The 113,193-nt window shown below is 45.6% G+C and overlaps 2 protein-coding genes across 8 annotated transcripts; one reads left to right on the top strand and one right to left on the bottom strand.

Annotated features, from left to right (window-relative positions):
- Window positions 1-256: 256 nt before the first annotated feature.
- On the bottom strand, window positions 257-38,908 carry CAVIN1 (caveolae associated protein 1). Its single transcript, XM_014596276.3, has 2 exons — window positions 38,261-38,908; window positions 257-3,776 (listed from the first exon to the last, which is right to left on the bottom strand). Exons 1-2 carry the CDS (start codon window positions 38,678-38,680, stop codon window positions 3,114-3,116), a joined length of 1,083 nt encoding a protein of 360 aa, XP_014451762.1. The 5' UTR covers window positions 38,681-38,908; the 3' UTR covers window positions 257-3,113.
- Window positions 38,909-40,444: 1,536 nt separating this feature from the next.
- Window positions 40,445-102,329, top strand: ATP6V0A1 (ATPase H+ transporting V0 subunit a1). 7 transcript variants are annotated; one of them, XM_059726911.1, is made up of 22 exons: window positions 44,555-44,690; window positions 47,928-48,087; window positions 48,389-48,467; window positions 48,763-48,860; window positions 49,794-49,922; window positions 56,248-56,351; window positions 57,357-57,483; window positions 59,073-59,155; window positions 59,965-60,058; window positions 61,590-61,802; window positions 65,297-65,447; window positions 69,423-69,562; window positions 70,338-70,495; window positions 71,058-71,148; window positions 72,964-73,082; window positions 73,509-73,725; window positions 75,626-75,733; window positions 76,425-76,499; window positions 79,188-79,295; window positions 87,551-87,668; window positions 89,337-89,508; window positions 99,722-102,329. In XM_059726911.1, the coding sequence occupies exons 2-22, from the start codon at window positions 47,971-47,973 to the stop codon at window positions 99,813-99,815; spliced, it is 2,595 nt and encodes an 864-aa protein (XP_059582894.1). In that variant the 5' UTR covers window positions 44,555-44,690; window positions 47,928-47,970; the 3' UTR covers window positions 99,816-102,329. The 7 variants fall into 7 exon arrangements, with proteins under 7 accessions (XP_059582892.1, XP_059582893.1, XP_059582894.1 ...); XM_059726909.1 differs by lacking the exons at window positions 44,555-44,690; window positions 76,425-76,499 and adding an exon at window positions 40,445-40,465; XM_014596271.3 differs by lacking the exon at window positions 76,425-76,499 and having other exon boundaries at window positions 44,558-44,690.
- The last annotated feature ends 10,864 nt before the right edge of the window (window positions 102,330-113,193 follow it).

Here is a 113,193-nt window from a genome sequence, read left to right as displayed (position 1 = left end):
TTTTTAGTTCCCAAAGCTGCGTTGCCCAAATTGAATGCATGCATGTGAGACAGGCTGGGTAATGTCCCTTGGGCTGCCCAGTGCCTTGCCCAAGAGGCAGAGTCAGTGTCTGAAGGATGACTCCTGCCCTGGCTCTGTTCTTTGCCCAGTGTTTGGCGGTAACTTGCCCTCCCCCACTCATCCCCCCACCTTGGCCCTCACCCCACACCTGCCCCAGCACCCTTCAACCCCAGTTACTTATGACCACGCCGTACACTTGTCCTTTTAGAAAAGAAACTTTATTAGTTGAGCTGCTCACCAGGATGCAGTCATAGAAAACGAATAAAGCTTTATCTAAGCTCCCATCACCCCACAGCTACATGTCACACCCTGGCATGGGAGGGGGCCTTGGACACGATCTCTGCCCCCCTCCATAGACAAACATCGCTCCATCCCCCAGTGGGGGGTCAGCAATGCCAAGTGTGGTACCAAACCCAGATGTCCTTCAACCTCCTGAGGCTAATGCCTGCCCATGCCCTGGATGTCAGGTACTCTAGGCTACAGCTTCTGTGTAAGAAAAAATAGATATGTAAAAAACAATAGATGGGCCCTTAGAAATGGAGAACGCCTATGGACAACCACCTCGTCCCAGATACTCCTCCACCAGCCCTGGGCCTGCAGGGCTCTTCCCCTGCAGAGTGGTCTGGAAGCAGGAGTTCGTGCTACAGCCAGTTTCAAGATCCCCACCCTTGCTAGAGGGATTCCCCTGGGCAGTAGGGCCAGGCTCTGGGCTGGGGGGCTGCTACAATCCAGTACATGTCTGCTGCTGGCAGGCCCAGGGCTGGGGGAGTCTAATGGGACTGAGACATGTAGTTCTGGCAGCAAGCAGAGGACTGATCGAAACCTGGGGTAGGCTGGGCTCCCCCTTGCCCACCCCAGGCTCCTTTGGGACTGCTTGGAGTTCAATATCCCACCACAGCGGTTGGAGCTGATGGGGCTGGCAGGGCGGGTAGATTGGAGCTGCCTTCTTGGTCTGTGCTCCCATCCTGGGGCCCAGGAAGCCTGGAAATGGCAAAAGCCCATCCAGCTTTGTCTTTTCCTGCCCCACCCTGGTGTCAGCGTGGCACTCCAGGAACATCTTCTCAGTGCTTGAAGAGAACCCAACAGAGAAAAAAAGGAACCTGGGATGGAGCCCAGATGCCACCTGGCAAAGCCACCCTTGACATGGGCTCCAGCTGAGGGGTTGGAGCAGGCCCCAAGCCCTGAGCCCCACAGGCAGCAGGGAGAATCCCGGGCTGCAGACAGGACAGGCGTGCAATGAGCAATAAAAAGCAAATGCTCGTAATAAAGAAGCAAGATTATATATTTTAGCTGCGTTCGCAATAACAGACCCCTCTGCTTTCCTATGGGGAACTGGGCACTAAGGAAGGCATCCATGCCAAGCAGGTACAGACCAAAGGGAGGGACAGGCCAGACCTCTCCTGCAGCTTTGCCCTGCTCTGGGGAGCCACGAGGGACTCCTGGGATTACCAGCTCCGAGCTCCCCCTCGGCCAGGAACCACAGGCCACCCAGCTTTCCAGGAGAAGTGCTGTGTCCACATATACACAGTCCCTCCTGCCTTCCTTTCCTGTGTGATGGCTAAAGGGGCCCAGCAAGCCATTGCAATACCTGTGTACACAAAATTCAGAGCACCAAGCCCCAGGGGCAAGCCGGAGCCTGCACACTAGCTTACAGCTGCCTCGGTACAGAACTTATGTGGCAATGAAAGCACATCTGGCAGAAAGTGGGGATGCGGGTGGTGGGAAATGCACAGGGCCTGACCCTGAGTTCTGCTGAGACTTCCAAAGGTGAGACAGGTGCTCAGCACTGCTCAGGATCAGGCCCACAGACCGGTGTCAAAAGCGCTCTCTGCCTGACCATGAGTCCTTCTCACTCTGTCTTCTTCCCATGGCATCAGCACATCTGCTAGCCCTTCTGGAAGTGAGTAGCTTCTAGGGCTGGACCCTCCAGCCCCCCTGCTTGCACCTTCACTTTCCCCCTTGGCCAGTGAGCATGTCTCTCACTGGCTGCTGAAGCCACGGCTGCCACGAGGCGTAGGGAGCCGAGACTGGGCACCCTCAGCCCTACTCAGCTCCCTGCACTTGTCAGGATTCCTCAAGGGTCTCCCCTTGCTGTGCCTCCAGCAGGCAGGCTTTTAACCCCTTCAGGACCACAGACACTGTAGGCACAGGAATGTAACAGCCTATACTGAGCCTCCTACTCCATTGATGCCATCCCAGGAAGCTCAGTGGAGTGGCATCAGTGTAGAAGGTGGCAGCAGCAGGCCCTGGGTGTGTAGGATGCCAGGACTGGGATGGGCACAGGCACCACAGTTCCCACAGTAGCTGGGTGCTGTGTAACAACAGCGACCTTCATATTGGTACACAAACTGCTCAAGTCCTCCAGGGTCACAGCAGTGGGGGAAGACCCCACCCCAGCACCATGCGACACTGTGCAGCTTCACACATTCTCTGCCCACCAGCAGAATTTGCTGAAATCTTCCCTTGCCACAGAGATCCATCAGGCACTGAAGATCTGTGACCGAATGGCCATGGGGGATAGCTCTTGGGGAGGGATGGGGCTGTTGCCCACCAGCTCTGATCCCGGGTTCTCTCCTCCTTCTGCCTTGGTGGGAAATAACTGCATGGACTCCATGGTCTCTGGCACTGGGCAGGTTGCTGAGCAGGAAGCATTCTTGACACCAAGTCTTTCACCTTGCTGTGAAAGAGTGTTTCCTAGGTGTACAACAGTTATCTTGGTTTTAGCACAGTCCTGCTTGGCTGCATGCTTGTCACTTTGGGCCTGGCAGCTTGCAAACTCTGACACAGCCTGAAGCAGGAATGGTCTCCAAGGGTTGGTTTAATGGTGTAAGAAAAAAGAAAAAGTCCTGTGTTCCTACCTCCTCTATGTGCTAAAACTAAAATATAAAAGACACCTTGTCCTCCAGGGTGGGGGAGTGGCTTTGGCTTTCCAGAGTAATAAGGATGCATCGTGTATACGGTCCCTGGGGCTCCCAGGACAAAGAGAGATCTTGCAGTGTGAAAGGTTACGTGTTCAGCCATCCGTTCAGAAACCCTCCCGCGCCTCTGCCTCTTTACTCACTGTCGCTCTTGTCCACCAACACAGCGTCTGACTCCTCTGTGATCTCCAGCAGCGTGTGCATCTCAGGGCTCTCCTCTCTCATCAGATCTGTGTCTGCCTCTTCCCCTCCCACTTCCACCATCTCTGTGGCTTTCACTTCCACTGCACCCTCTCTGATCTTCTTGACATGGAAAGTGAAAGGTGGCACCTTGTAGACAGCTGTCTTGGACCTGGCATAAATGGTGTGGTCAGGGGTGAAAGACTTTTTCAGTTTGTCCCGAGAGGTCTTCATCTTCTCCCTTCTTTCATTGGTCACGATCTTGGTGCCTAGCTTGTTCATTCTCTTCTCCAGGTTGTGCCGGGTCTTCTCCAGGTTATGCTTGGTTTTCTCTAGGTTTTCCTTGGTCTTTATCTTTGTCTTCTCCATCTTCTCCTTGGAGAAAGCTTTCTTGAAGTCATCCACCCTCTTCATGCCGCTTCTCTTGATGCGCTCTGCCCGGGATTCCTCAATGATTTCCTCAATCTCCACCTCCTCATCTGAGGAAAGCTGGATGCGGTCCTCATCAGCGTGGTCCTCACCCAGGGGCTCCTCCTCACCCTCCCCTTCCTTCTCTTGCTTCTCAGTCTCCTTCAAAGACTTGCTGATGCTCACCTTGGATGGGAGCTTCACTTCATCCTGCAAGACACAAAATGGAATCCGTGAGAAACCCATGTGGCAGCTGCTCCTACCCTCAGTCTGAGCAACTACTGAACCTGCTGCCCAGCTACCTGCCCTTACTGGAACAGAGGAATAATGGGGGTTAAGGTTTATGAATAATCTGACCCCTGGGACCAAATTCAGCCTTTGGCAGCTGCTATCAGGCCTGGACTCATCCCTCTCTTTTCAAAATACCTGGTAAATGACTCCTATGAGGGCTCAGATCTCCTGCAAAACAGCTCAGGGCTCGGTAAATTTAAGCACAGTTATATCTGCTCTGCCACACAAGGCTAGGTTAGAAACCCATCAGTGCTTTAGCCACAGAAGAGACCTGAAGACACTGGAACTGGGGCTTTGCCCATGGCCCTCTTCCCAACCCTCCTTCCCTCCTCTGTCCCCATCCCCAGAGCTGCTAGCAGCAGTGCCAGGCATCTGCATCAGACTCGAATATCCTAGTTTGTTCATAGCGCTACAAGGACAGTTCAGCTATGAGATTTGTTTCTATCCCATGACCAAAGATGCAGTCCCCACCTTCTCATCCACATCTAGCCCCGCTGACTCCAGGAGAGATAATCTCCATTTATACCAGCCTCAGAGAAGAATGCAGGGGTTTGCATATGTCTGCCAACAGTAGCACATAAGGCATAGCGTCCCTTTAAATACTTCCTGAGCCTGGTGGCATCTGCTGTAGTCCATGTTTCAGGATCTCCCCAGAGCAGCAGCCTGAATACAAATGGGCTTTGCATATTTCTATATACTAAGGTTATCTGCACCTGGCTTTGTCCAGGTACTTATTTGCAAAAGACACAACATGCATTCCCATGGTCAAGATTTGCCTTCACTCAAACCAGCATCTGATCTCTGAAGTGCAGGCAGCAAAGGCAGCTTGGCCCAGAAAGCAGAGCTTAATAAATCACATTGCAAACAAACCCAGGCAGCATCAGGTCTGCAGAGAAGCACAGCTGACCTCTCTGTTCTTACAGCTCCAGCTGCCTGGGCTTCCAACCTGCCCTCCAGAGTGAGAGGGGCTGGGAAGGAGGTGAAATGGGACTGACAACCCTGAGTGCGCAGGGAGCACCTCATTGCTCCATCTCAGCCCTTCCCTGTGGTGGGACGCAGATATCCCAGCACTGGTCAGACACCCCCAGTCCTCTTGTATGACTGGGAAATTACCTCCCAAGCAGCGAAGTAGCATCACTGTCTCATGAGGCTCAGGCTGGTGTCTGTGCAGACCCTAGCGTGATGCTGGAAGATGCAAGCTCTAGATCCTCTATAGGAGGAGGCACAGAACTCCACTTGCAAGGGGAGGTATCCATGTGAGGTATCATCTCTTGGAGTTCCCATAGTTCATGCACAGTGACTCATCGTCTCCAGCCAATTCCTTAACCCCCTCAGGATTGCAGGAATTTGGGTCCTCAGAAATCATCTGTGATCCTGTCAAGGACACCTGCTGGCTTTCCCCTGGGGGCTAAGTCTCTGCTTACAGCATGGAAAATTCCCATGTAGGGGCCTCTTGCCAGGTCCAGGTGGACTGAGGATAGACGGGATCTTAAATCCCAAAGCTTATGTTTCTGGGTTTTTGGTGTAGCCATGTTGCAAGGTTCTTTGGGTAGATGTGATATCTTTTATTAGACGGAGTAGTTGGAAAGAAGTTCTTTGCAAGCTTTTGTGCACAATCACCCTCCTTCAGGAATAGGGAGTCTCTGCTGTTCTGAGACTCCAGGGAATGAAAGAAGCTACAAGTGAGAATGTAAATAGGTGGAAATTAGGAAAACAAAAGGCAGAGAAGGGAAGGGAGGGGGAAAAGGGGAGGGGGGGCAGCAAAGGTAAGTAAGGGAGACTCTACTGTAGTAGTTTTCCAAGATAGAAAAAAGGCTGTCTGTGAAAAAGTAAATAGCAGAAAACTAGGAAGACAAAGGGTAGAAAAGGAGGGAAGGAAAGGAGGTAGGGAGGGGAAAGAAAAGTGTGAAAGGTCAGGTCTGGCAGGTTCCTGGTGATTCAGATGTCAGGCAGGTTATAATGTGTCATAAATCCAGTGTCTGTATTGAGTCCATGATTTTTTGTATCCAGATTTATGAAGTGAAGTTTGTAGGCTCCTCTATGAGAGATGTGTTGTAAGTTCCCTTTGAGGATTAGAACTGAGAGGTCGGAGAGGGAGCGATTGTCCTGTGAGAAGTGTGCACCCACAGGTAGTTGGGTCTTCTTGTCCTTGACAGATTTTCAGTGTGCGTTCATTCTGGTGCGCAGTTGTTGTTTGTTTTCTCCGACATATTTTCCATCAGGGCATTTGGTGCACTGGATGAGTGCACTTTTCCCCAACTACTCAGTTGGTCTAATAAAAGACAGCATATCTACCCAAAGAACCTTGAAAGCTTATGTTTAGCCCTGTTCTAACAACACAGATCCAGATGCCCACCCTCTGGATTTCCCTTTATCTGCCAGGCAGAAATGATCTGCCCTCAGCTTCAAAAAGCTCCCAGCACTGAAAACCAGGCAGAGACCTCTGTCTTGGAAGGGCTTGTTCTCAGTTCTGCAGAAAAAGAGAGGGATCACGAGTGCCCCCTGGTGCACAATGAGGGGCATCCCAAGAGCACAACGCCGGTGGAGAGGAAGTAGCTGCTCCTTTGCACCAGCCATTGCACTTCTCCCCCTTTCCTACCTGCCTGTGCCCTATCAAATGCCTTGTCATCAAGAGCAAAGCTCAGTAAGAGTAAATGCCCTGTCACTGAGAGCAAAACTCCATTCCCAAGAAATTATAGTTGATTTGTAAGGGCCATGCTCTTGCCTTCTATTCGTGGCTCTAGGATGGGAGCAGGGAATAGTGTTTGATCAGGACCTGAGCTCCTTATTCCCGGATGTGTACCCCTAGCTCCCTATGTGACTTCCGGGAGGTCCCTTCCCCTCTTGGTGCCTCGGTTTTTTTCTTGGAAAGGGGGTTGTGCTGAGCTGGTGCGGCAGCGACTTTCCTCTGGGGAGGCCAAACCCAACATCCCCTCACCTCGTGCCCTGCAAGAAATGCGCAGTCGCCCTGGCCATGAGCAAAAATCTCTCTGTAATCTTTATAACAGGCAGCAAGAGGCCAAGGAGGTGGGAAAGACTGAGGAATTTATAGCCTTCATAACAAATATTCTTGTTTCAGAATATGCCTAAAGACATGAAATCTCACAGCCTCCCCCAGAGCTTCCCAGACTGAGGAAAAGTATCCTGGCAACATGAAAGAAGAAACAAATATGTGGTGAAGCCCGTCAGCTTCACTGCCTCCCCCCCTTCTCTACTCCCCCCTTTGGCACAGAACTGGGAGGGATTCACTCAAGGTTACTCAGAAGACCCCAGGAGTCCTGGTGTCCAATCCTACCCAAAAGCACTGGTCGTCCCCACACCCTGACCTTTTACCCTGGGACTGCAGAAACAGCTCGGCTGGGGCCTCGGTTCATCCCCAAATCAGGGTAAAAAATAAACGTGGAGCATCCCGTTTTCAATCGCTAAATCAGCTAATTGAGGGATCATTTCAAACATCTTTGTTGTCCACTAAGTTCAACAAAGGCACAAAAATGGAGCTAGAAATACCCCATGGCTCAGCCAAGGAAGGCGGGATGCTCCGGATGCTGCAGGACTAGCAAGGGAGCCAACAGCAGATAGAAGAGCCGAGTTCCTGGGAGGTCCTCAGCCAGGAGGCCCCAACCAGAGTCCAAGATGGCTTTCTCCAGCGAGCATCTGAGTATGGGGCCCTGAAGAGTTTGAGACCAGTGGTATGATCTTTGAATGACAATGATTATGCTGCTTTCAGATGCCAGAGCGCCCCGATGTGGAGGACAAATTCTCTCCCTCGTAGTCCCCATAACCCATGCACTGTCTGGAGCACAGGGCTGTAGGAGCCTGGTGGGGGCCCAGGGCTGTTTCCCTTGCCCTCTCCTCTCCAGTCTGCCAAGGGCATTACCTCACTTTCACCATTTACACTGGAAAGTTTCCATCCTTCCTTTGTTTGCCAAATCAGCAAGAGTATCCCGTGGGCCTGAATGGCTCCCCCGTCTCCCACCCCTGGCCAGAGGTCTCTGTCAACATCTTTTTAGGCAATCAGAACTTTCCTGTTGTTATTCTCACAGCCAAACACAATTAGGTGCAGGAGCCCTCACTTCACAGTTTTCCCTCTTGTTCCATCTCACAACAGGCTATCAGGACAACTGGAAGGTCTCTGCACAACAGGCCAGCAGGGTTATTGCTAGGGTGAGGCCTGGGATGTTACAGTTGAGCTGAGAGAATAGGCTCCCGTCCTTTATTCTGTGGCGCTTTGCAAGTGCTTTCCCCCATGGGCCTAAGCCAACCCTGTCTGACCCTCACATGGTCAGGTACTGCTCTGCAATGAAAGTATAAAATGTTCCCAATCCAGAATTCTCTGCCTGCTTTGCTTTGCCAAGGGTATAAAGGGTAGTATGAGACACAGGGCTGGACAGGATCAAAACTAATAAACTCAACAGCAGGGTAGTACTTGTAAATACGGATTACAGGACAGAATACAAGGTCATTACCCCAAATGCAGAATACCCTGCTGTGGAGTTTTTTCATGAGCAGCACTGCACATGTAGACGCTGCCCAGGCTGGCTGGAGTATAATGGTGTTTCAGTGCGGGGGCTGCCTGCTAACTAGCTCCATGCTGAAGCACCTTCATGCCCCAGCTAGCCCCTCCACAGCACACTGAGTGCAGTCAGAGCAGCCCCAGGCTGGCAGGCTGACTCCCAGAGTCCCCTGCCAGCTGGGGCTCCTCCAACCGGGCTCCATGTGCTGCACATGAATAAACTCTGGAGCTGATTGTTCCAGAGTGAATTGCTCCAGACCATATGTTCAAATGGTGTGCCCAGCCGCAAAAACTCTGGAGCAGTCAGCACCAACATTTATTCATGTGCACTAACTGCACATGTAGATGTGCCCTGTGACTCCATTTTTCTACTGCAGCACTGCTAACTTTCATGGCTTTATCATGAGCTTCTGTATACTCAGTGCTGAAAGTCCCAGGTCTGGAAGGCATATGATTCCAGGAGAATCTCTGCTGTCATGTAATAGAAAAAGGAAGTTTTCAGTCCTCATGGTTGCAGAGAGGGACTGGGAATGGGAACTCAAAAGATTCAGAAACAAGAAGACACATTTAGAAAGAGAAGTTTATTTCTTTGTAAACCCCTGAGTTTTAAGCCAGTCTTGAGATTTTTCAAGGTAGTACCTAAGTCTGTTGTTTGAATGCTGAAGATGGCAATGGTGCAGATAGTACTGGCCTGCCCCCTAGAAGAGGAGGGAGGTTTTTGAAAGGTTTCTGTTTTGGTCCTAAGCCTTCTACTTACTACTTGTTGTACACTGGCACATTATGCCACATCCCCCAGGGCTGGGCAGGGGCCGGGATACACATCACGTTACTAACTGGGAAACCAGAACATGTTCAGCTGAGGAAAAATTAAATCACAAGAAAGGGGAGAAAAAGCTCAGGTCCCCCCCTTTTCTTCATGTGTGCCTACTGCACCCCAAGAGGTCCCTCACGCCTCTGTTCACAGGCTCTAATCTGCCTGGCTGTCCAGGGTGAGTGTCTCAAGCATAAGCAGGAAGTTTCCTGGCTTCACAGTGACAGTGAGAACCTCTGTCTTTTCTCAGAAACACTCTGTATCTGGGTCCATAAAGGCAGTTTTCCTTAAGCATTCCTGGGGGATAGCTGTTCTTCTGGCGTGGTTTAGTACCCCCCAAAGGTGTTGGGGCTTAAAGCCCACTTTATAGAAATGGGAGGCTCCTCCCTAGCTTGCTTCTGCAGCCATATGACTGAGGGCAGGAGAAAACTTGGGAGCACCCAAACCCCGAGCCTCCGGGTTTGGGCTTGCACATAGGACGCCTGCCAAAAGACTTTGGAAATATCTGAAGCCCCTGGTGGAGGTGGAGGATGTTTGCCGGTTGTAGGGCCACTTATGGTTTTGGACTGACTCAAAGATTTTGACTTGATTTGGCTGGGAACATGAAAAATTCCTTTTAAAAATAAAATCTATCCCTGCTTCAGGTTTTACCCACTAACTCTTTGGGAGTCTGGGCCCCAGAGAGCTGGCTGGGGCACAGAACATCCCACAGAGATACTTATTCTGCAGGACTAGCTCTGAGCCCCTGCACTTTGCCCTCCATGTGCCTCTCACCCTACTGAGGCTGCTATGGCAGCCTGGACTCAGGCCAAGCACAGTCTCGTCTGCTCCAGCTGCTGGCTTGGAACACGTAGACAAGCTGCAGCATGGAACACCCATCGGGACTGCCTTGTTTGCAAGCTGGTTTCAGGGGCCTTCCTCTTCCCATGCATCAGCACTGTGGATTCAGAGCTTGCTCTGAGCTTAGGGGTCTGGATGCTAGGCTGGGGGAGATCTGGGGCAGGTGCTTTGTAAAAAAACTGGCTTTGCCTTAATGTCGAGAGCCTTCCATAACCTTTCCCCAAACTTGTGAGGATTCAAATGTGATGGCTGAGGTGTCTCTTGGCTAATAAGTCCCCAAGCCCTTTTATCCTCATTTTAGCGATGGGGACACTGAAGTTAAGTAACTTGAAGCTGCACAGCAAGTCAGTGTCAGAGCCAGGCACAGAGCCTTGATGACTGGATTTCCATGCAGTCAGTCCATCTGGTTACTCTGCTTCTGCCAGGGACAGAAGAGAAACTCATTCAACTTCTCCACTGCCCTGTGACAGCCAAACGTCTGGTGCCCCTGCTGCTGGGTGAGTGCGTGCACGCAAGGCACACAGGCCAGGGAAGGGGGGCACATTCGTTTGGAATGAGATTGGTTTTCATCTGAGCAGCACATAGCGTGCATCCCTGCTCCAGTGAATCACCTCTATGTTCTCAGGACACGCTGGAAATAGCCCATCACTGTACAAAGCGTCACAGCTGCAGGGTTGCAGTACATGGCTCCAGGATTTATCACCCGAGTCATTTTAATCTATAGAGCTGGGAGGGGGAGGCGTGGAATTATTGGGATGAGCACGCTATCAGGAAGCCAGCACGAGAGAGAGGGAGCATGTGAATGGGCCCCATAGTAGAACTCGGCACTGCCCTTGGGTTTCTGCCTGGCCCCTGGGCATATGCAGAGAAAGGGCTGCGAATATTGGAATCCACCTCTCCTGCAGTGCCATGGACAAACTGCCCACAGCAAACTGACCACCCCCATGCTCATTTAACACAAAAGCACCCCCTGGGAATACCTCCCAGGAAACGAAAAACTTCTGAGCCAGCTTCCACTGCAGAGGGCACCACCTCCTTTGTGGAACTCATGGAGGGCACAAGCCTACGAAGACTTATTGCCAAGGAGAGAAGATAAAAGTCAAGGGCACCATTCCTGGAAGCTGGCACAGGGGCCTAAGCTGTGAGCTCCACTGAGTTCCTTCTGATCTGCCGTGGTGCCAGTGGGAGAAGCTGATCAAATCAGTGAAGCAGTTTGGGCACCTCTGATGTTACCAGCTAGCATCACCTAGTCACCCAGCCACGCTGCCTTGTGAGGAGGTGCCAAGGGCTGCCTGCTGGGCATGTCTAGGAAGAAGACCCTGAATGAGGACAGGAGAGAATTACAAATCATGAACACATTTGTTCTGAGCAAATGAGGAAAGTAGTCTGTTTGCTCCCAGCCAAGGGTCTACTCATTTTGTCCCCACCAAAACACCTGAAATGCCCTAAAGTAGGCTGGCTGAATTGCTGCAAATCAGAAGGGCACAAGCTACAAGCCCCGACACAGCAGGATTTGCTCTAAATTCATTTTGAAAATGCCCGAAACAAATCCTGACTTTTCCTGGCATCCATTTCACCCTACCTCACTTTGGGCCTGGAAACAGGACACATTTACACCCGTGTAACTGACACCAACTTTGTACACGGGCATCAATCATACAAGGAGCTGGAGTGCACAGTCAAGGCGTTACTCCAATGCAGCTAAGTCCTACAGGCTGCTACTACTGCACACTGCCACAAGGTGGTGGAGGAGCCCATACCAGTCTTCTTGGCTTGAACAAATGGCTATCCCAGGATAACTTTCAGACAGACGTCTAAACTAGTGTAATTTATAACAGTGTAGCTTTACTCCTGATTTTTCAAAGGCTAATCGTCCATCTGATTCAAGGGAGTATACCTGTTTAGGGCTCTGGTGTGAGACCTGATTTCTCTGGTGAAATATGTCCTGAATCCAAGCCCTTCAACTCCATGAGGATGCAATGACATAAGCTGCCCCAGCAACAAATTCAAGCATTGTGGGAAGCTGAAGCCCACGTACCAAGGCATACCCCTCACCTCAGTGTAAGTCTGTGTGCTATATGTTCCTCCATCTAAGGAACCACAGACCCAACTATGCTCCAAGCTAATGAACTAGAAAGGTGGCAAAGTCCAAGGTCATCTAGCCAGGCACACTGTTTGATTTATTTAAAACTGGGACCAAAAAGGAGCACTCATTAGCTGCAAACTTGCCTAGGTCCCCTAAGCAGCCTAGAGGTATGAATATAATGAAAATGCTCCTTGAATCATGGCATTTTTGTCCCTTCAGCACAATAGAGGAAGAGAGTCCTATTTGCACAACAGCCACCTGAAACATGATACAGCTGGTAGCATGAACCTATCTGCTATTCCAGCCAATGCTTAGATTTGGCATGTTGTCACCCATGCACAGACATATCCCCAGCACAATGGCACACAGATGAAGAACAGGACATGAGTCTGTGCAGATGCAGAGCTGCTCAGCCCAATACCTGTGGCTGCTTCAGTTCTGAATCCTCCCTACTTTTATCCTAGAATATGCAATGTGATATACATTTATCTGATCTCACCCCCTCCCTCCCCTTCTGCAGTGAGTTCGGCAAAGCAACCCCTGGGTGAAAGAGGACATGTCTGATTGCTCCCATTTTTCCAGCACAGAAAAATGTCATGCCTTGAGAGAAATTATAACATTTCCCCCAAATTCTTTCCCATCTCCACAGTGACTAATAAAGAAAAGCTTGTTTCACCAAGTGCACACTTCAGAAACCTGGCCAATACCCAGTCACACAGGAAAGGTTTACAGCTTGCCCCTTGCAATGGGGGGCAAAAGTTCAAGAAGTTTGGCTCTGGGGGACTGCTGGGAACAGAAAGTTGTGCTGTGGGCCATGCTTATTCACCAGGTCCTTGCTGTGCTGCTTTCTGGAGATTAATCTGAAGAAGCCAACATCTGCTGTATTAATCTGATTCATAGATCTAGAAGAAAACAACCCCCACGCTCCTGAGGGGGCCAGGATATCCCAGCACAAATCCCCAGGCAGGCAGTGCTCATTTTCTCCATAACAACACCTGCTGGAGCAATCCCTCAACTCCCCAAGACCCTAGCCCCTGCTGAGCCAGGAACATCAGGAACTCCAGCAACTTCCTTCCCTCTGAATCAACACAATTAGCAAGAACAAAGGCATTCCCCCATCTCTCCTTGGCATTATTGTCTGGAAAGGAGCCATATCCTGAGAGCTCAGATACTTATCAACCCCTTGTTGACTCCAGAACCTCTCTGTCTGGTCTTCTCCAATTGCTGCAGCATCGTTTGCTGAGGAGATGCTCCTTTTGATGGCTCACACAGCTGAGTTGGTTGCATGTGTGCCCATCTGGAGCCCATGATGGCCCTGTGCCCATCTGCAGATAGCAGATTTAGATTGGACATTAGGAAGAACTTCTTCACAGTTAGAGCAGCCAGGGTCTGGAACGGGCTCCCAAGGGAGGTGGTGCTCTCCCCTACCCTGGGGTCTTCAGTAGGGGGTTAGATGAGCACCTAGCTGGGGTCATCTAGACCCAGCACTCTTTCCTGCTTATGCAGGGGGTCGGACTCGATGATCTATTGAGGTCCCTTCCGACCCTAACATCTATGAATCTATGAGCTGTATTATATATGTTACGAGCTGCAGTTCTCTCTCTGGTCACACACACATCCACTTGGATGAGAAGAGACAGAGTTTTGCATCCTGGGACATAGCCCCTCTGATGCAGGGATCTGGGGGACACATGCTTAGCTCTTGCAGCTGCAGACTGGGTGTACAGTAACGAAGCTAGTCCCCTGACCAATACAGGCGGCAGGGACAGAGAGGCCTTTTCCACTGTCCAGTTCCCCAGCCAACCACAGGAGCCAGCTTGTTCCTTAGCTCCCCTTCAGCTGTGCTCCCCCCTCTTCAGGCTTTTCCAGCTGGGTCTGAAAATCCAAAAAGGCTGGCTGGCCCCAGGCCCCAAAACCCTTGAAGGGGCAAACCTGCCCTTTCTGCCTGGGGCACTTTTCCTTAGATCAGTGGTTCTCAACTTTTTTGTACTTGGACCCAGTTGAAAATATTGATGGGCAGCCCTGACCCAGTAAATAGTTTAAGTAGCAAACAGCCCCCTGGCTCTGCCAATGCCCCTCACTCCTGACCCACAGCCCCCCAACCACCCCAGCTCGTTGGTGCCCCTCATTTCCAACTCACTGCCCCCTGCCCCCAGCACTCCAGTGTGTGGGGCAGGGGGGGGATGTGGGACATAGGGGGGCACATGCCCCCCCAGATTTGTGCACCCACAGCAGGCATGGAGCTGCAGCTTGGCTGGATCGGCACAGGCAAGAGCTGCCTCTACAGCCCAGCAGGCAGGACTCAGTGCAGGAGGGCACAGTGGGGCAGCAAGACTCATTGCTGCCACTGCCACCCGAACCCCCATACCACCAGCAGCACAAGGAGTAATGGACAGGGATAGGGGCTGCACTGCCCTCACCTTCTCCTGCTGCCAGCCATTCATGCATCGGGCTGCAGTTCTACCGTGTTGCCATGGCCCAACCACTGCTGCCACTCCCCTCAGACCACAGCTCTACCCTAGAGAGGAGGTGTGGTGGCAGGAAGTGTTGTCTATGTGCCCTCCCACCCCCTGGCATGTCATCTATGCCGCCTCCCTGCCCCATAGACTTACCTGTGGGGAGCTGCAGGAACTGCTCTCCGTGCTGCCTGGCTGCCACATGCATGTATGTGCATGTACATGCACATGGCAACCCCTGCCTTATCGCCTTCCTTCCACTCCCGCCTGCTCCAAGCAGCCCTTTGCAGCCTGGAACTGCCAGCCTACAAGGGGAAACCCATGTTTTTCTTCCTCAAAGAAGAATCCATTTTTAAAGTTTGTTGATCCATTTTTTTAAAGGTTATTTGCAACCCTTTCATATAGTCTTGTGACTCATGGGTTGGGACCCACAGGTTGAGAAACACTGCCTTAGATCACACCCTTGCGTGTCCTGCCTCCTGTGCTGTCCCCTCCAACCTGGAAGCCCAGCATAGCACCGAGTTCACATGTCTACCATTATCACAGAGACTGGGCACAGCAAGCTGGAATGTGGCTGGCAAAGCCTACACCTAGAGAAAACACTGTAGCCTGATCCAAAGCCAAAACAGTCCAGAGGAGCCTTTCCACTGATTTCTCCAAGCTTTGAATCAGACCCTGCACAACCAATGCTGAGAGTAACAAAACAGCTCTGTTTTCACAGAGGGAGAGGAGGGTAGTTCCTGAGCCTGCTGCCAGGAAGGATTCCTCACAACGCCCTGGCTGCTCTCCACACCCATGTGCTGCTCATGGGACATCAAGGATCTCTTCCCAATTATGCAAGAGCTGCTCAGCCTGTGATAGAACAAGAAGAGCTGCCCAGCAGAAATGGCAGGGTTTGCCTCACCACAGCAGGCACGTCTGGGGAGGAAAGTCTGCTGCTGCAGGTTCCAATCCAGAAATAATGTAGCTGGGAAAACAGCCCTGGTGCGAACGTAGTGAAAAGATAATGGAGCCTGGCTGGAACAATGAAGAATAATCCAGGCGCCTGCTGCCTGGCTGTTACGTAAATCTCCACTGATGGAGTATTATTCCTGTGTGCCTTATTTCACTCATGACTTGTTCAGATGAGCCCCAGTTTCAAACACCAGGCATTGCAAGCACACACTTTTTCCTGGGAAACGTACTGAGCCTGGCACTAGGAGAGTCCAGATGCACAACTGTACTGCAACCCTCGGTATCAGCAGCTCCAAATGCTCAAACTCTGATTCCCAGTATGCCCATCGGTACTCAGGCTTGCTTGATCCCAGGTTACTGGGAAAAGAAACTTTCTCATGGGATTTCCTAACTCCTGGTACAGGCAGGAAACATAAGCACCCTCAAAAAGGTATGTGTCTAAGTGTACATAGAATAGGGGCGGGCAATTATTTTGGGCAGAGGGCTGATTACTGAGTTTTGGCAAGCCATCGAGGGCTGCATGACAGGCAGCCCAGGGCAGATAAATATTAATTTTCTAAATTTTTTTAGTGATCCCACAGGCCGGACAGAATGGCCTGGCAGGCCGCATCTGGCCCCCAGGCTGCATTTTGCCCACCCCTGGCATAGAAGGTAGAATCTATTCATTTTGATTAACTTCTCAAAAGGTTCAGAGTTGATTTGAGTGGAAACAATCTGGTTTCCTGCCCCACGCAGAATGCCTCTACCTGTACAGTGCATAAGGGAAAATCACCCAGCCCACCTCAGACCCACATTCATGGTCTTTGATACATTAAGCCACATTTTCCCCTTCTGCACAGTAACCTTAAGAGGAGCAATTTACCCTGGAAACATGGTGTGAGGTTCCCTGAGAAAACACAGGCAAGCAGCATTATATCCTGGAGATTATGGGGAAACAAGAAACCTGTGGCATCTGCGTGGAACTGTGAACAATGGAGCTGTGAGCATGGGCGACTGGTGCCACCTTAGTTGGGGGGGCATGCAACCAGTCCTGCCAATCGGGGGGGTGGAGGTCCCCCCGGTCAATCCTGCTGACCAGAGGAGGGACCCCTCTGGGTGATCCCACAGCGGCCAATCGCTGCAATCACTGCAGCCGCTTTCGGGAGTGGCTGCAGCCACTTCTGGGAGCAAGCGCTCCAAGAAGTGGTTGCAGTGATCGCAGCAATCAGACGGCGCTTGCAGGGGAGGCACCAGTGCTCCTGCCTGCCCCCCCGCCCATTGCCTAAGTGGCTGGTCAGGGGGTTGCTCTCAGGGAGTGCACATGCACCCCCTATGCGTTGCCACTGGCTCTGAGGTTGGCAGAGGGTGTTAGACACTGCACATTTTCTATTTCAAATAACTCAGTGCTGCTGGTCCACTGAACAGAACTGCTCTGTACTTTGCTCCACTAAGTGGGGTTTTTTTATCTGACAACACTTTCAAGCCTGAGTTCCCTTCCAGTGAGTCACTCGTCAGCACCCTTTATGGTCATGAACATACTGTCTGGTTGCTACAACACAAGTAAACATTTCCCTCATCATATAAAAGGCCACTGAGACACAAAACCGAGCTACGTTCCCTGCCTGGCAGGGCCAGGGACTGTCAAAATACAGCAGAATCACAGACAAATCTGAGGAACATTCTTACAAGTCTAGGAGTAAAATGGAAAGTTGACAGGACTGTTGTTCTTTAGGGGATTTTGTTTTTATTTCTGGTTTATTAGTGGAAGAAAACACACTCCCAGCTGATCTGTTCTCCAGTTTGAAGTTTTAATTAAGTCTTTTTTATATATACACACATGCATGCTAATCACATCTGCAGCTGATTTTATGCAGTTACTTTACAACAGCAGCTACACTCTGTCTGGAGAAGACAGTAGAGACCTGCTGACATGCAATTGCAGGATGAAGAACACTACGAGCTCACTCCTCCATCCCATGAGTCCTATAGCACCATTAAGGGCCCAAACCTGACTGGTGCCCAGTTCTTACTGCTGCCAAATGCGTTAAAGCTGCTGCTGTTCAGCACTTCCCACAGTAGTCCTCCTCTCTGTCCCATTCCACTGCTGCCCACCAGGTACAGCTAAGAAAATGGCAACTTAAGAAGAGGCTCAGGCAGCAATCAGAAGCTTCTGGGCAGAAGGGAGTCAGGGAGCATATATTTTGACTCATATTGTGCCCAGCCGGGAAAAGAACAGCTTGAAGCTCCAGCTTTCACAGTAAGAACACAGTCACTTTGCTTCCTTCTGCCAGCACCTGAGAACGCCAAGCCTGAAAGGGCACATTCTTGTGATGACCTTGCATCAGTGCTGGGGTGAGAAGGATACCATTATTTTATACAGTAACAAGAGCACATCTGATAAACAAATAGGGAACCAGGGCACAGATGAATGAGGATTTGAAGGTAATCTGCTGACAAACAATAGGAGTTCTGCCTTCTTTCCCCTCCTACTGAAATATATCACTGTGTTCATCAATTAAGGTCTTACACTCCCAGCATATGGTGGACTGAAAAGCCTGTTGAATACTTAAGAGATTAATAACCTTTAAGAAACATCTCTTGTCTTTATGATTAAAAAAAATGTTTTTGAGAAAACTGATGCCCCAAATTTCAGGCCTCTAATGAGTCTTCTGGCAAGTTTGGAGTCTTCATTCCTGTGATAGGGTCTATATGAAGATGGCCCTAATGGAGCTCTACACGGACATGGTGGCCTCTCCACGCCGATCCTGTTGTAATACTGGGGTCTTAGGAAAGGCAGAAGGCTGGGTAAACCTGCACCTTATAAACTAACTAAATCAAAGATGCATAAGCTTTTTTAAATAGTGGAAGACCAGACTTGACATTCCTGAGGTAGAAGGCCAAAGGAAATAATGAGCACACTAACAAACGTTCCTTTCAGCCTTCTGTTATGCATCAAAAAAGGCACAATCCAAACTGTTAAGCTTGTGGGCCACCTTTGGAAAGGAGAATTTCCACTGGTAAGTCTTTCCAGAGTACCTGAACTCTCTGGGTCTAACAGCACTGCCCTGCTCTTTGTGGAACCCTCTCCACCCAACACTGTGTGGGCACATAGCACTGCCATTCTGACTTGGCAGCATTTTTTGGCCACAGGTAGAAAAGATTCCTTAAGATGAGTCAGGCCCTTTGCAGGAACAGAAGATAGTATCTCTTGGAGCCACGCAGTTTTAATAAAATCTTAATGAAGTACGTTGCTCTTTACACAGACATTCTATAAGAGCCATTTTGCCAAGTACTGTTACACAAAGTGACAAAACACAATGGTTTAGCAAACCAGAAATTGTAAGACACCACACACAGCATGCAATCAATGGTGTCAATGGCCCCTCACTAACTGAAAACACCTGGCTTTGCTTTTTTTGCAATATAGCCCTGATAACTTAGATTGGAGGGGGTGGGGGGTGGGGAGGCATATGTAATGTAGTTCCCTGCATAAGGGCAGAAGTAAATTTGAACAGTTTGGCAACTGTAATATCCTAAATTGGGGACTGTCCCCAAAGCACTGACCCAAGTAAAATCCTAAGACTCAAGAACTTATTAGTTCCTCCCTGGAACATGTCATTAACCAACCAGAGATGATACTAAGAATCCAAAGACATTGGCAATTCAAATTGCAGTGTTCCCTTCTTTTGGGCTATTTGGCTGTTCCCTTCTGTTTGGCCAGCAGAACGAATAGGAACAAGATGCTTGTAACCCATCCTCTACGTCCACAGCTTAAAAACAAATGCCAAGTTCAAAATATGAGTGCAAAAAATGCAAACAGATGATGAAGGGGATAAACTCAGTGCTGTATGCCTCAAGTTTAAAACCTATTGATTCTCTGGTGGCCCATGGCTCTTTCCAATCACAGAAGCTCTCTGGCTACTGCACATAGAGTCAATGCGGACTCAGTAACTGTGAAGTGTGGATTCTTCAGATGAGACCTCAAAAACCGAGGTTCTGCTTGGAGATTCAAGATCTGGGAGTACTTTTAATGAGTTGGGGTTTGCACTGATGTCCTTGACCAAAGCTTCTCTTCCTCCCCTTCACCATTGTTCACCCTTCAGCAATGTTCTACAATGACCATCTGTAAAGTGCTTTAGGATGGCAGGGGCCATATGTTCATATCATAAGCATAAAGTAGGAATATTATTTATGAGATTGTGTCAGCACCACTCAAGTGAACTATGCTGAAGTGTTCCAGTGCATAAATATTATTTATGGGTCTTTGGAGCCCTTTTGCCAGACTTCACGTCAGATGTGCACTCTGTAAAGCTCAGTGCAGTACAGTGGCTGGCAGGAGCAGAGCCTCTGCTCTAGGCTTAGAAGAACCATTCTGAATAAAATAAGAAGCATAGGAACCCTTGGGTTGAATGCTGCCACCTTTAAAGGCTTCCCTGCTGTACAGGCAGATTTTGCATCTCAAGCCTTGGTGGAGCTGAGGGGCAACACTGTCCCCATCACTGACAGCTCTCCACTGTTGGCTCTAGTCTCCCAGATATATACAGAACAGCAGGGCCTGCAAGAGAGGCCAGTGACTGCTGATGTAAAGAGGAGGACTCCAGCGAGCATACTGCAAGACTCTGATTCTCGTCTCATGCTGGTGTCGCCACAAATTAGAACCATTACCTGATAAGGCTTCATGGCTCTGCTAGACAAAGACTGGTATTTAAGGTGACAAGCAAGCGTCTCCAGCTCTTCTCCTGCCTCAGCATACAGACGGCACTCCTCTCACTTTCAACTGGTTTTGCAGACAGGAGGACTGGAGTGCTACATCCTATCCAGTGAAAGGCAACTTTGTTACCAGCAGTCTCCATGGCCTGGGATGAGCTTTTGGGATGCAGAAGCCATATTCACCACCACCAGAAGCTTGTGGATAGAAGTGTAACTTGTGTTAAAGGGAATTACAGCAGGGTGACTTACTGACCTGAATAGTGCCTCCAGACCTGCTATTTCTAAATACGTCACTGCTGTTTCATCTTGAACATTATACAGTGTGCGATAAGAGCCTGCCTTCTTCTGACACCCTTGATATGTTCAAGCCATTTCTCATAGATATAAATCAAAGTTCACAACAACTCCCAGGAGGTAGGCATTCCATCCTTTTGATGGAGAAACTGAGGCAGGGAGGAGGGAAGTGACTTACCTAAAGGTGTCCAGTTACTGTCTAGCAGAGCCAGAAATAGAACCCAGGAATCCCTTGGTTTCAGGCCTGTGACCATCCTTCCCTCCCACAATTAAAATCATCTCAGAGGTAGAACAGGGCAACTCCCTAGAGGCCTGACAGAAGATCACAGTTTCTTGTACACCCGCTACAACTACATCACGATCATCATGCAGCAAACAGAGGATTCAATCAGCTGTGGCATTATGCCAACTAAAACTATCTGCCTCCCAAACTTAATGGCTCAGTGCACCCACTAAGAGGTGGGCCACAACTATGCAAGGCACTGGAATCAGCAGCTTTCAGAGTTTCAGAAGAGGCTCATGACTGTCTTCAGATGGTGCTGTGTCTGATGCCCTAAAAGTGATGTCTCCCTTCACATCCTCTGCTGGCAGGGGCCTTGGCACTTTCTCCGGCGTGGGGTCAGAGGGCACAGTCTCTGGAGAAGGGTCAGAGGACTCACGCTCTGGCGATGTTTCAAAGTGCACACGCTCTGGTGAAGGGTCATGGGGCACACTCTGGATCTTCTCAGGCTAAGATGAGGAAAATGGATTTCAATGGCCAGCAGAAAGGAAGCAGAATGGAAGAATTTCCCTATTCCCCACCAGCTGCTTTAAACCAACTAGTTTAACATGAGAATGGGCAGAGGGGAAAGGGCAGCAGATATAGCCTGTACAGATTCACAAGAAGTGAGTCTTGCTTTCATTTATTGGGGGTCCCAAAAGAGTCAATGCCCTAGCTATAGCAAGGTAATTTGCAGTGCAGTAGCACAGGCGAACACATCACAGATCCTCACAGGACATGAGAGGCTTCATACCAGCTATGAACTGACTGCCCAGAGGACTTTTCCAACTATTGACTCCTCTGCGAAATCCTATGAAATATGAACTTTAATTTCTACCCAGGAGAACTTTTATAATCTTTTCTCCAATGCCTGATGAAGGGTGTTTGTGCCTGAAATCTTGCAATTAAAGATTTTTGTTGCAAAAATCTTGTTGGTCTAATAAAAGATATAATCTCTACTACGAGTCCTGATTGCCAGCTATAGCAAGTAATTCATAGTTACGCAATATTTAACCATAGGGTCAGATTCAACTCTCATTTACACGGGTGTAAACTTCGAGTGACTCCATCAAAGTTATTCCCAAACTGTGCCAGTATAATTGGAAGCAACACCTTACTATTAAATTATTTAAGAGCTTTGGGGGAGGAGTGGAGATTAGAAGAACAACAGCTACAATTATGAAGAGCTAAATCCAACTACATGAGTGAGATGGATCCAGAAAGCTGTTCGATTGCTGAACTGCATCCATACAACTATGCCAAGAGAGAACATGGACAAGCCCTCAACCCAGCAGGACACAAACAGCCTCTCTCAGTGTTTCAACAGAGAACAACAATGCAAAATCAAAACTTCTCTCTTTTGCTTAATATACACTGAGGGAAGGGGGCTACTACTTAGCAATCCCTGAGAGCAGTTGGCTTTACAAACTACCCCACCCAAAGATGATACATAAAGTAGTTTTCTTTATTATATTTTCAGTAGTTTGGCATCAGATTCCCCTTCCAGGATTGTCAGCTGAGGGGATTCAAAATAAGAGAAAATGCAGCTCATTTTATAGATAGAAGAGAGCAAAAAATTGTAACAAGAGGTTATCATCTTGAGATGGAAAGGAAACACCTTGAAGAGTCTAGTGGGGAAAAACAAAATGGGGAGCACATAAGCACTACAGAATAAATTTACTGGACTTCAAGTGATGAGAAAAGTTCCTTCCATCCTCAAGTAACTTAGTGTAAAACCTCACTGACATTGGGCTTCTATCAAACAGATCTAGCTTGTCCATATCCTGGGAATAGCATCATTAGATTCTGTGTTGCTCTTGATGTGAAAAAGAAAACTGGTTCTTGTAACATTGTGTGAAATGTGCTGCTGCTAGTCCAGCTGGGATGGAGACTAGGAGAAAAGCATAGCACAGGGTGGGCTGGAGGGGAAGTCTGTATAAACAGTGAGGCCATGTTTGAAGGTTGCTTTGCCCAGCAATGAATCAAATGAAAAGCAGGACTGTAGGAAAAAGACAAGTAAATAGACTGGAAGGGGGAAAAATAACTTTCTTTTTTCCCAACAGAAAAAAAAAAAGGTTTAATTGGGTTATCAGCCTGTTTATGTAACTGGTTTCGTTCTTAGAGCTGCCCCTCCGGGATACACCTGCCATGTGTGATTAATAACTAAAAGGCTATCTCTGAACAGCAGTCCTATAAAGATGAGGACTACACTGGAGATGGTATGCGGGGAGATCAGTAAAAGGCATTAACTGACATAAGTCTTCTCAGCTGAAAAGTGCAGAGTAAACATCCTGGATTTTTTATTCTAAATGTTTGGTTTGATGTTCCTCCTCTGACTTCATTCAAGATCAACACAAATCTTCACTGACTCCAGCTCTGGTCTTTGTCTTATGCAGCTGGATGTTGGGGCAGGACTTCGAGGCCTTTGTTACCCATGGGTGCTTGTACACATGACAGGGGTGTAGTCTTTTATGCCCCCTAAATTGTGTGGGTTTAATTTAAACCTACTGTTTCAGTTTAGGGGTTTTATGTTTCCATCATGTTCCAGCAAAGGGCCCAATCCTTTTTTTTTTTTTTTTTTCTTTCCGTGGAGCCTGCCTGCGGCTGGGGAGCGAGCTGCCAGAAGGCCAAGTTGCCCCTGAGCTGTGGGAAGACCAGGTCCTTCCTGCAGCAGTGCCCCCCAGGGAAGAGTTGGATTAGACTGGGTGCTGCCTCTGAGCTGGGGCAGCACCCAGCTCACTAGCAGCCCACCCAGGTGGCCACTGGAGACACCATCGCCACAAAGGAAAGGACCAGGACCCCCCACAGCTCAGGGGCTGCTCAGCCCACCAGCAGCTCACCCCCCAGCCGTGGGCAGGCTCTGAAAAAAAAAAAAAGGATCGGGCTCCTCACTGCTTTTTCTGCCTTCAGCAGATGCCTGCTGAAGGCAGAAGCTGCAAGGAGCCTGATCCTTTTTTTCTGTGGAGCCTGCCCACCCCTCCCAAGGCCGGGGGCAAGCTGACTAATAGCTGCAACACAGCGTTGCAAACTAAAATGCATCAGGATGTAGTTTAGTTTGCAATGATGCAATTTCATCCAAAAACCCCGAAACTGGTCCACATGTAATGTATGATGCCATTAAGCCACACAAAGTGACATTTTCATCACGTGTACATTGTGACATCATCATGTGTTCATGTACTCCATATGGTCAAAAGACAACAGCCACGTGGTGTGTGAGAATAAGAAGATGAAGCATGTTGTCTAGAGCTTATGAGACTTATGCTTTGTAACACCAGTTACATTTATACAGTTCTTCATCCCTTATTTGAAAAAAGACGATGGACCCAACTTTAAACCCGGTGTAATCAGATGCAGCTCTGCTGAAGATAAAAGAATCGCACTCACTCCCCAAGCCTGTATTCAACCCTGTGCAAAGTCAAGGTAATTTCCCCATGAAGCTAAGGTTATATCCTCACTTGCCAGAGCTGATGGGAACACTGCAGAGCTGAGGTGCAGGAATGGAGTCCCCCTCCAGAGCTGCTCACTACAGCCCATGTGTCTGATTTAAGACCAATGCTGATGGACTCCGAGGGAGGGAGAGAAGGGGCTCATACTTACAAACCTGTGAGGAGAATAAAACACAGGTGCTTGTTGAGAATGAGGACAATTGTTTAGCAAACTTCCACTACCCCTTTAACATATAAACCTGACCCTAATTGGAGGTCTCCAAGGCCTATTAGATTAGGTAACTTTTGCCAGCCATGGGCCAAATTCTTTGCTGGTGTAATTCTAGGGAAACTGATGCTGCATAGGACTGGGTATCAGGTTCTAATCCAAGATCTGCTAGCTCAGTTACATGTGGCCTTGGATGCCTTTCTTCTTTTCTTTGTGCCTCAGTTTCCCCAGTTGCAAAGTTGGGAATTGATATACATGCATCTCCTCATGGAGTGGTAAAGATTAATTATATATTTATTGTAGGAGAGAAAATTAAATTATCCAAGTTATTCACACACTCGTTGGGGTCTAGAATATACTGGGCACATCTACATGTGTAATTAATGCAAAATAATGAACTCTGGAGCTTATTACTCTGGAGTGTGCTGCTCCCAGGCATGCCATTTGAACATGCACCCAGGACCGTGGCACACTGAGCTGGGCTGGAGCAGCCCCAGCTGGCAAAGGGGTTTTGGGGGTCAGACCCCCAGCTCAACATGCTGAGGAGGGGCTGGCTAAGGCATGACAGAGCTCCACTGCGGGGCTAGCTGGTAGGCAGCCCTTGTGCTGAAGCATCTGCATGTCCCGCCCAGTCAGGGCAGCATCTACACACGTGTTGCTGCACAGCAAAAAACTCTGCAGTGGGATGGTACTCGTAAATACAAGTAGTATTCTGCTATGGAGTTAATTTGTTTACTCCCTTCTAATAAGGGCACACGTGTAGATGCATGACATTTACTGCAGAGCTAATTAGTCATGTCTCATGTAGATGTGCCCATTGACTAGCTGCCCAACATAGTGAGTCACTAGGGCCAAATTCGACCCTCAGTTATAGCTATATATGTGTGTAATGAATCCAGTGGCATCATACAGGCATTACAGAGGACAGATGTTTGATGCATGGATGCCATGGTGATAAGCACCTGAGAGATGCCTGAGGTACTGGGCAACAAGATGAGGGGGAATATGTCTCTTTTTGGTTTGAATTTCACCAGCTATTAAGTACAGATGTTATATTTTTTCCCCCCACAAGTCTAACCTTATCCCAATAGGCAGGAGCTTTAATTTAACCTGGCTGCTTGCACCGCAGCAGTTTATAGCTGCACAGCTCAGCCAGTAATAATATAAAGGACTACAGCAAAACTAATCATCTCAACACTGGTTTATATCTGAGCAATGAACTATTCATGCAGTAGGTCTCAGACAGCTCCAGAGGAATCCACACTCCAAGAGAGGCTCTGGGTAAAAGTACTGACACTTCAGACCAAGAAAGGGTACTAGAAGCTGGAGCAATTAAACACCTTGTTGAATTTGCTTTGCGGCCACATGCTGCTGTGGACACACATCATTAGGCTCTACTAATTAAATGAGGTGTAGACAAGAGTAAGGACTTCTTGCATGCAGAGATCTAGCAGGCCGGTGTCCTTTGACATGGATGGAAATCATGCAGCTGAATTCTTGATGTGCTTCTTTGGAACTGGAGCCCTGAGAATCTGAGTTAAACCAAAAATAGACTGTAGGGAACAATCCCACCCCAGCTCTCAGGGGATGGGCAAGACATGACCTAATAGGGCTTTTTCCAGCTCGAACTTCACTGAATCTGTTCGCAAAGGCAGGAGACTCAAAGTGAAAGCAGAGGCTCAGTAACTCCCTCAGATTTTCCACAGCTCTGAAACCCACATATTACAGTACTGAAGCTCAAAGCATAGAAAGGAAAAGGATGACTCTGGTACTTGCTACTACTAGAGATGGGACATGGGGCTCCAGGCACCTTTGATCTGACCCAACAAACAGTTTTTATGTTCTTCAGAACAGCACTATCTTGATTCCTGGACTTCAGTCTGCATAATTCAGACCCTTTGGGTGCATCTACATGTTCACTAATGAGCAGTGGTTGCTGCACATTTAATTTAGAATGTATATAATCAAGTACTAAATAAATGTGCAGTAACTGTGCAGTAGCACAGGCGAACACCTTTTTGGTGACACTACTGTGCACTGTCTGTGCTGTGACACACTACTGTGCAGTATTATTAGGCTACTACGCAGTTAGCATCTCGTGTAGGTGCACCCTTTGGGTCTAAATTACATTTGCATTTCATTCTCCTTGTTATTTCTTTTGAAGATGGTATAAAAAATTCCAAACGAACTGCTTTCCCTTGAGGGTATGTGGGGTCTGAGAGCTCTTGAGATCTGGGTGATTATGAGGGGACTGCTCTGTCCTTCACAATCCCAGGACATGACTGGATAACGTATTTGCTAGGATTTTGCAGGGTGAAAAACTTACAGTGTCCATGCAATGTGTTGATGGAACTGACACTTATGGTGTCAATGACGGTCTGGGGTTCACACAGTTATTCTTTGGAAAACTGGGGGTAAGGAACATTTGTGATAAAGAATATGCCAGAAAGGGCCACATCAAAAAGGCAACTTGATCAAAGGCACAGGTAGAGAGTCACAACATGAAACAAATTAGAATCAATGGGTTCGGACTGAACCAATGTTCTGACTCTCTCAGAGCATTGATAATCCTCTGGAAATGTAGGGCAGTTGATGAGCTCGGAGAGCAGATGGACATGACTCTCGACTGAGACTACAGTGCTATGGCTCTTGGCCACCTGGACAGAGGAAGGTGACTCCCAAGTGAGACCAGCTGAATAGATTTGAATAGCAATGAGCAATTCCTCTGCAGAGGTGCCGGCTAAGAGTTATCGTCCTTTGCCTGAGCTGCTACGGGCCACCAAACTCCTGAATTCTCTTGCCTCAGAACTGGGACCCCACAGCAGCATTTTATTTTTCACCTTTTTTTTAATCACTCGCACTGTTCCCAGAGATCATATAGAATCTACCAGTGCAGCTTCTGGGTTGCCATCCAGTTACCTGAGCAAGTCCCTGCATTTCTGTTCTTTCACACACACACACACACACACACACACACACACACACACACACACACACACACTAGGACCAGGCACACACAGTGCCAGGGTAACAGATCCACAATGCCCTGATGCAGGTGCGTGACGTGCTCCAGTACCAGCGAGAGAGGGAACAGAACGTTGCCATGCTGAACCTCAACTTGGAGAAGGCCTATGATGGGGAATCACACTGCTTCCTACTTGAGACTCTGAAAAAGATGGGAGTCCCCACAACCTTTGTCACCTGGATCAAGGCACTGTACACCAATGTGAGCAGCAGGGTCCTGATGAACGGGTCCCTGACAGCCCCGATTGCAGTAGAATTGAGCATCAGGCAGGGCTGCCCACTCTCCCCAGTCCTGTGCATTTGTGTAATGGAACCATTAACACAAGAACTCAGACAGGATCCCTGGATCAGGGGAGTGGAAATCCCTGGGAGAAACGGGGAGGAGACGAAAGAGTTTGTGTACATGGATGACCTGAACATCATACGCAAGGACAAAGGGTCAGTGGAAAGAGCACTAAAACACACCCAGGTATACAGAGCAGCAGGAGGGGCCAAGCTCAACACGAGCAGAAACATTTGCCTAGTACTGGGTAAGCTTGAGGACCCATCACCCCTGGGGGTTTCTGACTCCCGGGAAGGGGTAGAGATCCTCAGGGCGGAGTTTGACCCAGAGCTGACGGGGCAGAGGGCATGGGAAAAGATGGAGGGCAAAGCCAGACAGAGACTGGGGCTATGGCAATCACGCTGCCTGTCAATGGGAGGGGGGCACATGGCGCTGATGAAGGCGGTGCTCCTGCCAATGCTGCTACACACTACTCTAGTCTTTCCCCCGCACCCAGAACACGTCTTTGCAGAATCCAGAGAGCCATGTGTGTGTCTCCCATGCTCCACATGGGAGAAAGTGGGAAGGGCCAAGCTGTGCAAAGCAAAATGGTTTGGAGGCAGAGGAATGACAGATGTCCTCCTCTTCCTCTGGGCCAAGTACACAGGCCAGATTTGCAAACTGGCAACAGGGGGGAATCTAAAATAGCCGGCTTCGTTAAGTATTTTGCAAAGCAGTTGCTGCGACAGTGGCAAGTGTGCACAACAAATAACAGGAGCCCACGGACCATGTTTTCCCCATGGTTTTACCAGATCCTGAAGCGCTTTCGAGAGGAATACAAGCTGCATGATGCTACCCTAGTGACCCTGGTAAACCACTGCAAGATAAGGGAGATGGTAAGGGCAAGTGACACCATATCACTGGTAGACTTACTACCTGGTGACAGCTGCCAGGCCGTGTGGGAGCGAATCTTCCACAGGGACCTGAAGAAGAAGCACAGAGACCTAGACTGGCAGGCAGCCAACCCGGCACTTCCTGTGTGGGCATGGAGAAACAGCACAGGGCAGAGAGGTCCACTGAACTGCCTGAGGCTGACCTGCTGCTGGCAGGCAGAAACTTTCGACCACCTCTTCTGGGACTGCCCATATGCCAGGGAGGTGTAGAAGAAAGTTCATGTGCTCCTCCTGGTAGTGACAGGTGTCAGAAACCTGACCAGGGAAGCGGTTCTCTGCGGGCACGTGACCAGATAGCACAGGGCCCCGACAGTGCGCTTCAAACAGTTAATCTCCTGCTTCAGGTCTGAACTGTGGAAAACCAGGAACCTGCTCACAGACACTCAGACCCCACAATCAAGGACTGTATTAAAATGGGACTAAGTGAAATGTACTGGTACTACAGAAAGAGAGAAGAGGATGATGGGAAAGAAATGGCAGACCTCATCTAGTGGAGATAGGTCTGGCATAGACTTTTTCAGGATTAGCCCCTCTGAGGAGGGCAGTGGGTAGGGGTATAGGGATAGGTGCACGGTTGAGCACTGTGAACTGTGTAACAGGTTTTTTAGTGTGCTTTGAGCAGCCAAGTGAACCACAAGGGCCACTTGGCAGGGTGTTGGAGGTGGAGCTATATAAATATGAAATTAATATTTTTGCAAAAAAAAAAAAAGACGTGCGCACACATGTGTGGGCACACACACACACGAGAGAGAGCTGCTTTGTGATACATTTTTTCCACACAAACATGTACTGATGCCGCCTATGGGCTAGGGACAAGTAAAATCAAAATCAAACTAGTACAGTGGTGCTCAACCTTTTGGCCCCCTGAGCCATATGAGTGACACAGGGCTGGTCTCCAGGCTAGATCCCTTGTGGGATCAGTATCAGGGGTTGGGCCCTGCACCTTCCCAATCAGGCCCCACACCACTGGATTGGCTCCCATGTTGCCCTGGCCCAAACCCACAAACACGGATTGGGCCTTGCGCCACCTCAGCCTTGCATGATGGATCTAGTGCACAGGGCCACCCTAGCCAGCCTGCCACACTCCCCATTGATCCAGAAATTTGGCAACAGGGGAGCAGCAATTAACAGTGCCACTGCTCCCTACTGCAGGTAGAGAGCTCAGCAGGCCGGATAACACAGCTCTGAGGCTAGATATGGCCTAGGGACTGGGGTTTGAGTACCCCTGGGCTAGTGCACTGAAAACAATCTCATCCACACCCAACTGCACCACCCTTCCTTGTGCAGTCATGATGGATTAAAAGTCTCCACTGCCATCACAGGAAAGAGAAAGCAGATGATCACATCAGTCTGGCTGCAGTCTCTAATGCCAACAGCAGACTGGGGCCAGGGTAAAAACACTGAGACCACTTTCAATCCTGGAGGCCACAGCCTATCACAAATGATCAGTCTGAATCACTCACCATTGGATCATTATGGGAATGTTGAATGATATAATACAGGGGTCGGCAACCTCTCCCTAACAGCAGGTTGAATTAACATAGTTCAGTCATAAGGCAGGGCACAGGCAGCAGATGGAATATAGAGGCAGAGTATCTAACAACTCCCACTTCTGTGACAATATAATTTTTTGGTGGACTGGGCAGGGTGGATAAAGTCTCTTTGCAGGCTGCATCCCACCCCTGGGTCATAGGTTGCTGACCCCTGAACCCTAATATAATATTAATAACATAATATGACAAGTCAAATCAATCTCAAACAGAACCTAGATCACTTTCACCTTATGACAAGTAATTTTTAGACCTTGTGATAGGACTTTGGCAAAGCAGTATGAGCACCAGCTTTTAAGATAAGGGCACACGAAGGAACTGTTTGCAAACTCATTAACTCAGGCATCTATAGAATGGAATGCCCTTTTTCAACAGAAGTTCCGATTCTGTATAGCAACCATGATGCTTCCAGTCCTGGACGTTTAGTGCATGGATGCCTAGTATTATATTAATCATAAACGCATGCATGCACCATACCTAATAACCTATGTGCAATATGTACACTGGTTGTTCAACTAGAACACAGATATCTTTATTAGTAATGAGAAAGCCTCTTAAAGTTCAGATGCTTTCCCAAGCTGTCCAAGACATTTTGGTCCAGAAATCAGATAGGAATTCTCAAGTGAACTGATTTTTCTTGAGGGAATTTGAGTCTCTCTTTTCCATGGTCAAGCTTGTGTTATCAGTATAACAGACTTGGTACTGTCATTTGGCTCTACTCTGCAGTTTCTCTTGAGACCTAGAGAGGAATGTGAAAATGCAACCAAAAATGTAGACTCAGTTCTTTGGAACTGGAGATAAGCCTAGTTTCTTGGCTAAATTCTGAGCAATGGCTGAAGCCAACTCTTATTATACCTAAGCTAATTCAACTCACCATGATCTTTATCAATATGCAGGCCCTTTTCAGAGAGACCTTTAATCTCTGTGAAGACAGGTGCAAAAATACTGAATGACTATGGTAATTATGGCATACAGCTTGGGATCATAAGGGTTTCTTTAAAACGGGGATTTTCTTTGCAAAGGCAGAAATACAGTATGGTGGGGAGCAAGCACCCTGAATGGAGCTTTAACATTCAGATCAGTATTACTGCTAAACCAAGGGACGATGCTAGAGAGTTACCTGCAAGGCTGTATAAGTTCTACCTGGAGCATTCCACAGACAAGCAGGAGTTATAAAGATGTAATTTTCATTAGTAAAGTGAGTATATATTATACTTACACTCATTTTAAGATGTCTTTATGCTGGCAGAAAAGCGTACCTCTGTACCAAATCCCATTTCATGGTGCATCTCAAATGTGAAACAAGGCCAAGGTAGCTTTGGATTAATGTTGTGGTTGTGATAGGTCCAGGATAAATGCAAAAGGCAAGGAGTTTTTGTGAGTGATATCTCTACCTGAGGAAGGGTACCTTGCATCTGAAAGCTTCTCCAAATCTCACTCATCTGTGCAGCTGATGCAATAAAAGATTTCACCCACAAACACTTTGCCATTCCAAGGTTAGGACATTAGAAATGCAACAAAACTTAATGCAAGTGGAGCCATAGACCAAACAACACAGGACTGAATACAGTCAGGACGTTCATTCTACTTTACTAACAATGAAGTTGCATTCAATGTCAGGTCATCAAGTATGTGTTCTCCACTGAGTTTTGACTTAGGGCCACATGCTACAGATGTTTCTTCTGCAAAAATGTCTCTTTGGGCTATGAGGTTACATTACTGAGTTATGCTGTGTTGTCATTTCATTGCAATATGAAAGCATCCCCACAACACAGCAATGCAATTCACTGCAGCATGATGTTGGGCTAAGAAGCCTGCAGTATACCCAGACTTTGGCACTGTCCCAAAAACCACTTTCGTGGACACAGGGTGTATCTATCAACATAAATGGAGATTATCCTATGAATTTGGAAACACGTGGGAATCCTTATGTATTGCCCTACGTCTGCAGGCACACCACCAGAACTGTCAGGGGGAGCTGTTTGTGAGTGGATCAAGAACGGTATGCAGTCATTGCTTTGTTATTTTAAGATACTATTAGGCAATAGAAGCAAATAAAGAAAATAGGGGGTGGTGAAAGAGATGTCTCTCCAGTGATTCATTGGGAAATGGTGATGCCACCTACGCAGAGTGCTTGGGCTCCAGACCAGATCCCTACTCACTAACACTGAGTATTTCTGGCCATGTTGCATTAGCTGGCTCTGTCAAATGGGCACATACACGGTACCCAACGCCCTCGCCACCCTCCAGCATTGTGATTCTGACTCTCCTTCCTCACCAAAATGCAACACACACAGCTGGGCAAACTTTGCAGAGTCCAAGCTTTTGTGACTCTTGTAGGCTGATTTTTGGGTCTGCAAGCCTAGCTGACATTTGCAGACCTTGTCTTGTCATTTAAATTCATAAGCTTTTCCTTTAATCATGATTAATTTCAAGGGGGGGGGGAAGCTTTCCTAGCTCAGAAATGGCTTGTGTGCTGCAGAGGAGGAGAGAACACCCTGTTGCTCAGATGTGAGGTGGGTGCAGCTTCTCCAGAACACAGGATTCATTTTGTTCCTTCTCTCTCCGTGTTTGCGTCTCTCCCTTTGCCACACTCTCGGCTCCTTTTCCCACCCATGTTGTTCATTCAGTTCTCTCCCTTCTTCCCATGCCTCTTTTCACCCTCTTCTCTGAGAAGCAAGAGTTCCCAACACCGTTGTCAGGTCCGGCTTCCAAACCCTCCATATTAACAAGCGGGTTTGAAAGGGATCTGCCCCTCCCTGTTACAAGCGCTTGGACACTCTCATCCGTATATGGCCCACCGAAGGCACAAAAGCCAAGCTGTGCTATTTATATTTCCTTGCACAGCCCCACCTACCCTACACATTGTAGAGCTACAATCTGTTTTCTATCCCATCCCAACTTGCCACCTGGCACTTCTTGGAAGAAGCTCAGCCTTTTGGTGGACTTTGCGTGTTTAATTACTCTGAAAGGAAAATTAAGTTCTGCAGGGGGCTTTCAAACAATTGACTTCTCAGATAAAATTAAAAATGAGACAGTATGTAAAAAAAAAAAAAAAAGGGAGGAGCGGCGGGTATCTCCTGGCATCTTCCTAAAATTACCAAAGTACATTCCCCACTCTGTTTTCCAAAGCAACCATGGCCAGAATAATGCCTGAGGGCAATAGTATTATGGGGATGAGAGTGTGCCTGCACCTATCAGTGTTGGCTACCTGCAAAGCCTTAAGTGGCTTATCTACCCCAATTCTGACAAAGGCAACTAATTTCATAAGAAGGTAAAACTGCAACATGGGCCAGATGATATTCCTAAGAGCTCATCTCACATGCCATCAGCCCCCAAATCAGCAGCCAGAGTTTTAAAAGGTCTGTGTTTTGAAGGTATATTGGGTACTATGTGCATCTATCTGGACACTCAACCATAAGAAAAGCCAGGCTTTTGTGTCTGTAAGAGTGTTTCTGATGCAAAATGTTGCGGGGGGAGGAATTGTATTCACAGTTCTTCTAAAATTTAGATGCATTAAAGGTCTTACTATCATGGCTTAGAAGAGTGTGTTTTTTTCTTACAATTTTTATACCCTGTAGAGAGGGTATAACCATGTTTCTAGGGTTGAGTTTGGGAATGAGGGAATTTGGTACAGGCCCGTCTTGTTTTTATCAGCAAACTCACCAAATCATGATACGAGAGCTTCCCGAATTCCCTACACGACATGAAGGCAGGGCAGACGCCATGAGTAGTTGCATTAAGTGGCTTTGGTGATATGAGCTGCTTGTAAGGACAAACATAACCGCTTGCCATCAAACCTCTTGTGGAATGAAAGTTCAACTTTGTGATAAGGCGATTAAAGTTGTATTTACACAGCAGTTTGGCAAAGAAAAACACCTTCTTACTTCATGGATTGATTTTCAGAACATGCAGTCTGGTTAATCTGGAGCTCTTTTACTTTTCTAAGCTACTCTTATGGGCTGATCCAACTCCTTTTTAAGTCAAAGATTCTTACCTCAGCAGGAGTCAGATTGGTCTCAAATTTGTTTGATGAAAGAGTGAGACATATGAGCATATATGCATTTGTGTACAGTCTCCATCCCAGGACCATCCTCACCAGGCCTTGCTGGGCAAGCCTGCTTTTCAGTCTTGTGCTCTCTCCCACCCAGCTCAGATAAATAAGATGGACATGTTGTATGCTCCTGTCTAATAACCAAAAGGCAAATGCAAGAAACAGCTTTGATTTTCTTGGTCCTTCTAATATCAGAGAACAAAAAAAGCTTTATTTTCTTTAGTTTATTTTTGCCAACTAAAAGCTGAAGGATCTTGATGGTACTACTGGATTAATTCCTTGAGTAACTGCTACATCTGCAGAAAGACTTTAGCAGACAGACATCACCTATTCCTAGTGACTGTTATTTTACCTTTTCTTTTTACTTCTCCAAGTCACAGAATCATGCAGTATTAAATGCATCTGGAGTGCAGACTCTTTGCTCAGTGACCCACTGAAAATATCCCCTTCCTCTTTTTGCCTAATATTTCATTTAGGCAAACTTGCCCCACTCCCTAAACAAAAGCAAACTCATAAATCTTTGCATTCTTAACCTTTTCCTCCTTAAACCACAGTTGAGCAGGAAAGTGCATCACAGCTTCTTAAAAAACAAGTGCTGTTAAAGGTTAGTAACATAACTGTTTACAGCCCTGAGATGAACAAAATTATCAAGGCCACATCTAAAATAACTCTCCATTTATGGTTCATTCTGGGAAGCAATGGCTGTAGAACAATGAGCTTGTTTTGTAAGCCTTTGTTGCTTTTTTCTTCCAGAGACAGAGAGTTCAGAGAAAATGTATAATGTCCTAACTGTATATTCCCCAGGGTAGGAATTATCATGAGATTTGCAACTCTCACATTCTTGCTGCTTAGTAAATTATATATAATAATTGTTAAATATAGAGCCAGAAGAGGACTCTATTCTAGGAGTGATCCTGTTGAAATTAACAGGGCTACTCACAATAAATTGTATTTCTCAAGAGAAGCATAACAGCCAGGATCTGCCCCCTGGGCAACAGTGGTGGTGGCAAGGGCTGGGTTGGCTATGGCTGATCCAGCATTTGGGCAGGCAGTGATGCCAGCTTCAATTCTTTCGGCCACTCTAAGTGGGAGTCCAGGGCTGGTGCCCTGGTCACCCACCATTTGTTACTCTGCTGTTTCTCACCATGGCTAAAGTGGCAGAACTTGATCCACAGTTAGTTATATGTACCTCCAGATTTAAAAACAGAAATGGTACTTTTTTTCCACCCTTAATTCATCTTCTTTATGAAATTATTAAAAGTCTTATGGTCAGCACTCCTCGGTTTAGTGCACATGCTGGGCCCAAACCTATTCCTTTTACTAAAGCAGGTAAAACCACTGACTTCGATAGAGCTTCTCATGTGAAGAAATCAGGATTTGGCCCTGTATCCTGATATTTTCACAAATACACAACATTGTTCATGCATGCATCCTATGTTAGTAACTGCTCAAAAATTTTAGCCCCCAGTGCCAGGACAACCTCAGCAAACAGGAACCTGTTCTGCCCAGCAAAAAAAGAAAGCCATACCAAAATCTCTCACTACACAAATCAGAAGGTACTATAGAATGCAAACACTGACAATTAATAGTATATGTGGAGCCAGACAACTCCATTTACTATATGGTAGAAATTAAATGATTATATTATCAGCGAGTACAAGCCACTGACTAATTATACTGCTAAATAACCAAATATTTTTGTTGTGTATGAGAAAAATAATAGCTATTGTCTTGAAAATTGTTCAAGGCTAACACCATCATGCAGCAAGAGAAGCACCCAGAGAGACAATATCACTGAGGCAAGTTCTCTTTTGACTGCAAATCTATTTTTCCCTTGTATACAAGAGAAAGTGGCTACAGTACTGCAGTGTACTGGAAAATTATACCGTTTTTCCAGGGGATTCCCTATGGTTTACCAACAGGAATCACAATGCTCATTGTACCACAATTGTCTTTGACGAAGCAAATACAGCAGTAGAGTAATACAGAAAGATGCATGTGCTGTGCTGATAGGTGAATATTATTGGGGTTCATCTCAACCTGGTGCTCAGCCACTGAGAGAGTCAAAGATCCCACAGATTTTGCTTTCCAATTCAGACTCCAAATCAGGGGACCATTCAGAGTTTCTCCTCCAAAAGAAGCTTCATGTGTCTCAACAGTGTTTGACAGAAGTCTGCACGCTTTCCCTGTGACCTCCTGCATGCTGTATACCCTTGCTTGTGCTTGAGTGTGTAACTATGCTTATGCTTTCTTGGTTAAGACAGGCTGAGCATTGCATGGTTTTAAAGGGATTTACAGCAGAATTTCACAGAGTTTTTCTCTCCTGCCTTGCGGCCTCAAGGCTGTAGTGTCTCATGCTAAAATGCACACAGAACAATTTGTGCTGCATTTCAAACCATTCATTCATCCTATTTTCCACAAAACAACATTGTGCTCCAGGAAATCCTGGCCTCCGTCCTTTCTCAGTGAAGTCAAACTCAGGGGCTGATTTTGCTCCTTTTTAAATCAATAGGCCTTTTTGCTATTGCTGCCCATGGGAGTAAGAGTATACATTTTTGTCCCAGAAAATAAAAGGACGGTGTTCCCAAGCAGTAGCAAGCAATTAAGAGCGTCTCTCAAAAGGACAATCCACCACTCAGGACACTGCAAAAACACCTGGAAGACATACATTTGCTCTAGATTATTTAAATACATGCAGGGAATATTAGGATTACCTGCTATTTCCTTCACTTTGCGATGCTTGGTTCCACTGTTGTGCATTTAGGTGTTTACATTGTTTTTCCCTAGGTAGAGCTATGCTACCCTGCAGGCCTGATATGAAGAGCTTCCGATAAATGTATTTTAAGTCTGATTAGGTTGCTTGCGTGATCCTAATATACTTGAGTATTTCAGCCTTTTGGGCATGATATAACTATAAATGCTTAGGCTCTGAATCAGAGAGCTATATCAGTCCTGCTACTTGCCAGATTCCTCAGCCTAGCAGGACCAGATCCCCTTTCAAACGATGGTTGTAAAAAGTACTTCTGCTTTTATGTTCCTTTTCTTCCCCCTTTTCCCTGTGATCTGCACTGGATGTTCCTCTGTTTGTCCCTGACATAGTCTATTATTAACCCCTGATGATTCTGACTGACTGTAACTCATTATATATACTTTCTCCAGATGTGTGACCAGGGGGCAGCTCTGGTAAGTGAAGTTAAACCCAAACAGACACAGGAAAAAGGGTTGGAAGCCTGGGCCTGCTTTTTCCCCCAGTTATTTGCTTATATAATATTTAAAAGATTAACGGCAAATCCAGATCATAGTCCAGAAAATGAGCCTCAGGCAGAGCAAAGGAGCCTGTTATTGAAACCGAGTGACTGAAAAGCTCAGGACCGAACATGTCTCAGGTTAAAGAAACCGTTATATGTACTGGATTATATTTACTTGTACAAGCAATATGGCAAAGGCAGATCCAGGGCTCTGGAAAGAGGGGTGCTAATGAACTCAAAAGACTATGCTGCATTTTCTTTAATGTTTCTACCCTATCGTCCATAAGAATGAGGTTAAACATGACACCAATGTTATTGTCTCATGTTAACATTGTCAGGTGCATATCGTAAACCTGAGACCGCATTATGCTCCTTCTAATTCTTAGAACTCCATCCTCAGTAGGCATTCTCCACCTAAAATGACTGATTTAAAAGATCCCCATAAAATCCCCAGTGCACTTTTTTTCTACCTTTAGTCAAAAAGCAAATTCCAGATTCTGCTGTTTGCTTGCTGTGGGTTGCAAAGGCCAGCCTGAGCTCATTTTAAGCAAAATAAATTATGTTAAATCTTCCATCTCATGAGCATACCAATAATATTATACCTGTAATGAACTATGTGACACACCATAATAGAACTCTAGAGGAGCCAGGAGTGGGGAAACACCACCATTCTACCTCATTACTATGTTACTATTAGCAGTGGAAACAAACATTGACAAACATAGCCTAAGGAGCTGCAGGAAATCTCCTTACCTGGTAGATCATGACTTTGAAGTTCCTTCGCTTCAGCAGCTCTGCTTCATTGACCTCCAGCTTCTTGATCTGCCCAGCTTGCTTCTCCAGGTTCTGCCGGACGGTTTTCACATTGACGCTCACCTTTCGCACTTTTTCAAGCATCTTGTTCACAGTGTTGCTGGTGGTGGTGTGTGCTTTTGTGAGCTTGGTCAATTCGCCTTGGATGCTGGACACTGCGCTATCCATCTCTTGCTGTCTCTCTTCCAGCTGAGCCTGGGTCATCTGGATCTGATCCACTGCCCCAATGATCTTGTCCAAAAGGGTCAGCACCATCACCCCATTGATCTGGTCTGATTTGATCGGTTCCTCTGCTGCTTGCTCCTCAGAGGTCTCAGAGGCAGTTGGTTGTTCGATAATTTGCAGAGTGGTGTCCTCCATGATTTGCTTGGGGAGTCCTAACTAGCAGAGCCTGGAGAAACTGTCGCTGCAGAGGGGAGAGAGAGAGAGACCCAAATCTCGCTAAGCTCTCTGTGCTGGGAGACGAGCCAGAAATGGAGAGCACAGTGTGTGGATATGTGTGTGCTTAAATTCAAATGGCACAGCTCTGCAAAGCTATCCAGTAAAACTGCCCTGCAAAATTTTCCAGGCTTGTAGGCCATTGGCTGACTCCACCTCAGCTATATAAAAGGAGCCCGCTGCCAAATGCCTCATGACCCACCCTTTCTGAAATGATTAAAATAGTTGGAGGGGAGGCAATGGCTTTTGCATGCGAGCACAAGCACTGCTTACTGAGGAATGTGAAGCTCTGAACAACCTCTTTTTTACCATAACTTTAAAGGCATTCTGAACAAAGCTCCAAAGAATCTGAGAGGAAAAAACAAAACCCTTTGTGTAAACTACTAGGGAAGCTGGTAGAAAGAAATAATCTCCTTCTGGGCATAGCTTTTTATGATGAAGGGAGGCTGGTTTTGAAACAACTGTGCACAGACATGCAGGAACTCAGCCTGGAAAACTCAGAAACTTTTGCCTCCAGTTAGCATTTTTTTCCAGGTCTGTATGGGGCTGATTGTCAACATTTTAAAGATAGGCTTATCTTCTGAATCACAAGTTCGTGGCACATACCTTTTGGACTGTTCACGCTACAGATCTGCACAGACCCATATAGGAGAATATTTGTGAAGGCAGACATACATGTATGGATTTACATAGGCTAGATAACATGTTACATGTGTGTTTGTGCTTATATCTGTCTGCAGATCTGACATAAATAGGATAAATAAACTCAGCAGCATAAAGTGAAATGGCTAATGGTCCCATCTGAGAGCTTCCCCCTGTTCACCAATAAAGTCCAGGTTTTTTAACTATATTTAGTAATAAATCCAAAATGATCAAACAACAGATTGGACATTTAAAGATGCATTCAATCCCCTAAAGTATATGTGAAGTCAGATATTTCTCTTCTGTCAAGAGTGCTCCAATAACCCAAGTCAAAGTCCACAGGAGTCATCTGTTCTTTTCTTCTCTTCCTTTCAGTATCTGAAAGTTTATTCAGGTTTCCTCCAATGTTAATTGTGTTTCTTCATTTTTATATAATAATTCACTATTTATTTTTTCTTAGAATTCTTTATAACAACTCTCACTATCTTCTACTCATGTCTACTTTTAAATTTTAAGGTTGTTCCAAATTTGTTCTTAATTGTTAGCTGATAGAACTTGCACTTCCCTGCAATAGTCAAAAAAGTTTGTCTAACTTTGGTTTGGAAGGAGACAAAATGCAATTATTAGCATTCTTTGTGCAGAAGGCACTTCAACCTATGCCATAGGAAAAGATGCTGTATGCAATACCCAATGGCATTACATTACTTAATGCTGATTATTGGCAGTAGTGGATTATTTCAACACTGGTATCATGCTCATTGTGCAGAACACAAAGAAGAAAACCCTCCCTGCTCCTTAAGTTCTCAAGCTAAATATTAATAGACCAACTCACAGGTTCTTGTAGATCCTTAAAAGACTGCTAGTCTAGGAGATCAGTACCAACCTACTGCTCTAGTAAGATAATTTTGGTAGGACCTTTATGAGGCATCATTGAAGAACACCTGTCCCAGCCCAACAAGCCTAAGAACCTGAATGGATTGATGTGGAAGTGGCAGATTGAAGGTCTGCATAGAATGAGTTCCAGATGAGACCAGCTCACCATTACTTCTTCTTGCTCATACAAAGGTAAGTGATCCCCTGCAGACACAAAAACTGTGATTAAGTTTCTACTGGCTCCTTTTATACACAGCTGAAGGATTCACTGCTGGCAGACAATCAAGCTTGCTCTCATTAAGGTTCTAAACAGTAGGGGATGCACACTCAGCATGTCCTGTCTCAGGGTGGGGGATTCTGCAGCTGAGTCTGGGGATCACCCTAGTATCTGACCATAGCTTGGCAAACAAAGCTGAATCCATGTGGTGTTCCATTTCATTATGCTTGAGACCTACCTTAAGATGGCCTTAGCTGAATTGTTGGATTCATGACATACAAACTAGGGAATCCACTGCACACAAACATTTCTATAGCAACTTTGTTCAACCCTGACCACAGTCAGCACATTCACTACCCCAGCACTCCATGTCACATGACAGGGTGACTTGAGAAAGCTCTTGTATCCACACTATAATATCAATTTAGACTTGGTTGCCTCATACATCAGCAAATTGTAGTCCACAATCCCATTGCCAACATGTCATGTCGCCTGTCAAAAAGAATCTCCTTTATGAATTGTTTCTCAAGGGATAGGCCTTTTTATGTCTGAAAATAAAAGAAAGATTTCCCAAGTTTGCAGCTGATGAGTCAGTTCCACGTAGAACATGAATTCCTGACAAGAGTGTACTGAGGCTTTTCAGTTGCTTTTCATGTTGTCTTTTTTTCAGAGCTTCCCTCTACATGGGGGTGTTGCAGCTAACATACAGCACAGGAAGTTAATTGTTTTCTTATTTTCTAGTTCTGCTATAAATTCCCTAAGTTCCTTAGACTTTGCCCCTGTGCCTCAGCTTTCCCATCTGTAATTTGGGAGTAACAACCACAACTTCACAAGGGTGTATAGTTGTAAGGCTGGCCTGAAGAAAACAAATAAATGGAATTGTATTTTTGGTCTAGCTATTTGCTAGAACAGGCTAAGTGGAATATTCTCTATGCTTGTTCTGCACATAGCGTGATGAGAAACTTTTCATGTTAAGATTCATTTGGACATGACCATGTTCTTTCTCAGTAGTGACATCCCTAGATGACCCCATAGGTGGCAACCTGAGTTCCTCCCCACTGAACATGAATGCTCTTTATCCTTTTAGCTCATATTCCACAAACTGTCTCAATCCCAGTGATTTGTTACGCTGTTAACATGTAATAGATAGAATTTGTTCTTTGAAGTTTCCATATCTCTATGAATGTTTTTGAGTCTCAATAGCCCACCTACCAGATGCCTTGCATAGTACTGCTGACAGAATTCTGCATAGAAAGATGTTTATTGCTTTCATGAGCAGCAGGTGCTGGCTGTTTGGTGGCCTATGTAAAATGACACATACATCACAACTTAGCTCTTCATGTAACATGGAACAAGGAAAAGAAAAGTCCATAATTGCAATCAATATCCTTTTCTCTTTCCATTCGGTGACAGTTTAAATCAAGAGATCACATCTTGAATGTGCTGCAGAAAATGAACTGCATGCTCCTCTGTAGAGAAGCCTTCAGACAGGGAGGGTGATACATTGGGAAGGAGTGCAAAGGGAGCATTTTCCGCAGCTGCCCACACTGTTTCCCTTCTATGGACATTACAGTTCTCTGCTGGGCTGCCTGCAGAATGGCCTACTTCAACAGCCCCAAACTCATTCTATAAGAAACTGAGGTAGTGTTCATGTGATGTTGTAGCCATCATGATCCAGGAAATATGAAAAATGATAGCATTTTTGGGGGTGATATCTTTTATTGGATCAACTGCATGGTTGTGGCAGACTCAGGCAAGCTTTTTGAATGCAGTGCTTTAGAAGAATATGTTGCAATAGAAAGCTTGTCTACATCTAGCTGAACCATGAATTTAGTCCAATAAAAGATACCACCCACAAAAATTCTTGCCTCTGATCTATTATTTCTCATAGATCTCTTCATCTTTGCAGGTCATTCTGAAGGATAAAGCCAGCTACTTAAATAACAACGAACAACACAGTTTTGCAGCTATAATATTCCTGCCCTTTCTATAAAATGAGGTTGCTGTCTCACTAATAAGCACTGTGTTTGTTAGGATAGGCTGCTGGCATGCTGAGATCACTGCCTATTATCCTGACCGGTACTTCATCACTGTTTCCTTGTGCTTCCCATCTGTCTGTGTGTAACTGTTGTCTCTTACCTTATACTTAGATTATAAGGTTTTTGATACAGGGACTGGGTTTTTGTGTGTGTTTGTATGGCACCTGAAATAATGGGGTCCTAGCCTACTGCTGGGGCTCTAGGGAACTATGGTAATACAAGTAAATATACACATAATCTGTATCCACTACTAAGGCAAGCACACCACATCTGACTCTATAGGGAGATGTACAGTTCCTCTGTGAGATTTTAGTAAAGAAACATTGTTGTAAAAAAAAGGATTCGCAATTAGATTGGACATATTTTCCATAGTGCAAAAGCGCTTCTGAAAGCTTTGTAATTGGAATAAAAATAAAATGTTTACGCAAAGACAGTGTCACTAGGTAGAATAACCATTCAACCGTTGTGTATTTTAACTAAACCCATTTTATTTGCAAGGCTTGGCTTCCTTCCCAGGAAAAAAATGTTTCCATTTAACAATCTAACAGCAGAGGAAATTATGCACCCTTACTTGCAGGGAGGTTTCTTGTGCTTCATCAGCTTTCCAGTCTCTGCAAAGCTGTGGTTTGAGATTAATCTGGGTATTGGTGGATGGAACTGCCTGGCCACTGAAACATGCTCCTTACAATGCTTGGATTCAAACCAAGGGGCCTTGTTCACACCACTGCCGTTCCATGGACTTCCACAGCAGAACGTCTGTTTGATATCTGTGTAAGCGAGAAAGTATGAGGCCCAAAGGGTGTGGAACTGCTGTACAGGCTTTGCTGTGCTGCATGTCATAGGGACTAGGGCACTCCACTTAATGTATCAGTGCAACAAATAGTCTTTAACATTTTTAAGTAATAAGACAAATATGCTCAAAGGCAATACAAGTTCTTTACTCAGGGTTTTTTGTCACTGCGGGTTGGATCTCTCTCTCGTCCCATGGTTTACATCCTGCGTGGAACCTAACGCCAAAGAAAACTAACTTCCTACCCCTCTTCTCAGCCCACCTGGCTGCGTGGGAAACACGTCACTTAAGTACCGTCTTTGTGAAAAGGTCCATTTACTGCATATAACTGGAAAACCTATTTTTTTCTGCCAGAACATTGCATCATCATTAACACATGCATCCAGCCACACGGCTTATTTTCCCCTACATATCCCTGAAGTGATTGCTGTGGAGAACTGCCAAGTGCCGCCCGTTGCGGGCTTGTCGTATAACAACGTGCTGTGCTGGTGCAAAGCGGTAACAGAACAAAACGGAGCGGTGTCTGACTGCAGTATTCTGAGGTAACGTGATGCCGTCTTCCCCTGATAAAGGTGAGGCTGCAAGGAGAGCTGGTGACATCTTATCATCCAGGGTAACACCTTGTTGCTACTTAATGGGGAAGTACAAAGGACACTGCAAATCTGAGAGGGGTAATTAGCTGTGCTGGTCTGAAGTCAGCCAGAAGGCAGGGTAGAGATGTGCCTTTATAGACCAAAATATATAGAGAGCATACAAACTGTTGTGAACTCAAGTGCACTGGTGCGCTGCAGTGATGCCCCAATGCAATGATATACCGCTGCGACACAGCGAGGGTGCGACACCGCGTGATGCTTGGATGCGACATACGGCTGCAAAGGGATGATGCTACATTGCAGCGGGGGTCTGCTCCCACGCCCCCTGCCTGTGCATCCGAGGCACTGAGCCTGCCCTTGGGGCTTCTCATGACATCACTGCATCCCCTCAACACGTCGGCTCAAAAGTGGTGACACCAGCAGGTTGTGTGGGGATAGCGTCACCAAATGTCGCGGTGACATCAGCGGCTTGGTTCCGGGGCCCGCGGCCCTGCCCTCCGCGAGGAGTGACCTGGGGGAGGGGGGCGCGCTCCAGGCCGGGCAACGAGGCCGACACTGAGGTCCGGGTCGCACCCCGCCCTCACTTCCAGTCACGTGACGGGCCGCCGCGCCCGCTGCGAGCAACATGGCGTTGGGCCGTCGCTAGGAGACGCCCCGCTAGTGCGCGGCGGCGGTACGTCTGCCTGCGCGGTGACGTCACCGACGAGGAGCCGCCGCGGATCAGCTGATTTTGCGGCGGCTGCTGCGGCTGCTGGGGGAGGTGTTGCGGTGGCTGCAGGTGAGGGGAGAGCGTGGCGCGGGGGTGGGCGAGGTCGGGTCGACAGTGGCCTCTCAGGAATGGGGACAACCCTGAGGGGGTGGGGAAGCGCCGGCCCGTGCGCATGCGCAGTGTGTGTGTGCAGGGGGGGGTTCTGTGGTAGTGGGTACCTGCTGGGGGTCTGTAGCGCATGCGCACACGGGGGCGGGCGCCGGACCCCGGGCCGGGCCTTGCAGCTGCCTGAACGAGGCGGGCGGGGCCAGGGCCAGGACCAGGACCAGGACCAGGGGCAGGTGCGGCTTCTCGGGATCCACATCGGCCCATCCGGAACTGAAATACCCAGTGCCTGGGGTGGGTGGCTGCCCCAGTCCCCTTGTTCTGGCTTCTCGTTCATTTAGTTCTTTTCTTTTTTCCTTTTTACAGCTGGGACCCTTGACCAGGCGCTGTGGCCTCCTGCGGTACCTCTGGAGTAATTTGGGGGTGCTGCAGGACGCCAGCTGGACCCGTGTGAATCCTGGGTTGTGCCCAGAGATGTCCCATTGGAATCTGTGGGTGCCTGTACATGAGCAGCGAGGCTGTTCCAGCGCTGGGATTGCAGCATGTCGGACGGAGCAGGCTCGATTGCTGCAGCGTGGGAATTGCTGCGCTCCAGCAGACTCCAGTGTCTGGTCTATCAGCGTCCCCATGCTGAAAAGTGGCTGGGGGGGCTTTAACTATTGCTTGTTCGATGAGCACCCCCGCTGCCATTTTTCAGTGTGGCAATGCTGATTATTAGGTCTGACCCCCTGCCCCAGGCAGGAGCAGGTGCTGGGGTCATATCACCCCAGCCAAATATCTGTCCAGCCTCCTCTTGAAGGCCTCCAGGGTAGGAGAGAGCACCACCTCCCTTAGGGCTGCCGGGCTCTGGAATGGGCTCCCAACTGTAAAGTAATATCTCCTGATGCCCAGCCTGAAGCTTCTCTCTAACAATTTGTGGCTCTTATTCCTAGTAACCCTGGGTGGTGCCCAGGGGAACAGAGCCTCCCCAATTCTCGCTGGTCCCCCCTGGTGAGTTTGTAAACGGCCACCAGGTCCCCTCTCAGCCTTCTCTTGTGGAGGCTGAATAGGTTCAGGCCCTTTAGCCTCTCTTTGTAGGGCCTGCCTTGCTGCCCCTTGACCATGCGAGTGGCCCTCCTCTGGACCCTGTCAAGGTTAGCCAGATCCCTCTTGAACTGCGGTGCCCAGAACTGGATGCAGTACTCCAACTGTGGCCTGACCGGTGCCACATAGAGGGGAAGGATCACCTCCCTAGACCTGCTCATGATGCATATGTAGATGCACAACAAAGTGCAGTTAGTCTTACTGACTGCTTCCTCCTGATACGGGAGATGCTCCCGAGCTCTAATTAGAGTGGCTGTAATTAAAGTCCCTCCAGACTCCTGGAGCATGTGCATAAATGTCCTCTAGCATTAAAACTATTGGGACCCTGGGCGACACATGAGATGCCCCAGTATTTTTCTGTCGTCAAAAAAAAAAAAAAAGAAAGAAGAAAGCAAAGAGCTGGCACTGGGATCATATAGTTGGGGGTATACTAGATCAGCATTTCTCAATCTGTGGGTTGTGACCCAAAACTGGGTTGCAAGAATATATGAAAGGGTTGCAAACAAACTTCAAAATAGATTCTCCTTTAAAGGAGAAAAATGGGGAAATGGTGGCTTTTCCCTTGTAGGCTGGCAGAGCTGCGGCCTGAGAGGGGCTGCTTGGGGCCCCCCCACCCCACACACTGTGGGGCTGGTGTGGGAGGCAGCGGGTCAGGAGGGAGGAGCACTGGGTGGGAATGGTCACTGATGTTTATAAATGGGTCCTGGTACAAAAAAAGGTTGAGAACCACTGAACTAGGTGACCTCCTGAGGTCCCTTCCAGCAGTAACTTTCTATGATTTTCCATGGGTGACTTGGGTCTACAAAGGTTGTGAACGACTTGTTTAGATGTTTATGGTTGTGTTTGTGTGCATTGTAGTGGGGTTCATCCAGTTCTCTCTCTCTCTGTCATTTAAAAGGAGCTTTTTGGTTAAGCCCAGACAGCAAACAAAACAAACCAAATCCCCTTGTCAGCTTCAGCATTGGGGATGTTAACTTTTTATATACTTCAAAATGGAGGATTGGGGTTTAATAGACCTATCATTAAAAATATCTGCTTGTGGGGTAGCTGGCTGCATATGCAATGCTTGGAGAGATGAAGCACAGCATGTGCTGTACCAGCAGCTAATTGTGCTTCAGTCGGAAGGCAGGAATCAATGTGGTTAGAACAGAAGTGAAAACATCACTTATCTATATTTAGGCCCAAATAAAAATGGGAATATTAGATCAACAAAAATTTAGGGCCGCTAATAACCTTGGCTCTTCTTTTGGGACACATCGGTTTGGCGCCTTACGCTGCTTACTAAGATAATTTAACGAGCCTCAAAATAGCTTATGGCTTTCAGGTGGAGCAGGAGTTGAAGCTTGTATACAAAGTGGTAGCCAAATGGAGGGCAAATGAATATGCTGTCTGCTCCTAACAAAGATGCACTGTAAAGCAGCACTTGGTGTGCTAGACTTCCTGAAGAGTTCTAGTGTTGTGTGAGAGTAATGCTCTAGTGTTGTGCGAGAGCTTTTCCTTGCTAATTCAGAGATGCTGTCAGCTGATATTTGGATGCTTCCAGGATGACACTCCAGCAGGCAGCTTTCTAAGCCTGTTAGATGACATGCAAGTTGGCTTGCATCTGAGAGCTGCTCTTCAAGAGTAAAGCTTGGAGCGGAAGGAGGCAGTCCTTGGGAAACTACAACAAATTCTTTGTCCTGTTTTAGCTGTATGTGATGTCTTGCAGACCTCATGATGTGGCAGGTTCTCTCCCTCCTCTTTGCACTGTGGAACCTATGGATAACATCTATTGTGACTTATGCAGGAGCGTTTCCCAATTAGGCTACATAAGAGCCTTTCCTTGGATTGCAGAAAAATCAGTTAATTTCTAAAACCATGTATAAAAGATTTCGCAGTTTCCACTTTCAAATCAGGGCTCACCTTGGCTTTTGCTAGCTCCTCTTTCTGAGTGCGTGCCAACTATTTTGTTTAAATGTGGTGTAACAGTACGGAGCTGGAACTTCTCACCATTATTGTGTGCATTTATTTATCCTGCTGAAAGAATTTCTTCTTTTTGCAGATGCATCTGTATAAAGGAATCTAGCCTTTCAGACCCTACTCTGGTTTCTTAGCTTTGGATTCTTTTCTTTTTTTAAGGTTATAATTCCACTCCTGACTTGACTGATACTTTCCTTCCATCATGGGGGAACTCTTCCGGAGTGAGGAGATGACCCTGGCCCAGCTTTTCCTCCAGTCGGAAGCTGCCTATTGTTGTGTCAGCGAGTTAGGAGAACTTGGGAAAGTTCAGTTTCGTGATGTAAGTAGCTTCTTTCCTTTGTTTCTAGAATGTATCAAATTAAAATCCTGGCCACTGTGGGGTTTTTTTGCTTAATTATGACAATTTACTCTGCTATTTTGGTGTCCATTTGTGCTGTAGGAACACCTGTTGATTCCCTTTAGCTATTTAATTGTCAGTAAAATAATTCATGTCTTTGCCTTTGTCTCTAGAAAAATGTCTTTGCCTTTGTCTCTAGAAAAATGCATGCAATATCCTTGACAGCTAGTGGTAATGAACCTTTTCATTACACATTCCTAAGGAAATATGTTTCTGTTTGCAGCTGAACCCAGATGTGAACGTGTTCCAGCGTAAATTTGTTAATGAAGTCAGAAGGTGTGAAGAGATGGACCGAAAACTCAGTATGTCCTCATTTTATTTTGATATATTTCAGAATTCATACTAGTACCTCACCTTTCCCTGCAGAGACCCATCGTAATGTGCCAAAGAAACTATAGCTCTGTTAAAGCAGCTACGTAATGTGTATTCTGGTTAAGGTTGTATTAAAAACAAGCGTGGATTGAGTGGATTACGCTATAGCTTGTCAGGGGAGGGAAGGAGAAACTTGGGATGGAGGCAGTCTTGATATTGCAGTTTCTTGTCCTTGTTTCTGTTAGCGAGTCTGATAGTGAAATAACATATCTCATCTCTCTCTAGGGTTTGTTGAGAAGGAAATTAAAAAAGCAAATATCCCGATCCTGGACACTGGTGAGAACCCAGAGGTGCCTTTTCCACGTGACATGATTGATTTGGAGGTAATGAGTTTAAAGCTATGTTGTAATATATGAGCCTGTGTAGTCATACCAGTTAGAGTATTTGGAGTTTAGTGCAAAGTACATAGGGTAGGGGTGGCAAATTCACCCTGGCCAGATCTGAACCACAGGGGATCCTCTTAGGTCAGATCTGTGTGGTCATGTTTGGGGGCCAGCATGGGTCTGGGGCTGTGCAGCTGCACAGAGCCACATTTGGGCAGTGCAGAGCTAGGGACATGCAACAGGTGCAGAGCTCTGGCTTGGCATGTGCACAAAGATATGTCTGGGCAGTGGCATGGAGCTGGAGCCAAGGGTGTGCAGCAGTGTGGATGTGACTGTGGGCGGCAGCCCCTCAGTTCTGTGCTGCTCCCCAAATGTGACTCTGTGCATCTACATGCCCTTGGCTCCATGTTGCCTAAATGTGGCTCTGTGCTGCCACGCAACAGTAAAACTCTGATTTCAGTGTAGCTGCATTAATTTATATCAGTTTAGAGTTGGGCCCACAAACATTATTTTGGTTCACATGCTGTGTTGTATGTACACACATTGCTCTTTAAAAATGAAGGACCGAGTTTAGAACTCATGAGAACTGCTGCAAAATGACAGTTTGCAGTCATTTTGAAATCAGTATGTAGAGTTAAGAGACTTTACCAACCCAGAAAGAACACAGGTAATCTTTGTATAGAGCAAAGTTGGTGCTGTGGTTTTTTTGTTTTTTTTGAAGTTCTGTCCTTGGAAAGGATGGGGAAAGGTCTAGCACAGGTCTGCAGTAGTTATGCAGATTTCAGCTTGATGCAAGTGGCATTCCATAACTATATGCAACTGAATCTTAAAAAAATCTTACCCTAAATACAGTCATTAGTTGGGCTTAGTAGTGTTTATTTTTTAGATTCATACTAAACTCTATCTTTTACATTTTCTCTTCCTTCACCTTAGGCAAACTTTGAGAAAATTGAAAACGAGCTTAAAGAGATCAACACAAACCAGGAAGCTTTGAAGAGAAACTTCTTGGAGCTGACAGAGTTAAAATTTATACTGCGCAAAACACAGCAGTTCTTTGATGAGGTCAGAATATCGGGATTCATAATGCTCGGACAACTGGTCCTTCCGTTACAAATTTGCCAATTTATTTATTCTCTAGAGGTGTTTTATTTATTTATTTTCAGTTGCTATTTTGGAAAGCAATGTCACATTTATACTCTTGGTTTAAGAAGCTTTCTCAAATTATTTACCATTTTTTATTTCATGCGCACATAGTGAATCATAGTTTATATTTCCTGATTTTATTTTTGTATATATTTTTTTTACAGTTGTTCACAGTAAAACACAAAACCAATCTCCACAATTAACTCTAAACAAAGTGTTATTTCTAGGGGTGCACAGATAAAGATTATTATTTCTTTGTCAGTATCTGTGGCTGATTTATTAACCAGCCATATTGGCTGATACCAATCTGATAGCTGATATGCAGCTTGGAGAGCAGCATCCAGCTGGTAAGTCTGGAGTGGGGCTGGAGATTGAGGCCCCTGTGGTGAGGGAGGGAATGGGGCAGGGGCAGGCTCTGCCCAAGTGGGGCAGGGTACGAGGTGGACCCACAGGCAGTTTGTCCAGGGGGCATGGGAAGGAGGGGAGGGGAGGTGGTTCCCTGCACTGCGCACACCCCAGGGTAGGCATAAGGGGCACATGCCCCTCTGGAGTTATGCATGGGGTGGGCTGCCTGCTGCAGGCTCAAGGCCAGGGACTGCGCCAGCCTCTTGGTGGGGGACTGGGCTGGAGCTGCCCTTCCGGCAGGCTATGGCGGGGGCTACAGCAGATTTTTGGGTGGCTGTAACCTCCCCATACCCCTGTCCCCATGCTCTCCACAGAAAGAAGCTGGTGCAGCTCCTGGTCCTGAGCCCACAGTGGACAGCCCACCCTTGCCCCACACAGATCTGGGGGGCACATGCCCCCATGCCTCCCTTGGGGGTGCATGCAGCAGCAGGAGTCACTGCCCTCCCTGCCCTCATGGCTCCACCCTGTGCCTTGCCCTGCCCTGGGTGGGCAGTGCCTACCTCTGCCCCACTCCCTGCCTCACCGTGAGGGTCTCAGTCTGTCACCCCCCATGCCCCTTACCTTTACCATCCCCCCCCGACTTACTGTCTGGATGCTGCACTCTGAGCTTCTGGGCTGCATTCCTGGCCACGTACATGCTGTGGCTATGCACATGTACACGGCATTTATTGGTGACTTTATTGACAATTGGCTTTTTTTGACCAATGTAGCCAATAATGTCAACTTTCCTTTTTATCAGTGCTGATCTGATATGGACTGATATATTGGTACACCTCTAGTTATTTCCTGTTTGTTTTTTTTTGTTTTTTTTTTAAAGAAACCTATACAGGTCAGGAAACCAAAAAATCTCTGGTAGCATAGGCCCTAAGGCTCCAATTCCAATGTAGTGGTATTCTTTGTGTAAGTATGTAATTATACCCCTCAAAACTGCAGTGAGGGATGAATGTCAAGTTTTGCTGCAAAATCAGTGAGAAACTTAAGTTTGTCATTGTGGGTTTAATTCAAAACCCATGCTAATGGAAAGATTCCTGTTGACTTGAGCTTTTGCTCAAACATTAAAATGTTCAGTGACAAAGTCTGGAGTAGAGCTGCTACTTAAATCCCTAACAGTTGGACCTTTTTGGTTGCTAAACATTTGCGAAAGTAAATACAAAACCAGTGCAAAAACTTTCTCCAGACAAGTTAAATACTACCTTATGTCACTAGTTACAGTAGCAAAATAAAAGACTGGCAAATAAATTCCATGTGAAGAAGACTTGAATCTTCCCTGTTTAAAACACAATCACCTTAATCTTCAGCTTTCTTTAAGTGGGGGAGGCTTTTTTTTCCCCCTGTTTTCTTTGCAGCATATGATTTGTTCCAATAGCAGCCTAGAGTTTTAGCCCCCATAATTGTGAGGATAGAGAGATTCTCCTGTTTAATTATCAAACTGCCATCCTGTGGCACTAGATGTTTTTCCATGAACAAGAAAATTACTGTTTAACTTTGAGGTTGTTTCCCTTCTGTGCATACACAGTCTTCATGGTTGATAATATGGGTGTTTCTGAATGATCAGTGAAGGGGTTGGTTACTGTATGATTAACTTGTCTTCAAGTGTTGAATGTCAGCTTGCAAATTACTGATTCTACTGGGCAGGGTCTGTGTGGCCAGACGGTGATAACCTGAATTCACTACTTGACTGCAGTAGTTGTTGCCTGTCTGCCTGCCCTAATTGAACATGGAATTAAATGCAATTACTGTTTAAGACAAGTAAGCAGAAAGGGAGGTAATTAGCAATGATGTTGCACAAAACTTTAGTAATTAACGTCTAGGTGACAGTCATCTTCAAGTACAGCATTAATATCATTAAAATGTAACCAGATCAGAATCTAGGTAGAGTTAAAACAGAAAACATACTTTATTCTGTTCATTAGAAGCATGTTGCAAAGTAGTTCCTTGAGCCTTACTACAGCTTGAGGACAACTTTTTTACATAGGTAGCAATCTCTCTGATTAATCAGCCCTGAGTATTGGCAGTTGCACAGCAGAACTTAACTTACAGCAAAGTAATATCACCTTAAGAACTATAATAATTTACACAATGAATATCAATTATAGTAAATTCCATGGGAGTTACTACATTTAGGACTGTAAACTTCAGTATATACAACAAATAACATATATAAAAGAGAAACCTTGACTAGGTTTTGTGATTTGAGATCTCCCTTTAGGGGGGGCTTTAGAGACCTAACATTGCATGCATTAGCTAATATCATGAATGATGTTTTTGTTTCTTCACTAATGCCATTTGCACAGTGCCTTTAACACTTGAAGACCTTTGTAACTAAAAGATTGTATATCTATGATAATAAATTACACAAGAAATGGCTGTCAATTGAAATTATTTTGACTCTTATTGTGTGTTCTAGAATATGTGAGCAGTCAAAGAGAAAGAATGGCCAGAGTATTAATTGTTTAAAAAAAGGGGAAAAAAGAAGTGAACAAACAAATGTGAAGCCATTTCTTGTCCATAACAACATGATGATAATGATCCTTTTCTCAGTCTTCTTGTCTTTGCTTATGAAGAGCAGCATGAGCTGGAGAGATTTCTCTGAATCTTTTACCATAAGCACCCTAGAATATGTGAGCATAAAAGAAGACTGGAAAAGTAACGGTTAATGGCATGCAGTCCCTTGTCTCCCTTTCCTCTTAACTTTTTCTCACCATCTGCTTGTTTTTGTTTCTGTTTATGCATCTGTCATCCCCCTCTGGGTTCTGGGTTAATAAGTTAGGTGGTGAAATCAATCCCTTTTAGTTGTGAAAAGTGAAGGAGTTTCCTTTGCGCTGAAAGGGGCTTGAATTGTATGTGCTGCTCACAGCTATCCAGAGCATTTACAGAAGACACCTACCTACTGCTTGTTTTTTTTTTTTCTTATTGCTAATTGAGAACAATGAAGTTAATTTTTAGAGTCTTAAAATTAATGGCAGCCTAATGTGTGCATAATGATCAAGCGTCTCTTAAATGGATCAACATTAAACATTGTATCTTCCAATCTGTTGCCTTATTATGTATAGAAATGTGAAGGGTTGAGCTTTTCTCCCCCTTAGTTTGTAATTAAAATCATCCACGACAGCTAATTTATATTAGTGATGTTCCACTGCAAGCTGGTCAAAATCACAGTAGGGAAGGGACCCTGTAGAGTGATCAGTCCTCTCCTCATCCTGCAGCTTGGCTGGATCAATCTTGCTTTTGCAAAGTCTCCTGGCAGTCAGAATAGGTAGGCTGGAGTTAAATTTTATAGTAGTTGAATAACTCGACCTGCCAAAGATGAAATTCTCTGTTGCTAAGTCCTGCCCTCTGTAGGGCATGGAGCATCACTAACAATCCAGTAGCAGCACATGTTTTCTTACTAATAAATGCAATGCAAGCCCCTTTGTTAAAACTGATCCTGTTCTTTCTATCTGTTAGTCTTAGAAATGCTACCACTTTACTTTCAAAGTATCATTTAATTTTTGGTTTGCTGGGGTGGCGGGTGTCTGTCTGTCTGTGTTGGTTTGGGGCACCAAACTTGTCTCTTTTTGGTTATGTTCCTTCGTGAAACATTAAGGTTTCCATACAGTTTACTCTAATTTGGCTTGATTGCCCAAGGTGTTGTGATGGATTGGATTGGCCCAGAAAATAAAACAATTTTTTTCCTTATTAATCTTTTTAAAAGTAAACTGATGGTTACCTTAAAATCTTTCTTGGTTTTGGGGGTGGGTGTGGGGGGTCTTTTTTAATTTTTCCCCAGAACACTCTGTAAATTGCAGCTAAATATTTGCAGTCAGGCAGCTGAGCTGCATGTGGCATGTCAGCCTTGCAAAATTCTCCTTGCCTAGGAAAAGTGAATTTCTGGATAGGCAAGTAAATACCCTTGAGGAATTTCTCAGTACTGGAAATCATTGTGGGAAGAGGGAGACATTTGTGTAACTTCACAGTACAAGGCTGAGGTATGTACATGCAGTTTACATATTTAGTGCCACATTCTGCCTTCAGATGTGAGCAGCGGGCCCTCAGTGGATCAGTGAGACTCCCTCTCCTCCCCTTGTTCCTCTGAGGGTAGAATATGGCCCTTATTAGTGCTGACCAGTTCTTTCATATCCCTTTCTTCATATCCCTTTCTTCATTGTATCAGCTGCAGGGGTGGAAATTTTTGGCACAGAATTGCTGGCTCTGTCATGTTAATGTAATGCAAGAAGGTGCAATCTGAACATCCTCCTTTTGAATTATTAAAACATAAGATCTGTTTCCAGGAATTTGGGCCTGTGGGCTTGTCACTGTACATGACAAACTAAATTACTTCCTATTTTAATGGCTGAAAAGCTAGAAAATACAGGGTGATTGAGCTTTTTCATGTAGTGCCTCAGTAGAACTGGTGACACTGAACTAATTTGGTATAACTTGACCTAAGCGCACTGCTGCTGGATGGCCATCTATTCAAGTGCCTAAAATTCTAATGAAAAGCAAATGCATGGTTTGCCAAACGCATATAGTTAAAGGTATCCTGCCTTTATGGAAGAGAACTTGACTTGTCTGGTAATGACAGTAAGTAGCCACAACTTGCATGTTTTATTACTGGCTCTGTTAATGATGTGCTGACCTTACATGCTGAAAGATGAAATAAGACCAAGGTTGCGAGTTAGTAAAATGAATATGACACCACTTGCACTCTTCAGGGGGACGTTACGTACAATTTGAGTGTAATAGGCCCAGTTATAGTCTGCACTTCTATCATGTATTGAGGCAGATAAGTGTGTAACAAACTTTTTGCAGGTAACATTCTTCTGTTGCTGCATAGATCAGGATATTTTTGAGAGACAGAATCCATACTGATAGTGACATTCCATTTAAAAAGGCAGTGCCAGTTAGTTACACCCGTAATACCTTGTTGGTATAACAAATAGACAATGCTTCAGTTTTACTGTATGTAAAAGAATATCTGTATATCTCCCCTTCATTCGTTATTTTTCCAAAGTTCGTGAAACAATGTTTGTAGCATGAAGGGTCTCTCTCTGCCCTATTGACACAAGTGAGGCCTTACCTGGAGTACCATGTCCAGTTCTGGGCCCCTCACTTCAAGAAAGTTGGGGACAGATTAGAAAGAGCCCAGCAGAATGTAACACAAACAGAGACATGAGAAGCATGAGTTATGAGGAAAGGATGAAAGAACTAGGATACAAATACATGAAAGGTGATGGATGGATGTAGAGATTAGACTATTCTCTGTAGCTGTAGGGGACAGGCCTAGAAGCTATACTCTCAAACTGCAGCAGAGAAAATCTAAGTTGGAGATGAGGAGGGATTTTTCTGACTATGAAGGTGGTTAAATGCTGAAACAGGCTATCTAGAGAAGTTGTGGAATCTCCATCCCTGGAAATGTTTAAGAGCAAGTTAAATAAATATTTGGCTTGGATGGTTTACTTAGGAATGACCCTGTCCTGAGCAGGGGACTGGACTGCATGAACCTAAGGCCTACTTTCCTATGAAGTCATGTTCCCAAGGAATGTTTTTCATTCTTGGTAACATAGCTTATACTTATGAAAACCCAAAAATTTCCACCTCTTTTCAGAATATGCCCCATCAGCACTTTTTTCTTGTGTTGCAGTTTCCAGACATTCCCCCCCAACCCAGAGCTTTGCTGAGCCACTCTGCTTACCTCCTGTTTCTTTCCTTGTATGATCCTTAGTCTTTGTTCTTTCATCTTTTTGTTCTGTTTTATTTTCTCTTTTCTTTCTTTGACCCTTCAAGCTGTCTCCTGGTTCCTCGTTCCCTGCATGCCACTAACTAGTTTCATTAGATATTAATTGATTTGTGAATTCAGGCTGAATTGCATCATCAGCAGATGGCGGATCCAGACCTGTTGGAGGAATCCTCTTCGCTCCTGGATCCGAGTGAGGTGGGAAGAGGAGCCGCCTTACGACTTGGGTAATGAGAATTTTTATGCCTTCTGTTTTCTGTTACTTGGCTTAACTATTTACTCCCACTTCTTGTGGAAGCCACAGTGCTTCAAGCCCAATCCTAAATTATCTTTCTACATGGGGTTGTGAGGAGGGGTCTAAGCCTATAAAAGCTGGTCTAAAATCAGCTAGCATTGGTCTTAATTTTTTCCTTGTCCTACGTGAGCTTATTTTCCAACCCCTACTAATCCAGGGAATAAGTATCTGAAGGAGGGAATTACAACTCTGCTGTCTTGTGGATCGGCACAGAAGGCTGTAACTAATCTGTTCCCTAAGCAGCTGGGGCTTAATTTTCAAGCATGGTGAGCATTTGCAGCTTCCACTGAAGTCAGTTGGAACATTGGGTATAGCATATATTTGAAAAAATCTACTTATTTTTTAAATATCCTTTTTTGTAAACAGATTTCAAATCATCCTTGTCACACACATGCAGAAGCCATTGTTGTTTCTGTGTTGCCCTTTTATTTTGACCTGTGGGCTTTAACTGTTGGCTGTCTTGAAAGCAAATGCCCATGGTCTTCTGTAGGTCAGCTTTGAGAGCAGTGTAGCCTGCTATCGCCTTCCTTGCTCTATGAAATCTTTGGCATCAAAGTTAACCAGAGTTGCGCAAGACTGACAGTAACAGGCATGGAAATTGCGTGACTAAGTGAAACGCATCAATTCAAGCTGTGCATTGCTTTTTTAGTTGTTAATTTTGCAGATAGTATAGGATTTGTTCTCATAAAGAGGGTGGGGGGTAGTCCTAGCTTTTGGTATTGTACAGCTGTTGCCTCTGCTTTTTTTTGTGTGTGTTTGCTTATAAAATTTTCTACTTTGACTAAAGAGCGAATTTAAAACAACTCAGCTGGATTTTGTAGTTTAAACCTGGATTTAGTTGCTTTTGTGCTGCTAACTAATGAGGCTTCAGTCTTGTGTGTCTAAATTTAACTTTTTAGATGCAATGCCTCAGTTTTTTCCCTCTCCCCTTCCACAGATTTGTGGCTGGTGTGATCAACCGTGAGAGAATCCCTACATTTGAGCGCATGTTGTGGCGAGTGTGTCGAGGGAACGTATTTCTGCGTCAGGCAGAAATTGAAAACCCCCTGGAGGATCCTGTAACGGTAAAAGAAACTGATATCTGTGGGGACAAAATACAGTGTAAGATCCCAAGTACCTGTCAGTATTTGTGTGACTAAGGTCCCAAATACCTGTGTGCATGAACAAAGGAACTTTACCCACAACCTTGGGGCTGAATCCTACTGTGAGCTTCATCAGGGTGAGACCTTACATGCCACGTACCTGCACAGGATTCATTGCAGACTTAAGGCCTTGAATTATAAATGTTTGTGCTTGAGTAGCAGCTCCTCTCTCCTGTGACTCACATTCTTGTTTCTGTTCTTTGCTTTGTTTGTTTGTTTGTTTTTATTCAGTGCCCATCACTGATACAGCATAGTATTACACACTTTACTAAAAACAAACATCCTCCCCAAAAAAACCAACAAAAAACCCAACAGCAACAAAAAACAAACCTTCTAGGCATATGCTACTGCTGTTAAATTATTTCTTGTATTGATTCTTCATTTTATCCCCTCTTCTCCCCACAGCCCCTCATCCTAGACTTGTTTTACAAGTCGTGTTACAAGGTCAGGGTCTACAGTTGTAACCTCTCCATGGGAGGGAATCCGTCTCTGTTTTATAAAGTGTCATGACCATCTATGATGATGACAAAATACCAAGTGGTACCCAGTGGAGACTGGGCAGTTCCTGCATTATTTCAGCACTAGTGGAAAAAAAGTTGAGGCCTCAGGATGTTACAAAGGGGTTAACTAAATGTGAGCTTCTAGGTCCATTACAGTAGGTCTGAGATCTGTTGGATTTCCTTATTTTAATGGTGATTGTTCCGGGAGAGGCACTAACTTTATTTCCTCTTTGTCAATCATTTAAGAAAATGAATAGTATCAATGTTGAAAGCTATGCAGCTTAAGCTCCTAGCTGATGTATAATAAAAAGAACACTATGGGTTGCACAGGAACAAAGACTGAAATATTATTCAACTCTTTTTCCATGCGCGTTTGCTTTCTTGCAGCATTCACTGCTGGTAGCTGAACTGAGTCACACTAGCTATCTAGCAGAGAGGAATTGCAGCCCTATTGTACAACACTTCCTTAATTTGAGGTTACACCTAATGTAATTATTTTCTGAAACATTACATGAAGTTTCCTCAGTAAGGTAGAATAACATTTTATCAACAAATGCAGGAAGGGGGATTTGGATATCTAAACTAAAACAGCTGCAGAAAGAATGTGCTCCTGGAATTCTCTGGAGATGCCTGGTTTTTGGACTCTGTGTTCCTCTAAATACACTGCACATGTTGCCTTACTTCCATTCATTCTTTCACTTGCTGTTCAACTCTAGAGCAGGGTTGGCTGAAAGATGCACCTCTTTGCATCCATACGTTAAAGAAAAGACTTCTGATTTCCCTATAGTACCTAAAGCCCTTAGCTACAATAAACTCAAAGGCTTCTAGACTTAGGTTAAAACAAAGCTGTTTTCTTAGCAGTGTTAAGGCATGTTGTTGAATCTGTGCAAATACAACTTCCTTACATACAGAAGGGAAAAATGACAGGCTGTTCCATAATTTGCTATAATCGCTAGTTCCTGTATAGCACTGAGATTTTGCACTGCATCTGTTTTTTGTTTTCTGTTCTAGGGAGATTACGTGCACAAGTCTGTGTTTATCATCTTTTTCCAAGGTGACCAGCTGAAGAACAGAGTCAAGAAAATTTGTGAAGGGTAAGAATGCCTTGGATATTTTTATTGCTGGATTTTCATTTGTGCTCATTACCTTAAAATAATTTGCATACTTGCAATGCGTATTGAAATACAAATTACTTCTGAGAGAGAGATAGTATTGTTAAAACTCTCATTAAACCTGAATTAGTCAGAAAACCCATGTGATGCATTGTGCATTAGAATGAAGTTCTCTAGCTGACTCTTTTTTGACTTTGTAAACCTGTAATGAATGGTACATGTATGTTACTGAAGTATATTGGACAATCAAAACTGCCCACTGCCTCCAGTTTTTAAATCTTAAAGTGGATGAACTGCTCTTGTTGTAGGGGTATGCAGTCAAGCTTTTCAATGCAACTTCCTTATGAATAGCAGTAAAACTGGTTTTTTGGCTTGCAGCATGTATAGACATTCACTCTCCTAGGAGAAACTCTCTTGGGAGCTCTTTAACTCTGGTTATTTCTAGATTAGTTTTATCCTGAAGCAGTCACTTTTTTACTGTGGGAGAAAAATCTTGAACATCTGTATTCTTTTGGTTTCTTCTGGGAGAACAGTGACCCAAGGCCTTATTTAGGCTTAGACTTTCATACCTGTGAAAGATATCGTCTGGGGCTTAACTTGAATAAGAAAGCCAGAGCATTCACTTAACAGTTCTGCTTTGAGCAAATTTGTGTAGTAGCCATCTGATACGAAGAACAGCTCTGCTCTTTGATGAAAACCTTAAACTTTACTGTACACGCTCTTTACTCAACACTACTTGTGGCTGGTGAACTAATTATCTTACTACTGGAAGTGGTTTGCATGTTTTACAGGTTCCGTGCCTCCCTTTATCCCTGCCCAGAAACACCACAAGAAAGGAAGGAAATGGCTTCTGGAGTCAACACTAGGATTGAGGATCTGCAGATGGTATAACAGCACAGTGAATGGACTCAATGCCACATTGTCATAGTAGAATCCTGGGCTGCTTAGATGGATCTGAGTGTAGGATAGTATTTGCTTGCAAATTGTTGGGCATATTAAAAGTAGTCAGGCGTAGCATCTACTATGGGGCTAGCAGTTTTTCAGAAGAGAACAGCTTTGTCTGCTTAGTTCCAGTCATCAGCCCAGGTAGGGTACTAAAGTGGATTTAATTCCACAAGAGTAAACCCCCTGTGGGTAAATACTGCCATGGATATTAATATTCATAGAAGCAGGTACAGAGTTAATATGGAGGGATGGATGGCAATGGAGTATATCTCCAAAGCCAGTAGCATGAATGAGTGAAGCTTGCTCCTCCAGGATCCTTGCAGGTGAAAATAGTCCAGTCTGTCTTTCCCAAGTTAGTGAAAATACCAACACTGTTTTAAAGCTGGCAGATTTCCTGCCTGTCTTTGTGCTTGTATGCCATGGTGCCAAGGAGAGCTTCTGCTTTTGAAAAAAAATTCCTTTAGTGCAACAGCTCTGGGTGTCAGTGAAAGCAATAAATATAATAAGTTACTGGGCAGGAGCTGAATCAGCAACATGTGAAGCTGCCTGGTGCTGGCTCTGTCACATCTGATGCTTGCAGCTGAATTCACAGGAAGGGCAGTAAGTTGTTTTTGTGAGGAAACTGACTAAGGGTTTTGATGGAGAGAGTTGTTGGTTTTTTTCCCAGGGTGGGTGTTGGATGCGAATGTTAAAGAAAAGAGGTTAAAACTGGGCTGCTGCTTAGCCAGTGTAAAGGTCAGCTCCCCCAGTTTGAAGCTGCAGGGAACAGCTGTGTAGTAGCTGTCATGAAGTGGATAAGAATGCAGGATACATATGTTAACTTTCCCCATAGCATCATTTCTGAAAATTCTCTATATCTTAGTCTTTACAGTCAGTTACAATGACATGGCTTGAGCTCGATACATGTTCCAGTGATATTGCACATGCCAGAGAACATGGGTTTTTTTTTTCCTGAACTTGTATCATGGCAGTTTTGAGAGCCAAATGTGGATGAATTCTAAACCCTTTTAACACATACTCCCTGTGTCTCCTTACCAAGATGGAGGTCCTGCATTTCATGGCTTGCACATGGTCATTCCTTGACTATATCTTGGACAGTAAATGTCCATTAAGTTTCATGAAGCAAAAATTTCCCCTTGGGATTCTGAGAAATGCACATTTTGCCTTTTGAATTATCTGCTGAAGATTGGACAGAGGAAGGACAATAGACTAAATAACTGTTTCCTGAGCTGCTTTCCGGGAGTAGTTTGTGTGTGTGTGTGTAGACTTTAGCAAATGCTCCAACTTGTAACAATGGGGTGGGGGAAGGATCTGCCTCTAAGTAGGGTTTTCCCCCTATTTCCTTATCAGTAATGAGTTAGGTGCACTGTTACGCACTGTAAGTTTCAGCTACAACTGTGGGGCGTGCTACTGGGTACCACAATTCTCAGTTGAACATCTTGCTGCAATCTGTTCCACCCTTCCATGAAAGGTGCTGAACCAAACAGAGGATCATCGCCAGAGAGTTCTACAGGCAGCTGCTAAAAACATCCGCGTCTGGTTCATCAAAGTGCGCAAGATGAAGGCCATCTACCATACCCTGAACCTGTGCAACATTGACGTGACTCAGAAGTGTCTCATTGCTGAAGTCTGGTGCCCTGTTGCTGACCTCGATTCCATTCAGTTTGCTCTCAGAAGAGGCACGGTGAGCATCTCCCACATCTATTATGACAGCAGTGACTGTTACCTACTAGGCCAGTCCTAGAAAATCTGGATTAATTGGTTTGCCTGAAGAGCTGTATCTGGCTGGGTTTCTAAAATATGTTCCTTCACAGAGGGCACTCTTATTTAACCCAGCTACCAGATCAACTCAAGGATTGTTGCAGAAGTAGAGACTACAATAGTGGATTAAATTACTGATTCCTTGAAGGCTTCTCTTTATTGAAATCTCACCATAGTGTACATGACTTTATCATAAACAGTTGAATTTAGGCCTTATATGCAGGCAGAGGATATAATTATAGAATTTCCTGTGTTGGGAGTCCTTGGTACATCTCATTTAACCTGGCTCTTTTGAAGTCCTGCCACTTGGATATGCAGCACAGCTTTTCAAAAGGACTCACCTACTCCAAGGCACAAGCAAATGCTGTAGCTTTTCTCTCTCTCCCTTTCCTCCACACTCAAATCTTCAGACATGCTTCGTAAGAAGAGACCTACCTGAATCGTGGCATAAGTGTGTTGCTCAGCGGGTACTCTAATCTTGCTCTTTTTGCCATGTTCCTCCTTGCTTTCCTCCCCCCACTGCTGATTGGCAGAGGGGCCCTGGCAGCCCTGCTGCGTGCTGCTGATCAGCCAGGAGGCAAAAACCTCAGCATATTTAAAATGGCAGTTTTTGCCTCCTAGCTGATCTGTGGCAAGTGGGGTTATTGGGGCCCCTGTGCCAATCCACAGGGGGGGGGGGGGGGGGGGGGCACTGCAAAAAGAACAAGATTACAGGAGCTGCAGTGTAGTGTGCTTCTGCTGTGATTTAGCTGGGTCCCTATTCATAAGCTCTGATCCACTTAGGGAAGTGATGGTGTACGACTAACTTCCTCTGTTCTGAATCTTCCCCCTTTTGTCTTGAAGAAATGCAAGGCGACCCTGATATGCACGAAACGAACTCCAACCTACAAAGGCAACATGGGTGCAGGGTCTTTTAATTACCTTTTAATGATATTTGCTTGCCTCTTGTTCTGCAACTTCAGGATGTGGGCTACTACAGGTTTGCCTTAGCACTTTCTGTATGGTGTTTTGGCTGGATACTTTTCAACATGCTGCTTTTTAGCTGTCTTGGTGTTTCTGCTCTATGCCGCAGGCTCTCATGCCTGCAGTGATGCACAGTTCAATATGCCTGTACATTTACCCTTGAGGTGGTGCTCACCTGGCCTTGTATTGTTTATGTTCTGTAGTTTGTTTCTAGTTTGTTCTTTCCTAAGTACTGCAACCTCCTCCCCCTGTTTAGCAGCAAGCCTGCCTAAATAGCTGGCACTTTTGTGTGAGCTTTCTGATTGGTCTTCAGGATATGAGGTGACGTCTAGCTGTCTTGTTGTCAGAAGAATGCTTGCTTGCAATCCGTGCAGCAGAGGTGTGTCCATACCCAATGGTGACAGAAAGCCCCGTATGTTCTGGACTAATACAACTTGGTCATTTGAATACACAGTTTCTGGGAGAGGGAAGTTTGTTTTTATACCTAAAAAAAAATATATTTCTGCATTTGCCATCCATATGTGAGAGGGCTTCCCACATCAGACGCTTAACGTGAGAAGAGCCTACATGGAGCAATCCTTCCCTGCCCTCATCCCTGCCAAGCTCCTGGTTTCATCATGAGGCAATAGGCAAGAGTAGCAGCAGGTGCAGACAGTGTATCCTGGAGGGCAAGACATTCTGGGAAGAGGAGTTCTTGAGAGTGGCAATGAAGTTTCACCGCTGCTGTGGGGGGAGCTTGTCTCCAACTTTTGCTTCTGAAATCCATGTTGAAAGACAAAAAAGAATCTGATTTTGGCAGCAAAGAAATAGGGTCAATTCCCTCTCTTCCCCACAGTAGTGACCTCCACTACTGCTCTACAAAACTGATTCCCATAATGTTTTGTACTCCATGCCACAGACTGCCTGTGCCAGTTTTCTCTTGCAGCTAGAAAGCACCCCCTTCCCATCCTTCTGGTGCCTTAAGGTGGCATCCAATTACCTACCTTGAATTATGTTACTGTCCCTACAATTAAGATCCAATTGCTTTATCCTCAGAAAGGTGGTAGACCAAGGGCAGGCAAAATACGGCTTGCAGGCTGCATCTGGTCTGCTAGGCAACTTTTCATCTGGCCTGCGGGCAGGTGCCTACCGGTTCACTGTATCCAGCCTGCCCATGGGCTGTCCCTGTTGTGCTCTCATGGGGCTGAAGCCCATTCGCTCCTGGGTGGGAATGCAGCAGGTACTACCCCCACTTGCCTACAGGATGGCCCTGACCCTGGCCCCACAAGTAGGGAAGCGGCAGTGGGCAGGGGAAGTGGTGGTGGAGGGTAGGGAGGATGGGAAGGCAACAGGTAGGCTAAGGGAAGTGGGGCCAGCGAGTGAGCAGGAAGGTAAGGAAGTGGCGGGGGAAGGGTTGGGGTGGGAGTGGTGGTGGTGGGCAGGAGTGCAGGGCCAATGTCAGGGAACCCAAGGCAAGGTGGCAGGGGTGTGGGGTCCACCTGGCTCTATCACGTGGTGCTTGCAGGCACTTCCTGGGTTCTCTGCTCGAGCCATGCACCTCTGGGGGAAGCCCCATGTGATGGAGTCAGCGGCCTGGCCCCACTCAGTACGTGCATGGTGGGGAACTCCGTGATATAGAGCTGGGCTGTCTCTGCCCCTCTCCCTGCTGCCCTGGCTGAGCCCCATGATCTGCACCACTGGCTTTGTTACACAGGGCTTCCCCTGGTACCATTGGGCTCAGGCATGTGAGCCCTGCATGATGGACCCTGTGCCCCAGCCATGTGCAGTCCTGGGGCTTGCCGGGACCATATACATCCGGGGGGCTCAACCTGTTGCTGTCACTGGTGGCAGGGGCTGTGTGCAATGGGAGGGGGCATGTTTGTAGGGGGGACCTCCTTACATAACCCCCCATAAGTGCAACATCCCTCCCCTCCCCCCCTGCTCCAATATACAAGAATAAGATTTTATCTTGAGCTATTATGCAGTCACCTCCGTGTGTGTGTGTGTGAGTGTGCACGTGCCGCCCCCCCCCCCCCCCGACACAAATCTTTTTTTTTTAATAAAATCAAAATATCTACAACAATATGTTTGACTTTTTTTGGTATATAATTTTTTTTGCTGGTTCCAAGATGGCAAACTCCCTTCCCAAAATGAGTAGTTTTGGGGGCAAGGGGAGGGATGTCCGGTGGCAAAGGTCAGGGGATTAGGGGATGGGGCAGCTGTCAAGGGGCTGGGCTACCCTTACAACCCTCTCCAGCTTGCCAAAACTCATTAAGTGGTCCTCCAGCCAAAATAATTGCCTACCCCTGTGGTGGACTCTCATATAGCTTTAGCGTTTTCCTGCACTGTGCAAACGAACCACAAAAATGCAGACTTACAGCCCCTTTCCAGAGGGGAGGGGAGCATTCCATTCTCATGCTACATTGCTCAAGGGAAGGAGGAGTCTCTCTAACTCCCATTTGTTTCCTTTAACAGGAACACAGTGGATCCACTGTCCCATCCATTCTGAATAGGATGCAGACCAACCAAACCCCTCCCACTTACAACAAAACCAACAAGTTCACTTCTGGATTTCAAAACATAGTAGATGCATATGGCATTGGAACTTACCGGGAGATAAATCCAGGTAAATGCACAACCTGCTCGGTTTGTTCTGCTGCCTTGTTTATAAACAACTTAGGATTCCTGACTTGGTGCTTTGGTCTCTACTGCTAGGCAAAGTCCTGTGTTGGACTCGCCTAACTCTGCAAAAAGAGAGTGCGGGCTCCTGTTTCTCTGCAACTGAATTGTAAAATGCTCACTAACACTATTTAGTATGTAGAGATACAGTGGCTTTGTGAACTACTTGGAATATGGCTTGCAAGTGAGCGGTGTTATGAGTGGAAAATAATTATCCTAATCCAAAAGGACTGAGGTGAAATACGACGCGTGGATTTCTTTGCTTTTGAGGTCATTTCTGGGTGTTCGTTGCATTTAGTGAACCAGTTTAGTTTCAACTTGTCAGATGTTTTAATACCAGTTTGAGGTAATTGTATCCAGTGGGAATATTTATTCCAGACAATCGGTTTTTTTTCATGTTTATTTAGATCAGGGGTGGCCAAAATGACTGATCTGGCCAGCAGCCAGATTCCATTTCTCTATATTCCTGGCTCCTTGCAGCACTGACAGCCTGGTCTGGAGCAGGGGCAGAACCATGATTCCCTGCTTGCATGACCCTGCCCAGAGCGCACAGGCTACAAATCGTGGCTCTGCCCTGGCTCCAGAGCAAGCTGCCCCCATTGCAAGTTTCCAGCAGCTCCAGAGTAGCCCCCTTCTCTGGTCTGTTGCATGCACTACTGCTCTGGCTGCAGCTGGTCTCTTTGGCAACCCCAACCTTGAGCTTTCCTGCACAGCTGTGTCTGGGGTCTCCATGGAGACTGGCCTCAGCCATGTGCAGGGGTGGCTGGGAAATGGAGTCCCCTGCTGACCGGATGCAGCCCACAGGCCAGACTTTGCTTTTCCCTGATCTAGATCAAGTGCAGTGGAAGACTATGATGCTATTTTGAGGGTTACTTTGTGCTGAATTCCTAGTACTTGCCCTCCTTCTAGCAAAACTTACTACTACTATAACTTTACTTACATTTTTCTATGTTCCCTGTGTAAGCTAGCTGGCTTTACCTGGCACTAGCTGTCTGCTGTATCTTTTGTAGGAAGGGTAAACAATAACAAGTTTGGCTTCTCTTTCTCTATGAGCTTTATTGTTACAACATATGCCAAAGGTGCAGGTCAGGAAACTGATATTTCTAAAATTTTCACACACTCTCCTCTGTCTTTTTAGCAAACCAGCCCTATAGCATCAGAATCTGATGTCAGCCAAAGTGTTGTGGGAGATGAACATTATGCCATGGTGCTCAAACCTGGTTTAACAGTCTCATTTCCAGCAAAGAAACATTCCCTGGATGCTAAACCAATGGTAATAGATTACAAAGCAGGGAAAGCCTCCCTACCTGCTGTTCAGTAGATTTCCTGAAGAGGCAAAAGCTGAAATGCTGTGTGTGATCAACCTTATCAGAAAGCTGTTGTATGCTATGACTTTTATACTTGCCTCAGTGTGTGATTTCAAGGTAAATTATTCTGATGTGCCTGGTCTGCATATAAGCTGATGGCCTTTACAGGAATTCTGGCCCACAAAACACAGGCTTAAGGCATGGGTGGGTGAAGCAGTGAAAAATATAAGGAAAAATGTAGGACTTTGACATGGAGTGTTAAGAGATACTTGGTTACTGCCTGCCAGCTAGGATTAGTTGGGGATTAAAGGGGGGAAAAAAATTAGAGGATCATAGAAAAGCAATGCTGGAGGGCACTTCATGAGGTCATCTTGTCTAGCCCCTTGCTTAAGGCAAGGTAATCTCTGAGCACTCGGCCAAATCCGATCAGTCTCAAGTTTCCTTACATACGTGGATGAACTCTACCTGTCTCAAGAAGTTTATGGGCTGACAAGAGGTAAGGCACTGCTGGACCTGGTACTGGCCAAAGGGGATGATCTAATTAACAACCTAAGGATTGAAGGGAAGCTGGATGACTGACCATGAGTTGATCACTTTCACTATCCGTTGAAAAGCTGGTAAACCAGCCAGCAATGCAGTAGTCCTTGACTTCAGGAAAGCTGACTTTCATAAGCTCAGGAGGATTGTTCTTGAGGCCCTGACAGGCCATGATATTACAGGCAGGGGAGTTCATGATAAGTGGTTGCTCCTTAAGGAAGCAATCCTAGAAGCACAAGGGGAGTCCATCCCAACCCATGGGATAGGTGGTAAAAGGGCTCAACAACCCCCTTGGCTCAACAGGGTACTCATGGACCTTTTATGTCTAAAAAGAGAAGCTTATAAAGGATGGAAGACAGGAAACAACACCAAGGAGGAACATTCTGCACTGGTCTGCACCTGTAGGGAGTGGACTAGGAAAGCCAAGGCTGCAACTGAACTTCAACTGGCTACATGAATCAAGGACAAGAAAAAGTCTTTCTTCAGATATGTGGAGAGTCGAAAGAAAAACAAAGGCAACTTTGGACCCCTGCAAAACCAGTTGGGGCAGCTGACTGCCAACTCCCAGGAAAAAGCCAATCTGCTTAATGATTACTTTGCACTTACAGGCTCAATAATGCTAGATTCACTAGCACCACAACTGAAAGAGACTTGGGGGTCATGATTGACCACAAGATGAACATGAGCTACCAGTGCGATACCACAGCTGGCAAGGTGAACAAAACTCTGGCTTGCATCTACTGATGAATCTTGAGCAAGACCCAGGATGTCATCCTCCCGCTGTACTCGGCCTTGGTGAGGACACAGCTGGAGTACTGCATCCAATTCTGGGCTCCACAATTCAGGAAGGACGTGGAGAAGCTTGAAAGAGTCCAGAGGAGAGCCACACACATGATCAGGGGGCAAGAGAACAGACGTTATGAAGAGATGCTGCGAGTTATGGGACTCTTCAGCCTGGAGAAGCGCAGGCTCAGGGGTGACTTGGTGGCAGCCTATAAGTAGCTAAGGGGTGTGCATCAGGATCTGGGGGAACACCTGTTCACCAGAGTGCCCAAAGAGATGCCAAGGTCCCACGGTCACAAACTCCTCCAAGACCATTTTAGGCTGGACATAAGGAAAAACTTCTTTACTGTCTGAGTCCCCAAAGCTTGGAACAGACTCCCCACAGAGGTGGTGCCTAGCACCTACTCTGGATACTTTAAAGAAATACTTGGATGCTTATCTTGCCGTGATCCTTTGACCCTAGCTAACTTGCTGCCCCTTGGGCAGGGGGCTGGACCTGATGATCTTACAAGCCCCGTTCCAGCCCTTATGTCTATGAAATCTGTGAAAATAAACCATCCTAGCCAAGTGTCTGTCCAGTCTGCTCTTGAAAACTTCCAAGGATGGAGACTCTACAATTTCTCTAGCTGGCCTGTTCCAGTGCTTGACCACCCTGCTAGTCAGAAAGTTCCTCCTAATCTCCTACCTAAACTTCCTCTGCTGAAGCTTGAGGTCATTGTTTCTAGTCCTGTCCCCTATGGTTATGGAAAAAAGCCAATCTCCATCCTCTGCAATTGCCCGTCAGGTATTTGAAGACTGTTATCAAATCCTCCCCTTCAGTCTTCTATTCTCCAGGCTAAATAACCTTAGTTCTTTCAACTTTTCCTCATGAGTCACAACTCCCAGGCCCCTAATAATTTCTGTTGCTCTCTGCTGCACTTCTCCCAAACTCTCCACATCCTTCTTGAAGCACAGGATCCAAAACTTGTGGATGTATTGGTGGAGTGGAATAAATTGGTGCTAAGAGTTAAATCTGAGGCTGGTCAGCATCACAAAGGATGTGCATGTTTCACTTGAAATTTAGTTTAAATGTTGCAGGAAGCTGACTTCCACACATGAGCAGAGGTGCTCTTTATTATTAGTCCCATGTCTCTAACGTAGTTCCCTTTCAATATCTGCAGTGTAGATTTGGCCTGTTCAGAAATTTTGTATGATTTTAAGAATTGTACTGCTAATGGAATAACTAGAAATAGAGAGATGCTCAGCTATGTGTTCAGATTTTTACCACGTGCTGCTCTCTCTTCCTTACCTTCCAGCTCCGTATACAATTATCACTTTCCCCTTTCTGTTTGCTGTGATGTTTGGAGACTTTGGCCATGGAATCCTGATGACACTAATAGCTATGTGGATGGTGCTTAGGGAAAGTCGCATTTTGTCACAGAAGAATGACAATGAGGTAAAGGCTTGGGTCTAGCTCGGCTTTTAAAGGAAAGCTGAGAGACCTGATTGTATTTTCCCTGTAGTGTTGCTAATATTAGTTCTTTTGGGTTTTTTTTCATTTTCAGACTTTTAAGAACATGAACAAACTGAGTAATAAACTAAAGCCTCTAGACCTCAAAATGAGTATTGTCCCTTCTCAGAATAGTGGGTTCCTTTTACTTTGCATTTTAAACGTTTGGACTAAGTTACTCAGAAAAAGAGCATGGTTTGGCAGTTAACCGATGAGGTCTTGTCTCCTGCAGTGCTGGTTGAGTCATGGGTGAAACCTGATTTGCAGGCTAGTTCCTGGCTTGCATCTACCTCCCTACAATTTGAGTGATTGTCTTCTTGGGGCCTGGACAGGGTGACAAGTCAGGATTCAGATGCTTTTTAGAGTTTGAACAAAACTGGCAGAGTGTTGCCACAGCATCTGCTTAGCTCCGCTCCTGAGCAAATATTTCTCAGCTGATGTTCACTTCAAAATATGGATGTCAAAAGGTTTTTCCCCCTCCTCCTGCAGGCTAGAAGATGTCATAGATTAATATTCTTCATGGGACTGACTAGCTGGCCAGCCTCTGTGTTCCAGCTGTTACCCCCCTTGCAGTTGTAATCACTGCATTCTTAACCCATGCCATGGAAACGAGGCTTGGTGGTTTTTCTAGAATTGGCTGGTTTCAGACTCTGCTACTTTGGATAGACTAATTAATGTTTTGTTAGTACCCACGGACAACTACTTTTTTTTAAACAAACAGATGTTCAGCATGATTTTTAGTGGTCGCTACATCATTCTGCTAATGGGAATGTTCTCCACTTACACTGGCCTCATCTACAACGACTGCTTCTCCAAAGCACTTAACATGTTTGGCTCATCATGGAGCGTCCGGCCAATGTTTACCAATGCCAATTGGACGTAAGTAATTGGATGCTTGAAAAATAAGTGGAGGGCCAAACTTTGTATACTAAAATCCATTTGTCCAGGGCTTGTAAGAGAATCGTAGTGTAGTGAGGAGCACGCTGTTTTTTGCTGTGTGTTTTTTACATAAACTACAGAGCTTAAGATGGAAAGCAGCTTAAACTAGGAACCAGTTGGCTGTTCTTCACCTTGCTTCTCCATCATTTCCTTACATGCATCATTAAAAATGTATGGAAGGATGGCAATTCCTGGTAGTGCATTTCACAAGCATGCTAATTTCTAGCAGTCTCCCTCTGTGCCTTGTCAAAACACATTTGAATTAGTGAGGCTTCACCTGGGACTGGAGCAGCATGACACACATACTGATTTCCATTGATAGATTCCCCAAGTACATAGTGGGGTGGGGGCCAATGAGGGGTGGGGACAGTATAGTTAACTGAACCAAGTCACACTTCCCTTCTATGTGCAGGGAATGTGCCAGGTTATCCTTGTGTATTTCTTTTTAAGAACTGCTTAAAAAGGAATTGAGCTTGATTTTTGTATATTGGTATCCAAACAGAGATGAGCTACTTCACCGTGCCCCTGTCCTGCAGCTGGATCCTGCAGTTCCTGGGGTCTTTGGTGGGCCATATCCCTTTGGCATTGACCCAGTAAGAGTTCTTTCTAATATTGTCTTCAAAATATATGCTCTTTGTATGTATGTGACAAGTATCTGTTTGGTACCTTGTTAAACCATAAAGGGCTCTGTTTTTATGTAGCAAACTCAGTACAGTAACATTTAGAAATGTACCGTACTCCATTTAAGTGCCTAGGTTTAGAACTGGAAAGAAGAGCTATATTCTTTCCCTAAGTTAGGTACTTATCCAAATACAATGTAAACAGTGTTCTGTGTGTGTATAGTAGCATTAGTACTGTGGTATTTGCAGTCCTGAAACTCACTAGTTCTTATTTTAAAGAATATTAATGCTGCATTTACTTCCATACCATACTCATCTTTTATCCAAAAATGAGCCCCCCAAAATTGGGGTACGTATTAAATGGGAAAACTGATTTTTCTGCCAAGAACAGAAGCATGGAGATGCATTAAGATGCTGCTTTTCCTTCTCTTCCCTCCAGCAGCTGCATGGAGGAAGGGGCAGATCCAGGCGTGGTGGGGAGCAGTGGTGCAGTCACTCTGCTTCGATTCTTTCTCCACTCAACACTTTAAAACCAGCAGCATAGCAGCAGCAGTGACATTTTTATTCAGGCAGTGTCGGGGTCTATGGATGACATAGCTTATCACAGTCTACCTGACTCCCATGAATTGTTTTTTGCTGCTCATTGTTAAAAACCATCTCTCCTGTTAATGGTCTTGGATGTTCCACTAATCAAGCTATCTTTTCTTTGGCAGTCTTGCTGTCTGTTAACTACCTCTGGTCTTTTCTCCTATTTCACAGTCCTACAGACTGTTTTTAGCTCTTCTTAAAATCTACTGCCACTCATGGAGCCCACTTTAGCAGCAGCTAGTTTCAGCTTTTGGCTGAACAGTTAAGAGCTGCTGACACTAACTATAAAAGAGTTAACACTGTAGCTTTGGCCTGAGCAGGAAGGGGAGGGTAGGTGAGCTGAAGATTAGGCTCTGTCCTTGTTCAGTGCAGCCATTAATGTAGAACAGTCTTTTTTGGGAAGATGAAATTAAGGGAAAAAAATGGTGTCTTAGGGGCATGCAGTATGCGAGGAAAATATGGTGGTTCATTTGGAGCTGCTATTATGAGCCTTGAAAACAAGGACAGCCTGTCATGCTGTAAGTTCTGTGGTATTAACAGTCCCCACACCAACTAGCTCCCATTCTTAATCTTTAAATAGTTTGTTTCAGGTTGCTTTTACAAGCCTTGAAAATGAGAGGAAGGAAAACATCTCTTTGGCAGCTGTTTCCTATTTGCTGTTTCTGGGACAATTAAGAGTTCACTTAGTTACTAGTTAAAACTATTAGGGCTCATGAAACTAATAAAATCTGCAGTACAAGTATTACCCCACTGCAGAGTTTGGTTTTTTTCATGTGCAGCAACGCACATGTAGATGCTGCCCTGGCTGGCTGGGGCACAGGGTACTTCAGCACAGGGCTAGCCAGCAGGCAGCCCCCACACTGAAGCACCCTTGTGCCCCAGCCAGTTTCTCCACAGCACATGGAGCCTGGTTGGAGCAGCCCTGGCTAGCAGGCTTGCTCCTTGAGTCCCCTGCCAGACTGAGCTGTTCCAATTTGCCTCCACATACTGCTCATGAATAAACTCTGGAGCAGTAAGCATTAATCACACGTGTATATATGCCCTGTGTGTGTTTAGTGTGTCTTGTTACTTTTATCTGTTCCCTAAGTCTGTTAGTGCTTGATAGCTTTTGCTGTTTTAATATAAGCAAATGCTAATTCAGTTCACCTCTGACTGTCTCTTTCACATGGTAATTCTGACTGAACTGATGTTTGTGACCAGATTTGGAATATCGCCAGCAACAAACTGACCTTCCTCAACTCCTTTAAGATGAAGATGTCTGTGATTCTCGGCGTTATCCACATGCTTTTTGGTGTCACGCTCAGCCTTCTCAACCACATGTGAGTGTGCTGTATCGTCTTTTCACTAAGAGAAGTGGAGACTTCCTCTTTTTGTAGAAGACTTAAGAGTAGACTCTCACTTGGATAGGCACTCACATTTGAGGTTTTATGTCTTTTAAAGCTTGCCCCATGGCACATGCTCTTAAGGTGCAGGGAATTGCAATAAGGTATTTCAGCACACTACAAATAGCTAACCGTTTATTTCTATTCCACTGTGAGTGTATTTGCCTGTCAATTGTTTCTCTCTCAAATCTTTTATTTATTTATTTAAAGATTTAACTATAAAAATGCAGCACTTTTTTTTTTTTTTAAGTGTTCCTCCTTTAAAAGCTAGCCTTACTCTTAGTCTGCATTGTGCCTCTCTAATATCAATAGAACTTAAGGGTGTCTTAACATACTCACAGATGCAATTCTTTTTCTCCGTAGTTACTTCAGGAAGCCACTGAATATCTACCTGGGGTTTATTCCTGAGATAATTTTCATGTTGTCTTTGTTCGGCTACCTCGTTATCCTCATTTTCTACAAGTGGACTGCCTATGATGCTCATACCTCAAAGGATGCACCAAGTCTTCTAATCCATTTCATCAACATGTTTCTCTTCTCCTATGCTGATCCTAGTAATAAGATGCTTTATAAAGGGCAGGTATGTGGCAGTTCTGAGCTGATACAAAGCAGTTAGTGTCTCCAGTGTTGAAGCCTTCCACTCAAATGCTGGACATAAATCCAACTTGCTGGAATGTTTCAGGTTGAGGCATTCTAAGGTGCTGGAGATACTTCTTGCATGAGGATCCTTTTCACTCCTGAGTTAGCAATGCAGCAAGTGAAAACCAGAATATGGCATAATTCTTCTGAGCAGGGTACCTTTTAAAACCTGACTCATTTAGAAAGGCCTGAGCTTTCATAGGCCACAGCCTATTTTGTTAGATGCTTTTGAATGTAGAGGTGTACCGATGCATCAGTCCAGTATCGGATCGGCATCGATATTATAAAGAAAATTGTCTGTATCAGAAGGTGGCCTGATGTGGCCGATAAATGGCCCGTACATGTGTGTAGCCCAGCGCAGCATGTAGGCAATGAGGAGCACAGCCAGGCAGCTTGGAGAGCTGCATGCAGCTGGTAAGCCTGTGGTGGACAGGGAGGTGGGAGGTAGTGGGGCTGGGGAGAGTGCTGTCTAACCAGGGTGGGGTGGGCGCAGGACAGAGCCGTGGCTCATCCAGGGAGCTCGGGGGGGGTAGGGGGGCAGCTCCTGCTGCTGTGCACACCCCAGGAGGGTGTGGGGGGGCATGTGCCACCCGTATCTGCACAGGGTGGGATGGGCTGCAGCTGCAGGCTGGGGTTGGGGCTGCGTTGGGCTCTTGCCGGTGTGGGGGGGCTGGGCTGGGCTCTGCTGTGCTGTGTTCAGAGTGGCTGGTGGTGCTGGGAGGGCAGCCTGGGGGGGGGCCCACGGTGAATTTTAGGGTTGTTGGAGCCCCTTCCCCTGTAGCCCCGCCCCCAGCAACTGTTACTGCCTGCTCCAAGCACGGCCCGGCCCGGTCCAGCCCAGCCACGCTGCTGGGAAGAGCCCTGTGCAGCCCAGCCCCAGTCCACAGCAGCAGCTGCCCTGCCCTCTGCAGATCCAGGGCCTACACACCCCCCACATGCCCACCCAGGGTATGCACAGCAACAGAAAACCGCCACCCCACACCCCCCAGATGAGCTGAGGCTTCATCCCGCACCCTGCCCCACTCCCTCCCTCACTGTGGGGTCCTTGATCTGCTCCACCATGCACCTTCTCTTCCCCCTCCTTCCATCACAACAGACTTACGAGCTGCACGCAGTTCTCCATGCTGTATCGGAAATTGGATTGCTATTGGCCAATATGCCTCCTTAAAAATCGACTATCATTATCGGCCCCAAAAATCTCTATTGGGGCACGCCTGTTTGAATGAATTCAGCTTTAAGGTGCCACCCTGTCCTGCTCTGCCTGACTTCAGACTAATGCAGCTAACTTCCTCTCTACTTGTAATTGTCCTAAAAAGGGGGAACCATAACTTCAGGAGGAATTTAAATCTGAATGTCATTATCACTTGCCCCCAAACAATCTGGGTTCTCTGTTAACCAGAAGGCAGCAGAAAATCTTTGTGTGTGCCAATAGCATTGTGCCCTCTAACACAGGTAAGACACTTATTCAGGATAAATGAGTGAGAGAGTGCCATCTGCCCAACTGCTGCTCCCTGTAAAACCACTTACATTTTTCCTAGAGGTCTCCACTCCACTACAAGTGGTGACCTTACATCTCCCTCCTGATTGCATTCAGGTTGGATGAGAAACAAACCTGGGCATAATGCAGCTGTAGGCAAACAGAAAGCACAGGCCAGTCTGCTGTTGTGGGAAACAGTAGGTGGGTATAACTGATACAGATATTGTTAGGGTGTAGATAACTCCAGAAATGTTTGTACTGTGGAGCTAGTAGTTTTTAAATGAGACTTGTATCAGACTTGTATAAGAAAATAATTGGCTGCAATTGAGTTGCAGGTTAAATTATCTGAGACCTTCTTCCACAGCAAGGACTTCAGAGCTTCCTGGTGGTGATCGCATTTCTCTGTGTGCCCTGGATGCTGGTAGTTAAGCCCCTCGTCCTTCGCCGTCAGTATTTATGGAGAAAGCATTTGGTGGGTGACTCTTTTATGTGTTTGTTTTTGTTTTAAGATTATTGGTTCTAAAGATGTAAGCTCCTTCCTGATCTTAGAAACATAGGTTCATGCTCTGACCTGTACACATGTGCATAAAGACAAGTGGTCAGTAAAATGTACAAGCTGTTGCCTGTCTCTGATTTGAATCTTGCATTGAATCTACTTTAGAAAATATAAATACTGATTGTGTGCTAAAAAAAAATACACCTTTCTGGGGCTCTTGGTCTGTGCAGGAGTACAGAATCCCTTGATTCTGTGCCTTTCCTGGGGTGCCAGAGTGCAGAAGCAGAGATGTAGCAAGTTGCCCAGCAGTATTGAGCAGCCTAACTAAAACTATGTGGATATGAAAATAAACTAATCTTTGCTTGTGAATGCAAGCCCTTCATTTAGAAGATCTTTTGTTTCATTTCTGGTTATATAACTGTACTAAAATAGTTCATATAAAAAGTCTGGAACCTGACACACTTGTACTGAGAGTGCTTGAAAATTCCCTTTGCATGTGTGGCAGACATCTGTTAGGATATTAAACCCATCGAAGTATGATACAGTTAAAGACACTCCCTCTCCCTTCTCTGACCATCTTTCATCCTCCCATGTCCCCTCCATTCGTCTCCCTTTTTCTCTTTTGTTTTTCTTCCTCCTCCCTCTTTTTTCTTCCATTCACTATCAGGAAGGGCAATCCGTGGAGGGCCAAGTCAGCACAGTCCAGAACGAGCAGGCACTAGAAGCAGCAGCGGCTGCAACAGTGAGTGCATTTAAAATCGTGTGATGCATTTAAAGTTGGGGAGGTATTAAAGCACACACAATTATCCAGAGGATTTGGAATGTATCTGCACTTTCTGTAAATGATGAGAGCATCTCTAGCAGGTGGGACCAGTCTTTGTCTCCAGAATATAAATTCCAATAACCTCAGTATAATTGTGATGATACATTCCAAACTAGTTGTACACAAATGCAAGATTACCATGAAGCAACTGCAGAATGCGAAAACATTACACTGAAGCAGTTCCAGTGATATCCTACCCCACAAAAGCGACACGAGGATGCCTTGTCTCTGTAGCTTCCCAGAAAAATGTCCTTGGTTTTCATGTTCTTGGAAGTTTTTATAAAAAGGGTTGTTTTCTATTCGAAGCGTTTTTGTTTACATTCCATATTCCCAAAAATCATGTTTCAGTGATGTTCTCCCAGCACCTTCACATCAGCAGTTCAAAATTTTTGTCTGCTTTTTGGAGTTGGGGGTTGGGGGAGGGAAAGGGACTAGGATCTGATGTTACAATAAAAATGGCTGTGTGCAGACAAGGTTGTCAGTAGCAGCTGTCTACAACTGCTTATGTGAAATCAGTATACTGCCCTCCATGGCGAAAGCCTACTGCCAGCCAGTGCCGAGTGACAGAGCTTTCATAGCTCTGTCCCTTCCCCAGAAGGGCATGTACAAAATTATTTATCCAACTCAAAGTAAAAAAAAAAGTGTTTTGTTTTGTTTTTTTAAAGCAAAGAGATTTAAATTATGTACAGATATTCTGGATGGTATTAGCCTTTCAACAAAGGTATTCAGTGACAAGTTTGAATTGGGTGTAAAGTTTCTTAGATACCAGCAAGTGCTCCCTTAACAGATCTTTCTTAAACTGCCTGAAAAAGGCATGCAGGAGCGCTGAGAAATAGATATTTTTCAGGTCTCCAAGCTGTTTAATAAGATAGGGGCACAAAAAATCTTCTGTGTAAGAAGCTATAATAATTCCGAGGATCTGACCTAGAGGAGAGATATTAGCCATGTGTGACTGAAAGCTCTGTGCTTCTCTTCTAACCCATAAATATACATTTTGGAGCAATTAAAAATGTAGTGTAAATAACACTGCCTTAATATTCACTGTTGGTAACTTGTAACATTTCAGTGCCAGTCCAAAAACAGAAACAACTCAAAGCCCAGAGATAAATATAAGCTTTATCATTCTCACATAGAAGTGTACTATTTACTGTGTAATATATGTCTGTTTCACTTTCAACATTGTTTTCTGTTCCTTTACGAACATAACATCTCTGATTTTGTTGTTGTTGTGTTTTTTGTGTTTTGTTTTGTGTTTTGGAGTCTGAAATGAATTCAACAAATGTTTTTAGCGTCAAGTTTTACAGCTGGTCCATCTGCATTATAAAATTCATGAAGACAAACTGGGCTTTCAAGATCATCCAGTTATAATATATGCAATCTCTTAATAAGCATTCATAAGCTATTCCATCAGGATACTGGAGATAAGAATTATTAAAGTAAACATGGAGGAAGCCAAGTTTTAAACTTTTTTTTTTTTTACATAGTCATTTGGAAACTACAGAATTCAATATTTGAATTTAAAAATCATCTTGTCTTCATTCTATACTCCTGATATAACACAGAAGTTGTATGCCAGGTTTTATCACAAGCAGAGCATTTTGAAGTCACACCCTTGTGGTCTGTCAGGCTTAAAGTTCTGAATGTATAATGTTGTGTTTTAGACTGACAGTGTTTCACCCAATGTTACTGGCAGCTCTTGAATAAAAATAATGGAAGTCTGCCTACAGTATATGCATGTTGGTGCAGGCTATTTTAAATCCTGAAAATATGGCTATGTGCAAGGCATGCTTTCATTGTGCCTCTGGACTTCGCTTACAATGCACACAAGCAGTGCTGGAAGACTGTCAAACAGTGAATGTGCTGTGCATCATGTATTAGTGGGATTAAGAAATGTGCAACAGATTTTATAGAACTGAAGAATGAAAACACTTAAGTGAAGTGGCTCTAGCTTGGCTAAACCACTCAAAACCAAGTGAAGTTGAACAATCTGGTATTTAAGTATTGCCTTCTATATTTGAGAAAGAACAAAAACACAGCTGAGTTTCTTGTGTCAAATGCCTATAAAAGGAATCATCTCTGCAGTCCTGAACTTCCACGTAAAGGAAGGTCTGATTCTTTTCCTTGTGTGTGGCTTTAGTATGCCTGGCAAAAATTGGTGTGGGCTGAGCATGTGTGTGTGTTTTAGTGTCAGATAATGGCAAATGCTAGAAGAAAATCTCATGACTCACTTCATGTAGAGTAGCAGTTGCATTTTTGTCAGTTTCCAAGGGGTTTGCCCACCAGTTGTTGGAAATGTAACCGCTGTTTGTAGTTTTGGAGAAAATATGGCTTTTGATGAAAGGTGAAATTATGTTTTGTAAAGAGTTGTTGTTCAAATTGGTTATATAACTTTTCTGTTTCAGATCCAGCAGGAATATGCTTCTTTCTCACCCAAGCTGGAAGATCTGTAAAATCGAAGCTTGTGGAAAATAGTTGTGCCATTGAACTTTTTAATGTGGAATTTTTTTTTTTTCTGGAAGTTGGTCCTGCTTCATGGAGATGTGTTAAGTACCTATTTGCACTAAATTCTAAACAGCATTCTGCTTTTTCTTTTTATGCATGTATTAGGGAACTCACAACTTTGGTGGCATCCGGGTGGGTAATGGACCCACTGAAGAAGACGCAGAGATCATTCAACATGACCAGCTCTCTACCCATTCTGAGGAAGGGGAGGAGGTGAGTGTCTGACACTTGCTCAGGACAGTAAAGTTGGCACTCTGGGGATGATTTACTAGCTTCCAAGCTCTTAAATTTCCATAGCAGTGCTGACAGTAAAACAGTAGAAATTCAAGGCCTGTTCTAATAACAACCTTTTACACACTACTCTCTGGTCATCTTTGACTCTTATTTCTTGTTAAAAGAGCAGGAGTCTCATGATGGGCCAGCTCTGTATCCCCATAGGGCATCTGAAAATATGGACAGTTGCCACAGACTTGTTTTTCCCTTAGAAAAAGCAGGTGTGGGCAACCCCCTTCTTCCCCTTTGGTGTTATATAGTACTTGGATTTATATTAACTGGTTATATTTCTTGAGTCCTAAATCTCTCTTGTTTCAAATTCTTGTGGGCTGTTAACACATCTCAACTGCCCTGCCTTACCTGTTGCCCAAGAGGTGGACAAAAAGGGAAAGCTAGCTTGTTTATCTTGGACATCCTGATGCCTCCCTAGTAGCTGTGCATTACAATGCTTGTTAAGTGCTTCCACTTGAAGAATAAATCCTTAATTGTACTCTTGACTAATGATGTGACTGATGGGACACTGCACTAAATGTAAACTTGTGTTTTCAAGCCTGCGGAGGATGAGGTGGTAAGATTACAGTCAGCTTTGCATTCATGTGTATCTGGAACATTTTTCATGGGTGGTAAATCATCTCCTGAGTTAATATAATTCTTTGTCATAGCATCTTGTTTTTCCAAAAGACCTAGCCATTAATGCATCACAGACCTGTTTCTAATACTTCATGCAGTATCTCCATTCAAAGAAACCCTGAATTTATTTCATCTGTCTAGCATACATTTGCTTTGTCTCTCAACTACAAATATTTCCCAGTTGACCTGCACAGCTGTGCATCAAAGATCAACTAGTGACTTCTTCTAAATCTGTATAATATTGAAGTGGTTGGAGAAGCAAGTTTCTCTGTCTGATACGTAGTTGTATCTGTTTGGTCAATGGGAATGTTTGGATTTTTTTGCAAACTGCTTATAGATTTTTTGTTTGTTTGTTTGTTTGTTTTCTAGCTATCATCTAGCTTAATGTTACCAGCTACCATGAAATAAATTCGGCAAAATATTGAAACATATCAAATTGGAGTTGCTGATAACCAGGGAATCAATATTTTTGTTTATTCTCTCTCAAGGAGGGTTTTTAGGAGAAGAATTGCTCATTCTTGAATACTAGTAGTTGGAAGAGTCAGAAATATAATATACTCTTTGGAGAGCAGACCATTTAAATCTAACCAGTCTCTGCACTCCTTGCTATCAAAAGACCCATATTCTTCATGTTCCTTCCTCCTTTTCCTACTCCTCGAGTAGGTACTCTTGGTCACTCTTTGGACAGGCTGGCTCTGGTGGCAGGAGCAGGGGCAGGTGGCATCCTTGGAAGCAATAGTTAATGTCTACAAGCAGTTATGCCATTCTTGGGTCTTTGCTGTTAGTGTGCCTGTGCTTGTTGTGTCTTTTGTTCTTTGAATTGTGGGTGTGGATGCAAAAGGCCTTGGTACATATTTCTCCAAGAAGCTTAGCATGCACAAATTGCTAATGAAGGTTTTGCTTATTTCACCATTAACAAGAATTTTCTTCATCTGTGAGGTCAATTCATATGTATAAACAAATGTCAATTCAAAATGGTAGGCTGTATGTAAATGGATGTAAGTCTGCCATCTCCAGTGAGCATTAACACCAACAAAGCTGTAGAATGAAATACTCCTCTGTCATTGCAATATCCATGCTACTCTTTGATTTGTGTTTGTCTTTAGACCCAAAACAAATGGGCACCAGTAATTAATGTTGATAAAAGGATAGAACTTAGTTTTGAGAGTGTAGAGTTGGGTATCTATTGGTCTAACAAACTAAAGTAAGTTGTTCAGCTCATTCAGAATGAGCTACAGAAAAATCTAAGTAAATAAGTGAATAATCTTATGCCCCACACTAACACTTCCTTCAACACTGGACCTAATGGGCCCAACTTCTTTCCTTTTAATCTAGATTCATAATACCAGTAGGTAGGTGCATGAATTGCACTGTAGTTAGAGCAGTATCAGTCCTGTCCATCTGACTGACTTGATTAAGATTAATTGTCATTCTTTTTAGCAGAGTGAAATAAATGTGTGTATATAGGATGTCTCCAGGCATGTTATCTTTAGTTGACTTTTATTAAGTTGCCTTCCTAGTGCGGTAGCATTCTCTGAAATGCTTCTAGTGTTGTGCACAGGACCAGGTAGGCAGGCAGGACTCTGGAGTCTCAATGTGAGGCTAAGATAATGGTGTAGGGAGGAAGGGTTTAGGTTTTGCTGGCTCCTAATTAAATTGCCAATCGAGGATGATTGTTTGTTGGCGGGGTAGCAGGTACAGAGCACCGCCATGCACCACTCCGCACTGTCACCACCTCCCAGGAGCAGGGTGGTGGGGTGAAGCTTGCCCCACCGTCCCCTGCACTGCCACTGCTTCCATTGCTGCTGGTCTCAGCCGCCTGCTGTGCCGCCCCTCCCCACTCCTTGGAGGCAGTGGAGCGCTGCCATGATGGCAGGGATGGAGCAGGGGAGTGAGGCCAGATGGCCTTGCCCCCCCCAGGGGTTCCATCCCCTCTGTCCCATTCCCCCTCCCCGGTCACAGCAGCACTCCTCTGCCTCCAGGGAGCATGGCCTGGAGTTGGGGGAGTGGTGAGGCCAGCAGTGCTGGCCTTGCCCACCCACCCTGTCTCCTCCATCCCCACCATCATGGCAGCACTCTGCACCACCGTCTCCTGTCCGTAACACTCTTGGAACACTGATTGGTTGTTTCAGTAGCCAATCGGAGTGCTCCAATAGTGTTGCAGACAGATACAGACAGACTAAGCCTTTTATTATATTAGAATTAGGAGATCCTCTTGGAATAGGGAAAGCCTGTACAGAAGGGATGGTTTCTACCTGAAAAAAAAATGGTACCGTAACTACTGGCGTGTAACATTAATAAGGTGGTAGAGCGGCATTTAAACTAAAAATGCAGGGGAAAGCCACAGCTTGTGTTGTAAAATAGCACACAATTTGGATTGACTTGCCCTATAAGGGTGAAACTGGAAGAAAAAAAAAAGTGGGGAGCAGGAGGGATAAGAAACAGGATGAAGACTAGCATAAGCAAATGCCTTTAATGAGTAAAAGGTCACATGGGAGTAGCTAACCTGGCAAAAATCAAAAGTATACATGTTTTCATACTTGTGCTAGAAGCCAAAGATCAAAAGTGGGGGAACTTGAATGCTTAGCAGTAAATAATGACATTGACATAATAGGTATCTCTGAAACATGGCGGAATGAGGAAAATCGATGGAATGCTGTAATACCAGGATACAAGTTGTACAGGAACAGTAGAGTAGGTTATACTTGTGGGAGAATGGCATTCTACATCAAAGAATGCATTGAATCAAATAGGGTAGATTTTTCAACTGATAAGAGAAGTACCATAGAATCTTTGTAGATAGAAATCCCAGGTTTCAAGGAGGGGAGTATATTTAGGGATATACTATCCTCCAGCAGCTAGCTAGAAATGCCAAGGGACTTCAACTATCCACGAAGAGACTGGGTCAGTCTAACATCAGGCCCGGGTGCAGAGACCAAATTTCTTGACATTATAAAAGACTGCTTCCTGGAGCAGTTAGTCCTGGAACATACAAGGGTAAAGACCATTCTTGACCTAGTCCTCAGAAGTGCACAGGATTTGGTGCAAAGGGTAAGTGTTACTGAGCCCTTCGGCATTAGTGACCTCAATGCAATTGGGTTTGACATCCATTTAGGAGGGGAAATGAGAAGAAAATCTTGAAACTGCTTAAGAACGTTATATTGGAGGCACAAAGCAAATGCAAATGCATACCACAAATAAAAAAAATGGAAAGTGGATTAAAAGCAAGCAAGCATGGTTTAATGACAGTTGCAGAGGCAATAAGCAGAAAAAAATCTTCTTTCAAAAAGTGGAAGTTAAAACCTAGCGAAGAAAATAAAAAAGAGCATAAACACTGGCAAATTAGATGTAAAACTATAATAAGATAAAATTTTATTGTTACCCTTTGTGTCTCTAAAAAGTTTTTCCTCAAATTCTAAGTATACCAGAAGCCAAAGAGTAGTCAGAAAGTCAGTTGGGCCTTTGAATGGTCAAGGTGTAAAAGGGGTGCTAAAGGATGATGGGTCCATTGCTGAGAAACTAAATGCATTCTTTGCATCTGGCTCCACTATGGAAGATGTTGGGAAGATTTCCTCACCAGATCCACTCCTGTCTCTGGACAAGTTAGTGAAGCTGACCCAAAGTGAAGATTCAGTAGGTGAGGTCGTAGAGGAAATTGATAAACTAAATTATAGCAAATCACTAGGACCGGATGGCATTCACCCTAAGGCCCTGAAGGAGCTCAGATTAGGAATTGCTGAACTTGTACCTATAGTACGCAACCTCTCACTAAAAACAGCCTTGGTACCAGAGGACTGGAGTGTTGCCAGCATGACTCTCATATTTAAAAATAGGCTCTAGAGAGGATGTGGGGAACTACAGGCCAGTGAGCCTAACTTCTGTTCCTGGAAAACTGGTAGAAATTATTTAAAAAAATAAATAAATTCCAGCATGTGGATGGATGTGACTTGTTAACTCCTCCCCAACACATCTTTTTTAAAGGGAAATCAAGCCTCATCAGCCTATTAGAGTTCTTTGAGGGAGGGTGTCAATAAATAGGTGGATTAGGGTGATCCAGTTGACATAGTATGTTTGAACATCAAAGATCATATTTGAACAAGGTCCCCCACCAGAGGCTCATAACAGGGGCGTGCAAAACGGGCCTATTTGGATTTGGCCCGAATTGGGGACAGTGATACGATTCATTGATTTGGATCACTGTCCCCGATTCAATTCAGCTGAATCGCATCTGAAGATTCAATGCTGATTCGGAGAATCGGTGATTCAGCCATAGACACAGCTTTAAATGTTTTTTTCTACATACCTCAAGATACCAGGTGCGGCCCGTTAACACTGTGATGCTGGGGCGGATGGAGGATCCCACAGGAGCGTGGGTGGGGCCCCCCCACATGCTTGGTGGCAAATCCAGAAGTGGACCAGACGTACTTCTGGGTCCACTGGGGGGCCCCCCAGCATTCTCCCCAGATATAGGAGGCACCAGTCACCAAGCTGGGGAGGTACAGAGGAAGGCTCCCTGTGCACTCCCCAGCAGACCTGGAAGTGGATCAGAAGTGCTTCTGGTCTGCTTCCGGGTCTGCTGCCGAGCACGCTGAGGACCCTCCTGTGGGATGCTCCATCCACCCTACCATTGCAATGTTGGTGAGGTGCCTGCTACCTTGAGGTATGTAGAAAAAACATTTAAAGCTGTGTCCATGTCTGAATCGCCGAATCTCTCTGAATCGATTCAGAGGGTTCTGATTTGATTCAGAGATTAAAGGGTCTCCTGATTCAGTTTGGATTCAGAGATTTGGCCACCGAATGGGACTGAATCTCCACTGAATTGAATCAGTGGCCGAAGCTTCGCACAACCCTACCTCTTAAGTATGTTAGATAGTCATGGGATTACAGGGAACATCCACTTGTGGATTAGAAATTGTTTCCAAGATGGAAAGCAAAGAGTGAATATAAGCAATCAGTTTATGATGGGAAGAACTAAGCAGCAGGATCTCCCAGAGATCTGTGTTGGGACCAGTGCTGTTTAACATATTCATAGATGAACTGGAAAAGGGGGCGAGTAACAAGGTGGCCAGGCCAGACTTGCAAATAACACAGAACAGTTCAGAATGGTAAAGATCAAGGCAGACTGTGAGGAACTACAGAAGGATCTGGCATGATTGTTTGAATGGGCAACTAAATGGCAGATGAAAGTCAACGTAGGTAAGTGTGAAGTGATGCACTTGGGCAAAAATAACTCAAGCTATACGTGCACTATGATGGGCTCTATATTAGTTATTATCACGCAAGAAAATAAATTGATGTGGGAGTCATTGTGGAAAGTTCACTAAAAAAACATTTAGCTCAGTGTTCAGCAGACATCAAAAAGGCAAACAATGTTAGGGATTATTAAGAATGGAATTGGGAACAAATGAGAAAGTATCATTATACTCATTTATAAATCGGTGGTGTGTCCATACCTTGAATACTGTGCCCCGTTCTGGTCCCCACACCTCAAAAAGGATATAGAAGAACTAGAGAAGGTCCGGAAAAGGGCAACAAGGATGGTTAGTGACATGGAGGGGGCTTTCATATAAGGAGAGACTAAAGAGGCTAGACCTATTCAGTTTAGAAATGAGATGCTTGAGGGGGGACATGACAAGAGCTTACAAAATACCAAATGGCAAAGAGAAAATAAATTGGAATTATTTACTGCCTCTCAATACAAGAGCTAGGGGTCACAAAATGAAATAAGTAGGTGGTTAGTTTAAAACTAACAGTAAGAAATTCTTTTTCACACAGTGTGTAATTAAAGTGTGAAACTCATTGCCACCAGGTACTATGGAAGGTCATGGTTTAGCTGGGTTCAGAAGGGGATTGGACAAATTCTTGGAGGAAAAAGGGCATCAGTAGCTATTGAGTATGGGAGTTAGGCATACAGCCTCTGAAATCAGAGTTTCCTAGACCTTTAAATGTTGGAGGCTGCAAGTGACAGGAATGGGGCGGTGGGGGTTACCCTGATGATACCCAATTCACTCTCCCTTTCAGCATCTGATCTCTGTGTCTGTGCGATACAGAATACTGGGCAAGATGGACCCATGGTTTGACACGGTAGATGGCAGTCCTTATGTTCTTATGCAGTCCCATACAAGGATAGGAAAGATGCATCAAGACTAGAAAAAATGTGGAGCGGAAAGTAAACTTAAAGTTGTGTTTTCTGAACAACACTTTGGTGGGTAAAAGTCCTGCAGTGGCAGCGGTTTCTGTGTAAATGTCACTGAAGGTGGCTGCCTAGAGTTGTAACATTTAAGGCTGCTGCTTATAGCTGGTGAAATAACGGATGTAATGCAGGTATAGCTGATCACATCTGTATATATAGCACATGCATGCTTTTTTTTTTTTTTTTTTAAAGAAACATGATGAAAAATAACCTGTAAATCTACAGGCACTGTGTTAAAGTTATTCTGTGAGTCCCTTTTTCTCAGACCATAAGGATGATCTCTCCAGTGGCTATTTACTGTTTCTGCCATACAGTGTACTTAATGGTTAAATATTTGTTCTGTTCTGTCTACTTTATACTGATTTCCTGCCTTCAGGGAGTGGATGCTGCTGACCAGGTTTCACAAAAGAAGCATAAACTGGAAAGACTATGATGAGAAGGAGCTGGTCTCTTGACAGCTAGTTTGACTTAGTTGTTTAAAATGTTTACTGTTTTGTCTAAACAGAGGGGCAGCAAGAATAAAAATAGCCTGCTGTGCCCTTTCAGAACATTAATATTGGTGTCTTTAAAATTCTGTATTCCCTTTAACTGTTCTAAGCAGTTTATAGAATGTGAACTAAATGCAAGACACAGTAACAAGCTCTTTCCCAAGTTTCAGGAAACTACTCTGCCCCCTCCGCCCCTTCCCCCCAACACACGCTTTTAAAAATAAAAACCTATATGTTAAAACTAATTAATTACAAGAAAAGGTATACAACATGGGAACTCTGCAGGCAAAATAATGAGGCACAGATGGGATTTTCAAGATAAACTCCTGCATTATTTCTGCTTTCCCAAAAAATAAACTTCTGTCTTGCAGAAAGCTTGTGTAACAGAGGTAAATGTGCAGTATTGGAACCTTGTCTGCCAGTATTGCCCTTGACTTTTTTTAAATTAATTTCAGATTTTTCTCATTCCTGTGAAGAATATAGTACTTGTAGAAATAGATGCGAATGACTAGTGAGTTGAGATGGGAACCATTTCCTCACTAGACAGATTCCTGGCAAAATCCTAGATTGAATGGTAACTTTTTTGTTTGCCATGTTAAATGTATACTTATAATCACTGCAGTATTGAATAATTTTTCAAATTTGTATTGGTAAGATTTTGTAGCAGTTTGCTTCGCTGCAGCTATGAAAAGATTATTTGACAGATGAAATGGATGATCAGTATCCACAGCCAGGAGAAGAAAGTATGAGAGCCTAAACTGTAAACATAGTGCCCTTTGTACTAAGACAGGATAGTAAGCTACTTCTCTTAACTGCCAATCATTGTTTATTATAGCAAGACTTGTAGCAGGTTTCATTTCTTCCTTGCTCTGTTTCTTCTACAGTTTGATTTTGGGGATACTGTAGTTCATCAGGCCATCCATACCATTGAGTTCTGCCTGGGGTGCATCTCCAACACAGCCTCCTACTTGCGCCTTTGGGCTCTGAGCTTGGCCCATGCACGTGAGTATCACTTCCAATGCTGGAAGTTTTGACTAGTGTTAAGAGATCAACCTGGACAAAGGCAGTAGGGAGAAGGCCTGAGCCCACAGGGTATGTGCTTAAGACGAACTGCCCATGTGTGTTGGAGGGGTGGAAATGAAAGGGTGGTGTATTTATGTTGACTTGGCCTTTGGCAGATGTACAAGTAAAGGCATGATGGGATCTAATGTATGATCTCAACAATCATGTTTCCTGCCATACCACACATGCACATTAGGAGGTGTAACTGTGGGATCAAGCATCAGATACCATCATGCCTTATTGCCAGTGCAGGTGGATCATGATCCTGGATTCCCTTTGCACCAGCAAGTAGCAAGCCCCCACAGCAGGGAGCCACATCATCTGATTCAGGCTCCCAGCCTTGCTCCCTCCCCTCCCCTCCCCTTGGGCTGGGAGGCCCAGCCTGGCCACACATTCAATGATGCAATAGGAACCAACCACAAAGTTACTCTACATTTTTGTGTAATAACTTTGTGGCTTATTTCTTGTTTTATCATGCCATTAATTGCATTAACATGTGGCTGGGTAATAACTTAAGACATGATTACCTAATTCATCATGTCTTAAGTATAATGTGTGCCAGGGACCCCTGTGTAACGAGATTTTAGCCTTTGCCCACCTTGTGATCAAATAGCAGTGTTTTACTGTCAATGGATGTTAGGCTGTGCTGTGTAGCCCAAAAGAAAGGGCTCTGTCAGTGACTTGGCAAAATGTGCATAAAATGGAGCAGACCACATCTGCTTTCACTACTTTAACTTGAGACTTGATCTTAGCATGCAGTGCTTCATTTTGATCAGTGTAATATGTCATGTAACTCAAAGGAGCGAGCCACATGCAGCTCATGAGCTGCTCTTAGGCCAACCTGTGATAGTCTGTGTGTGTAGGCAGCATTGCTTTTGTGTATTGTTGTGCTCCTCCTTCCCTCTCCTGACCAGAATTATTACAGAAATTAATGTGGCCCATGGTTTTTCCCTTTGTAAGTTTCCTGTTGGTCTCTGTACAATATGGCAATTATGTTCCAGCTTGAGGTGGCCACCCTGCAGCACAGGTGTCACGTGGTAAGAGGAGCCTGTGTGTGGCATGCTGCAGATTAGGGTTGAAGGGCAGGCAGCACATTGGCAGATAGGGCATAAAGCAGAGCAGTAGATCAGGCAGGGAGCAGCAACTCAGATAAGGAAAAGGGATTGGAGTGGCATTTGGGGAGGGTACAGGGTTAATTTGTAGCACATCTGCTGAAGTTTACCCCCAGTGCTCTAACTTCATTCTTGAAATGTTAATGCCCTGTAGGAAGATACAGGTGTAGGATCTGTGCAAACAATATATTTGAAAGGGAGTTTCATAGCTTTAGAAGGTGTAGGTGGAATTTTTTTTTGCTGAATAGAATGATGGGCTAGTGAGCGGGAGCACTGGCCTTGCAGCTGGTGCTAGGGTTTGGGGTTCAGGTTTTGAAATATGTTTGCCTGCCAGCACCATGTGTTTCTCAAGCAGCCCCAAATGGAACCATGCTGCTGGCTTTTGCTGGGCTACAAATGGTGGGAAAGCCACTCAACTCTGAATAAAGTAACTGTTCTCTTTCATTTAACCACTCTGAAATGAGCACTATTTTTTTCTGACTCCTATCTTCCACAGAACTTTCTGAAGTGCTCTGGACCATGGTGATCCATGTTGGCCTCAGTGTGAGGAGTCTAGCTGGCGGCTTTGGCTTGTTCTTCATATTTGCTGCTTTTGCAACCTTGACTGTCGCAATCCTTCTGATCATGGAGGGGCTATCGGCTTTCCTTCATGCTCTTCGTTTGCACTGGTAAGTTTATTGGAAATTTTAGATGTTTTAAAGCTGTTTAATAAGGAGGACAATTGCAGATTAATTTGCCAACCTTGTGGCTGCAGTTTTCTAGAAGGTGAGATTTAGATTTGTCTATACAGAGTAAAATTTGGGCTTGGGTTATAAATCAAGACAATTGATAATGGAGTACTGAACCCAGTGATGGCCGAGTGCTGCTTAGACATCATGTGAATAACAGAACGGAGTGCATTTGCACTTCCTGAGAATGTTCTACAGCAGGCAGACTAGTGGCAGAAGGATTTTAAAAACTTAAAGCCAGGGACGTGATTTTCTTGGATGGCAATCCCACTAACATACAGGTCAGTCGCATCATACGTGCATTTAACTTGTGCAAATTCAACTATATGCGGGGTGGGAGTGGGTCGGGGCTTGAGCTTCCACGTGGCACTGCTGCTTACCTGGAGGCCCATTATGGCGGTGACGGCCACTGCCTCCAAAACCTCCCGCTGTTGCCATGGAGCCGTGCCCGGAGCCGTGGCCGGCTGCCAGGAGGCAGTAGCAGTGTGGTGGTGGCCGGGCGGCACGCAGCCATCCCCACCCACTACCCCACGCTGTGCCGCTGCCCCCGGCCGCACAGCTCTAAGCACGGTGCTGCGTGCAAACTCAAGCCCCGCCCCCCCCACCCCACGTATAGTCACTGATTTTCGCCTTACGAAATTTTCGCTTTACGCACTGACCAGCAACTAACCCCTGTGTAAGATGCGACTGACCTGTACTGCACTCCCACCCTCTACAGCAGAGGCAGGCAATTATTTTGGGCAGAGGGCCGCTTACTGAGTTTTGGCAAGCCATTGAGGGTTGCATGACAGGCAGCCCAGGGTAGATTAATATTCATTTTCTAAATTTTTTTTTAGGGGCTCCATGGCTAGATGGAATGGCCTGGTGGGCCGCATCCAGCCCCTGGGCCACATTTTGCTCAGCCCTGCTTTACAGTTTGATTGTTTACTTAGAAGTCACTGGAGCTGAAAATCAGAGGTCTGGTTTATCCTGGGGCTGACTGTCCTGGATAGAGGCCTAGTACAGACATTCAGTTTCTCCTGGGAGAGTTGCTGTCCCAGGAGAAACCATACATGTACAGATGTTCAAGCTTTTTCTTCCAGAGTAAAAATGGCCATTCCAGGGGAAAAATAACCTGGGAACAATGAGGGTTAAATCACTCTTGGAAGAGCTTCTCCTGGGAGAGCGAATATCTATGCATGCTGTTGCTTCTCTCAGAAGAGAACGTAGTCCTTCAGCATCCCCCCCATACCCTCTTGGGGGGGCCAGTGTGTTGCTCTCTGGACTCTGCTGCTCCACCAGGGAACAGAATGCATCCCCTTCCCAGTCCACACGTTGTCCTGCAGGGAAACAGGCTGACCACGGGCAGTCTGGGTCAGCCAGTCAGGGCTGTCTTTTGCACTGCTATCATCTGTCACCAAGCAGACTAAGGGGTCTGTAGAGCATTTTGAGATGTGTGCACAAGGATTCCCCTGCCACGGCCCCCCCACTCTACTCAGATGCATAATGGCAGCACTGCAAGCTCTCCAGTCTTAAGGGCGTCAGCATTCGAATATCTGTATGCACGGCTCTAAGTTTCTCTACCAGGAGAAGAAACTTGGGAGAATTCGTCCAGATTTATTTGAATGTCCATATGCCTCAATCAAAATAGGCTTGACACAGTTGTTTACATGAACAGTTTGAATGGCGATTTTAACCCCTATTGTCCTGGTACAAAGTGTTAATTCAGATATTTAACAGGTGCTTAATGTGGGATAAAGGGCTTGTCCCTCTGTTGGATACCAGGAATAAAAGACTTTGTTTTGGGAGAAATCCATCTTCTGTTTTTAGCTTCTAGGGGTGCTTGTATACGTGATGGTAGTCATGATGGACATGTGACAGGAAATGTAATTTGTGTGGCTTAATGGCATTATGCATTACATATGTGCCAGTTTTGGCTATTTTAAATGACTTTGCATTGTTGCAAACTAAACTATGTCTGGATGTAGTTTAGTTTGGAAAGTTTTGTTCTGTGGTGGGGTGGTGCCGCTGCCACCAGAGAAAAGAGCCAGGGGCCACCCTCTGCTGCTCAGCTTGCTGGCAGCTTGCCCCCTGGCTGCGGGCAGGCTCCAGCTCCACAAAAAAGAAAAGGGATCAGACCCCTTACTGTAATGTGGTGGAAAGATTGTAACAGTGGTTTTCAGTTAAAAACCCACCATTTCAATTTAGGGGGCATAAAATAAAACCTCATCACATGAACAAGCACCTTTGGTATAAACAAACAGGTAGCACTTCTCCAGAATCCTAGTATAAGTCCCTTGTCCCATTTTAAGTACCTGTAAAGTATAAGAGAGAATATGCAAATACTTTCCCTTCCTCCCCATGCCCAAGAAGCACAATGTTGTGTACCTCTGTTGTGTTCCTCCAAATTAATCATGGCTTATTCAAGTTAGCTGCCAACCATTCCAGGGACAAGCCTGTCAGGCTGTGTGGTCTTTCTGGCCACTTTTTGGCAGAGTGTCTAAAGGGCTATGCTGCTCCTTCTTTTCTCCTGGGTTTTGACTTGCATCAGTCAGGACTCATGAGACATTTGTTTACAGAAAGAGTAACTGTTCTAGGCTGGAAAAAATACCACTTTACCAGCTAAACACTTCTAAGCAATCTGCATAGGGGGTTTTGGAGAGGGATTGTCTTCAACAGTTTTTCTGTTCTTTGCTTTGCATTTGTTTTTCAAGCTTTTACAGTGTAATGTAGTGATTGACTGGAGTTCCATTTGCAGCCAGCAACCTATCAAGTCCACTTTTTCTCAGGAAAACTGGGTTTAGCAGAGCAATAGAAGTTAAACTTCAGGGCCTCAACTTGGGATAATCTGTTTCATCTCTGGGGATCTCAGTCTAGTTTTATTGTTAGCAGCTCTCTCATTTGCTCCTTCCTTTTAGAAAAGAAGTTGAGCCTTTTTTCAGCAAGGACAGCTTGCTTTGTGATATCAAAGATGATGTCCACAGACTGTGCAGAGGTCACAGCTGAAAACATGGATGTTTTCAATAACTTTGTACTGGAAGGTACATAATGAAGACTAAGGAAAGCTCTGCTTGGAAGACATCCAGTGAAGGTGTTCTGAATTAAGAAGCTTGTCATTGATTCTCTTAATAGCGGTAAACAAACCTGAAGGGATTGTAGCAGGAAATTTTGCAGGTTTTTCCATTTAGGTCATCTGATCATAGATGCACAAGATTATGCTTCTACTTGGCAACTATGTTAACAAGTTACAAAACACCAAGCTCTTTTCAGAAGAGGGTTGTTTAGCCATAGATTTGATTTTTGGCCCATCAATGGGAAGCAAAATAGATTTGTCTGCCAGGTTGGATGTCTTAAATTTAATTTTTGTAGTCTTCTGCCTTATAGCTAAAAGGCAACATTTAGGAACAAAAGGAGTTTTGTAATTGCAAAACTAAAACTGGATTGATTTTAAATCTAATTTAACACCCCCCCCCCCGGCTGAGCTGTATCATTACTGCAATATGATAACTGGATTTCCAGAGCCACTGTAAGCAGTTTATCTTCAATGCCCCCTATTTAGATGAGGGATGATGGGTCTTTTCTTTTTGTTTATTTGTTTCTCTTGTTTTTTGGCAACATATTCTCCCTTACATCTAACTTGCTGAGACCATGATTAATCTTATCCTTGTGCGCTCTGGCAGAACCTGTTAACCATCTGCCTGAGCTCTCTTACCAGCTGTGCTTTGTTAATACATCCTCTCTAATTCTGTGTATGAAGGGAGCCTGCAAGTGGGAAGAGATTACCCAAGAAGAGCATGAGTCACTTTTTCTGCACCCAAGGAGAAAGGGAGTTCAAGAGTAGTTTTACTTCCATATGTTTCAAGAGCACTTACTTTTCAACTTTAAATTCCACCTGAAGTGTGGCTGGGTATCACTTTGGTCCGATCAAAGAAACGGAAAATAATGAATTTGGTTAGTTTCTTGGCTCTCTGACACTACACCAGTGACGAGAGAGAAAGAGTTTAAGTACTTATCCTCCAGATCAGTCTTGTTCAGGAATAACTTAATGTCAATTCAAACATTTTTTTTCCTCCTGGCCAGCCAGGATAATAAAGCTACAAGTGTAGTTCATGAAGAGCACTTCTACTCCAGGCTCTGTGGTTTGATTGATTTGATTTATGCTTCCCTTCCCAGCAAAAGCTCCTGGCAGTTGATGATAAAGGAAACAAACGAGCTAAAAGGGCAGCAAGAATAAATGTAACAAAGTAAAAATTAAATGAAGTAGAGAGTCGCTGAACAAGATCTCTGCCTAAGTTTTGGTTCCTAAATGCCTACATTTCAAATAGAACCGTCTTCTGGTGCTTCCTCAAGATGTTCAGGCTTGGGATCAGACTCTGGCAGGCTTCAAAGGAGGGAGTTCAAGATCATAGTGGTGGCCCCCGCCCCTCATAAAAACATGCTTTTTGCATTCCAAAAATGGGAGGGAAGGGTTATTTTTAAACATTGGCTTGAAAATAAACAAATACAGCAATACTGTTCCTCTCCAGAGGCCTTTGGGAGTTCTGAAAAGGGAGAGGCAAAAGGGATAGCTGTATTGAAATTAGAAGAGAAATAAAGCTGTAGGCGTTTCCCATTTGGAAAGAAGCAAACTGTGCTGGTAATAACAAGTGCTGTTTTTCCAGATTTCCCCCTGAGGCTTGGGGGAAGAAAACTTAATCATTTTGCACCTTTGTTGGCACAGCTTCTGAGTACCATGCACTCAGGCTTTCAGTGTTTGGGGATCTTCAGACTTTTAAACCACATTCCTGATTCAAAAAGGAATTGTAAAATGTAGCCATCTTGTGTAGGGAGGGAATCCCATGTTGCTGAGTTGTCTTACTACTGAAAATGGCTGCTGGATGGTGTTCCTGATTTCCCCCTGCACCCCCCTGGCATCCAGCCTTGAAATCCTCACGCTTGGATCCATCTGCTGACCAGCTGTTCTTTCCTTGTCTTTAAACTACTGTCATTGCTGTTATGAAATTGTACAATGAGGAAAGTGTTAATCTTAAAACTGCCGTTGTGTATTACCTCTGATAATCTGAGAGAAACAATAGATTCATAGGAGAGTAGGCCTGGAAGGGACCTCTTGAGGTAATGTAGTCCAGCCCCCAAGCTTAGGGCAGGATCATCTCTGACTAAACCAGCTCAGCCAAGTGTCTTGTCTAATTTGCTCTTGAAAACTTTCAAGAATAGAGATTCTACAGTCTATGTAAACTGTTCCAGCGCTTGACCACCCCTGTAGTCAAAGTTCATCCTACTAATCTCCAACCTAAATTTTCCCCTGCTGTGAGTGAACAGCATCTCAACTTTTATGTGGTCCTCATGCTGGGCAGATGTTAGATAGAAGTAGTTAAACTTTCTAAACCTCCTCTCTAAGCTGCAGCGTACTTTTTATAAATCTGTAAGTAGGAGGTTGTTGATATTCTCTAACCATTTTATTTCCTTCTAAATAATAAAAACCTGATACCATTTTGGAAGTTATTCTAAGTATGAATTGAAGTAAAGGGGGCAAACAGCTCTCCTCTATTGTAGCATTCCTACCTTTGCATGAATTTTACCTGGGGCCCTTTACAAGCCATATCCTCTAAAGCAAGTAGCTGATAGTACATGCTTATTGCTGGCCAACAGAACAGCTTTCCCCAAGGCTGGACTCTTAAATGAAGTGCATCTGAAGCTAAGTTTATGGAAACACCTGACATAAGATGGTGCACTACTGCAATGGCAGGCAAAGTGAAAGAAACACAAGGACTTGTTGAGCCTACAGTAATGCCATGGCACAGTCGCTGTGTAGAGCAACCAGAATATTTTCAGGGAAGCTACAAAGGCATGATTCTGGAACCAAGTCATTTTTTTCCCTAAACACACATGCTCAAACCTGTATGTTCTCAAGTGGTGTGCTTAAAGTGTCACTTGGCATTTTATTATTGCAGTGGAGTCCTCATAAACGTTCTTCAAATAATATACTGCTAACATTCCTCTTTAGTCTAAACACAAATTCAGTACATTGCCAATGGTAGGTGAATGCCTCCTTCTACAGTGAATAGGATCAAATACAGCTATCTTGGGAGAAGTAGTTCTCGGAGAGCTTTGTTTAAAATCTCATCGCCATAGGGGAAGAGTCCCCTGTCTGGAATGCAAAAGGTATGAGTGGGCGTCTCAGCACTCAAGGAAAAGAGAAGTAGTTTAGCATACGTTTTACTGGTAAGAAAAACATAATCTTTAAAGAGCTCTGCCCATTGCTCCCAGCTGAAAAGGAGTTTTCACTCTTCTGAGAACACACAGATGTTCCTCCAGTGGTTTTGTTTTTTAGTATAGATCTGCATTGAAACAAAGCCTTGAAACTGGTAACAATATAATGTTGATACATAGTGATGCCCCTAGTTCTAACAGATCTTTGTTGGCAGGTGGCTGGCTGCTTAGTCTATCAGATACTCAAGTTTGTTTCCTTGTAGCTTATTTCCCTTTTAGCTGGTGATCTGACTGCTTAATATCCTTTACCTTTTGAATATGCTATTTGTTAATGCACCTTTTGGATTGAACATGGCTCTGGTTTCCTGTCACGGGCACAGGGCTTGCCGAATGAGGAATCTGTAACCAAACACCAGCTATGGACCCAGAGTCTATGAAATGGCATTGGATCTGAGCTTCCTTCCTGGGAGCAGCAGTCTTAGAGGCAGGTATTTAGGGGTGAGTTGGGACAGAGACCACCCATTAGTTCCTGTAGCCATCCAGCTGGTCTGGCAGGAAATCTTTGAAGGATGCTAATGTTCTAGCTGGAAGAGATATGTGTAATCTCCTTATGATAGTGTCAGGAGTACTCCTTGGATTCTGGGGCCAGGCAGGAGGTGGAACGGATGGATAACAGCATGTGTAATACAGAAAGAGCAGCTGGGTCACTGAAGGCTAGGTTTGGTATTTGCTTTGTAGTAGGGTGTGGTGAAATACTAGCTTTGAAGACCTAGTGCAACATGTAGGGGTGGCGGTTCAAGTATGGGGTACAGGAGGAGAGCAGTTGTGCTGATGGAGCTCAGACTTGCCAGAGTTCAGTGCAGCCGCTTGGCTTCATCAGTTGAACACGATTTTTTTTCCAAGTCCATTCTGACCCTGATTTGTAAGTGAATAACCCTATGTGGCAACTCATGTGCTCTACATCTCCTCAGTTAATTGATTGCCAAATTGCTGGTCCTTTTACCTTTTTCCTTTTACTTTAAATATATTCCAAAATCTTACAGAGTGGTCTTTGAAAGTAAAGCAATGAGGCTGTGCTAATTCTACTTCACTTTCATGCTCGAGTCCCAGAGCCATCTCCCTCTGGGTTGAGAGCATGATTATGGCCATGCTACTAGTCTGGGCTTAGAAGACCTTTCAGTTGATATAACATTGTATCAGTTCAGCTGCTGTTGCAAAAAATTACATTGGCTTTTTCATGTTTCTGAGTTCATAACTTCCTCTGTGTCCTGAACTGCAGGCATCTGCCATGTGGAAAGAGATGTTTCTTTCCCATTCTCTAACCTGAGCTCTCTGCCATTGATTCACGAATGTTCCTAGAATGTGCCTTTGCTTAGCTTGGAGGGCAGAAAAGTAGCTTTTCTGGCTGTAAAGCTGTACTTCAGGTTCTCTGGCCAGAAACTACTTCAAAGTCTCAGGATCTCAAGGCTTATGGTTCTGCTTGGTGGCGTCCAAATAGGCTTGGAGTACAACAAATGTGGCAAACCGCAAGCGGCTGGGTAAAACAAATAAAAAGGAGTAATTATGCACTGCTTTGTGGCCAGCTGTTCCCTGCTGTAAACTGAGAGGTAAGCTGTGGACGAGCGATGGGCAGACACCATCTGCCCTGGCAGAGGCTGTGGCATTCCGTAGCTAGAGGGGGAGTATTACTTTCCGAGAGGCGTGGGTGTGCTCTATCCCTGTTGTGCTTGGAATCCAGTGAGCAGAGGTGGGCGTAGTGAAGCTCAGCTCCCCACCCATGCTTCAGGATTTATTTCTTTATTTTATACTTTGTAAAAGGTCATAAGCCATAGGGTTCAGCGGCTACAACCATAACAGCAAGTACATGACTGCATTGAGAGGGCATTTCTGTTCCTCATCAGTGCCAAGAGAGTGGTCTCCCATGCTGAATCTAAAGCATGGCTGTTTGATTATGTGGCAAGCCCAGTCAGCACCCGTGACGCACAGAACCTTAGTACAGGCAGGAGCTGCTTTCCTACCTCCTCCACCCCCTGGCACTTGCGTTCCGCTAATAGGGGCACAGAAAACTGCCCTTTCAAGGGTAGACCCAAAGTTAGGCTTCTAAACTGACAGGTTAGGCAGCTGTAGTTTGATTTAGGAACCCAAATGCGCAGTGAGGCACTGCTGTTTAGGTCTCAGTTATGGGCATCCTGGCTTAGTGTCTCTTTCAGGTGCTTCCCAGTGGGGATGGGGGCTTTGCATGTTACCCTGCAGCACCTTGTAGGTCTTGTTGGGAAGCCGGTGCCTCTGCTTTCCACTTGACTATTGAAGAGGGCCCCAGGGTGGGGGAAGGAAGGGCCCTTTAAAGGCCCTTAAATCTGTGTTTTGCAGAGCAACACTGTTGCCTTTTAAGTAAATTCCTCTGTAGAGATGTTGGCCAAAACTTACTAATAAAGCAAGTGCATGTGACAGCCAGCAGTTCTGGGTGCAGCTGGTGTCAAGCACTGCAAAGAATGCATTTGTGCTGCAGATGTTCTTGGAGCAAATGTGAAGTTCCTTCCATGTTTCTCAACTCTTCATTAAATTATAGAGTTCTAAATGCATGGAGACTGGTTTAACAATTTTACCAAGCTCTGCAGCAGCTCTTCTTTAGGCCCTTAGTATCTAGGTTGAGGCTAACACTGTATTTGTACAAGCCCAGTAGTAGCTTCCAGATGTGTCATGTCCAGGGCAGTTGAGTAATTAAGGTTGCCGTTTCAGCTGAATGCAGTATGACTCAGTGCCCATCCCTCTCCCTCTCTCTTCCCTTTGATTTTTCCCTTGCTTACAGACCAGTTAGTCACAGGATACTTATGGAGATGGTCATGGTTCCTGAAAAACAGGAGGGTCTTGGCAAAGCCATTCTCCTCCTACGTGGAAAACTCTGCTCATCGGAGGGATTCCTTTGCAAGGGAACTCTGCACTGGTTGCATGAGACTGTTAGCTAAATACTGTTTACCTGAAAGGTTTTTTTGCTTCTCATCTCAGTTGGGAGAGAGTTGAATTTGTTTGCTCAGATACCAATCACTTTGTGAGCTCTGTCACTGTTAAGTTGCAGGCAAGTATGAGACCCCCCTCCTTTCTACCCCACCCCATTAAAAGCAAGTATTTGTGCAAAACATCCTCAAAGTTGAATGCTGAAAAATTGCTCTCCTAGAGCTGTGGTCACTTGACTCCCCATAGGAATAGTTCCAGTGGACAAGGAGAATGGAAAATATTTCTCATAGGGTGCAGTGAAAACAGTATGCTTGTTTTTATTATGAATCATGCTCTTTTCTTTCCATGTTTGGCAGCTATTTGCTATCGGGCAGCTCTCTAGGGTCATTCCCTTCAAACTTGGCTTTTCTGTTTGCTTTCCCCTAATAAACTAAGTCAGTGTTTGGCTTGTGACGGTGAACAGATCTGTAGGTCTCCAGAAGCAGCTAATTGGGAGCAAATAAAATATGCTTGAACAAATAAACATGGGGTGCTGATGGAGGAAGTCCCAGCACCAAGGTGACATGATGCATATGTGTGATATAACTGTAAAATGGGATCGCTTTGGAGTAGTAGTATCCTTAGGACAGATGCCTATTGCTACTGCATAAATATTTCTTCCTGACACCCCGTTGTAATGGGCCTCTCCACGTTTTGCTGTTCACTGTAAAGTTTTTGGGAGGGAATGGTTATCCTCTTCTAAAGCAGGTTTTTGGGGGTTTTTTTGGTTTTGTTTTTTTCTTAATTTCCTGTCTGACACAGGAAACATAATAAAAATCTGAGTGGAGCATGTTTTGCTTGCAACAGTTGAGCTGAGTCCAAATCACTGATATCTGACAGAATTCTTACTTGATCCATTAGCCCCAATACGCAAACATGTTTAATAATGTCCGAGTTAATTTTCTGCTTTTCCTTTTGGGACTGTAAAACCAACTGTCAGTTGTTCTTTGTCTCTCTCTCTTTTTTGCAGGGTTGAATTCCAGAACAAGTTCTACTCTGGTACAGGATTCAAGTTTCTCCCTTTCTCCTTTGACAGCATCCGTGAAGGAAAGTTCGACGACTAGTCGTTTCCCTTGGCTTGAGCTGCTTGGATGTTTGTTTGTGGTTTTTAGTTAGTTCCTATCCCCAGCATCTGTGTTGTGCGTAGCTTCCTTACAATAACATACTGCCTCTAAAAACGACTTACCACAGCAGATTGCAGTACTTCAGAAGAGGAGTGGAGAGCCATTGCATCACACTCTGTATTGAGCGTAATTAACACTGGTTCACAGTCTCTTCTCTCTGTTCTAAGCAAACAGTGTGTTGTTGAATGTGTTTACAGTAAGAGATGTTGCATAGGAAATGTTTGGAGTTGATGTATTGTGTATTTATGATATTGTATAGTACTTAGCTGCACAGCTGGCTTCTGCAGGGGAAAATGCAACCTGTTGCACTAGAAACAGATGAACAGGAGAAAAATGGAGAAGCTTTTATCTGTCCTTGTAACCTCTGATTTAACCAAATGAAAACCATTGGTGCACAAAGGAACCTTTTGAGGTGAGCCAGGCATTATGTATCCCAGAATTCACCCCTCCATTCCATGCACGTGGGAGTCTTGTTTGTTTGTTCATTCCAAGGTGTGTGTGTTTGGGGGGAGGGGGGGGTTATGTACATTAATTTGATTGTCTCCTTTTGTATTGGGAGTTGTGGTCTCTGCTGATCCTTCATGCTGTGTGATCTGCTAGCTTAAGGAAATGAGGTGGCAAAGCAGGTTTCCCTCTCCCAGCTGATAAGTAGCCTGTCTTTCATCTGTATTTCTCTGCTCAGTCTATCCCCTTACTCAAGCCTCATGCTATTAGAGGAGAAAAGAGAGAATTATTTTTTATTCTCCATTTGGATGTTAAGACTTGGCCTACAATTTGTCCATCATAGACTGATCGTTTCACGTGGAGGTGGGTTTTCTAAGACCCTGGGTGTCCACTGCACCTTGTTTTAATCAAGGCAGTGTGATGTCCAGTGGTGCCAGGGCAAGATGCTCTGAGTGAAGAAGAGTGCTTGCTTAACTCCCATAGGACCCAACAGTCCCTCTGCCTTTAGTGCGCAGGATATGTTCCTGGAAGCATCCTCTGGATGTTGTGTTCCAGTGATCTTCCTCCCAGAGCGTTATCAGTGTTGTTTGATAGAACAGGAACTTGGCAGGGCCCTTAGGGCATTCCTAGACAGGAGGGAATGTTCTTCTGCCACAGTACTCCCAGCTCCAGCTGACCTAGAGAACAAAGCCTCAGTCTTGCATCCCTTAGCACTGGTCAGTGCAGAGGTTGTGTATTAGACTGGCTGCCTACATAGTATAGGTGGAACAGGTTAAGAACACCAAAGTAATATCAGTGGGGCAAAATAGATGCTTGTGAATGTTTTGGCTCTTACTAAAACTGCAGCCACTAACTGGTTTCTACCCATCCATCACCTGTGTATATGCAGATAATGATATTTCTGTGGTGTTCGACCTGACACTGCTGTCTTCTGAGAGCCTTGGAGGCAGTGGTCTACATTCTGCTTGTGTTGAGGCCACATCACTTCTGTCAGCATTTCTATGCTTAGCAATCTTGAAACCTGAGGTAGAAAATTCTTAGCATTTAGTATGTCTTGGTTTCCAAAACGCTCCTGCTCTCTAGTGCTGACTCTCTGGGTCTAGGCTTTTTTATTGAGTTTATGGGAGCATGCAGACACTGGGTACCACAGTATACTGAAGTTTAAGTGTCAACTGCACAAAATTTGCACAGAAAAGTGTTTAATGCATATGGGCAATAGCCCCAAAGAGTTTAGAAATGTTTTAACATGTTGTATCGTATTGGTGTTCTGGGCTTTTTGGCCACCTGATTTCTCTTGTCGTGCATAGGAATTCATGTTGTCCTTCCCTGCCCCACATCCCTTAATCTGCATAAGATAAAACCCATTAAAATGGTTTCCATGTATGTAAAGTTTCAGTAAGATCCCTCAGGTCAATGGTTGCCTTTTCTTTTGCAGGGTGTGAATACTTGCTTGCATTCTGTCGTGGAAGTAGCCTCAGGAGTAGTGATGTGTAGTGTCTGTCTGGTGTGATCCACCACAATAGGTACTCTCTATGTCGTGTATATGTATGTGTGTATAAGTAGTCTCTAAACAATAACTGGAATCAATTACAGCTGGCAATCACAGGGGAAAATACCATTAAGTGCAGGTTTCTTCAAAATGGCTTGAGAAAGGTGTGTCTGATTGAGCACTTAAAGGAAAGCCTAGATTGAGGTGGGGGAACTGGTAGGATGGGGGTGTCTAATTTATGACATTGTCAAGTGGAGTGCAGGTCACAACGGGCAGAGTTCCTGGCAGTGCCATGGCATTGTGGGTGGGCAGCTCCATGGTAATTCACCCAAACTGTTTGTGTGTTGATTCTTACTGTATGTTTACAATAATGTATTTTGAAAACTGCAAGGTGAAATGAAGTCTGGTGTGTAGCTGGAGCAGTAACAGTAACTAACCCCACTGGCCATGTTGGGGGGCGGGGCAGAACATGTCACGGATGTTTACTGTACAAATTAAACTTTAAGTGGAGTGAAACACAAGCTGTCTGTATTTTTTTTTTTCCCCCCTCCCCTCCACTTCCTTTCCCTAAACACTGGAGCTTGGTCTCTTGGGCACTGCTCTCATTGTTCACTGTGGGCACAGTCATCCCCCACCCAAGGAGCATGAACTAGCCCTGTCCTGAGGATGCTGGTTTACTGATGTGCATTTTCTAATCTTGTGCATGCTTTTCTGATCTGGGAAGAGTTAATTCTCCCCAGAGCTCAGAGTGAGAAATGGCATCAAAGGGCAGGAGAGGCAGTAGGTTTTTAAAGGGGGACTTAAAAAATGGGCAGCTTCAGCTAAGGCCACAGCGGGTTTATGAGCACAAGTTAATACAGCATCAAGTGATCAGGGACCTATGTTGGGTCACAGCAGCCAGTAGATGAGTTGAGACCAGAACACAAGAGTCCTGCTCCCTGCCTTAGACTCCTACCTGTCCAGTTAAAGTAGCATTACTCCCCCTCTTTTAACCATTGCCAAATGACACCAACCCCCATCAATCAGTCCAACTCTAGGACCAAATGTGAATTTTTCATCAAACTTGCAATAGAATCTTACAAGCCTTATTTTTCTGTAAGGCCTGGGATTGAGTAGAGCTCTAGATAGATGGTATCCCAGGGGAACTTCTGATCCCAGCTAAGAGAAGGTGGCGGTGGGGGCGGGAGGGGGTTGGCTTTCCTTGAACCAGAAAGGTGGCTACTGCACACAACTCCTACTGTCTCTAGGGCTGTGAGGCACAGGGTGAGATCACTCACCTCGCATTTGTTCCTGACCTACAGGGCTGTATATTTACTCAGGCCTTTCCTGCAGGACTGTCCTGAAAGATGGTTTTCTCTTTGCATGTGGGAAAAGATGCAGGAGCAACCAGAGCTGATTTTGCAGAGTTCCTGGGTTTTGTGGCTGAGGATGTGTTTTGTATGGCCTCATCTTTCTGGAAACGAAAAAAAAATTATAACAACCAAACTGCCCTAAGAAGCCAGAGGTGGCTTCTTGGATTGGTGGGAACAGATTGACCCAGGGTTGGGGATGGGTTTGTGGGCTGCAACCCCATTCTGATAAGAGACCTATGGAGCCACAGGAAACCCCTTCCTTATTTGGGGCCCCTGGCAGGTCACTCCTTCCTGTTGCTTTCTTCTGCCAGCTCTGTTTTAAGAGGCTCATTCTTTTTCCCTTTCTTGCATCATTCCTTCCTTTTCCCTCTGCCTTTGATTCAAATATTTCTGCTGAGTCCCTTACCTCTGTTAGGTCAATGGTTTTCAAACTTCCTAAAGCAACAGAACACTTTTATATCACTTCTGCTGCTGCAGAACCTCTTCCCCTATCCTCAAGACCTGATGCAGAGCAAGGTGGCCTGGCCCAGCAGTAGGAATGCACCACCTCCTATCCTGCTCTGCCATTTACCCTGTCTTTTTGCAGAACATCTGACCTGTTGTAGAACCTGAGGGTTCCATGAAACAGTATGAAAAACCATTGTTTTGGGTGGTACAGCATCATATTGTGCTAGGCTTAGCTCAGTCCCTATGTGGCAATAGACCTGACTGCAGATTTCCTGCCAGCAAGCCACAAAGGGAACAGCTGCTGTTTTATCTCTCCTTTCCTACCATCATATAGGCTGTACTGCGCCCCTCTTTTGGTTTCTTTTTCTTACGTGGAAAGAGTCCACCTGCCTCAGTAATGGATTTTGCAGAGTATCTTCTCTAGAAGACTTGATGCTGGGGATGGGACTTGTTCCAGAAGGGAGAGTCCTGCTGCCTCCTTTCTCAGGGTGAAATGAAAAGGGTGTCTTATCCCCTACCAGCTGGTGATGCTGTTATCATTGCCTTCCTGCAGCCAAGATACTGTCCTCCAGGGAAAAGTCACAGCCTGAGCTATCTCTGGGGCTGTGCACTATGGAGGCTTTCTGGAGCCAATGAACACCTGTGGCTATGGCCAGCCTGCTCTGAAAAATAGAGGGGACTTGGGAGGCTGTTTCTTTACAGTAGAGTTCATCCTTGTCCTATAGTGTTGGTCTAACTTGGATTAGAGACACACAGCTCAACAGCTCCTGGTTGCAAAGTCGCAGTGGGAGTCAGGGCGGGGAATTGTGACCTTCGCTCACCTCAATTGATCTTGGTTTCCTTAACCTGGGCCTGTTGGCCTCAGTCCCAGCCTTTGCCCTTTCAGTAATGGCAGGGTGGGTTCCAGGCATAGTGGCCTACATCTTATTTGTTCTGCCTCTGAAGGCAGAAGACCATGTGGGATATGGACACACGTGCATATGGAGCAGCTTCAGAAAGGGAACTGCTTCTGGGGAGTACATGGCAGCTATATGTTGGAAGAGGCAGGTGCAGAAAAGCTGAGAGCAATACAATTGTAGCAGGCCTCCTCCAGCTACAACCATGAAGGACACAATATAGAAACTGGAGCTATCTTTTTTACACTCTTATCATTCCTGGCCTGTCCTAAAGTGTTAGAATATAAGGGCTTGGTGGTTTGGAGCAAGTGTCCCTTCCCTTCCCCACTCCTGTCTGACTTTTGATACTGGTCCAAATGTCCAGGAGTCCATACCCCTGCTGGCTACCTAGTCATGGGTAACAGCCTTGGGCCCATTCTGATTTGCCCTCCCCCTGCTTTGTGGCTGGGGTATCTTGCTAGTGGCTTGAATATGATTCTCTGAAAATGGCCAAATGGACCATACTGTCGTTTGCACCTTTGTGGGGGAGGAGGACCCTGGTGCACGTCCACCTGGCTGCAGACCTCGTTTCAGCTCTTTCAACTCTGATTGTGGTGGCCTGTTTTGCTCCCTTGTTGCCTCATGTCTCTGAGTAGTTCCTGTGGGCTGGGGAGTACTGACAGAGTGGTCTCTTCAGATCCCCTTCCAGCTCTCTTGCATTGAACCTATGAGCATGCTCCTTTTCCCTTCTCATTATTTGTTCCTGAGCACACACATGGGTTCTGGCTTTTGAGTCTGGTTGGTTCTAGACTTAGCAGCTGGAAAGTCTGGGAGGCTAGAGTTTGAGGTGGAGGTGACATGCACAAATAGCACTGGATACCTATGGGGGCTGCCAAGTTAAGGAAGGGTCTTAACTGCCTATGCCAAGGGTGATCAAGCCTTAGCTTGTGGGCCAGATCCAGCCCCAGCCCACAGTTCTGCATCATTTGGCCTGCAGGCCATCCCAATGGGTTTGTGGAGATCCCCATGGGCAGTGGCTCTGCATGCTAGTTGAGGTGCACAGGGTGATGCAGGGCCAGATTCTGCGCCATCTGGCTCATGGGAACAAAACTGAGCATCACTAGCCTATGCAGTACAAGTCCCTTTGAAAGGGGCTTCTGCCAGCCAGAGCTGCTGGTCTGATCTGTCCAGCTATTCTAAGAAGCCGATCTGTTGTGCTAGATTTGTAGCACTAGAAGGGTCATGATCTATTTCCATTAGCCTATTGCATATGGAGCTTGGGGGCCCAGAGTAACCCTCCTTAGGCCATCTCCCCCATTCTTGGCCTAGGTAATATTTCTCCATTTTCCTTCCAGCCTTCTTCCTTAGGGCCACTGGTTGGTACGTAGGCACATGAGGAATCCCTTGAACGTAAACTGATAGACTGACTTGGATTAGGCAATACTCTTCTCCTAATCCCTGCCCCCTGTCAACTGCTGCCTCCCCTCATCTTTCCCAGAAGCTGCAGCAATTGCCTGTCCTAGCCTGTGCTAAGACCCCCTATCTCCCCCCCAAAGGCCCCGGCTTCTCTGTTGCCATTGTCTTATGCTGATTTCTGATCAGTCATTCTCTATCTTGGGTGGGCAAAAATTGGTGGTACCAAGTCTCTCTTGTTTCTTACCTATTTTGGGCTCTGTGTCACTCCAGAGATCAGAGCAAAGAAAGGGTGTCTGCATTTTTCCCTTTGGGGAGACTACATGTAGAGGGGCTGCCTGGGCATCAAATGACTGCTCTGTGGGTGCTTCCTTTGGGCAGGGAAGGGACAGCAGAGCCCCCATATGCAACCTCTCCCTGCTAGCCTGCCAAGGCTGAGGTTAGCTTCTACCCCTCAGCAGTGAGAGTAACCAGCTGCTTCCTGGCTTGGCACTTGGGTTTTTTTCCTTTGTCTATTTTTGGCATTAAGATTGAAAAACCTAAATGAGAGGACTCAGCATTTTAGTTTTCAGTAGCCTTTTTAAGCTTTCTTGGTATAGCAGCTGCTCCATGCCCTTGGTCATCTTGGTTGGTACAGATATAGGAGAGATGGAAGAGAAGTGCTAGAAAAAGGGTCCCTGGAACCCGTGGGGCACCGATCAAAGTCAGTAACCACTTTCAGGTGTTCTGCAGTGGAGCAGCGGAGGAAAAGATGGAGGAGATGAGCCAGCAAACAAAGGAGAAAGACCTGAGTGCAGGGCCCTAGGGATGAGGGTTCCAAAACCACTCTATCAGGGAGGGAAGAGAGTAGTGGTGGTAGCTGGGGAATTCTTCCTGCAGAGGAAGGAAACACCTATTTGTTTCCTCTGTGCCTACGTTTTTATGATTATAAGCCGGTCATTGAATTGCACACTATGCAAAATTTGTCCTGACTCCTTGGGCAGAACACAAACATAGTATACCCCATGCAAGTAACAACTGCTAATCCAGAATCTGTTTATTCATCCTATACTCCCTGAGGCACTGGCGCTTTCACCGCCCCCCAAATCCTTTTGGAAAAAACACCCCACAAACAAATACACACGTGAGCTACTGCCTCTGCGGCCAACTCCCTCTGCTAGCTGCTTATCTGTTCACAAAAGGCTGACTCTTACTGTAACTCCTGGTACAGTCATCAGTCAGTGACATGAGCCCCATGTCAAGCAAAACAGGCCATGCAGAGCTACAAGCGCAAATCCACAGACACTCACTACTCAAACACAGTCCCCACAACTGAGAGATGCCAGGAAGTTGGGTCTACTCTGCAGCTGGAGAGGCTGCATCACCAATAGAGAGGAGGATGATCCTGCTGTCTGGTACCATGAATACATGTGGGTGGGTCCCTGTCAACCTGCTTATCTAATAGGGGTGGAACAGAAGAAGGCACTAGGTGCTAGCTTAGTATCCTAAAAACATATTGGCTCTCTTTCTGACTTCAAGGCTGCATGTAGGGACTCTTCCTCTTCCTTACCAGTCCCAGTAGGTTTTATTTAGTTCTTTTATAAAAATGGTAACTATGGGCTGCAGGTGGCCCAGGGCTTATGCTATGAGTCTGCTAGAGCAGGGGTTGTCAACCAGGGGTACATGTACCCCTGGGGGTACTTGGGAAGGCCCCAGGGGGTACATGGTGGTGGCATGGAGAAGCAGGGGTACCCCCGCTTCTGCCGCTGCTGTGCGCCACCTCCACCCAAGTACCACCCCTTTCCGCTCATCAACTAGCTGCCAGGGGACCAGGATTGGTACCACCAAAAGGTGTACACTCCTTTAAAAAGGTTGAAAATCCCTGTGCTAGAGGAAGGCCATGATTTCTGAGGCTGCTTTGGCCTCTTGTGGCCAGACAGATGTACTGGCTCAGCTCCTTGGGTCTCTTGACACAGGGGGAAGAGGAACAAAGAGGAAACTGTGCCCTGGCTGTGGCTTTTTCTTTTTTCAATTTTTTTTTAGCTTAATTCCTTCACAGTCAACGCTGGATGAGGAGCAAGCCACACAAAGGCTCCTTTGGTGACCCCGTGCCTGATTTGTCAGCCTCATAACCACAAGGTCACAGATTCTCAGACTGGTTCTGGCTGGGGCTGTGTGACAGGCCTGTGCCCTGGCCATTTCTTTTGCTTTTTATTTTTAGGCAGATTCCTTCTCTGCATCCAACACCAGCTAGCCTAGGAGCAGGTCAGAAAAAGGCTCCCAAAATGGCTCAACAGCTAGGATCCCTGCTTCCTGACCTCAAGGTCCTGGGTTGGAGCTCTGCTCTGTCTGGGACCATGCGGTACTCCTGGGCTCTGGTACCAGCAGACTTAAATAAATTCCTTCCCCACGGGCTGTGCTGACTATGGGCTGTGGCAAGGGTCTTTCCCTGCCTCCTCCCCCTCCCTCCCCCTGGGTAGCCCATCGCCTGGGCTATGGGCCCATTACCAGAAGGCTGTGTTTTCAAGGCTCTCTTTGCCTGCTTGTAGCTAGCTAGAGACACGGGCTTGTCCTTGGGGGGCTTGGAAGGATGGCCAAGCTCTGCCATCTGGGCTGTGGTTCAGCTGATGGAGCCTGGAGACTCTATGACACTGGGGGAATTGGAGCGGGGAGGGTGCTGTGCTCAGCTGGTGGCTTTTCTTTTTAATTCTTAGCTTAATTCCTTTTCTGTTTCCAACACCAGCCAAGGAGCAAGCTACACTTTGGTTGCCCCAGTGGCTCATCAGCTGGCTTGGTGGCCTCTTAACTGTGAATTCACATTCACAGTTAATAGGCCTCCAAGCCAGCTGTTGAGCCACATGGCTCTAGTGGGGGCTGTGTGGCAGGCTTGTGCCCTGGCAGGATTTTTGGGGTTTTTTTGTAGCCAAGTCCTTCTCCAATCAACACCAGCAGAGGAAGAAGCAAGGCAAGCACTCCACCCAGTGGCCCAACAGCTGGGTTGCCTTCTGACTTCAAGCTCCCAGATTTGAGCCCTGGCTTTAGCTGGGGCTGTGTTAGGTCTTTCCCCAGCTCACGTGCTGTGTTTTTTCCCCCTTCTTTTAATGTTTAGCCAGATTTCTTCCCTGTGGACAATACTGGCTGAGAAGCACACCAGAGAAAATTTCACTTGATGCCCTGGTAGCCAGGATGTCCTTCCCCTCCACCCTGGGTTTGACCTCTGCTCCCAACTTCAGCTAGGTCTGTGATCCACCCTTTGCAATTTTTGTTTTCTTAAGAAGACTTTCCCCTGAGGCTGTGTCAAGTATGGGCTTGGACAGGGAGGGCTTTGATTCCCTCCAGCCTCTGCTGAACCAGGGCCTGGGCTGTGGGCCTGCTAGCCTAAGACTGATTTCTAGGTTCTTCCCAGCCACTGGCCAGAAGTACTAACATGACTAGCTAGTGACTAGTGAGGGGGCCTGGTTCTAGGGTGCAAAACTGGGGAGCTGAATTGATGGTGCTGAGCCATCTCAGTGGCTTGATATGGACTACTAGGCCCCTCCATCCAGGCTCTGGCTTCAAATACAATTTGTCCTCTCTTCAGCTGCCTATGGCTAGCCAGAGGTGCCTGCTTGACTTTGGTTTTTGCAGGCTTGGCCAAGTTGCCTGTTGGCTCTCAAGCCCCTGTGACAGGGGGTCTGGTTCTGGGGCACAAAGTCAGGGGGCTTAACCTCTCTTCTTCAAGCTGACAGCTCCAGGACACCAACACAAATACAGGACAGCCTAAGTGAGGAGTGGGCTTCCCTCACTTTCTGCTACTCAAGTGTGCTTCAAACCTGAACAAAGGAACCCACTCAAGCAGAGAAAGAAAGAAGACTTCTCTATTCCAATTCCATTTTGGACGTCCTGCTGTCTTAGATCTGGCAATAATCCATATCTCCTTTAGATCTATAGTCTTGAACTGTCCCTACCAGAGCCATTGGTAGGAGTGTATGAAACTTTTTTGACCAGCACTAGGAGAATTGTACATAAAGGGACAGGGAGATCTTAATTTTTCTAATGCCTTGGCCGTCATGTGACTAATTACATGGCTGAGCCATTATTAACAGAACAAAGAATTTGAATACAAATCACCATAGTATCAGCAACACTGTTGTACCACATTGTCATATGGTCATGTACTGGGATATCTGATCTGTTCTAAATAATTCAGGAAGTGGGGTTTGAAGAAAAGACACTTGTGCTGGAGCCTGCTGAGTGTAAGTGTTGCTCAGAGCTATGGCAGGTCACTGCTGTCTTATAGCACCAAATACTGGAATCTTTATTCCTGCAATTTCCGACTGATTTTAGTAGCATAGCATTGCCACCTACCCATCATCTCTTGCTGGGTCACAATACCAGCACGTTGCATTGTGATGCAAACCTGAACAGGTGCCAGCCTGGGCCCAGCACATCAGTGGTGGGCACATGGAAAAGTTCATCCCTTGAAGTGTAAGCCCCTCTTCATATGAGGACAGCATGTGGCAGTTAGGCCATTAATGCTCTGGGTGTGAGGATTTTTATAGGGAGCCAGGAGGATTCAGTCCATCTCAGCTCATTTATCTGCACAGAGGGGTAGTTAGCCATGTTGATTTGAAGTCGGGAAGAAGGCAAAGTAGACGTGCAGCTTATAGATTAAATCAGAGATGCAGGAGCTTTTGTGAGCAAAAGCTCACTTCAGCAGAGGCTAGGTGAGAGGACACAAGAGCCTGCTCTCTGCATGTCCTTTCATAGCATCTGATTAAGTTATCTTCTGCTCTCGAAAGATTCATAATACAGCAGTGATTCTCAACTGGGTACTGTGGTGCCTTGAGATCCTTCAGAGGTGCTTAGATTCGTAGATGCTAGGGTCGGAAGGGACCTCAATAGATCATCGAGTCCGACCCCCTGCATAAGCAGGAAAGAGTGCTGGGTCTAGATGACCCCAGCTAGATACTCATCTAACCTCCTCTTGAAGACCCCCAGGGTAGGGGAGAGCACCACCTCCCTTGGGAGTCCATTCCAGACCTTGGCCACTCTAACTGTGAAGAAGTTCTTCCTAATGTCCAATCTAAATCTACTCTCTGCTAGCTTGTGGCCATTATTTCTTGTAACCCCCGGGGGCGCCTTGGTGAATAAATACTCACCTATTCCCTTCTGTGCCCCCATGATGAACTTATAGGCAGCCACAAGGTCGCCTCTCAACCTTCTCTTGCGGAGGCTGAAAAGGTCCAGTTTCTCTAGTCTCTCCTCATAGGGCTTGGTCTTCAGGCCCTTAACCATACGAGTGGCCCTTCTCTGGACCCTCTCCAGGTTATCCGCATCCTTCTTGAAGTGTGGCGCCCAGAATTGCACGCAGTACTCCAACTGCGGTCTGACCAGTGCCCGATAGAGGGGAAGTATCACCTCCTTGGACCTATTTGTCATGCATCTGCTGATGCACGATAAAGTGCCATTGGCTTTTCTGATGGTTTCGTCACACTGCCGGCTCATGTTCATCTTGGAGTCCACTAGGACTCCAAGATCCCTTTCCACTTCCATGCCGCCCAGCAGGTCATTTCCTAGGCTGTAGGTGTGCTGGACATTTTTCCTCCCTAGGTGCAGCACTTTGCATTTCTCCTTGTTGAACTGCATTCTGTTGTTTTCTGCCCATTTGTCCAACCTGCCCAGGTCTGCTTGCAGCTGTTCCCTGCCCTCCGGCATGTTCACTTCTCCCCATAGCTTTGTGTCATCTGCAAACTTGGAAAGAGTACATTTCACTCCCTCGTCCAAGTCACTGATGAAAACATTAAAGAGTATCGGTCCAAGGACCGAGTCCTGCGGGACCCCACTGCCCACACCCTTCCAGGTCGAAGCCGACCCATCTACCACGACTCTCTGGGTGCGACCCTCTAGCCAATTCGCCACCCACCGGACTGTGTAGTCATCCAAGTCACAGCCTCTTAACTTGTTCACCAGTATGGGGTGGGATACCGTATCAAAGGCCTTCCTGAAGTCCAAGTATACGACATTCACCCCTCCTCCTGTGTCCAGGCGTTTCGTAACCTCGTCATAAAAAAAGACTAGATTGGTCAGGCACGATCTGCCTGCCACAAACCCGTGCTGGTTTCCCCTCAGCATAATTTGTCCTGCTGGGCTCTCACAAATGTGAGCCTTGATAATTTTTTCAAAGACTTTGCCAAGGATGGAGGTGAGACTGACTGGCCTATAGTTGCCCGGGTCCTCCTTCCTCCCCTTCTTGAAAATGGGGACCACGTTGGCCCTTTTCCAGTCCTCCGGGACTTGGCCCGTGCGCCAAGAGCGTTCAAATATTCCCGCCAGTGGCTCTGCAATGATGTCGGCCAGTGCCTTCAGCACCCTCGGATGGAGCTCATCCGGGCCTGCTGACTTAAAGGCATCCAGTTCTTCCAAGTGACTCTGCACCATCTCAGGGTCTACGCATGGTAGTCTGGCGCCTTGCTGCTGCCTCTCTACAACCCCAGTGAGAGACTTGTCGTGTCCCTCACTTAGGAACATTGAGGCAAAGAACTCGTTGAGGAGTTCAGCCTTGTCCCCCCTGTCCGTCGCCAATTGTTTCTGCCCATTTAGCGGGGTCCTATTCCTCCCTGGGCCTTCCTTTTACTCCCTATATATCTAAAAAAAAATTTCTTGTTGTCTTTTACTTGGGTTGCCATCCTCAGCTCCATGGTAGCTTTGGCCCGTCTAATTGCCTCCCTACAAGCACGAGCAGAGGAGGTATATTTGTCTTTGGTGATCTCTCCCTGTTTCCACTTTTTATGTGCTCCCCTTTTGGCCCTTAGGCTGCCCTGGATTTCTCTGGTCAGCCAGGGAAGCCTCCTGGCCCCTTTCCCTCTTTTACCTCGCACAGAGATCGTCTTGCTTTGTGCCCGAAGGATCGTTTCCTTAAGGCGCAGCCACCCTTCTTGGGCTCCCATCACTTCAAAACTCCTACTCTGCAGTGCGTCCTTGACTAATCGCCTGAGTTCATTGAGATCAGCTTTCCTAAAGTCTAGCACTTTCACCCTACTAGTTACCTTACCCACTCGATGTCTTATGGTGAATTGTATTATGAGGTGATCAGTGTCCCCCAGATGGCTACCGATCTGTAGGTCCCCTACCATGTCATCCCCCGTTGCCAATACCAGATCCAGTATGGCATTCCCCCTAGTGGGACCGTGTACCTCCTGTCTCAGGTGGAGGTCCTGTACACAGGTTAGAAACCTGCGTGAGCGGTGGGACTTTGCTGTCTGTGACTCCCAGCAGATGTCCGGGTAGTTTAGGTCCCCCATGACTACCGCCTCTTTAGCTTTTCTGGTCTCCAAGAG

This window comes from Alligator mississippiensis, chromosome 4, assembly GCF_030867095.1.
Source record: "Alligator mississippiensis isolate rAllMis1 chromosome 4, rAllMis1, whole genome shotgun sequence".
Lineage (NCBI taxonomy): Eukaryota > Metazoa > Chordata > Crocodylia > Alligatoridae > Alligator > Alligator mississippiensis.
The sequence above is the reverse complement of the archived record's forward strand: the minus strand, read 5'-3'. Positions and strand labels throughout refer to the sequence as shown.

Excerpts from the sequence above, each read along its gene's own strand:
- ATP6V0A1 (XM_059726911.1), top strand. The coding sequence starts at position 47,971 with ATGGGGGAACTCTTCCGGAGTGAGGAGATGACCCTGGCCCAGCTTTTC. Across the intron at positions 61,803-65,296 it reads TTGCTCTCAGAAGAGGCACG|GAACACAGTGGATCCACTGT; the intron begins GTGAGCATCTCC and ends TTCCTTTAACAG. Across the intron at positions 76,500-79,187 it reads AAGCAGCAGCGGCTGCAACA|GGAACTCACAACTTTGGTGG; the intron begins GTGAGTGCATTT and ends TGCATGTATTAG.
- CAVIN1 (XM_014596276.3), bottom strand. The coding sequence starts at position 38,680 with ATGGAGGACACCACTCTGCAAATTATCGAACAACCAACTGCCTCTGAG. Across the intron at positions 3,777-38,260 it reads TCAAAGTCATGATCTACCAG|GATGAAGTGAAGCTCCCATC; the intron begins GTAAGGAGATTT and ends TGTGTCTTGCAG.